The sequence below is a fragment of the Numenius arquata genome, chromosome 9 (genome assembly GCF_964106895.1).
Source record: "Numenius arquata chromosome 9, bNumArq3.hap1.1, whole genome shotgun sequence".
NCBI lineage: Eukaryota > Metazoa > Chordata > Aves > Charadriiformes > Scolopacidae > Numenius > Numenius arquata.
Window position 1 is genome coordinate 17,743,730 of NC_133584.1, and position 121,896 is coordinate 17,865,625.

The 121,896-nt window shown below is 38.0% G+C and overlaps 3 protein-coding genes across 5 annotated transcripts in view; 2 read left to right on the forward strand and 1 right to left on the reverse strand.

Moving 5' to 3' along the window:
• The window catches only part of SLC16A14 (solute carrier family 16 member 14), an 11,186-nt gene extending 7,467 nt beyond the window's left edge, over positions 1-3,719 (forward strand). Inside the window, exons 5-6 of the mRNA XM_074153865.1 lie at positions 1,001-1,990; positions 3,409-3,719. Of these exons, the coding sequence (XP_074009966.1) occupies positions 1,001-1,990; positions 3,409-3,557 (1,139 nt within the window). The 3' untranslated portion in view covers positions 3,558-3,719. The remainder of the gene's footprint in view (positions 1-1,000; positions 1,991-3,408) is intronic.
• A 3,576-nt stretch (positions 3,720-7,295) lies between these two features.
• FBXO36 (F-box protein 36) lies at positions 7,296-35,258 on the reverse strand. Its single transcript, XM_074153835.1, has 4 exons — positions 35,159-35,258; positions 16,388-16,495; positions 11,396-11,568; positions 7,296-7,487 (listed from the first exon to the last, which is right to left on the reverse strand). Exons 1-4 carry the CDS (start codon positions 35,256-35,258, stop codon positions 7,296-7,298), a joined length of 573 nt encoding a protein of 190 aa, XP_074009936.1.
• Positions 35,259-35,742: 484 nt separating this feature from the next.
• Positions 35,743-117,661, forward strand: TRIP12 (thyroid hormone receptor interactor 12). 3 transcript variants are annotated; one of them, XM_074153384.1, is made up of 43 exons: positions 35,743-35,845; positions 63,913-64,059; positions 72,457-72,582; positions 73,585-74,240; positions 74,328-74,387; positions 81,123-81,228; positions 82,360-82,496; positions 83,425-83,508; positions 84,875-84,970; positions 85,935-86,083; positions 86,417-86,452; positions 86,539-86,634; positions 87,057-87,149; positions 87,280-87,441; positions 89,141-89,209; positions 89,316-89,481; positions 90,203-90,320; positions 90,460-90,616; positions 90,921-91,074; positions 91,498-91,726; positions 92,555-92,673; positions 93,329-93,536; positions 94,639-94,739; positions 94,869-95,043; positions 95,332-95,473; positions 97,016-97,207; positions 97,915-98,066; positions 99,901-100,058; positions 100,488-100,561; positions 100,665-100,864; positions 101,638-101,765; positions 102,047-102,198; positions 102,660-102,802; positions 104,100-104,256; positions 105,406-105,504; positions 106,036-106,150; positions 106,427-106,581; positions 107,082-107,246; positions 108,462-108,626; positions 112,108-112,221; positions 114,031-114,125; positions 114,305-114,408; positions 115,495-117,661. In XM_074153384.1, the coding sequence occupies exons 2-43, from the start codon at positions 63,962-63,964 to the stop codon at positions 115,689-115,691; spliced, it is 6,102 nt and encodes a 2,033-aa protein (XP_074009485.1). In that variant the 5' UTR covers positions 35,743-35,845; positions 63,913-63,961; the 3' UTR covers positions 115,692-117,661. The 3 variants fall into 3 exon arrangements, with proteins under 3 accessions (XP_074009485.1, XP_074009484.1, XP_074009486.1); XM_074153383.1 differs by lacking the exon at positions 35,743-35,845 and adding an exon at positions 36,058-36,091 and having other exon boundaries at positions 73,585-74,387; XM_074153385.1 differs by lacking the exons at positions 35,743-35,845; positions 72,457-72,582; positions 73,585-74,240; positions 74,328-74,387; positions 81,123-81,228 and having other exon boundaries at positions 63,962-64,059; positions 99,886-100,058.
• Positions 117,662-121,896: the final 4,235 nt, after the last annotated feature.

Here is a 121,896-nt window from a genome sequence, read left to right on the forward strand (position 1 = left end):
CAGGTCAGCTCTGACCACGGTACACTGCCGTGATGTTGAGGGGCTTTTTTTCATGCTCTGCTGGAATAACATTTCTTTCTCCCATGTAGCTGTGACTAGATCATGCTGTAGCTGCATGCAGCTACGGCATCAGCTATTTAGGAAAACTTTTAAGCCCAAAACGCTCTTCTAAATTACGATCACAGTGAATTTGGAAGCATCTTCTGTGTATACCTCTTCCATTCCAAATCCCCTCTGTCAGAAATTTGCTGAGAAAAACTGGGCAACTGTTACCTTTCATGGTGTGTTTGAACAATTCTCAACACTTCCTGCTCGAAATAGATCATTAATACCCTGTTTTTTAACTGTAAGTGGGGGAATTTCTACAAAATTAGAGATCTGCCTTTTAAAAATATGCCTGTGCAGCTGTTGTGCGGCCCTCCCTTGGCTTCCCTGGAATGCCCAAAGAGAAACCTGGAAGCCACCCAAGGTCCTACCACCGGGCTAACCCCCTGTGCTGGCCCCTGAAACATATCTCATGGTCACTGTGGCTCCACAGTTAAAAAGTAAGGACAAAAACTCAGTCTGGATCTTCATTGCTGGTGAACTTGGGCAAAAGCAGTAAGATGTGCCCACTAAGCAATTTCTGGTTGCTGATACAGTCAGATGCAAGTATTACAAATGCAGATATTTCAAAGTAGGGTTTGTTTATGTTTGTCGCTATATTAACTGCCAGTGATTTATTGTGGGATGTTTGGGGCTTTCCAGTGGTGTCATGCTGAACTGAGGTAAAGGTTTTTCCAGCAGTTAAATGGCAGTATTGTATTCTCTCTGGAATGAGTATTGCAAATTTTGGAACATACTATGAGACAGAAATGAAAATTAGCATTAGAATTGAATATTTATTCTTGGTTTTACTACTATGCTTGTGCAAAAGTTAGGAATAAAACTCATTCGTTTTTCACTGCTTCTTATCTTGTTGGCAAAAAGTTCAGATTTACTTTGGTTTTTATTTTCATAGGTGTTGGAAGTGGCATGGTTTATCTGCCTGCGGTGGTCATGGTAGGGCAGTATTTTCAGAAGAGAAGAGCGCTGGCACAAGGACTCAGTACCACGGGAACAGGGTTTGGAGCTTTCCTAATGACTGCCTTGCTGAAGTACCTCTGCACCGAATTTGGGTGGAGGAACGCCATGTTCATCCAGGGAGCTATCTCCCTGAACCTTTGTGTCTGCGGGGCGCTTATGAGACCACTCTTTCACGTTGTTAGTGAAAAACATGTTGTGAGAAGTAATAGTGAAGATAATCAGGCAAAAGCTCTGTCCCATTCTGCAGAGACTATAAAATCTAATGGAATCATCAGTGAAGAACCGGAAAAAAAAGAAGAGGAAACAAATGAAGAAGTGCTTGACAGTGTTCAGCACATAGAAATTGGAGGTAAATCTAGAAGCGGAAGGAGTATGTATGGACTGCGCATTCTTAAGACAGTGAGCCAGCTGACGGTTACAGTCAGGAAGGGCTTTGCAATATGGTACTCCAGCTACTTTGGAGCTGCATCACTGTTTACCAATAGAGTATTTGTGGCCTTTATAATTTGGGCTTTGTTTGCCTATAGCAGCTTTGTCATTCCCTTTATTCATCTTCCAGAAATAGTCAAGCAGTACAACTTATCTAATCAGAATAATATATTTCCTTTGACATCCATTATAGCCATTGTGCATATTTTTGGTAAAGTGATCCTTGGAATCATCTCTGATCTCCCGTGCATCAGCACATGGAATGTCTTCCTCATGGCTAACTTTACCCTGGTCACCTGCATTCTTACTTTGCCACTAATGCAAACATACGTTACCCTGGCTGTGGTTTGTGCTCTAATAGGATTTTCTAGTGGCTATTTTTCTCTAATGCCTGTTGTGACTGAAGATTTAGTTGGAACTAAACACCTTGCAAATGCCTATGGCATCATCATTTGTGCCAACGGAATATCTGCATTGCTTGGACCACCCTTTGCAGGTAAAAAGTTCCTATCCCTAACCAACAGATGTTTGTATAATAAATAACTGCGTGACTTGTTATATCACAAAGATTTCTTATGTTCTTATGAGCATGTGTAGTTAACAAAATTATATAACAAAATTACATCTGCTCCAGAATAGACCATAAGATCCAGCTTTACATTGTACAAACTTACAGATCACATCTGCTGGGTACCAGCTCACTATTCACACACTACAACTTACCATCCTTGCAAACAACCCCAAATCTATTGCAGCTATCCTTTCAGTGGTATGTGTCCTTAAAATAGCATCGTATACTTTTTTAAAATGGAAAGGTTTAACCTATTTTTATGTGTTTTGTGTAGTACATGCACTATATGTACTCATGCCTCTAGATGAAAAAATGATGAACACCTTTCAGGGTAGGCAGGTGTTTGTACCACAGTATTACCCCCAAGAACTATGAAGTGTGTTTGGCTGTCACCACTCTAAGCTGCCAATGGACGTGTTAACTAACTTAGCTTTGCTTTCCTTCAGCCAGAAGTATCTACTTTGGGGACTCCACTGCTCATAATCTCTTTACTGCCACCCACAACAGAAGGTAGAAGTGTATGTATGTTATCTCTAAAGTTACTTAGATTTAAACAAACATTAATTATAAATTTTCTCACAGAAGGAGGCAGGGAAGTACAGGAGAGACATAGGTACTGATTGTCAGTACAGTGCCAGACTACGGCTATCTTTTGCAGAGATGCAAATCTGAAGAGAGCATCAAGAAACCTTCTGAGTAATGGCCGTGGCCAGCCAGGATGGCACGAGGCTGAACTGGAGCTATTAGCAGCACAAGCAACCCAGAAAAGCAAGAACACTTTCACCTTCTCTCCCCTCCCCACCATTAAGTGAGCTGACACAATTTAGAAGACAGCTTATTTAGTGCCCTTTGAAAAGCAGCAGTCTTTTACCATGTATTCTGCCAGCACCTCTCAGTCTGTGCTGAACATGTCTTTGGCCATTAGTAACGAAGCAAATGGGATGCAATGTAGGGTGGAAGAACTACTTGGTTTGGGATTCTAAAATGTCTGTTTTAAAGTCAGACCTGTGATAACTTGTTTGAAAAATATACAGCTTTAGAGAGAAGGTTGCTTGGCTTCTTAGGATGGCACATAGCTAGAGTCTCATTTTAAGACATCCATGATCCTTAAATGAGGGGATGGGTTTCACATTGGTTTTGGTGAATGAACAAGAGATTTTGTTAATACATTTCCATTTGTAGCATCTAGAGGAGGAGACAATCACCACCTCTTTTTCTCACAGAAATTCTATGGATTTGTCTGAAACGTCATGAGAGAAATGTGCAGTATTTTTCACATTTTCCCATGCAATGTACCTTGTTGTCAAGCTTTGTAACAAACATGTTTTGTCCTTATTTTGCAGGTTGGATCTATGACATGACACATAAATACGATTTTTCTTTTTACATATCTGGCTTGCTATATATGGTGGGAATAATATTTTTACTTATACAACCTTGTATTCAAAAGAAACAACCAAGAGAAAAATCTTCGGAAGAAGCACAAGTATAGAACAAATTCCAGAAGTTTTTTTACAGAATTTTTTTGTTGTTATGTTTCTATTGTATGAGAGTATGAAGCTGTTTTTGGTATGGAACCAACCACATTGAGCTGTACTTAAGTGAAAAGCAAATGTGCTCCAAAATTCTAATAAATTATTAGAAAGATGGTTTTAAAAGGAGTTAAGATCTTTTACTTTAGAACTGACAAATACAGTGATTACAGGCACCCTGCTAGTCTTTTAAAATTGGAACGATGCTAGGAGCCTTTACCCTTGCTCCTCTTTTAACTTTTCACCACTACCCACTGGTGAAACTCCATTGACTGCAGTGCAGTTACTCCTGATTTACACTAATCCTACAAGAGAATTTGATCAGGATATGAATGGTTTATAAAAGTCCTTCCTATTACGTATTCTGTCTGCTAAAGATTAGTTACTGAGTATGAGAAAATGATTGTATTTCTCCCCTGACTAGTCAAGCACTGTTGAAATGCTAGCACAATAATTTAGTTAATTCAGTGTGTTAAAATTAGTATTTCTGTGATGAAAAAGTGAAGAAAAGTTCTGATATTTCTCTGAAATGACTCTCTACTTCAAGGATTTTTTATTTTTTATTTTTAAAGTATCACTGCACGATGTCATAGCCATCCTCAATACATAGGCTGCATTGTAAATGCTGTGACACAATGCAACTGAAGTAAAACAAACATAGAACCAGAAACAGGCAACGTATGGAAAATATTATTGTTATTCACAGACTGGAAAATGTTTCCAGAAACAGTTTGAAGTTTCTGGCTGCTTTACCTAATCAGAGGTATTGTAGATCTTCGTAACATTGCCATTGACTCCTTCCATGGGACTTGTTCTCAAGTAAACAGTACTAAAGAAAGAGAGTTGGGCAAAATTGGCCAAATACAGTTTCAGAAAGAACTGAACTACAGCACACTAAATTTTGTTGCAATTCATTTAATAACAAAACCTGTTACATTATAAGCAGTTGTGTTGCTGCTCATAATATAAACCATGAACTTTGTAAGACTGGTCATGTTTAAGATGTTTATTCACTAGAAAATTGGATAATGCAGAGCATGGAAGAACTGAAGATCACTGAAAATACTCAAATAAGTTGTCGTAGACAACATTCAGCACCTGGCAATCAATGCAGAATGCTTTGTGTGGTGGTACGAGGCACACTCTCTTCAACTTTGAGAGTCTGGTGTTACTTTTCCTATCAAATAAAAGTCACTGTAAGTTTGTATCCTGCTAGCTTTATGAAAGTTTTTTCATGACAAATCAGGTTCTTAGTTTAATACTGATGTCCGCTGCTGGAATTCTTTAAAAACAATTTATTCTATTCAATTATATTGAACAAATATCGGTAAACATTTCAGTATGTAACAATGTCATTATACAGATCTTTTTATAGCTGCAAGGTTGATTAAAAAACAGTTCTGAACTGCAGCTCATATTGTTCTATATTGCAATTCACCAGCTTCTTAGTTTTGCACTTCTACAACTGTTGGCAGGGACACACTTTAAAATAGATCACTGAAATAAGCCAAGTTGAAAAGAAAAAACCTTAAGGAAACCCCGAACTACTTTAAGATTTAGATCAGGTCATTCATATAGGATAGTTATGCATGGCCTTTAAAATTCATATTAAAACAACTGAGGTGGCACTGAACTGCAACACATGGTGTGAACACACAGTCAATAGTTTCTTAAAATAAGCTTTTTTGTTGGAGAAAATGTTCGTCTAAACCACACTCTCACATCAGTTCTTTTGTTACAGGTTTAATATCTTCTTGGTGTGAATGCTGCTGCTAGCTTATTTTAACTGAGCTATCTTTTATTGGTGATATATATATATTGTAGTGATGATTTCCCTCAATTTCCCTTTTTTTTTCTTTTTGAAAGATATGTACCCTTTATACATAGATGTTCACTTTGTCTTTTGTCAAAAACAACTTTATTTGCATATTACTGTGATGAATAATATGTTGTTCACTTATGATATTTGCAATATATCTTTCTATAGAAGTCCTTACTGGGCCATATGATGGGAATAAACTTACATTACCCAAAATGTCACTTTCTGTTCATTTACTAGTTAAGTTCATTTTTTTAAGCTTAAAAATGAAGATTATCATGCAAAATAATTGTACCGATTTATCATAACAGAAGGAACAGGTACATGGTTGATCAAGGATAAGGGAAGGTGGGCTGACAAAATCAAGTTAAATTAGGATTTTAAATTAATATTCACTCAGTCTATATTGGCTAGCATGGGCTCTAGTTTCCTAATCTGAAACTGCCTAAATCTGTTGTGGGCACAAGCTGAGAAAAAAATTCATTGGTGGTAAATTGACAGAAAGTGCGAAAAAAAGAGTCTGCTGTTTAGTAGCCCTGCTTACATACTGTAGTTCTTAAAATCATCTTTCTAAAGCAAAATTACATTTTACAGTGTTTTATTACACAGAACAGAAATTTTATGAATACAGTAGTTTATGCACATCATGAAATTTGTATTTGTCATTGTCCTAAAAGGAAACAGTCACAAAGAGGAAAAAGTATACTTCAGTGTTTCTCCTATCTGAAGATCTACAATCACAAAATACTTCACGAATATTGGTATATAGTTGTAGAACAAAATATTCTTAATCTAAATAGCAAATATCTTTTAAGAATTAAATTACTGCTTTATAAGGAAATAGAAGGATATTAAGAACCCTGTAAGAACCCTGTATTCATAGTTTTTAATCAATTTATAAAATTCAAGTTTAATAGTTGACATGTTAAAAAAACTGTAAACCTAATACACTCTTCAAATATTACACAATATTAACAAATATTATATCCAAATACTGTAATCACTGTTTTTAATACTCAGGTCTTAAGTCTATTCAATGGCAAATGATACATTAATCAACTGGTACTTTCAGAGTAATAGTATTTGGCCTCTTAATTACTGAAGTTGATTGAGTAAGTCAGTAAGAACTGCCTTCATTTTACAACGCTCAAGTAACCATTGTCATAGTCTTGTAAGATGGCAAATGTCTCTTATCAAATATGCAACTTGAGCAATGGAAGTCAATTAGTTTCAAAAGTTCCTGTGTCAGCAACATCAAGGAACAATTTTGACCACATTCCATTCTGGCAGAGTGCCTCAAATATGATCTTGATGGATTATCCAAGATGAGGATGGTCATTTGATCCACACCCTCAGTCACCGAAGAAGTTTCTTCTCGGTGCCAAAATTATTATTTGCTTGAAGTTTAGATAATTAATTTAAAAACATTTGAACATGCATCAAACTCTGGAACCAGCTAAATGTTACTTGCCTATAAACATTGCTAAAAACCTCAGCATTCATGAGCAATTTTTGTTGTAAGAAACGATAGGTGATTTTCTATAAAGGTAATGATGACGATGCCATAGCATCTGATGTAAGCCATGGAGCATGTATAGCATATATACAAAACCGAGAAGTTGGAATGAAGAAGTACAAAGAAGCCACAATCTCTTGTATTGCTAGTACCTGTTACAATTCTGCCTGTAATACAGTTTCAGGATGCTCAACATATTAAACATTGTATTATTTACATGTTGTTCTGAGTAAGACATGTTTTGTTTTTCCTCCTTCAATCCTTAAATCTGCTTTCCCTAGTAAAACAGGAATGTCAGTATGTCTGACCTGATAAACAGCAAATCCACACCTTATAACAATTACTTCAATGAAAAATACATCTTTATTCAGTTACTTTCTTGTTTTGAGCATCTTGTTTCTGCCTCCTCCTTCGTAGCTGCAGCTGTAGCTGAAGTCTGTTTGTGAAGAAGATTTTTTTCCAGCCAATTTCCTGCGCAAGTTCTTTCATTTCAGGTGTAATTGTGTCACACAAGTTCTCCACAATATTTTCCCATAGCGCATTACTGTTACATATCTAGTCGTAAGAGAAAATACAGGCTTAAAACCATAATTTGGCTTACTCATTGCTGATTATTTTACTACACAAAATGTGTTTAGACAATACAGATGCCTTGTGTGAAGGTCACTTGCAGTGCAAGCTGCCCGTCTATCTTGAAAGATGCAGTACCAGTTAAAACTCACAATGACATCGGTGGAAGTTTTGCCCACTGCTGCCAACGCGAGATACTGCATGTTTGTCTGTGAAAAATTTGAGAAGCTTTGTTTCGTGTGATATCAAAGGCCTTTCTGCCAGACTAAAAGCAGCTGTAATGCCACATGCTTTCCTGGTATATAATTCATACAGCCCCACCGGAATCAATGAAGCTGTGCAAGATTATGCCAAAGAGCTTGTCAGGATGTAGAAATCACACCACAAACACAAATCTGTTTTCAAGGTAAGTAAAAGAAGCAAATTGCCTTTCGATTTACAACAGAAATACAATTTTAGGAAGCTTTCAGAGCACTGTAGGGATCAAGGCTGTTTCTCAGGAGATGCTTCCCTCTTTCAGAATGACTCCATAAAAAAAAAAATCAGGTGGAAATATTATATGATAAGAAGAAAAAATGATGTAATTTGTTAGATGACAACCATCAAAAAAAAGAACCGGGCAGATACTCTGTGTATATTATTCTGCCCATTGTCAGTTATACCAGAGCATAGCAACATTGATTCTTCTCACAAAAGTTCCACTTTTCTAAGTGTGTAATTGCAGGCACCCAAGTGGAGCTGTACTAGATCACTCCAATGCAAGCGGCTGGTACATCTGTCACAAGCAGTACCAGAAACAGAAAAGCAAAAGTCCTGGTATAACTTCTGTTAGATACTGCTGATGTAGCTGGATACTTTAAACTATTTAATCCCCTGACTACAGAGAAGCTGTACCAGAGTACGTGTGGCCCTATTTCTGTTGTTCTTGAATTGTGAGAGCGATCACAGTGCAGGCACACACAACACGCTACTGTATTTTAGCAATGGAAAAGCAGGGATTATTGGAGGGAAATTACTGTAGAAGCCCTGTAATGAAAAGAAATAAATTTTAAAAGTTTTCTTTAAATTTCTGCTTGCTCTCTGTCTCTAACCATTCTGCCATTCCTATGAAAAATGGACACCAATAAGTTAAAAATAGCGCAGACCAGCTTTTAGTGTCATATATTTGTATTTCCAAATACAGTGTTCTATTAAAAAAATTACAGAAAGAAAAAAGCTAATCACTGTCATTATTGTGGTTTTTCCGTGCCAATGGCTTCTGAATTGCCTAATAACAGTTAGATCTTCCCTTCTGGACATCGGAAGACACAACCGCGGGGCAGGCAGCATCGCGCGGCCGGCGCAGGAGAGCTCCTTCTCGCTCTTGTGTTGGGAACCTGGCTCCCTCTGGCGGGACTCGCTTCCTTGAGCTCATAGTCAAAATTAAACTAGAAAAACACCGCTTTCTATCTAAAGACCTCATATAAAATAAACGAAACGAATCCTATCCTGAGCTTGTGCTGGGAGACATCGCAATATAGCAGTTTGCTGAAAAAGGATTTGGAAAACTTAAACGATGCTCCAACGGTGGTGTCCACATTACAACTTCTGTACTTTGTTTCTTTTGAGATGGAGCTTCTGTCACAATACTGAAAAATACTACCTAGTAAAAGTTAAAATACTTTGAAATGCTTATTGAAAGCATCTGGATGCTCTGGAGAGCAGGATTTATGCTCAGAACTACACAGTCAGAGAAATGCCATGCTTTGGGTAACAAATGAAGATACCTGTTTAGTTCAGCCTACGAGGCTGCATTGCACAGGATGGACATATGGAGCCTTTCAAACCCCAATTTTCAGTCCTGAGTGCAGAGATTGGTTTATTTTTCCCTATCTGAAAATCTGAATATGCTATTTTATAATTCCACAGAGAGCAGCATTGCAGCCTACACATAAATTGGTCTGGAGCTGAAAACTCAGTATTGGGGCAAATTTTTAATTCCTCAAAAATACTGCTGAAATGAGAGAAAGAGAGCATGGCATTACTAGCTGTAATAAGTTATTTCATTGTGCCAAAATATTTCCTTTATTATTATGCAACTTAATTATTTCTAAGATTTCCTTAAATTCCATAATATCCAAGGCTTTGTGTTAAACTAATCAGAAGTTTACCGCCCTCCACAGTACCTCATCCTACTCCACTCACACTCTGGAAATGACAGATCGATTCCAAATATACTAAGAAATCATTTCCTGACCTCCCTTCTATCCGTTCTCTTCCTCCCTTTTAGTTGTTTTGATTCTCTCATCCTCTACTGGTTGTTTCCCAGTCACAAGATCAACTGTTTTGTCTTGAAACTGAAAGCCCAGAACTCGGCAAGCTTATCCACTTCCATCTGGCCTTCATCTCTAAATTCACAACGCTCTATTTTGCTATCTCACCATTTTCTCCTGTGCTTTCTTTACACTACCTCCTATTTCTTGTGCTCACTTAAACTCAATCTTGTTGAAGCATCTATAACGTCTTTGTAGCCACACCATAGGAACAGCAGTACAGCCATGTCCTCTTGAACCATCAGCAGTCTTCCACAGAACTCGGGCCACGCTTGGGCCTCAAAATAAGACACACCCTGTGAGTAATCTCATTCTGATACAATTTGGAGATGCCCTCTGCACCAGAGACATGCCCTGATCTCCAAACTAAAAGGTTAATCTGTCTCTCTGAAGTCTCTTAGAGAGCATCCAGCTCTCACATCAGACTCAAGATGACTAAACCTGTTTTTATCTTCTCCTAGGTCTCACCACTACTTATGTTTTCAGTAACCATACAACCCATAACGTGACAGGCTCCTACAGCACCCCTGGGGATAAGAATCAAGTTATTTTTCTCTTTAATATGCTTCTCCTCTATTTTTCATAAGCTAAACCCTCTTTCTCCCCCTACCTGAGTTACTGCAGCAGCCTTTTCTCAGGCTGTGATTGGGACAGAAAATGCAATTTTGAGGTATTCAGCCCCATAAAATTAAGCTTCCTAAATCACAGATCTAAACATACTATCTTTCCATCCCTCCAATTACCTGACCCTGCAGAGAGTAGGAAGTTGGGACAGATGACCTCTCAAAGGCCTTTCCAACACAGCCCAAATTAGCCTATGACTTTTCTGCTTTTGGCACCAACAGACGGGCCTTCATTCTCCTAGGACTTCCATGTTATCCTTCCCTTAGTGTCACCCCTTATTCAGCGCTGGGAGACTACCCTTAGCTCCAATCAGCCAATAGTGGCAACTTCTGTTATTCACTCTTTAAAGTTTCAATTCAACATGTTCATACTATTTCCCAAACTTCCCTGATAGCTGGAAAGAGCGTCCCAGCAAGCAAGCATAATGTCTGCTCTTTCTCCTGCATTCCTTACAGATCCTTGCTGCGAGGTCTACAAAAATCTTTTTCCTTATGGTCCTGTATTTTGTCAAAGATTTAAAATGTAAGCTCTCTAGGGATGGCAATGATTTTTTTGTTTGTAATGAGTCTAGCATAAGGTGATCCTGGCCCATGGTTTCTAGAAGTTTCTAGACATTACAATAATGCAAATCATAATGCAAAGCATAGGTTTTACATTTCAAATACTTAATCCTGGAAGTAGTGCATAACACTGAAACACGAATTACAATGGAGTTATCTGGATCATTGTGTTTATTATATGCAACAGGATAATCACAATCTCTCTAACAGCCTTTCTAGGATCTAGTTTTTATTGCACCCCTTCAGTTGTTTGTATCCAGATGATTAATTTATTATCTCAAATTTAAGTAAAGCAGACAGATTACATTAAATGTGAGATGAATCAAAACCAAGATGCTGCACAGCAAAGCTAACAATTTTAAAATAATTTATAATTTTTTGTTTTTTTGTTTTTTACCATTTTAAATCTGCGTGAAACTTGAGAAAGCCTGGCAATATCTTCAAGCTCCAGAAAGGAAATGATGTACAGGAGCAACAGGACAGGAAGCCGTTCCAGGAAGTCATAGTTACCTCGGCACAGATTGAGGACATGTTCCAGAACTTTGGCACCAAACACTATAGCAACCTGAACTGTGATAAAAAAAAACCAAACAAACCCAAGAGAGAACAGATTTGTTAAAGCCTGAAATTTCTTCCCAATTATTGAGATAATTCTTAAAACGAAAAAAAACCCAAACAGAAAAGTCAGCTTTCTAGAGAAAATAACATATAATATTTTATATTGAACATTAGTAATTTATAGTATTTCAGTTCATTTTAAGCGTTGCTAGTGACATTCAGGAAGCCTGAGCAGTAAAACAAGGCTTTAGTTAAAAAACTGTCCATTGTCTAGTATACAGTAAACTCTTGTCTCAGCTGAGGAACACTAAAACACAACAAAGCTGAGCTGAAACTTGCCCAGATACATTTTGTCCACGTTTCCACATATGTATATATTTATTTACAAAAAGACTGTTATTTACTCAGGAGGAAGTTAGCAAAACAACTGAAAAAAGTACTTCAGTCATATGCTTCGGGGAAAATAGCAATGGCTCTGACATGAAGAGTCCCTGTAGTTCTGCATCTTATCTTATGCAGGTACAGTTAAACCACTAAAATGAAATTGAAGACGGGTATCTTCTACAGTGACATGCCATTCTTTGACTCACGCACTTTGTGATGCAGTACAATGCCAAATTCTTTTTCTATGGATCTGCTACTTAGTGAGCTACCCCCCATCCTGCATTCATACAGTCGATAATTTCTGCTTCAGTTTCCAACTTGGGACTTGGGGTTCTGAATTTAACACTGTTTCTTCAGATCGTTTATCTATTTGATCAAATTGCTTTAATAAAAATACTGGTTCATTATAAAACAAGATCCTGAATTCAATTTGCTACACTTCTAATGAATGACCAGAGGTAAATTTTGGAGCTGCATGTTGTTTCCTAAGATCTGATGACATGAATGCAGTCATCCAGATTTGTAAAAGATTTCTCTTCCTCCCTCCCCCCCTTTTCATTCAGGGACACAGGGATCAAAATTTAAATATAAAGCAGAATTACTATTTTTTGTGTTATGAAATTATTCTAATGCATCCAAAGTGGGGGATTTTGTTGTTGTTGTTTTAGGGATTTTTTTTTTTTAAACCAACTAGAGTCTAACTTTTCATGTATGTTAAAGTCATAAAATGAGAGAAACAGAATTTTGGAAGTTGAAACTCTACTGACTACAGGCAGTAAGTACATCCAATTTTGATGCAGCAATTTTCTCTCAAAATATTTTGTAAGATTAGTTACAAAACTCAAGCTTTTGTGAACACATTTAAAAGAGCTTTCCACATGACAAGATTTCACTGTTAAGATGTTAAGATTTTTTTTTCTTCCTTTTTTGTTCAAAATATTCCTAAGGTAATTATGTAGAAGGAAACTATCACCTTATCTTCCTTCATGTCTTTGGGTAGATGGCCCAATACCATTCAAGCTTTCTTTTCTGTTGCTATATCATACTGCAAGTGCAAACATTTTGCTGTTGGTTCTCACTTGCTTTTTTGCTTTCCAAACATCTCAGTTCTATATACTTGGTAATTTTCCTCAAATTCCTTATGAAAGTACATTAATGATCCACAGAGTCAACTAAAAAATGGCTGATCTAATTCAAGCTGATATGCAAGAATGATCCAAATCTTTGCATGCTGTGAACAGTGATGATAATGTTTGTAGTGTGCATTTATTTCATGTTGAATGATTAAGCAGGCTACCAGGTGAATATTTGCTGGTCTTTGAGTTTTCCTTGAAGATTATTTATTTCTAGAAATAATAATGTGACCTGGTTTGGCTACTATAAATTATATTTAGCTGAATTTATCCTGCTTTATAATTGTATCTGCAGCTAATGATGAACTAACTATGAAAGTATATTGAACTTCAGGTTTTCTGTGAAATTTTCATCCTATGAGTGCTGGATACTACTTGAAGACTTGTACTATTTGCTCACTTATTCAATGTAAATAGACCTCTCTTCTCTTGCCCTACACTATCATCAATTCATTTTCCATCTTTGCAAAACCATAATCTAGCCATATAGAAAATCTTGCTCTTCCCTCTTGACTCTGTCAAGATTATGAAAACAAACTAATGATACCTCATTTCACTGTCCAATAAAGGAAAGATCCATATACATAAAACATACATATGATAAACATACAATATACCACAGATGAACATTTTGCTGGTAGGGTTGTACCAAATGTTTAGCAACAAACCATGGGTCTGGTGGGGAGCCTTTTATTTGAACACTCATTTGGCTAAAAATTCAGTAAGGATAACTAGAATATTATTCCAGTATATATATTTGTGGAGAATTATTGAAAAAAAAAAAAAAAATCTGTGAATATTTAGGAGAATAGCAGCAAAGCTCCTCCTAACAGGAGGTGAGAAGGAGGAGTGAAAACATCTGATTGTGTGGAACAGCAAGAGCTATGGACAGAAATAATATCAATATAACAACATAACTTCTCACAAACATTTATTTATATTTGTAATACTTCTATTTATGTTACCATTTTTCTGAAAACCAAACACTTCTATTTTATGTTAAAATTTTACTAGAAAACAGAGGGAAAACCCTATGTATGATTTTGAAGATAATTTTAGAAGGAGAAAGAAATGACTAAACATAAAGAATGGCAACTGTGGCTTTCAATACTTTCTATGTGGTAGGAAACCTCTGAACAACCAATAACAATTTTCAAGAAAAAGCAAGCAAATCTTATTTGTAACCTACTGAAAACACACAGGATAACAGCAGAAAACTGCATGTTAACAATAATTTAACTATTTGAATCATTGTACCCAGGTAATGTAAAACAGATGTTTTATCGTGGCATTTTATTAATATCAAATGCCACAGGAAAATCTTACAGTATAAGCAATGAGGAAAAAACCCAAGCTAAATCCCTCACTAATATATGTTCACATATCAAATCTACTTTTATGAGGTAAATAAAAAATAAAAATAGAAGTAAATTTTGAGCATAAGAACACTAAAACCTATTGCTAAAGTTCAGCTATAAGTTCTATGTAATTTTTGTCAAAAAAAGTATAGAAGACTACTTCTTTGAAAGCTCAAGTTTATAAAAATTGATAATAAATTTTTTCAAATTAAAGTGTGGTGCAACTCTGCCTCAACTAATAGAGCAATTATAAACACCTACTGCAAACATGCATAGACTCCCTGAGCACTAGCCCAATTTAAAAGGCAGTCCATTTTCTATTGGTTCATGATAAATTCATTCCCCTTCTAGTCAAAATAAGTAGTAATAACTGGAATCAAAGATTTGTTTTGTTACAGACTGTGAGTGCTGTTTGAAACTTTTTCCATGGTTTGTGCATGTATCCAGTCGCGTGAACTCAGAATGTGCTGTATTTCCATCAACAGAGCACTAACAGCAGTCACTTGCCATCTCCCTACCCAACTGCCTAAGGAAATGTTATTTCAATCAAATTCACTTGTAATTAGCCAGTTGCAAAAGTTATGATGGGGATCAGAAACACAAGCCTAAATATAGAAATACGGACCACATTAACTCACCAGGGTTAAAAAAAAAAAAAATCTCAATTGTGCTGTAGGAAGTGTTAGACTTTAATAAGCAAAGCATAGGAAATGTGTTGGTCTTATTTCAGACCCTAAAAGAAGATACACTCAAGTTTACTCTTGAAAACAGGTATATTTTCCTCTTGAGGAAAGTTTTGCCCTCTCCCCTACCACCTGAGATTCATATACTTCTTGGGAAACCAGACCTCTTCTGCCTAGGTGTAAATAAGATGATCTCTACCAAAGCTGTTGAGAAAAACAGGACTTCTTTTGGAAATGACATCTTTCAAGTTCATCATAAAAATAGGATAAATATGAAGTCATGTCTGTAACTAAATTTCCTTATGTCTGTACAAAATCAGAATACAAGAGCAGCTTATTTAACTAAAACTAAACCAAAACAAAAACCCAAACAAACCCCAAAATCTCACCAATGCAAGGTGTTTGAGTGCTACCTGGTCTCTTCGGCTACAAAAAGCCTCAGATCTCAACCCAGTCCCTGCAAGGTGCAGTTATGAAGTGCTCCATTTTCAGACCAGGTCATAGCTCAGACCTCAGTTATTTGCTGCAGTTGCTGAATTAACGTGTCTTTGGCTTGGTATTTTCAGGAGACTGTTTCCTTTGTGAGCCGTGACCAACCATATCTTGTGACATGACATCTCTTAGAACTAATCCATTACTGAGAATCACGATTCTAAGATGCAGAGCAATAACTACTTGGGAAACATAGTCCCATGGAACTTTGGGAAAAAGCATGATTATTTCAGATGCTCTCAGTGGCCAGTCTATCAGGAACAGGTTGGAAAACAGCTCTATAAATCTACATTTTGAGGTTTACTTAGCGGTAAATGTGAAGTGGTGACCCCACTACCTTTCTTTTTCTGGCTTTATGCTGCTGAAGTCATGTTGCACTTGTAAAAAGCCAAGTACCTTGGTGTTATTTACATTAAATCAGAGTGAGAATCCGGGTGGCTCACAACAAGGCCATAAAAACAAATGTGCTGGCATAGAGCATTATAAGGACTGAGTTATTAGCAATAAAAATATTGCTTTCTGGCCTATTTTTGTTGCTAATACTTCTGCCATTGTCTTATAATGAAACTACCAATGTTGCTGGGATTGATCCTATATTTAGATTTACTGTCACGTCTTCTGTTTTTCCCAGTACTCATACATTAATTTATATTAATAAATTCATTTAAAAAAGCCTGTTAGCCAAAGTAATCACATCTTTCATGAAAGTTATTACAGATCAGTATCATAGATTATTCCATTATATGCCACAGCAAATTTGTAATTATTATTGTCATCTTACTATGAAGAGATGAATCGCCCAAAAAGTCCTCCTGGGATTCTTTAATTTCTCCAGGTCTTGATTCACGACATTCATTTCTAAGTGAGATTTTCCACCACCTGAAAATTACTTACAATTGTGGAAGAAGAAAAAGAAAAAAGGAAGAAGAAATGAATATCAAGTACCATGAGCTAAGTGCATTGCTAAGATTCAGGATTCCGGTTGTGTAAATATTACTACTATTCCCAAAACAAAGTTATCACAAGAGATCAGATGACAGTTACATTACCAGCAGCACTACAACATGCTTCAAAGGACAATAAACATTTCCTAATGCACCTAGACAAGTGTGAAATGTTTTTACATACAAGTAAAGTGTTCCCAACCGCTGTGTGCAAATTGTTCACAGAAATTAAAACACGTTTAATGACATCTCAACTTGCAAAACTATAAACATTCTCTTTTTGTTTTTCATTTAGTCACAGAAACACAACTCATCAGGCACTATACTATGTGGTTAAGTTGAAATACCCATTCAACTGCTCAGGCGTTCAAAAGTAGCAGTCTTGTAAGTTAAACTGTCATTTTAACATTTTGTTAAAGTCAAAACTAATAGGACAGTTCAAAGCTCAGCACTTAAACTGCCTGAAAACTCTGGAAAAAGCTCTCCAGAAGTACACATTCAACTCATATTTTCAGTCAGACAAAGAAAGGAAAGCCCACATTACAAAGCATGCAACTGAGAAAAAAAAAAAGATTAATGTGAATAATAAATTATGGAGCTATGAACTGATGGAGAACAAGTGGCCCTTCCTTATCAGTAATTTTCCCAGAGTTCCCGTAAAACATTACATATGTGCTTGAATAATGTGTCAGTTTTTAATATTGACTCTTGTTGCTGTCACTGGTGGGTCTACAGGAGAGGAAAGTTGTAATCATGTCTCTTCCTTTACACAAGTTGTTAGCAAAAATCACATTCCAAGCCAAAAGTAGGATTCAGTTGCTGTTGTAGGCAAGGTTAAAAAAGAAATAATTTTGTAATTTTACTAATATTAACCTGGTTTATTTCCTTCCATTTCACTGAGAAAACTGAGGATTTTAAATTGTTATATGTATAGGTGGATTCCTGACACACTGAGCAATAAAACTGACAAATAAGAATGTTAGTGAGGTGTATATTTATAAACACACACATGTGTATATATGAAATACACTCCATAGAGTCTTATTTTTCCTACTGGCATGCAGACCAGGAAAATTAAAAGCAAGCCTTGAGTTAACTGCCAATATGTCACAGAAGACTACTCACATACACTGACTGAAGAACACAGTTAAATTTACTATTATAAATCTTAAATCTGACAACAGTGGTTTACATCTCTAAACATGAAATTTAACTTTAGATCTCTCTGGTATTTCAGTGTCCAAATGTAGATTTTTAAAGTTGAGAAGAATTAAGTATTTGTAACTCCTAACGAGTTGCATTCATTTTCATCATTAATTTTCAAATTAAAGCTCAGATTCCAGACAATCTGCTAAGGCAGGCCCACACCAATCATTTCTGTATTTTTCAAGTCTTGCTTTTATCCTGTTGATCTCTCATATACAATAACAGTAAATAAGTCTGAATAAAGACTTAACACCTACCTTTGAATGTCAAATACAGTCAGCTAAAATTTATCACTTCGATGTTTATTGTGTATCATTATAGGGGGTAATCAGAATTACTAAGTCATATTTCTGATAGCATACATACAAAATAGCTTCAGTTAACTCTCAGACATATCCACTATACTCTGCAAAATAACCCTCATTATGCAAATAGAAGAAAAAACATCCTACTCAGTCGTGTAAGTTCATCCTATTTTACAACGACACACACAATCTTTATTTCTTTGCAGTGGACTAGTTGCCTCTCTGAAGGGAAAAAAAATCCATTCATCCAATCTGCATTCTAAAATTTAATATATGAAAAATAAAACCACTGAAACATTTTATAATAGCAGAGTTAACATTTATGTAATGTACATGCACAGTATAGACCACCATGTCGCTAAAATAACACCACTTAATATACTAGTGGCAATGTGAGGATTCAATGCAAAAGAGGTTATAAACCACTTGTCATTCTGTTACAGTGATGATCTTACTCCCTGGGAAGGCTTTAGAACTCATATGTTTTAGCCCACCACTTGCAAAACCTCTTTTTATCTCTAGCAATGTAGGGAGAATCAGCACGTAAGGCTACTTCCATTCTTATTTGTGGAAAACATGAAGTGAGAATAAGGTCAGAACAAAACTGATACGCAAATGGAGAAAGAAAAGACATCTTCCTACATGTTCCTCAGATTGCAGACCCTTCAAAATGCTATGCAAAAATACAGTATATTATAGGGAAAAAAAGATCATTTTTAAAGGAGAAAAGAAACCTGGTTAATATGTTTTCACTCAGCCTTTTCATGTTACTGTAAGAAGTGACATTTCTTAAAAACAAAAAAAAATTCTCGGAATGGAAATGCCAAGTGCAACTGAAAAAGAAAATGGCCACCTGCCCCCAAGACCAGTTACCAAAAATGATTAACAATGACTATTGCTTTTCAACTTTTGAACTTTAATACCTAACAACGTTCTTCAGATTAATTTTCTGTATAACCTTATAGATTTAACTATACACAAATTTAGAAGTCTAATTCCTAAAAAAGCAGAACTATGTTGCAATTACAATTGATTACAATGTGTTGTGATCTGTTATAAAATACATTAATAAATACTTTTCAGTCTGGCATATATAGTACAATAAATACAGACAGCAGACGCTTGCCCAAACTCTGGACCGGTGTAAGCAAAACAAACTTTTCACAGTAATTATTCTATATATTTTTTATTTAGTATTTTGTGCGTATGAGTGTATTTATCTATAATAGAAGTTTATGTATACAAAGATGTACAAGAACATATTTAATCCAAACACCTGAGCACGTGAGCGTGCATATATGTGTATAGACTCTTGAATAAGATTTTATCTTCATAAAATCCAACCAACCCTAAAATGGAACACTAAGTCAATACTCTACAAATGAAATACCTCTGTCCTATTTTTAAAGCAATTATGGTAGACGTTTTAACATGGTTATAAAAATTTACTTTCTTGTAGTATTGCTACACAATTATAAATTCCAAAACATTTTAATACTAACTTCAAAAATTACAGAAATACATATTTCAGTAATCTCTCCTCTTCTTAATTCCTTTATAGGAAGCACACTGCAACAGAATTATCTGCCAAAATGGGAAGATCAGGTCAACATGCAGAGGCATGGGAAAAATAAAATATTAAAGTAATTATATTAAACACCACTGTGTGTTTTCTAAACATTATTCTTTGATTTACAGTGGAACAAACTGACAATAGCATTATTCCATTTAAAAACTTCCTTATGCATGAATACCCAGGACAAACTACAGTTACCTTGGTAATTTGTTAGCACATGGTTATTCCAAAGAAAAATAGTGCATAGATTTTGTAATACCTATACTTTTTGCATAGATTAAAAAGATGAAGAATGGAAAGTATTGTAAGTGCATCCTGGTTACCATGGACACAGTTAATTCTCAACGTTATTTGGAGGTGCAAGTGTTAAAGCAATTCACCACCACATTGCTAACTCCATTAGCATTTCCTCATGAAAAAAAGAGAGAATAGGAAAGGATGATCAGAACCAAATCTAAACAGCAGCAACCAGCCAAGGCTTCAAATAAAAAGTCATGGCAATTTTTTAAACAAATAAAACAACTAAAATATTTAAGTGAAAATTAGCAACAAATAAACTAGTTCAGAAGTATCTATTGTCAAAATTAATCTGGACTATAGATTACCAGAAGCATAGTACTATTTACATTGTAGAAGAAAATAATATTTGAAGTTTGTCATATGGTGAGCCATCTTGTAAGGATGCCGGGCTCAACCTTCCCTTAATTTAATCTATTTCGGAAGTTATAGAACTACAGACAAGTCTCTCATGACAGACTCATACTGTATAATGAGAAACCTCTGGGGGAAGCTGAAGAAAGACAGTGTGAATTGTGAAGCCCTGTTATAAAGGCATATATGAAAAACTGCTTCCTTCTCCAATACACATTTTCAGGATTTTGAGCTTCTTCAGACTCAGCTTTCTGCTTTGCTTAAAACTAGTAACTCAAAACATAATTTCTCAGATTCCAGGTTATTTGGAGATGAATTTTCCCTATTTTTCTGTTAAGTTGTTCTACTTTAAATAGTGAAACATTCATTGGAGGAGGAAGGTGGCTCCAGAATCTAGAAATTAGTGCTTGCTGAGATTTAGGAAATCTAGATTCAAATATTTTCCTCTGTCCCAGGTGAATGGCTTAAATCCTCAGTCTTTCTTTTTGGCCTTGGATTTATCACTGCAGTCCAAGTTCTCACTCCCCTGTGCAGTGAAGGAGCCATTGTGTCTCTACCGAAAAAAGCAGTCACGTTCTCAGTTAGTCTTAGTGACTTTACCTTTACTAAATCCCTTCTTCCAGGCTGCTTTATCCCATATTCTATTACTTTTCCACAGATTAGGGAAAAAAAAAGTAATCTCTGCTTTTGGCTGCATTTTGTGGATTGGAGGAGACTATAAAAATTTATGTTGCCTCACTACTTGATTTCAAAATTAGAGTATTCAAATGCTTCTGTGCCTCATTTTATCTTGTTTTCTCTTGTAGAATATTACTGCATTTTTGCTACAATTTCAAACAAAAGCATTCCACTTTCATGCACCTCAGTATAAAAGTCATCCATTTCACTTTCGCATAAATCTTCACAAAATAAAAGTGGAATAAATGTCAGCATTAGATGTTACTGAAACATCTTCACTGATATAAGACAGGTGTTTCTAAAGCTATGATCTGTATACCTAAATATCTTTTAGTTAATTGCTTGAAGGCAGTATCAGCTCATCTGTTCCCTAAGAGTGTGTAAACCTAAGCTCAATTTCCAAGCCACAGTCATCAAATGCCTTCACTAGATAGATACATATATATTTTAATTCTGAAATGAATTTTCACAGTGAAAACTACCAGCTTACCTGCTTCCTTCATCTTTCCACTCCCTGTTAGTGTAGACTGAATTTTACTTATGAAAAAGCATTCCTCCTGTCATAGCTTTTTCTACCCTTATTCTAACATAGCTGCATCTAATTAAGAAGCTGATACTGTAGTACCATGAAGTTTCTCATGCTCTTGCAGCTACATCCACAGTACAGCTTTCACTGCATAAGTAATAAAGGAAAATTTGAACAGGACAAGAGAAATCTTTAGGCTTAGACACAGCTATGATTATTTTGCAAGTGAACGAAGCTTAGGCTTCTAGGTCACTTTAAAAAATGCAAAATAGGTACCTTAAAATTTTACACGCTTTTCACCAAGAAGAGGCAACCATAGCTACACTATGGAACCAAGTAGCACCAACAATGCACAAGCATTTGCAAAAGAACTAAAATAAAATGTTAAATAACTTTATAAGGAGCTAGAGTGAGGCTGTCCTTATGCATTGACACTGATGGAGCTAAAGCAAATGCTATTTTGATCCCTGTGGGCTAAGCTGTTGAAGAACAGTAACACACACGGGCAATTGTTTCACATAAGGCTACTAATGGCACATTGTGATTAACTTAAAAGCAAGAATGCAGATCTTGTAGAACTGAAGAATCTGCTAAGTCTCCTTTTTTCCTGCTACCTCCAAAACCAGTTAGATACATGGCAATGAAAAGATATCCTTCGTTTAAATAAATATTCCCATTGTGCCTTCAGACACCATAACAAGCAACATACAGGTATCTCACAAGATGTTGTGAAACAGCAAAGAAATCAATAGTTACAGAGATGACATTTAATATATTAGCAAATATTTATACCATGATCTTGGCTCAGTTACATAGCGACTTTTTTTTTCTAGTGATTTCATCACTGTCTCTACACAAAAGAAAATGGCAGTCACTCTCATGTTTAAGTTAGTTAATGATGGCTGCACAAAAGTCAAGAAGCTCTTTCATCTCTGTTGCTTGCACTAAGTTTTTTTTTGTAGCAGGACATAAGCCTTGCAATCAGAGAGGCATCTTTTGCCAGTTTTATATAATTCCACCAGCATCTCAATCTGTGAACATTGAGGTTTCTCTTTTGTGGCTTACTACTCGATTTTTCAGAGCCCTGCTACCATGTTGTACGGAGCTTTTTGGCAAGTATGGTCACCTGAGGACACTTACCTGAAAATCCGAACTTTTGCCCAACTATGCTTCTATACTACGTACGGATATAAGGTAAATGCTCAGCTGGCTATTTCAGTCCTTTGTTAATGTAAGAACATGGAGCAGAGCCAGCAGAGGATGAGGATGGACGGCCTACTGTACACCATCATTACCTCACAGTGTTTAGCTTGACCTAGAGTGTAAAAAGAATTCACAAGGAACTCACCATCCATCAGGAATAACATTTATTTCCAGCTTCCTTATTCCATTTAAGAGTGAGATTTAAAAACAAAACTCTCAATATATGTTTTTATGTCTGCCTTATTTTGGAGATTTTGGGCATCAGAGCTGAAAAGCAGTTGTAATTAGTCATTGCTATTGAAGATGGATATCTTCCATCTTTATCTTCCAAGCAACAACAGAAAACCAGCTTAATTTTGTAATTGGGCTTTAAGATCATAAACATGAATAGCTTAATAGAAGACAAAATGCTTCAAAACTACTGCTAAAATACTTATCTAAACACTTAAGATAAAGCAAAAAAAAGATGATTTGCACTAAACTATTAGCTCCACATCATACAACTTCACCAGTACTATCCTGAAAGTGATTAACACTAACGTGTGATTAAATAATTTTTTCATTTACCAACAAAAAAAAGAATAATAGAAAACCCCTTATAGCACATTGTGGTTTTAGATCCATCTCCTTAACCTGATCATTCTGCTATTACAGAGTTTAAAAAATGAATTATGTTTTGATGGACACAATGGTGAATCTTGTAAGATGTTCAGAGGAAAAACAATACTCTATCAGACACGGGGAAAGACACTATTAAGAAGAGTAAATCCATACAGTAATATTTAACTCTGCTTTTCCCAATGGATATTGCTGTGAAAACAGTTGTATCTGAAGGGGATAAAATACAGTCAGTTAAACAATCTAACCAGCAAGACCACTCTCCCTCCTAATTATACTACATCAATAGAAAGTCTTAATACGTTCACCAATTAAGGTAAGTCTCCAACTGTGCTAGGCTAGCAAGCAGGCAAGCTTTTATTGCCGCTGTACAGTCACTTCTTAAATATTCTTTTACTTTCTGACCAGCTACTCAGGGACAACGTCCCACCTGTCCTCTGAATAATTAAGTAGTATCAGCAGTTACTTGTACATATATTTGTGCCTCCTGCCATTTATAACAGGTTTCTATTAAAAACAAATCGGCACTCTAAAGTTTTACATAGTAATCAATCAACACAAGTGTACATAAACATGGATGTTCATATTTGCATAAGAAAACTAGTTCTTTTAAGTTAGCAGCAATTTAAAGAGACTTGTTTATCTAGATTAAATGACCTTCTTCATAGTTCACTGTTATTTCTTCTTGATATACTGAATATACTTCTTGATATACTTCACATGTAATAAAACTCTTCAGTTTATTAACTATACAGAATACATTTGAGTTAAAATCAGAACATTTATAATGCCCTTAAAAACTAAACTCTGCATGTGTTTGCATGACTACCAAAGGCTTCCACTTAAAGTATCTGAAAAACATTTTAGTAAAATACAGGAGGAAGACGGAATAAAAAGCTTGGAAAAAATAATTGTTTTTTCCTTTGGGGAATGCAGTTTTGTTTGAGCAAAAGATCTGCTGCCTCACCGTTGCCTCTTCCCTTTTTCTCAGTTACATACCTTGTTTATTCCTGTATTAGTATCTTTCCTCCTTAGTTTTCCCCGAGCTTGTAGAGGAAAATAAATAAATAAATAAATAAATAGGCAAGAAAACAAGCAATAGAAAAGCTAAAGATCTTTATCACAGATGCTTACAGCAGAGGTGCTTGGGAGGCTAACTTCTACCTTTATATGGGCTTGCTCACACAAATCAGAGAAAACAATACAAGAGCAGAAGAGAGAGAGACAATGTAGAAGGGAGGGGGTTATGTGCTGAGGGGAAATCAACACTATCAGAGGGAATAAAAAATTAGTCCTGAGGATCAGAGTCTTCAATTATGAGCATGATACTTGCCATTTATTAATGTGATTAAACAGGCAGACCTAGATAAGACTAGCACAAAGAGATTATTCCACTATTTAACAGAACAAAGGATGGTAGCTAAGTGCAAGACATAACATTCCTTTCTAGATGGATAAGATGCTGACAGGCTTCATTTGAAACCACTTCTTTTACTTTCGTCCTCCTTGCTTCAGTGTCAAGGTCTCCTTGTTACAATTTCAGGGTTAGTGAATGCTTTAAATTTCTTCTGGGTTCCCCGCCCCCCATGTTTGTTTTTTTTTCCTCTTTTTTTGCTTTCATTACAGTCAAAAAAACCCAACAGAACAGGCGGACTCCCTCCTATGTGTATAGAAAGTCCTAAAATACAGCAGTGTTACAACAGAAAGTCCTTTTCTAGGGAATCTGCATCTCCTTTAGCAGGGTATGTGCATATAACTGGCAATCCTTTTTGCTACAGATTAAGTTTTAGTTCAATCATCCCACTGCTCCCTTCTTGGATACTTCTTATCACCCTGATTTGTATGTATCTGCAACCAGTATAATCTAATATCTGCTGAAAATTGTTTTCCTATGTTCTTATGTGGTCAGCTCACTTTCAGCACTGACATCTCTTACTGTATATTTTGAGAAACATCTATTGTGTTTGCCCCTAAAATCTCATCACACTTTTTAAGAGGAGACCTACAGTCTCAATGTGTTTTTCAAAGTTCCCTTGCTGTCTTTTTACAGCTTTAATTCCACCTGATCAAATGACAGGAACACTAAAGAATCCATCACATTGTGCAGGTATTCCAATATACTCAATTCCTACCTGTCTCTCCAGTTTTTAGAAAAAGCTGTGGTGACAAATATGCCCTTTTTTATTATCAGTTATCAACTCAGTACTACAGGTAGCATGCTCTCTGAAAAAGTTTGGGTTTTTTTTTTCTTTCTGTTTCTTCAAACACCAGTTTTCTCCAGTCCAATTTTAATTACTTGTTTTACATTAAACTTAACACTTGTTACCTGTAGGTTTCAGTCTCATTGTAAACCACATAGGAGGGAACAACTGCACAATTCAGCTGTAGCACCAACTTGGCGAATGCTGAAATCTAACCTTTCATTATCAGTTGTCATGATAACTTGATGTGCACGTATATTAAATACACACATTGCACTTTCTGTCACAAGTATCTGCTTGCTCTTTTGATACTTTCCAGGTACACAGCTTCTCTTGCCTGCAATCCCCATCTGTTCTCATTCCTTTCACTCTATTGTTCACTATTATCCTCTTATGTTACTTAGAACTCTAGCTTCAGACACTCTCCTTGGCTTCTGCTTCTACAGCATTGTGACTTTTTTGACAAATGATTTTGATCATTTTACTGTGCACTAGCATTCTTTCTTCTAGTTACTTCACTTCTCCAGATAATTTGTCTGACTCAGGTTTCGTCCAACTGAATCTTTTCACTGGTTGCACCCAGTGCACAATTTTAATCTAATTTAGTGAAGTCCATCCAAAAGCTGCAGGCACTTTTACTTTGGTTTAATTTAGGCTTATTTCAGGTTAACACAAATTGATTTAGTTTATACCGAATCAAACATCAAGTAAATCTTTACAATAAGCTTCATAGAGAAGTTTAGACCAACTTTACCAAGTTTGTTTAAAAACAAATTTTAAATTACGCTAGTGTACCTTCAGATAAGACCTTTCATAGTCTAGCACACCTTAAGGTAAAACTCCTGATCCTTTTCTAACTTTGCCTTCTACTTTCTTTCTTCCTTTCCTTGAACACATTACTGAGTGCATTTAATTGATTTTGATAAATGAACAAAGTATAAATATATGGTCAAGTAAATGTATCTGATGGTTCTTCATGATGACTGCTGCTGTGTACGTGGAAAATGAAATTAGGAAAATTGCTCTTAGTTAATAAAGGCAACAGAAAAGAAGAAATACTTATTTTCCTAACTTGAAGCAGGAAGAAGGGAAACAAGAACAGATGGGAACACACACTTACCTTTGGTAACACAAAAGTAGAATTACTCCTGAGGTTTTCCAACACAGAGCAACAGGGACAAGGGATGTACTACCTAAAGTAAGGCAATTGAATAATATAACTAAATCTTTCCCTGGAAGAACAAGCACTGACAATAATGAACATGTAAACAACAGACACTCAGGTACAGTAGGAAACACAATCACATAGTGGTGATTACTTACCTTGAGAAACTATTACACCTTCATGACCTGAAAATCATTCTTGGCAGGTAGAACTAGATCGAGCATACCTTTGAAGAAAGCCACAAGTATTAAAGCCATGCATAAAACTTAAACTAAAATGGGAGCTTAAACATTGCAATTCAGTGTGATACTGCTGTCTGTATGCTAAAGACAAGTGGATAAAATCCAGCCTAGACAAAAAGAAAAAATTAATCTCTAGCCTACCAGTGATACAGAAAACCAGATTAATAGTAAATAATGGCAACAGAGAACTAACTAAAATTAATTTCTTATCTTTAACATACCTTAATTGAAATTGTTATGAGAATATTCCAATGCATCTTCTAATAATAGCTCAGCCACTATTGAAACAAGAATTTTATAAGCCCACATGACAGTACTGATTTATCGTAGGCTCACAAACAGCTGAACTTCACATGTAATAACCACTTAAGGACTCAATATCAGTTATAGCTCTGATTTCAAATTAATAAATGAATGTTTCACAGGGTTAAGCATTTAGTAATGTTCGTGGGGAAAAAAACCCAACAAAACAACAAACCAAAAACCGAGAGAATTGAGTCTTTTGGGAAGGAAAAAACCCACCATTTATATTGCTGTATGTGATGCCTTCTGCAGAGAAACCATGATCCACCAATAAGGAAAGCCCTGAAGTGCCAGCATTGCTTCAGCAACATATCACAAATTGCACTTCAGTTGTTAAAAGTCCAAATTTTCCTATGTCAGTTGTGTTCTCGTGCTGGATTACATCTTCAATACATCAGCATGACCAAAGAATTCCCATATGTTCCCTGATGGTTAAGACCTAGCAACTGCATACATCCAGACGTGGTGCATTATGGAAGAAGAAAGAGACACTATCAGACATCCAAACTATAAGACAACATCACAACATTGCTAAACCAATGTATTTTAGTTTTGGACAGAAACACCTGGCAACAATGTTCATTTTTTTCCAATACAGCATTATTTCCCCAGAGAAACTGTTTCCATTTTCAAAGCAGCTCTAATGTTTACTTAGATATCTGAATTAGAGAGCAAAAAAGCAAAGGAGATTTCCCTATGTATTTTAGGTTTAACAAAACATTCTCCTGATAATAATTTCTTAATACTGTGTGATACCATTACCATGAAAGTGTTCAGTTATTTTGGAAATACACTTTTTGAACATAACAGAGCATTTCCTAAAACGGAACAAAATGGCTTCCTTCTCCTGAAGTCATCAAACTATGCTTGAAATGATTCTAATTTAAGACAACAACAATATCAAGTTGCTAGTTTTATGCAATTAAAATCCACTATACAAATAGTATACAACAAAACTATCTTCTTTTAAGCCCCCTTTAGAGAAATTTTTGTGCTCTTTTTGTTCGTTAAGAATTGAATTTCTCCATTTGAAATATCAAAGAAGAGACTTGAATAAAATTGGTCCGGCTAGGTAATAACTGGTATGGCATCCTTCAGGTTTCAAATGCAAATAAGATAATATGACTTTGAAAAAGGTTCATCTGCCACAGATCTTTACTTAAAATCAGACTTATCTTGCAAAAAAATTGTTTTGTATAACATGAAATTAATTTCAGCTTAATTACTATAATAACATCTTCTAATTTTTTTTCCTCCCAATCCATCTGGCTTAAGCACTTCAGATGGCATCTTCTGTCAATCAAATAGGTTATAGATCAAGTGTCATCATTAAGACATAAAAACAAGCTCAAGATGCAAAGGCAACACTTAACCTTATAGTACCATTCTTCAATATGAAAGAACTATCCTTGCAGGTTTCAATAGAGCCCGAAAGTACTCACAATTGAAAAACAACCAGTCCACAACCAGTAAAACAATCACTTACTAATGTCTCCTAAAATTGAAATTTTATTGACAATGCTAAGGGGTTTTTTTTTTTTGTGTTTGCTTTTTTTTTTTTAAACTTAGGGTTTATAGAGATCTGAAATAGAATCAGACTGTTTATTGAAAAGAGATTTTTTTAAAATGTTTTTTAAGATTTAAATGTTGTATGTTCAGAATTTTTGCTTACAACTAAAAAAGCCAGAAAACAACTTTATTTTTGAAATTAAAACAATTATTTACAGGATCTTTTAAGAAAATATTGTAGTTCTCAGTACCCAAAATAATACGCTGTGCTCAAAATACATTGATTTAATCAGAAACTGATTGAAGATGTAGATTGAAGATGTAGATTGGACACTAAACAATAGGAGCAATGATGGATAAAGAACAGGAACAGTCACCAGAACTGTTTGCCTAGTTACCCACACTATTTGCTCATCTAGATGTCCTGTATATATTTGTTAAAGAATCTAGTTGCTGATCTCTGACCAAACATACAATTCTGCAGTTACATATTTGATAAAATTCAGTTATCCTGACTGTTATATGAGCAGATCACTTACGGAATATTGCAAGAAGTACATTAGTTTTGTTTACATACTATGCCTACCTTTTACTGGTAAGTAGCTAAACATTTTACTAACATGACAAAATCCTCCGATTAGTGCTGTATTCATTAAATGGTGACAGATGCTGGTATTAATTACATGTTGAGTGAGTCATTTCCCCATTGTGTTTCTTTTGTTACTAGCCTCATCTTTCTAGTTACCAGCCCGTCCTATAAGGGGAGGGGTGGGGTGTGTCTATATTCCTTGTTTAACCAAAATGAGTGACCAACCTTTTCTACACTACCCTGCCATCTGGATTCCTCTCTTGCACTTTTCAAAACCTGTACTTATCATATGATAGAAAATTTATAAGAAACTTTTATTTTGAAAGGTTATTTGTGTGACTGTCTCAAGTCACCTTATACTTAATGTTGGAACTCATAGGATTTATTGTATGTTCTGTACAAACAGATAATGTCTATTGTTATTTGTGACAAACCTTGCCAAATCGTAACTGGCATATCAGATATTAATTTGGCATTAATTTGGAAAAGCAGGTGCAGTGAAAGGTAGATGGAAAGGCATAAGTTAAACAGGTTGCCATCCTTGATGTCAGTCTTGAGAGAAAAAAGATTCCCATTCTGTGTAATACTACATGCACTCACACAAAATAAAAACTAACTACTGTTCCCATGAATTCTAGTGGGATTCCCAGTACACGTTTTATAGCCAAGCGTTTTTTTTTTTTTTTCTATTTAGTATGTTTATACTGACATGTACACCAACTTCTCCTTCATACAACTCAAAGCATGCCTGGTGAAAGCGGGGGGGAATAGAAATTGAAAAGTACAAATGACAAAGTCATTCATTTAGAAATAATTTCTGCAATAAACCAAAAGGTTATAAATTTAAAGTTGGCAGGAGAGAAAAACATTGGTATAATAATTCTTCAAAGGATGACCAAGAGTCACTAGTGTGATTTTGGTAGAGAAAGTTAAATACAATCCTAAAATTTAAATCACATAGAATTTTCCAGAAAACACAGAAAAGTAACAATGCCTTGCACATGTCACTCATAAGACACTATTGTTAAGAACAAAAGTTCTAGTGGGAAGAAAAGCAGTGAAAAGATACTAAAGTGACCAGGAAGTAGAGAGTCTGTTTCACTGAAAAACAGTGGCTGGCCACTGAAAAAACAAACCCCATCAAGAGGGCATATTTATTAAATATATATATATTTATTTATATATCTATAAATACATTTTATAAATATACATGTCTACACACACGCGTATACAAACATATATAACACTGTTATCTACACACAAGTATTCAAGCTAAAAGCTATCCACACACAAAATAAGTTGTAAATTAATCTGTGTAACTGCATTTCTAACCACGAGAGAAGTGATGAGCTGGGGAAATTATTCTGTGTGAAGTAGAAAGCCAAAAAACCCCTCACTACTTTTGAAACACATCAAGTCCCATTTATGCTATGAAGATCTATTGTGTGGCTGGATGAAAGCAGGGACTAGGACTTGATGACCTGAAGTCATCTCTTTCAGTCTATAGTCTTCCAGCCTATACTTCTGCAGTGGGACTGGTAGATGCCCATACAGGGAAAATGTGTGGGATAGTTCCCCTACATTTGTAAAGTTACGATTGCAGCCCTAAAATAGCTACTTGGAAAAAATAGTCTTTTCACTGATGGTTTAAGATCTCTCCTTCTACACAATTCCACTGGTTGAACTGTATTCTGTGAATACTCACTTATGTATCTGTAGCTCTATACAGTCTACTTTTAGAAGAGTTATTTGTAATGAGTTACAAGGCTCTCCCCTTCTCCTTATGTTTCCTCCTTGTAGTATCTTGTGCAGAAACTAGTTGGTAATCTTCCCTTCCTAACTTCTCAATGGAAGTGCATGCTTGCTACTGAGTAGTCAATACCTTTGTTTATAAAGTCCTAATTAATGGCTCTAATTTTGAAATGTAATTGAAATTGAATTTGTATCTGGGATGGAAGCTGTTTCTTGCTGCAAAACATAACATTACCATCAGGGTCTCCTTGGCACTCTTTGGACACAAATGCACCCACACAGACTGGTGGGTGTATTTCTAGCTATTTTTGTTTTCAAAATACTGTTGCATTCGATTGGCTAGAAGAGTTCAAAGCAGCATCTGCTTTTGTCTGTTTCTAATATCTTGTCTGCCCACAGCAGGCCTTGCTTTCCTTTTTTCCAGGTGTCCTGGTTCATCTGGATTTGAGTTAAACACAAATAAGCATCCTGAAGTACACCTTGCTGTTATTGAAAGTGACAATATTGAGAGTAATAAATAAATATTTTCCAATTTATTTCTGCAGTAATAAAATAATTTACATGCTTATACCTGAGGATGTGTGCTCCTGTGGTATCACATCCTAGGTACTCTTTTTGTCTGTCTTGTCCTCTTTATTTGATTATTGTTCTATACTTAGCTTCAAGCAAACTTCTTCGTGTATGCTTAACTCTGCTCTCAGAGAAGTCCTTTCTTCTAATTTACAGCAATTCCAGCTCATTTATTTTTAGTTATAGAATATACAATAGTTTGGGCCTACTATATTGATCTTGATGCGGCAGCAGATGTCAAAAATGCTTTCTGGAGAACATCCCTAACATACCAGGTTGCATGATGAAAGAAAGATGTCAATTCCCTAGAATGAGGGAAAAAGCTAAACAAAAGCAACAGACATTTCACATGGCTTGTTTGAACACAAAGCCTGCTGCCATGGACTTGCTCTTCCCCCAGATATGGACACTGTCGAACTAAATTTTTTGCCCTAACACATTCTGAAGACCTTCTGTACTGTACAGGATTTCTGGTTTTATAGACAGTCTGACTTGATAACCAGCTGTTACCTGGAAATCCAATTACCTGGAAGTACACGCACTCTGGAGGTGTATAAGACATGCCCAGTAAATTAATAACTTCATTCTAAGGATCTGAATTTACTGCTCATGTAAAGCCCAAGTAGACCATTCAAAGTAGGACAACGCTCACAGAAACATGGGAGCCTTCATACAAATCCACCATGCAGCCACAAACTCCCTTTTTGTTTTTAAAGAAAAACAATGGACTGTTTTGAAACCGCTGACTTCGAAGAATGGGACTATTCAAAGTAGCAAATTTCAGCATTCATGTAACTATGTGCAAGGTTGGAGGCTTACACTGTAAGGTCTTTCAGGCAATGACTGTTATTTACTAGGAGACTGCAAAATAGCATACTGGGAACGTGAACCAACAACTAGGCTTCCTAGATGCTAATGCATTATGATCAAATATATTTTACATGGTACATAACTTGTCACATCAGTGATGCCTATACCTTCGATTACTATTTTTGACACAGATTTCTTCTCAGGAGACTCCATAGCCTGCAGAACGGCTAACTAGCATCCAGAAGTTTTATGTGTACAGCAGTTAAAATTCCAGAGATTACTTATGTGAAATTAGTTGTTTTCAGCAATAGTGAATTCAAATGTGATTGAATTGGGAAATTTTGCTGGAATCAGATACATCAGCTTCAAAGGATATTGTGATATATTCAAATACATATGTTCACTGCATCATACTGAAATGATCTTACCATCATAAAATCAAATTGAAGTTTTTGAAATAAACCAAACCAGTTTTTCAATGACACTAACTTCCTGGTAATGTTTTTGTACAATAAACATCTACAGAATAATTTTAATTTACTTCCAATGACAGTTAAAAAGCTTTTTGCACAGTTCATGTTAACCAACTTTGGTTTGTTTTAAAGATATGTTTGGGCAGCTGAAAACAATGACCAAAAATAGATATCTGAGATATTTGACAGGATACTGATATGGGAACCAAAAAACCTGAATATTATAGAATCATAGAATGGTTCAGGTTGGAAGGGACTTTAAAGATCATCAAGTTCCAACCCCCCTGCCATGGGCAGGGACACCTCCCACTAGACCAGGTTGCTCAAAGCCCCATCCAGCCTGGTCTTGAACACCTCCAGGGATGGGGCATCCACAAGTTCTCTGGGCAACCTGTTCCATATATAATATGGGTTAATATAATATAATATTAATAAGGAACATCTTATTTTTATTATCTAAGTGCAAAAAGGAATCGTAAAAAACGCCTAACACTCAATTACATATTCCATGAAGAAGCATGGTGACGCCATGATTCCCATGAGGTCAATGGGACAGGCCCATTACAAGACCTCAGCTACAGAAAAGCATGTATCTCCCAGCTGTTGTGCAGCACCACAATTACTCTCAATTTTGGTGGAACTCAAAGCTCCCTAAGATTGCTTTGTCAGTTCTACCTTAATATTTTTTTTTTTTTTTTATGAGAATGAAACCAAAACCCTTTCTGAAACTGCTAAAGACACTGGTGATTTAAAAACAAAATCTTGGCACCAGAGAGACCAAAAGAAGCTACATATAACATGCAGAACACAGATCATTTGGAATTGCAGTTGAACTTCAGTTTGTCACCTCTCCCTCCCTCTAATTTCTCCATTACGAACCTGATGATTCTCTCATCTCTGGAAGAAAATATGTTCACTACTTTGGTTTACTTTGGGAAAACAAAATAAAATCTTCCTCCTAGTTTCAAAATCTGTTGGGTTTTTGTTCTGGTGAGACATTTTAAAAACTTTCTCAGATAAATTTTTTTAACTTCGAAACTTCTAAATCTATGCTCATCTCTTACACATACAAAGTCAACCAATCAAAAATAGGTCAAAATGAAAGAAAAATTACGGGAGATACGAATTTTTATTTCATAACCTTACCAAGTCATAAACAGATTTGTTAAATCTCATTTGTTTACTGCCAAGTATTTCTCATTGATGATTACTATTAGTTTTTTCTGAAAAATGTTCATTGTGCACATATTGCAGCATGTTTCAAAAGAACTTAAAAAAAAAGCTCTTCTAGAATATTTAGGATTGCTTATTTCCCTGATCAGGAAAACCAGTTATGTACACAGACATAAGGCAGGACACCTAAACATCTCCAGGTACCACAGGGAAAATATACACAGTCTTCCCATTCCCAGAGGGGCAATTTATTTTCCTGGAATGAGATGTTAGACTATTGTTTCCCCTCACCTTAAGTATAGTTACTCTGAGAGTGCAGCTAAACTTGTCTTTCCCTAGGAGAAATATTGTGATGTTACTTAAGGATTTGTTATTTATTTCCTTCAAGCATTAGCATCTCATTTATTTGTAAGGCATTTCTGAGAGTAGACTTAAGCTTGTTTTAAGGTTACAAGGTCACAGATGTGTATGTATTTCTTCCCAAGGCTACTAACTCACTGTTTTGAAAGATCTTGAGCAACCTGGTCTAGTGGGAGGTGTCCCTGCCCATGGCAGGGGGTTTGGAACTAGATGATCTTTAAGGGCCCTTCCAACCCAAACCATCCTATGATTCTATGATCTTTTTTTGCTCCCTTCCTCCAATCCTCACCCAGAGCCCCTTCCCAGAGGCCTGGGATACTGCAGGTAGAAGGAATCTCCCCCACACAGAGGCTCCTCGTTCAGGCACACTTTCACCTATGTCAGGAAATAACCCTTTTTGGCAGCAAATCCTTACCTGCCCCCCGGCTACTAACCAACACTGCTTCCCAAGACTGCAGCAAGGCGTTCCCAGCCCTCAGGAGACCAAACCAGCAACATTGACTAGTGGCTACCTGGCGGCGGTAACAGGCGACCCCTGCCCTTCCCCGCCATGCCCCCCCCGCTCCTCACCAGCCCTTGCCAAGGACGAGGCCCTCGCTACAGCCGCCGCTGCCTCAGAGGCCGGGGCGGGCCCCAGCTGTCCTTCCTTCCCGGGCACGAGGTAGGGGGAAGGGAGCGGCAGGTTAGCCGCCTAGCACCCACCTCCCGCCGGGTGACGAGCAGCTGGCAGAAGTCCTTGCTGGGGGCCGGGGCCTGCCGGCGCGTCTCGAACACCTCCTCCCCCAGCAGCGACGCCATTTTGGGACGCTGGAAGGCGGTGTCTATGGCAACCAGGAAGAGGCGGACATCACGCGGGGTCACTGGCAGCCCAGCCCCCTCTTAAAGGAGCAGGGCCGGTAGCAGTGCGGTGGCCGGTTAGGGTCTTCGCCCCCACCGCTAGCAGAGCCTTGCTCCCCCGCCGAGCTCCGCCTCCCTCCCGCGCCCCCCGCCCGCACCCGCGGGGAGACGCTCAGCGCGGACCCAGGGGTGACGACCCCGGCGGAGGGATACCGAACGCCGAACACCGACCCCTCCGAGCGCAGGGAGCCAGGCGCGCAGACGGCCGCGGCGGGGGCTGCGCGGGGGGCGGCAGCCGGGGCAGGGGCCGCCCGTCGGGCCGGGGGCGGGGGGGGGCGTGCAGGCCCCGGCGGTGCCCCGGCGCCGGGAGAAAGTAGTCCCGCAGCCTCCCCCTCGCGCCGCTGGAAGGGGTTCGGCGGCGGAGGCGGCGGGCGAGGCGCTGCTCGGTGCTGCGGCTTCAGCTGATAATTGAAGGGAAGAGAAGGCGGCTGCTGCCGGGAGGAGGGGAGGCACGGAGCGTCTGCGGAGGCCGCATCGGGACAAACTAGGTACCTGGGGCCTCTCCGCTCTCTCAGGGGGCGCCGCGGAGGCGGGCGTGGGGCGGCGTGGCGCTGGGCCCCTCGGCAGCCTCCGGGCCGAACGGCTGGGCCTGTTGTGTCATCCCCGGCATTAGCCGAGCTGCCCTTCCCGGCGGCCCGGGGCAGGGGGAGGGGAGCGGAGCAGCGCCATCCCGGAGCATTGTTGCGGATGGGGGGGGGGCAGTGGGGAGACAGGGACGACACGACGCCGCGCTGGTGAGTGTATATGTGTGGTGGGGGCCCGGAGGTGTATAATGGGGAGGGGGCCCTCGGTGAGGAGAGAAGGGGTGGAAACGGAGCCGACAAAATGGCCAGGCAATCACCGGAGCCCGCTCTAGGGACATCCCCTCTTCCCCCCCCCCGGCGCCGGGCAGGGCTGCCGCCTCGCCTCGCCCGGGCCTCCCCGCTCCGGGCCCTGGGTCGCTGCCGATACAAAAGGGCAGTGTCAGTGTTGACACTGCCGTGCCGATTTGTATGCCCTTCCCCGCCGTCTCCCTCCCCCACTCCGGTTGGCCCCCTTTTCCCTAATGGCTCCCTCTTTTTTTCCTTTTTTTTTTTTTTTTTGTTTCTTTCCCCCCCACCACCCCTGAAGGAGCTATCAAATATCTTAAAGGAAAAAATAGCAACTCTTCTTTTCCTCCCCTTGTCTGGTTCGATAAAAAAATGCTAAATAATCGGCCGACGTCCATATTTTACAAGCTTTTTTTGGGGGGGGGGAAGGAAGAAGGTGGGAAGAGAATGGAGGCGCCTGTAGGGCCGGAGTTACAGTGCTGGCTGCCTACAGGAGGGGTTTATTTTCCCAGTTAATGTTTTAGAGCCGATGTTTTTGTTGCTTTCACAGTCAAGAAGCAAGTTGCCCGGTCCTCGCGTTCGCTTGCATAATGCGCCGTACTTGGAGGCTGATCAAACGCTGGGTTCTGCCTTTCCTGCCTGCCTCTTCCTCCTTCCCCTTCCCCGGTGGGGCTGGGGGGGGGGGGGGGCGGGCCGAGGAGTGGGAGAAGTTGCGAGGGGCTGGTGGCACCGCCGCCTCCCTAGGTACCGCTGTGGTGGGCTGGGGCTGGCAAACAAACCCATACCGGGGCTCTCGCCAGACCTGTAGGCCCGTCTTCCTGCTGTTCAACTTTTTTATTGTTCCCCCTTCCCCCCCCCCTCCCCCCATCCCCCTTTTCCGAGTGCACTGGCTTTCTCGACAGCCAGGGGTTTTCACAGAACGGGAGTCCGAAAGTCTAGACTGTGAACCGGAAAATAATAGGGGAAAGAATGGAAAGTTATGTCAAGGGCTTTGGGGGAAAAACATCGACGTATTGAACAAAGGTCCTGCCTGTATTGGAGAGAGAGGCCTGCATGTGAGGCCCGATTGTGTCGCATTTACACACGGGGAAGAAATGAGTGCTTGGTACTGGCCTAAATTTATTCTGTAAGTCTGGCATGCAACTTGGGAACGTTTTTAGAGTGTGTGCAGTTTGTTCTGAGGGTGGTTTTATTATGTGTAGCAATCCAATAATTTAATTTGAAATATTTTTTTTTTTTCCAAAAGACTGTTTAGTTTTTTTTTCTGCCATGTTCAGCAGAAATAATATTGATCCAGAGGTTCCAACACCATAACACAAAACTTTACTCAAACAGGGTAACTTTCACAGTTTATGTATTGTGTGTGTTATGAATATTGAGCTTCCTGGTGCTTTAAAGACTGTCAGAAAGACGAGTTAAGTAGTTACCACCTGACAAATATGAAGTACATCCTTCGTAATGAGAAAGAAGAGGAATTCTAATGACTTTAATTTTATGGACTTTTCTTAGGGAAACTGTCACTGTGGATGTACTTTCTTTGTAAGACTAAAAGCTGCAAGCATTGCTGTGATTATTTCTGTTTATCTCTGGTATATTCTCTCCAGTTTTTTCTCTCTCTTTCTTCCCTCCCACCCCTAATGCTAGACTTCTAATTGTACAAGGGTGTTATTTTGGTATTTGATTTGGTGCTCGGTTTCATGAGGGTTTTTCATTACATCAAAAGCTTTCAAATATATATTTTTTTTTTTACATATATATATAGACAAATTTGCATAATGAACATGAAAGCAGTACTTGAAAAATAACTGTATACCTTTCCATTGTTTGATTGCCTACTTAATAAATATTGATAGGGACTAAATGTATTTATGAAAATATTAGTATTTCACTTTTTTGCAGCTAATATTTTAACAATTAATGTTATATTTCAACTAAGAAATTTAAAAACATTCTTCTGGTAAGTAAATAACGTAAATAATACTTCTAGTTTTCAGAAACATATGCTTTTAATTTGTAATAGTTTCTATATTTGTAAAGTGTATCTGATTGTGAGTGTCTTGATTCTGTACTGCTTTTGATCTTAAAATGGAAGGGTATTTTTAGTTTTTGTTTGGTGTATCCTGCTCTCATAGAGATATAGATAATCTGTGGGTTTTTTTTTTACTTCCCTACTATGGTGTCTCTGAAAAAATTGCGAGTAGTAAGCTTAAATTGACAATTTTAAGTCTGACTGTTTTTCAGTCTCCAGGTGGCTTCATAGGTAGGAACCTAAACAGGTCTTAGCAGAAAAATTGTAGGTCATCCACAGTGTGGCATTACTACTTATTAATATAGCAGATCTACTTCAGTAGGAGTGCTAACCTGTTGAGTAAGAGGCTTATGAAAATGGAGTCTTTTGATGTCTTGCAAAAGTTCTTCAGGCCAAACTGACCATTAGGGAAACAACTTGTATCTTCCCAGTAAATGAATAATCAGAAGTGTCATTCTCAATCAGGAATCATACACAAGTTCATTTTTTATTTTTCTTTTTATGTTGCACTTCGACTGTGTGCCTTCAAACCCAGAATGCAAATATTATAGGAAAAAAAATGTAATGAAAACTTGTTCTTGAATCTTTCCTGAATTTGAGGTGTAAAGCTATAGGCAACAAAGATGCTCTAGTCCTTCTGCAGCAGTTTAGCAAAAACGTAATACAGTTGACTTTTATGTCATGAAAGAAGCCATGATGAATTTTTATGTGGGTCCTTTTATCTCTGATAAGTACAGTTATTTACTTTGAGATAATCCGGGAAGGTAATCTAAATTATTTTTTTTTTCTGTGCAATGAAGCTGAAGCACGAGAAGGAAAGTTATTGTTTGACTAACCAACATATTTGTACTTAATTTGCAGTGTTAGTGAATTTCAGAACTATCTGTGTTCTTTTTATGTTTATGGGCTGTGCTATATTTTTGAACAAGCTAATTAGTAAGCATCATGTAGAACACTTCTGATCACAGGTCTGTCTTCTGTCACACTGAGACTAAATTATTGTGACAAAGTATAATCAAATCCCAAAGTTGTACAACATGGTATAGTATCACACTGTCAAAAACTTAACCTGGAATGTTCCTGGGATCTCCCATTGGCATGTTGGACTATCTGTGTCCTGTTCATCGCCTGCCAAATTAGTAATGCTCCCTATAAAACACTTTGTGGGCTCTCTGACATCCTTAATAGTGGAAACTTTTCATCAAGCTGTCACTGCCCCATTTGGTACTGACTCTGAAGGTAGTAGTGCATCTGAATTTTTTTGGTAGGGTAACATATTACCTTTGAGTCAGTGAGTTTATTTTTCTGAAGAAGCAATACTTTGAATTTGCTCTTAATATTTTAATCTGTATATAGTATTACAGTAGATTTATGGCAGTATATGAACCAACTTCTTGCTGAGCGTTTTCACAGCGAAGTTTTAATTCAGGACATGAGGTTGGTAACTGCAAAACAAAGTCACATTAACTCTTTTTTTCCTTCCTGATATTTTTTTTCCAATTTACATGAAATAATGTTTCTCAAGGAGCAAAACTATTTTTAGACTTCTCTCTGGTGATCAAGTATGACAAAATATTTTTATGTAGCTGCTTGTATCAGGATGTGTTTTCTAACAAAATTATTAACTTTAAAACATGAATTCAGCAGTCTTTGGTAAATTAAAAATTTCTAGGTACGCATGATACCAAGTGTACAGTCAGTGTGAAGGGCAGTGCTACGTCAACCAGCTTCTCCACTGCGTGTTTTTGGATAACAGTGATGGTTGCTTTAGTGCAAAGGTTAGTTTTGAAGAACAGTTGTTCTCTTAATCCTGCTGTGTGATAAAACTTTTCTCCCCAACTTGGTAGAGTCTGTGTAAGCATGCAGTCATGTTCTCCTTTACTTCTGTCTGGCAGCCAGGGTTCGAGCACACATAACCAATCTGTTTACTCTCACTGTCTATAATAAGGCTTGTCTTGCAATGTACTGACTGTTGCCAGTCTTACTTGACTCATGAGCATACTCAGTACAAATATGGCAGAAAGCTGCCATGTATAAGAGCAATAGATAGTCAGCTTTTGAAGTGAGGACTTTAAGATAGGAAAAACTGGAAGAGTTAGGTGTTTATCAGCAAAGTTAATTATAGTGATCTAATACTGGACTTCAATATTAAAGATGCCTGAGAAGTACTAGCAATGATTTCCAAGCTGTAGTTGCCTTCAGTTGCTCCAAAAAAGCCTCTCTTGTCATGATTCATATAGTAAGTCAATTTGGAAAGGACCTCTGTAGGTCACTTGGCCCTGCTCACCACTTGGCTTTATCTACTGTTGAATGAATAGTTTTTCACTGATCACTGTGCTGATGAAATAGCTCCATCTTGGATGATGGGAAAGGAGAAAAAAACCCAAACCCAACAAACTTCAAGGTATGTGTGGAGCAGAAACTGCAAGGATTCTATAACGTGTAGCAGTACAGTGCTGTCTCGTGGAGTGGAGGGGAAATCAGTTTCTCAGTGTTTTCTGAATGGGTTGGTCTGTTCTGTGATGGTGTCCACAATAAAGTGCACATGCTGAACTGCAAAGATTTGACATTCTTAAAAAGGTATGAAAGGGTCTGAGTCATCTCCTGGAATGTGAACCTTGAGTTGCAGGGAGCAATTTGGTATTTCAAAATGGAAGCTGAGGTCCCTGGTACTTCTTGAACAAGAAGGCTTTTTTTAAGATCTGAAAGGGAAGGTATGTTTCATGTTTATTCTGCTTTAAGAGTAACTTGTTACTGACAACCCTTGTTTTATTGCATAACATCCAATAAGTAAACTTAGCATAAAAAAGGGTAACTACTTGCTAGACTTTTGTAAAGGTGGAAATGAAATAATATAAACATGTTCTTTATATTCTGATGTACATGTGTTACTTGAGGACAAAGGTGTTACATTTTCAGACAGCTGTCTAGTCATGAGATGGGCATTAGACTCAATACCAGCAAGATGCCTCTCCTTCAGATTTGTGGCTGGCTACTATTGTGTGTTTAAAGCATGGTTAATATCAATTGTTACTAATGCAGAGCAGTAACTGTAATGAAGAATTTTTACTTTGATTTTTAGGGGTAGTTCCTAAAGGTAAAACCATTAGGAAAAATATGCCTAAGACAAACCTTTATAGGTCATCTGGTACCTACTTATGCTCCAAGTTAACTAGGTCGAGTCTTATGTTATCTTTGCTTTCAGAAAGCATGCATGCTGTTTTTTTCTCCTTCGTCTTTCTCCATGGCTAACTTCTGTCTTATTTGCCTTGCAATGAGCTCATTATGGTTTGTCTTAGCCACTCTGGGTAGGAGTAATGATCTTCTCTCTGCACTGTGGGCTTTTATGTGCTTGAGGTCTGTTCTGCACCTTCTCTCTTAGTCTAGTACTGCTTAGATGTAGAAGTACAGGTAAATAAATGTGGAAATCAAAAATATACTTATGTAGTATCTCCTAAGTTGAAAAGATGATTTTTTTTTTTTTAGGAGCAATACAAATGAGTTGAGGCACCAAAAAAGGGCAGATGTAAACAGTGCATAGTAACACTAGTGATGGTAGGCTTCAACAATGCCCGATGCCTACCCCAAAGAAAAGGAAAACCACACATGTGCATGCACACACGCTCCCCCTCCCAAACAATCAAGGTACTTGCATTAAATGTTCTTGATACTGGTATAATTATTAGATTACTTTAATGCCTGGAGTTAGTGAGGAAAAGCTGCCTTTACATCATTTACCTTTGTAGAATATGAATCTGTGGTAGATATCTATTTTTGGACAAGATAATATTGTAAGATGTGGCTAACATCAGGGCTAGAAGATGGCATCTTATCCATGTTAATAATGTTCTGTGTCTTCTAATGTCAAATCCCTTATGTAATTAGCTTATTCAGTATAGAGAGCTTCCTTTCCTGGAAGGTGTGTGCAATGTAACTGAACCTTCTGATCACAGGTGAGATGTGGCTATGCATGTAAAGAGAACTAATGAAGAAAGTAACTGAAGGTGCATATTAATAGGCTGTATGCTGAATACAAACTTGGAGCTCTTCCTTAGTGAACGTTGTCTTCCTCTTTATTTTGAGGGTATACTCCATTGTAATCAAGTTACTGATTGGGAACTAAAATTTCTTTTTAAAACTTCACTTGTTTTGACTTTTGTGGTTGTTTTGTCTATAATAGTGTGATGAACTCATCAGTTGTAAAGGGGCGAGGGGAAGGTGGAAAATCACTAACTTGAACAAGAGCTTGCAGACATTGATAGTCTGTGTGAATAAGCCTGAGTGAATAGCACCTGAGAAGAAGCTGCATAGCTAGGTTTCAGTTCTTTAAATAACACGAGTAATCAAAATAAATGGATTCACTTAATGGAAGGGACAGGAATACCATTGGTGTACATAAAAATGCAATACTGTTTCAACTGTATCTCATTTAAAGAAAGTGGTGGAAGCTGCATAACTTGGGCAAACTTTAAGCCAGGATTCCAAGTGCTAAAAGTTGTGCTTTAAAGATCTGCTACAGTCTATTCCACAATGTTTTTCATGATTATGTAATGACAATGCATGCTGCTATATCTTACGCTGGTAGTATTCTGCCTGATTTATTTAGCAGGTAGCTTTCTACAATAAAACACCGGTAATAAAAATGAAGACCTGTATTATACCAGAAGGTTATGGATTAAAAGTTAGTTTCACTCCCTTACTCGGTTACAAAAAGCTTGGCAGAAGAACAAATGTATTTCTTTGCCAGAAATAAAATAGCAAATATGCTTTTTTCATATTTCTTGTATGACAGCTTTTAAGTTCTGCTGCATACTCCTTATTTCTCATTTACCTCAGGTATTTTTAGACTTGCAACTGAACATAGCCATGTTTTATACTAAACTCTTGACAACAGGACTCCAGCTCAAAACTTTAACCAGCACTTTGTAACTAGAATCTGAAGAAATGTTGTTAAGAGAAATGCTATTGCACACCTCAATCTGCAAATTTGAATACTCCATGGAGAGAGTGGAAACTGAGCTCTCTTCAAGTTAACTGTGAAGAGGAAAGATTAACTTTGTGGCATTCAGTATGTGAAGGAAGGGAACCACTTAAGTGCCTTTCATTAACGTTTAAATATTTGAGTACTATGGCCACATTAGTAAGTATGGGACTTCCTTTCTTTTTTTTAGTAGTTTAGGGATTCTTGACATACTGCTGAAACCAAGCTGGAGTTGGAACAGTATGGGTACTGAAGATTCTGACTTAACTGTGCTGTATGCCGATGAACTTGAGTAAGCTAGAACCTAAGAATTGCATATTTGGAAACCTGAGGTAAATACAAATGTAGCAGTGAGTTAATTTTTGAGATGACACTTTAAATAAATGTTAAGCTGCCTATGAGATTCAGCTGAAGCGGCAAGCAAAGTAATCTTAATCTGTCACTTTCAAAATACAATGCAATGGACACACTTGTCGCTATACTTTGTTGCTGCCAGAGGTTGTCTTGAGTAAAGTATTTTTCCCTGGGCGCATCAGGCTTTTTCCTCTGTTACACACTTAGCTGAAAGCTGTTAAAACTATTATTGTAGTTTTAAATAGATTCCTATTAGGTTTCTTAAGTCAATAGATAAGCATAGTGTAGTTGTATCATCTATTTTACAAAACTCTTTTTAAATACTTACTGTATTTTGTTCGGATGAAGTCTGAGTTTCTATCAGGTTGGGATCTTGCACTTAAATTGTAGCTATGCTTCCTGTTGGCAACACCTGTAGTGCCACCAGAACCACTTTGTCAACTCCCTCAACTTGTTCTTAGCAGTCTAACTGTTCTAAACTAGTGTTGCTTCTGTTTGTGGTGTTTGTTTCATTGTTGCAGTTTCATGGCTGCTCAAAATGACTAGAAACCCTATTAAATCTCACCTGTACTATTAATGCAATTAAATTTAATCTTGTTTTAGTGGTGTTGGAGCATTTAAAAAACTTAATCAGAAGTAAGCCCAGTGTGTTGCTGTCTATCACAAGATTACTTGATGTGTTTTCATCTAAAATCTGTTCCCCTTCAACTAAGAAATGGTTTCTTCCTTACAGGTTTTTTTTTTTTTTTAGATTGGCAATATTGTTTTCCTTCAACAAAATTATGGCAGGTTATTTGGAAAGTCAGCTCAGTAAGAGGCAATTTAAAACTAGATAGGTGATGTTGTTAATTGTTAATTGATCGAACAGAGCTAAATCAGTATTTTGACTTTCTCTGTTCTGTAACCCATTCTGAAATACCAGTTGTCTTGAATGTTGTTCATAACTCAAATACAAAATCTCTGCTACATTTTCATAGCATTCCTGTGTTTTGTTCTGCTGGTTCCAAAAAAATCAAGTAGCTGGTTTGGTTTTCTGAATGTATCAGCTTTGGCATATTTTCCTCCCCCCTCCACACCCTCCCCCCCCCCCCCCACGCATTTGGGAGATATCAAATGTGAACATATGGGCACAGAGTGACACAGCAATAGAAGGATCAAGGTGGATAAACAACCTCTGCATAGAATAGCCCTATCCAAAAGTGTGGTGTATGGTTTGTGGTTTTTTATTTTTAAATCCTAGAACTTGCTGCTTATTGTAATAATTTGCTTTGTGGAGAGTTATCTTCTGACTTCCCCCTCCTTCCCAGCAGAAGGTGTGGGAACAAGTTTTCTTTCCTTAGTCACAACAGAGTTTCAGTGATAGGTACCATGGGACAGGACAAGAAAGGCTTCACAAACTGCAGATAATACAGGTTTGCTTCCTTGCAGTGTCCTTCTCTGACTTCTTTTAGCTTCTGAGAGAGTGGCCGTTATGATAACGAGAATGGGAGAATGGTGTTCTGGTTACTTCCTTAGTACCCCCACTTTGATCTTTTTGCTAACCTTTTCTGGGAACTGAGCCTTCAAAGTACTTTTTGTACCTGAGCATCTCAGTCCTGAGCAATGTGAGCATCATGTCTCTGTGTTGATGGGCCTAGCAGGACAACAGAACTTGGTATTTGTCAGTTGTCTGTAAGGACAGTGAAGTACTACTGTCTAGGAATAAGCTTAGTGAGAGACCTCATAATGTCAAAGGTGCAATCTGCTATTGTTGTTGGTACATCAAATCCAACTTGCAGCCATTGAGAAAGTGGGTAAGTGCATGTGTTTCGTTTTGTTTCTATATGTGGTTTTTTAGTTCTTCAGTCCTCCTGGGACATTGTTTCAGCATGTTGTTTCTTGAAATTGCAGATCACCTAATTTCCAGCCTGAAAGTTTCTCACAACTGTTTTGCCTGCTAACTGTATCAATGCTATCCTTTCATTTTAAATATTTTTCTTGTCTTGATGTCTTACGGTTGGCACTTGCAGAAAGCATGTATAACCCTTTTGTTGCTAGGCTAAATATTACGGGCTTTATTAGTCACCTCCTGTAAGAGTACTTTTTTCAACTGGAATTCTTCTTTCTTGACCAAGACCAACTGTGATGGGATAGAGTATTCCGAATAAATACTTGCACAAAAGCACTGGAGAATTCTTAGTTTGTAATGGTGTATATATACCTAAACATTGGTTCCTCCCTCCCTCCTTCCCCTCCGGTATCACTCTGAGTAACTGGAACGTAGTTACTAATGCTTATGTCAATTTACAAAGGCTTGACTTACAGCAAAACTCCTTGTTTTTAGTACTGAAGTATAGGAACTCTATGCTACTTGGTATTGCTGTACTTCATGGCATTGCAAGTGTCTCATTAGTATAACTTGCTGTTCCATATTTTTGATGTGTACTTACTATTTTGGGGAAGGGAAGGAGGAGAGGAAAGGGAACTTAGAAGTTTCAATAGTTTTGGAAAAAATGGGAGTTTTGAGGGAACAGCTCTGGCTCTAGATAACACTGTCACCTGGGTAGTTATGTTGAAGTAAGCAAGGCTGTAACAATAATAAAGCTTTAATCTTATTTCATAATTTCCTTCTATGGGTAGTAGTCTGTTCATCTTTACAAATCCTATGCTAGACTCATATGGTGATGTATTCTGTTTGGATGCTACTTAGCAGCAATTGCTTGTATAAATAGTCTTGGATTTAACAAAACAGAAGTAAGATAATGAATGATCTCTCTTCTATAAGCCTGAAAATAGTAGCGAGCGTCCTGAGTTCTGCTGTCAAAAAAATCTTTCACTTCTGGAATCCTCTGATGTCAGTAATGAATTGAGGTTCAATATCTAATTCCATCACAAGTTTAAGATTATTGCCTGCCTTCAAGTGTTACAAATGTTTAAGCACCTATAGCTTACAGAAACTATTTTTCTCAGCATTGGGCCTATGACTGCACATTCATATGTGTGAATATTTTAAGTCCAGCTGTGTCTAAAAGATGTAAGTACTTCAGACAAATATACTCTTGCTCTAGTGTGTTTGCAGTAACACAGCTTTGAAACTGACAGGGGTGGAAAGCTGTAATTTACAAGTACTCTTGATGAAGACTATTACTCTTTTGCTAAACTCTGGTTTGGTGAGTGTCTATTTACATGCATTCATAGAGTAAACAAATACAGTTTCATGGCACTAGTGATATAGTGAAGGAAGGTAGGCTGTCCTGTGAAAAGTATTTGAAAGAACCAGTCTTAAATCTTAGTTTCTCAGGAAAGGAAGGTCTATGCCTGGAAATACTGTCAACACTAATGGGAATCTCTTTTTAAGCAGTAGTTTGTTTTTTATTTGTTTGTCTTTTGAAGCAAAGGGACAATTCTTCCTTACTGTATTTTTGGATCGCTTTTGTTTGGACTACTTTAAATGCCTGACATTTAGCCTAAAGTATCTAGTTGCCAGCTAAAGGCTAAGAGGGGAAAAAACAAAGTGCAAAAGTATGTATAAGTACTCAGGTTTTACACCACGGATTCTAGCTGTATTGTCATAAATGTTATAGCTACACCATGAAAGGTGGTTGCTCCCATGGGGATCTCTGTGCTTAGTCCCGTTAAGGGAAGGTGTTCTAAAGATGGTAAGCCACTGAGCTTAAGCTTTGAACAGCTGAGGCAAGGAATTCAAGGACCCAGAGTGTTGTGTGCATGGACTCCTGAATGCTGCTTTGAGATCACAGAGTGTGGCAAATAGAGAAGATGCAAACTGCTGTATTTCCATGGATTCTCAGGTAGCTTGTGTGAGACATTGCTGAGTTGGGGCTTGTAAGTCCCTGCCTTTGCTTTATGTGTATTATCCAACTTGTTAAAAAAGCCTGCTTCAGAAGGGTTTGGTCTTTCTGTTGACAGTATCAAAAGCAGAAAGTGACTAGTGCAAGTCCAGACCTCTGGCAGCTAGAAGTGGAAGCTCAACCTATAGTAGAACATGGTGATTTAAATGTCTAAGTTTAGTTAAGTCAAGGTGCATCCAAAATCAAGGTAGTCTGTTACTGCTTAATAAAATTATGGTGTGTGTTTGCTGTGTTGTTGGGGAGGTTGGTAAAGGTTGGTGGCCCAGCTTTGAGGTGGGAAGAATTTCAAAATACACATTTGTGACTGGCTATCATGTAAGCTGATTTGTTCATTATACTTGCATTACAGTAGCATTTGTGGTGGGAGACTGGAGGGGAAGCTGATCTAATTTCAGGTTGCTTCAGCAGAATTTGAAAGCTTTTACTGGTGACAATTGGTGATAGTTCAATTTATCAGGTTTTAAATTGTCTATATCAACTTGTACAGATGCATTTGTCTATATTTTTGACCATATCCTAAAGTTTGATTTGCTGAATTCTAATATAAAAATGGCCAGCCCACACATTAGAGTGAAACTAGTAACTGTACTCTATCCCTGTACCTTCTGAGTTATTTGTGTAAGAGAGGGGCTTGAAATAATGACATACTCAAAGGTAGGCACTTTAGATAAATATATGTAATAGTTGGAAACTAGCTTCTACCAAATACATAAGACTTTCATTTAATTTTTGGATTAGAGGAAGTAGTTTTCCTTTCTAACTTTAGATGACCACACTCACTAGGATGTCTCCCAAGAAATCTAGTTGGGTTTTTAGCTTCCATCAGTACTGTGGTGCTCTCTGGAAGATAGCACTGGAGTTCAACTCAAAAATGGCATAGTGCAAACTGATAGCTCTGATGCCCTAAAGACTGGCTTGTTTGGGTTTTCTCTCCTATGGTTAGTCTATAGTGTAACTTTAGTAGTAAGTTAAATCCTGTATGAACAGTATAAGGAAGTGTAATCACTATTAAGCTTAGAGTTAATGGAGCTGTAAAAAAGGTGTGTTTGACTTGGAATGTGTCATACTTGACTATGTACAGAACGTTTATACTGTCATTTTAATTAGAAAAGTATCCATTATAAAACACACACTGCTATACTAAATCTGAAATGTTTTTCTTGAAAATAAAAAAAGCACTCCTGAAACTTTCAGACTGTTATCATGCAGCTGTTTAATGTAATAAATATTGTTGTATTAGTATATGCTAATGGCATATGCTGTCCTTGATATTTCAAACTACAACACCAGACTGCTGATATGAAAATTCAATGTTAGAAGCTTTGTACCCTCCACTTCCGAATTAGTCAAAATAGACATTTAATAGGAAATAGTTGAAACTGTTTCTTAATAAATACTGTAAGTTTGAGCAATGTTTTTGAATTATTTACATTTCAGTTCTGTGGGAGAGGTTTGTGCTGGACAGGTCAGGCTGTTTTAAAATTGCAGTACACAGTATCTATGTCCCCAAAGTGTTCTGCCAGGGGAGCCTTTAAATACAAAGAAAAAGTGTGAATGAAGTTTGAAAAGCATAGAGGAAGGACCCAAAGTTAGTAAAATTAATTTGGCGTCTTTGGTAGCTAATGAGGGTTGGAGGTTCTAGGAAATAATTGATGGGAGTAAAGACTTATTTCAAAGACTTCAAGTGGAGAAGTAGAAGTAGTAAAGATACTGTGGTTACTAGAACACTTCATTGTTCCTTAATCTTATGTGGGATGGGGAGGTGTGTGCTCCTAGCTGAGTATCCTTGATTAGCAAAATGGATGTAGGATTAAGAGAGGCTGCAGCCTTTATGAAATACCTAAATTTTGCATTTAATATGATAAGGTGCAGTGCAGAGGGGAAGGAAGGAAGAAGCTGTGCTCACTTCTGGGCCTACAGGTATTTTCCCTCTTCCTTCACAAGCCTGTCTATTTTGTATTATTTCTTTAAACTTTCCCTGAAGCCACTCCATTCTCTGTATGTTGTTTTACTCAAATGTTGTAAAGAGTTGATCTTTTGTGCATTGTGATGAAGCTGCCCTCTCCAGTTAAATATCTTGTTGCTTGTCGTTTCCCTTACTAGTGCATTTTATTAAATGTCTTAAATAGTAAGGAGGATAACCTGCAGACTAGTTCTGAAGCTATATGAGTGTCCTGTGGATTTTTTTTTTAAAAGAAAAACAAACACACAAGATATTTTCACAGAATCTTCATGGTTGGAAGAGACCTTTGAGATCGAGACCAACCACAAAAAAAACCCAACAAAACCCCAAAAAAAACTACCACACCCACCCACAAACAGACACAAACCAACAATCTCAGGCACTAGAGCATGCCCTGAAGTGCCATGTCTACACGTTCCTTAAATACCTCCAGGGATGGCGACTCCACCACCTCCCTGGGCAGGCTGTTCCAGTGCCTGACCACTCTCTCGGTAAAGTAATTCTTCCTAATATCTAATCTAAACCTCCCCTGCTGCAACTTCAGACCTTTTCCTCTGGTCCTGTCATGATTCCCTTGGAGAAGAGTCCAACACCCACCTCTCTACAACCTCCTACAACCCACCTCTCTAACACCTCCTACAACTCTCCTCCCCCCCTCAGCTTCCTCTTCTCCAAACTAAACATGCCCAGTTCCCTCAGCCTCTCCTCATATGACTTGTTCTCTAGACCCCTTACCAGCTTGGTGGCTCTCCTCTGGACACGCTCCAGCACTTCAATGTTCTTCCTGTAGTGAGGGGCCCAGAACTGAACACAGTACTCAAGGTGAGGCCTCACCAGGGCTGAGTACAGAGGCATGATCGCTTCCCTACTCCTGCTGGCCACGCTATTCCTGATACAGGCCAGGATGCCAGTGGCCGCCTTGGCCACCTGGGCACACTGCTGGCGATTTTGCATAGGAGTTAAGTGAAATTTGCTTCCAATTTAGTGTCATCTTAATTGTATGGGATTTTTTTCATGTTTGCAAAAATGTATTTCAGGAGCAAAACAAGATGGATGCATAGCTTTGCTCCAAAGTATTCTTTGAGGTACACACAAAGTGCTTAAAATGAGACACTGCCTTCCTTTTCTTTCTTTCTCACCATATCCCAATCCTAGACAAGACCATAATGTGTTGTTTAGGGATGATAGGTTGTAGGTTTGCTTGTAAGGCATAGTTAAGCTTTAGCATGGGATAAATGGTCGCCTGTAGGAGGCAATTCTCAAGTATTCTGATTGGGTCCCAGAGCAAATGCAAGAGCAAAGGCTTATCAAATCAACTATTGTAATATTAGTTTTTAAATTATAACTTTGGTCCTCATATCAAGCTAAAGAAAACCTACAGTGTTGCTTATTCTTTTATAAGTATCTTAGAGCTGTGGAGAAACTTTGTGTTCTTCTGGTATGTTCTGTATCACTGGTAGTCTGTGAATCCTTTCAGTACATCAGAGAGCAGTACTTTAGCTGGGAGGTGACAAAAAGCATTGAACAGATCTAGGCAGCATCTATTGGAACACTGCCTTGCCAGGAAGTAGCCTTTCATCCAGCTCTGAAGTGACTGACTATCATCTTTGGCAAACCTGGCCATGCTATGACCCTGAGAAAAAATATCTTATTACTGTCAGCTTGTTAATCTACTGAACTCTAAAATATGGGCATAATTACAGTTGGTGCTTGTGCAAGGAAAGTGTGTGGGTAGCCTGGGAGAGAGGAGGTACGAGTCATTGGTGAAATAAAGCAGAAAAAAGGGTTGGTGGTACTTGTATGTTTGAGAACAGAGGAATTTGTGGTAAGCTTTTTTGTCCATATTAAAGTGTGAGATGGTGAGTTCTTGCCTGCCTTGAAATTAAGACTAAGTCAGACATCCTGTTAAAAAGCATTTTAAAGGGCTCTAATATTTAGATTTGCTCAAGTTCAGCTTCTTAACTCTTCCTGTTCAGATTCTTGGGATGCTCATTTGCCATTCCCATACCCTATGATTCCCATTTTGTTCCCACAAACTGCTTTTGTTTGTTGAGTACTGAAAAGGTGTCTGTGCAGAGTAGAGTGAGCAGTCTCATCAATGAAGTGTGCCATAAAGTTGCTTAAATTCTTAATAAATCTCAGTACTCTGGCTTTGACAACCTTTTCCATGCTTTTAAAGGTTGGAACCTTCCTAAAATGCAGTTGTGGAAGCTAATATTGTATGTTATTCTCTGCAGTTATCGTAAAAGAATAGCTCTGAGCAGTATGAAGTCCTGATCCTATCAATGATAGGATCAGCTTAAAGACGGTTTAATCCTTAGTGTTTAACAGGTGTTTCTTTGGGCGTGACTTCCTTTTGTTCAGTTTTAAGAGAAAAGTTCTGTGTTCTTTATATAGATATTTGGTGGGTAGTTTGGTTCATGATTTCATACAAGGTGAATGTCTTTAATTGTGCCTGTGTCAGTAACTTGGTATGTGTATTGGAGCTTGCTCTTAATTACATCACTGTAAGGTATAATGTCAATGTATAAATTGTTTTTCTTTGGTCAAGAAGATGTATCTGTGGCACATAATTCCAAGATGCCATTGGTTTGAGCACTAGCCCGTTTAGAAACCTTAAATATGTTTTAATCCCTTTGTTGTTGCAGTACTTTTGTGATAGCTAAAGATCCGTATGCAGATCTAGTGCTGAGGAAGCCGGAAACTTAACCTGTTTTAATTGGATTTCTTCCTCAACAGCTACAATTAAACCGTTTCCCAGACTGTATCATGTGGTGTAGGAGTCTTGCTATGCATTAGGCCTATGACCTTTTTTTGTGTAGCATTTGGGTAGAAGCCTTTGTTCAGGAGGACAGCATAACCTGCTTGAGACAGTCTAGGAAAGGAAGCCTCAACAGACATGAGTTTGAGTCAGTGCTAAATATCAATTAAAAAAACAAAAGGAAAACTCCCGAGATCCTCCTGATTTGTCCAGAACTCTTCTAAATGATATTTTGAGGATGGAAGAACTTGAGACCTGTTCTAGTTCAGTAGATAACAGGTGAGTATGCCCCTCCCCCTGTCCCCTGGAAGCAGAGATTATTTTTTCTAATTTTTTTTAGATTTAAAGTCTCTCTCTTTAAGACATGCTAGTATGAGTGAACCGGTTTCTCAGATTCTGGCACATCTCCATGTGAACTTGTTTCAAGTTGAAGCTGAATATTATCAAAAATGAAGACCCAGTCTTCTCTGAACTCTTTTACCTCCTTTTCAAGGTAGTTGTACATGTCAATATTTTCTGTGTTTCTTCTTCCAGCAGTGACTTCTGTAAGATCTAGTCTCTGCATTTCTTCATTCTAGTGGCTAATTAAAGTTCTTTTCTTTTTTATTTTCACCTGCCCCGAGTTGTCTAGAAGACTGCAGAGATTATTTTATGTTAGTTTAGACTTTGGGTAGCCAAACCATGTTGTGCTAGCCACTGAGCTCACTAGGTATCTCTGTAACTCAAGACAGCTTGTCAGAAATTCATTAGGAGCTTGGCAGGGCTCAGGCAACCTGCTGTGCTGCAATTTGGGGCATGTATTGTCTAACAGGCTCTGCAGGTAGGACATGGGAATGTACCATATCAGTATTTGTCTTGAAGTGCTATTGCACTTAATTTTACTTCAGGGCTGTGTGTGCCAGATGCAAGTGAATGGCAAACTGCATATAAGGCACCATCTGGTCTATGGGGTTAGAATAGGGAAGAGGCTTGGTGTTGAAGCAGTAGGTTTTGCATTCAAACTCATAATGTTTAAGTAAATAGAGCTATGCAGCTCAAAGGCAGCTGGACATTGTGTGGGGCAGGGCAGACTTGGAGTAGGTGATGATCTTGGGTTATTCTTGGTTCACTTGCATGACAATACTGAAATCAAGCTTCTAAATTGAAATTTGCACTAATTGCTCAACTAATTATTTTTCTTTGCTGATAACAAATGTCCCCTGCCCCAACTTTGCCACAGCTGTTTACTTTGGTCTTAACTTGACCACCTTCCTGCCAACTTGTCTAATTTCTGGCGCTGTCACCGATCTGTACTTCATGAAGGATTCTGTGCTTTTGTTCATGTTGTCTCACAGAAGGTAAAAGCTCCTCATTCAAATTCATTCCCCTCTTCTGAAGAGAATGTTCTCCCTCAAGCTTGCCAGGCAGCATGTTTTTTTATAATGTTAGTGAAAGCTTAAGCCACCACACAGATAGTGAATTTTGGCTCTTATTAAACAAGGGTTTCTAGGGAAGCTGAAACTAAAGGACAAATGAGACTTTACTTCCATGGCTTGTGATGTTTTTTGTTGGGAGTGTGCTAGAAATGAAGAATTCACATCAATTCATGCTGGGTACAAATAGCAGAATTTTGGTCAGAATTTGGCTGCTGGAAAATATATTCTTTTCCCATGGAGATATGGTTGCTTTTGCTTAATTTAAAAAAGGAAAATAAGTATTATTTCTGTTCTTGGTAACAAGTTGGAATTACAATTGCATCATCACCAGGTAGCAGAATTGCTTACTGAAACTCTGATAGTGTAAACATCTCTGTCTAGCAGCTTGTCAGTAAGTTTAAGGTTCCTGTAGATGTGAAGTCAAGCTCTTGCTATAGGATTTGATTTGGCAGAGAAATTTTGCTCTGTGACACAAGTGTACATATGAATATACTTTGAACACACACATTCCTCGCTTTTCCCTTCTCTTTCCCATTGCTGTGCTAAAAAGGAAAAAGATCTGTCAATAAAAACTGGTGTTCAGTATTTGGCAGCTAATGTTTGCTATGTTTTTATGTACATGTTCTCCATGTGGTGTAACAAATCTTTCATGTTACTGAGATGGCTTAAATATCTCTGGATGACTTCTGAAGCTGAGCTGTTGCTGGCTGACTTGCAGCTATCCAGATCAGACTGTTCTTGTACTGAATATAGATTGATTCAGAAGTTTCTGGGTTCTTATGCTTTCAATAATCTTAATATTTGTTATCGGAAAGAAATTAACTGCTGCAGAATTGACTGAATTGCGCAACAGAACTTAATGTTTAGCTGGTAAAAAAAACTAAAAACAGAGCACTGAAGAAAAAGAAACTACAGGTGTTGTAAACATGAAAATATTTTTCTTGAAGTGTTGAGTCCTGGCATTCTGCTGCTGAGAGCATTCCCTTCCTTCATTAATGAAATCAAGTCAAACCATACACTGATGGAAAACTTACATTGAACTAGTTTGGATGTGTTACAAATGGTGATACAGAAAGGTAACAAACTTGATTTGGAGAAGAACAACTTAATTTTTTTGTTTTTTTTTTTTTTCCTTAACAGGCAGATTCTTTGAATTAAGTTGTAATCTACCCTTGTAAACGTTCTAAGAGATTGTTTTTATAATAAAATCCATTGCTGATGCTCTCAAAAAGGAGAAGAATAGTTGCTGTTGACAATGCTTTCAATTTTCAAAGGCACAGAATACTAAACTATAGAGAAGCAAGAGAATAAAATGAAATACTTCCTATTTTTCTTAGCTCTTAATCCAAAAGAGAAGTTAAGATTTGAATGACACGTGTACTTTTGTGAACCAAAATGCAGTCCAAAGAAGAGTGACACAACTTGTCATACTTCTGTCCTTGATGAACATAAGAGAAACAAAGCAGTGAGGTGGCAGAACTGAGGAGTGATGCCTATAAACAGCAAGACACTTGTTCCATGCAACCCCTTTACTTTTTATCCTTACACTGAAGCTTCTGGTCTTCCAGAGGAGAGGAGTATAGGTGATGAAAGGTTTTATGATCTTAACATTAGCTAGCCCCCTTAACCAGCTTGCAAGAATGTAGTTAAGCTTTAGTCCAGGTTTAATTTTTCAGTGCACTAGAATGGTGATTCTTTCTTCAATAATGAAAGGAAGATAGGGGTTCCTGTGTACCATGAGCAGGGGATACTAGCTGTACAAATAGACCTGAGACATCTGAGCTCACCTTTGTATCATGTGCAATCATCTACAAAACAGAACATGAGCAGCACTTTTTTGGTTCCTTTGAGCTGTCCAGAAGAACATGTTCTGCTGTCTAACTTCTGCGGGTGTTTTTTTATAGCTAATTTCTGTCCCTCCCTTCTATCCATAGGTTTCTCTTGCTTCTTGAGCTGTTTAAGTTCAGTCAGTTATACTGTTGACTGATTATAAAGCCATCTGCCAGTGGTACCTTATGCTTCTCTATTGTTCTGAGTAGTGCCTTGTTAGCTATTTGTCTTTCCAGAGGACTCACTAAGGTTCTGGCTGTGGTGTATAGGCCGATGGACTGGTTTCTTTCTGAACCAATGATGGGTGCCAGGTCTCGGTAGTCTTTATGGAGAAAGATTTTTAAGCTGCTTTCAGGTCACTGAAGACATCTTCAGTTTGCTTTTCAGTAGCAGGCCCAGCAAAAGATCTCTGCAGTCTCAGACTTCAAATTCAGCTGACCTGCTTGAAGCAGGAGAGGCTATTCAATTTTTGCAACTCAGAATGTTTTCCCACCATCACAAAACTGTTCTTATCAAGACCTGAGCATGTGATAGCACGTATTTAGTTTTTGCCTTAAACAATACTTGACTTCTGGCTTCCCCGGACTACATGTTGTCAAGCTATGGTATCTTTTGCGCAGATATCTTCCAGTCCTTTCACAAAACAAGTCAGTAAGTAAGGGTGCTACTTTGCTGGCTTGGGGTCATGGCATGTATAACTTTTTGGATGACACAGTCCTAACAACCTGGGCATTCTTCTAGTGAACAGTGTTGTGAATCTCTTCAGAGGCATTTTCAGTGTTCTTACCTCCTGTGGGAAATTGTAAATCTTCTAACTGCCAGTGGGCAGTATAGCTCCCTCTAATTCTGAACCATGACACCACAAATGAAGACATCTTTTAGCTCTTCTCCCTTCCTCTTCCATGCCAAGACTTTTTCTTCCCAATCTTTGTCTATATGTCATTGCAGACATGCATAGATGCAGTCTAGAGGATCTTACCCTGGTGGTTACATCCTTTTGAGTTCCTAGCCACTCGTTTTGCTGATTCTGTGAAGGTAGCCTTCTGCGTTGCTGCTGTCTCAGCTAGAAGGCTTAAGCAAGGTCTAAACTCCTGAAAGATTGTGTAAGGGAAAGCCTGTGTAGGAAGGCCCAAAGGCTGCCATCATTTTCTGATGGCTGGCTGTTGTAAAGTCAGTGGAGCAGGGGGTAACTCCTGCTCCTTTACTGATATTCCTCCTCCCTCTCTCCCTGCCCCGTGCAGGCTGTAGCTTGAGTGTATTTATGGCCTCCTGGTATTTGAGAAGTTTTCTGCAGTATCCATACCTCTTTTAATGTATGGGGTATTTTTGAAATGGTTAAGAAATGCTTCCACTCTTAATGATTACAGAGTAGCTGAATTAAAAAGAACAACTCTGTTTTAAATGAATCTAAGAAGAATATTGTGCTGAAGCTTTTTTTTTTTTGTCAGCAATTTGAAAAAGTCTCTCTGGCTAACAGCTTATGCATTGTCTAAAGTTACCAAGTGTAAAAATGGACATGTGAGCTAGTCCTAAGTCTCTAATGTCTTCAGTGACTGGACTTCTTTTGATGCTTGTAGCTTGTATGCTCATTTTGCTTACTTCCTCAACTTAGTGCAGGTTACTGGCTTGTGTTTTAGAGGAACTGAAGGGGAGGAAATGCGTTCAGAGCTATACATACTGGCAGTGAGGAAGAAGGCCAGAGTTGTTTCCCAAGGACAACCTCTGTGAAGAAAAGAGGGGTGGGTAGTGTGTCCTTGTACACCTGTACATCTACACATATCTGAGATCTTGGGTTACTTAAACTGACATCTGTTGCATGATTCATTATCAAATGCTTCTGCTGAAAATAACTATTTTCTGATAATCTGTGTCTTCTCTGCATGCCTTTATATCTGTCATGATGTTTTGACATCTTACTTACTTTGGGATTTTTTTATTTCCCCTTTTTTTGGGTTATCTCATAACTCACCTTTTCCCCTCTTGGTTTTTGCCCAGAACTCAGAATATGTTTTGTCATTGTCGTTGGAAATTGTCACTTCTCAGCAGAATAAGAGAGCTCTAACATAATGTAAGGTCTTACTTTCAACAGGAGGTTGGACCAGGTGATCTTGAGAGGTCCTGTCTAGCCAAGGCTTTTCTAATGATTCCGGCTTAGCTCTTGCATGCCAGTTGAACCCTGCGTCAAAAAGTCATCAGGTCTGACGAGGAGTTTACCTCTGTATGCTGTTAAACTCTGTTTGTTTGTCTTCCCATCAATATCTTTTTGATGTCTTCCAAGAGAACTGACAGAAGTGATGCAACTGCTTAAGTTTGTAGAAATTCTCTGCTGGAAGAGGTGTAGAAATCTGCTTACCATTTAACAAGCTCATTTTTAAGAAGTTTCCTTTATACCTACTTTTCTGGCTTACCAGCAGTGAGGTAATGTTACAGTACTAGGAGGCTCTAGAATCTTGTTTGTTCTTCAGATTTTCCTATATGTACTGAATTTACTCTAGTTAGTGTATCCATGCATGTATTTCTGTGCAGTGTTTTTACTTTAGCATTGGAGGGGGAGAATACAAAAAGAATGCCGTCCAGTCTAGTGATTAGGTTCAATTTTGTGTGGCTTCTTTATCAAAAGTAGTCTGATAAAAGTCGTCATGTGAATTTTTACGTCATTAGATGCAATGCTGCAGGAAAGCCTTAGTGTACTCTGGCGTCTTTAAATCATGTAGACAGCTTGTGGCTGTTAACGGGGAGAAGGTAGAAATAGAAGCAGATAACAAAATAAGTGGTAACTTGCTCTTCCTCTGGAAGAAGAAAAGTTTGTCATTCCTTAAGGCTCAAGTGCTTTCATGCAGATGAATAACCCCGGATTTGCATGAAGACAGCTGAAATTCATCCACCTTACTGTACCTTGCAGCTCATGGGACAATATCTTTTTCCCTTGTTTGTGTATAGAAGTTTGCTGTCAGGAAGAAGGGAGGGATGATGAGAATTTGGGAGATGTCACAGAAAAATTTTCAAGGAAATCTTCAGTATGTTGTTGTACTCACTTCTTAACTATTCCACAAACTATTTCTACAAGCAGAAGGGACAAGAGGCTGCTAAACTGAAAATACAAGCTTCTGCCTGCATGGATCTTCAACATGAAATTTATGTTTGGAGGTGAGGATTGCAGCGGAAAACAACTGGGCAGAGCGGGTAACTTGGATTTAGAGAGTATATCAAGGAAGAGTATTGTGTCAAAATCAACTGCACAAGACTTGTTTTAAAGCAACTAACTGGACTAAAAAGTCTTAATGAATTTCTGACTCAGCTGGTGAAGTAGTAGAAGTAATTGAATGAGTACCTGCAAGTGCTTGCTTGCAAGGCAAGAAAGTAGGTGTGTATGTTTGCAGGTAAATGAGGAGAACATTGTAAGCAGTGAGCAAAAATGAGGTGCAGCAATGAGATCAGTTTAAAATGAAGTAATGGAGGTCCAAAACAATTTGACAGTTACTGAACCATATGCGGTAAGTTCTCCAGTTATGTTGCAATTAATGTCTCAACTCTTAAATGTGTTGTATGCTTGTATATTTGGAATGTTGATTCTACCTTAACTGACTAGATTTATCACAGATACAGCTGATCAAGTAATTAATGTTATCTACATGGAAGTGAAGGAATACAAATCTGAGGTAATACAAATCTGAAGTCTTAGACTTAATATTTTCTGATAAGTATGCTGAACTCTGGGTTCTGGCTGGCAAGATGTGCAACTTACTGGAAGAAAATGTTCTGAACTTACAGGGCATATAAACATCTTCCTGTCTTTTCCTTCTTCCCCCATTTTTGCTTAATACTCTCTTCAGGGCAGTAAGTCTTTGCAATTTTAAGAAGCTGGCTTGCTGCAGCATTAAGTATGGCACTGTTTCTTTGGCCAAGGTACAAAATAGGAAGTGTGCTGACCAGTGTACTTAACTCCAAGCAGGTAACAGGCATTATAATGGAGTATTATAGTCAGAGGTACTAGGCATATCCTAAAATATTGAGGAATCTGGAGTGCAAGAGCCTGAAAAATTCTTGCACTACCAAGATTCTTGCAAAGAACTTACCCCCCATCCCCTCAAACCAAACCACTAAAACCCCCCAAACAAGTTCTAGAGCTCATCCACTTAGATTAAGGAAGCTGCTTTCTTGTGAAAGTGTTCAATTCCATTTTACAGAGATTGTTACCAGTTTGCTTTGTTATGCTATTAGTGGCCCTAGAGCCGGTTGGAGTGCTTCAGTTTACTCATCTTCTCTGTTGCCTGCATCACAGTTTACAGTATCCTTCAGGGAGTGCTTTTGGGTGTTCAGTAAAAGCTGATACAGGCCTTTTCTGTAGTTGTCAGTTTCCTCTGTTTGCTTCAAAGATATGGAAAAGTGTTGGCTTTTCCATGGGTAAGAAAGGTAAAGGCTTCACTGCAAGCTGACAGGTGGCTTTTTTATCTCTTGTTTCTGTGGAATCTCTCCAAGTAATAAATACATTGGCTATACATTAGCTATAATGTTTGTAATAGGTATGTTAGGTCTACAGAAATTAATTCTAGTTGCTTTCCTGTACATTAACAAAGATGGCTGTTAATGCTAACCAAACTGTGTTTATGAAAACTCAATAATACTATGTGAGATCTAACAGTGCTGGCATCTAATTGTTACTGTTTTCAGAAGATACATTGTGTATTTATTTTAAATGCTTCTTTTTAGTATTCATCCTCAATTTAAGGAGTCTGTGTATGAGGAGAGCATCTGCAGGGCAGTGATTTGGTATCATTACAGTTAGGAATAGGTTGTGAAACATTAACTAAAATGGCTTGTTTACTGAAAACCTTATGCTAGAAGAGGACCTGAATTTAAAATTCTCAAATCACAAAGCCTGTCAACTGAAGCACAGAGGTCTGATGTACAGTCGTAGCTTTTTCTTATTGTGGGTGTGGGGAGAATGCTCAATGTAGTTGAGGAAACTGTCTGAAAATGTGTCAGGACTGGACCAGTGCATTCAGCTGATCTATGGGCTTGCCCATCTCCTTTGAATTTGGGTATCTAAAGAAGGGGAAGAGTAAGCCAAGTGCTGGGAGTGAGGTTTACAGATGGAGGATGTTGTTTGTCTGAATGAGAACAGTTCAGTTTTAGGAAACTCAAGGCTCTCTTCTTCTTCTAGCATGTGGAAGACACAGTTGTAACCCACTAAAAAGATCTTTTCCCTACTTGGATTAACTGCGCACATGGTATTGTGTGGCTTCAGATACTTGCAGCGAGACTTAAGTTAATGCTTTGATGTTAAAGGTCATAGCTGAATCATGAAGCAGCTTTATATTTAAAGGCAAACTGAGTCGTATGGTAACACACTACACAATAAGAAACACAGTTGAGAGGTTTCAATATAGAAGGTAACTCTGGACATCATCTTGACTTGACAGATGCCTTACAGGATAAAACAGCTGCCACTTCATTCTTCTACACAGCTGAAAACGTCATGTGTGTGACAACACACTGTGCTGCATAACTTCTAAGTACAGACTACTTAAAGTGGCTGGCTCACCCAGACAGATCAACATTAAACTGGTTTCCCTAGACAGCACCAGGATTGCCCATATGATGTTTTCTTCAGCTAATTCTTCTAGTCTTTTGTGAAGGAGCCCATGTACTGGCCCTGGGTGGGAAAACATTTGGCTGACCTCACAGAGCTCTAGTGAGCACGGCTCCTTGTGGAATGCAGGTTCTTCTTATAGTCAGTAGAAGGTGATACAATAGATCTGTGGCAGCCATTTCATAGTATGGCTGATAGTTTGACATCAGTACCCAATTTCAACTTCCGTTGACCTTTGTACAGCAGGGAATGCTACTCCATCCTTTCAGAAAGGACACAAAACGTGCCTCCTTGCTGATGTTTATGAAGTGATTTTTTTTTTTTCATTTGGTGTTTGAATGCAAAGATACAAGGAATGCACAACAGCATTTGACAGTGCCTGTAAGCGACTTCAGCTAGACCCCCCAGGTAGCGCTGGAACCTTGGTCAGCTTTCAGCCTGGTTAATGCTGGGCTTGTTGGCTTGCTTCTGCAGTGTACTCTGCAGAGAAGGCTACCTCCTCAGCCTGACTAGTCTGGCTGCACCAGCAAGCTGGCATAATTTCCAGGTATAGCAGGCTTTTTCTGTTCCATTGTAAATCTTTTTGTGCTCTAAAGTGTAAGAATTTGTAGACTGAAGGTGTCATGTATTGCTTAAAAGCTTTAAACCTTTTAGTTAGTGGGAATATTTGCTATGATTAAGGAGTTAGGATGTAGAGGAATAGTCGTGAAGAGGGAAAGCTCAGCTTCTGAGGAGTAGGGTTTACAGCTTTCTCAACTTCCCAGTTGTTAAGACTTCTATCTGCAAGGTTCGTTGAACGACTCTATTTTGTGGGATTGTGTATTTTGTGTTTCTTTCAAGTTCCTAAGCATAATGTAAAGACAATGATTTGCTAATTAATCCTACTTTCTGCTTTTGCTGTCTGCTGTTGTGTTGGACCTCTTAATGGAAAGGACATGAAGAACTTTCAATAGATGCTTTTGACTCCTGTCATGTGGGGGTTAGGATGGGGAGCTGTTCTTTTGCCAAACTTGTATTTTTACTTGGTTCCTGGAGCTTATTTTAAATATTTTTGGCATGTTAACCAGAAGGTTTTAGTACTAGACTGTATCATTATGGTGTAACAAGACTGAATCTGAGCTAGAAGAATCCTGATCACAATTACTTGTGCTATGCAGGTGTCTTGATCATATACATGTTCCTTTTGCCATTGTACTAGGCATGTGACGTAATGGTTTGCATAATAGTATTACGTACCTGATTTCTTATGGCCTACAGGAAAATGGAATAATTTAGGTGGTTTTTTTTCTACTCTTTTTTTCTTTACTTCTATAGGTTCTTTTAGAGGAATAGACAAATATAGTCAAGTGTTGTGTGGCTTTACTGACAATGCCAGGTCTTGAGAGTTATGTTGTTGGAGGCATTTGAATTTGAACTGAGCCTTAGTTATCTGCAGCTGAAATGTTTTGAACTTTTTTCTTGGCAAACTTCTTGCTTACTATGCTACAGATATAATACATACTGAATCAGCATATAGACTATTTTGTTCTTAAACTTTGATTATTTTCTTTCTTGTGGCTTTTTTCCACCTGCAAATGCCTTTTAAACTGGATTCCACACAATTAGAAACAGTAAAACTGGATTTGCTGGTTGTGGTCCTGTTGCTATGCTCTCTGTATAGAAATACTAATTTAGCACAATACAAAAGTTACCTCTCGTCACTGAGGAGCTAAGTGAGGCTTGATCTTGAAACACCTCTGTTTCTGAGGTCTGCAGCTGGGTGTTTTTGTAGTAGTCTGTAAATAACTACCAAAATATCTGTAGAGCTCTAGAAGTCATAAAGCAATTCTAAAAGTATTAATACAAAGCCATTGTATTAATTATTTTTTAAAAATAATTGTGTACACTTATTAATTCTCCTGTCTCAAGTATCTTTTCCCACTAATTAAGCTCTCATGAGTAAGAACTTCTTGCTTATATAGCTACATCTCTTTTCCTGAATTACTATGTATCTTTTTTTATGCAAGTGCAAGTTGCATAAATCTGACTGGAGAAAGAAGCCCTTTTAAAAGCACAGTAGCTTTTGGAAGGCTGAGGGACTTTGGTTCTTTTTAGTCTAGAGAAGAGAAGGCTGAGGGGGGGATCTGATCAATGCTTATAAATACTTAAAGGATGGGTGTCAAGGGGATGGGGCCTGTATTTTTTCAGTGGTGCCCAGTGACAGGACAAGAGGTAACGGGCACGAACTTGAACACAGGAAGCTCCACCTAAACATGAGGAGGAACTTCTTTACTTTGAGGGTAGAGCACTGGAACAGGTTGCCCAGAGAGGTGATGGAGTCTCTGTCTCTGGAGACATTCAAAACCTGCCTGGACATGTTCCTGTGCAACCTGTTCTAGGTTGACCTACTCTTGCAGGGGGGTTGGACTAGATGATCTCTAGAGGTCCCTTCCAACCCCTTATAGTTCTGTGATTCTGTAGTTAAGTTAATTCTGTTGTCTTGTGGATACTGCTGCTTATTCCTGAAACTGGCATTGTCATCTCCCACAATGGGAGTTAAAATACTTAAATACTATTGCTCTATATCAAGCACTGAGTTTTACTAGTTAGTGTGCTTTTCCTGAATGTTGACAAATTCGGGTTGTCTTCAATTGCATTTGTCTTGTCTCCTTTTCTGGCAAGCTCCTGTAATTATGTTAAGAAGTGTGTTGTCATAGAATTATAGAACAGTTTGGGTTGGAAGGGCCCTTTAAAGGTTGTCTAGTCCAGTGGCTCATCTGTATGCTATATATACTGAAAACTGGTTGCTCTGCATTAAGGATCTAAACGCTCTTGAGAAGAATCTCGGTCTGTGTACCTTTTAACTAAAAATTGTTTACAGGTTTTTGTCTTAAGTTTTTGCTTAAACAATAGCATTTTACATTTGCCTCTTGAGGCATGGCAGTGAGTCTTTGTGCCACATGTCTTATGACAACATCTTTCTTGTCTTTCAGTGAATGATAGTGTCTAGAAAGGGTATGTCCCTTCAGGAGAGAGGTGCCAATGTCCAACCGGCCTAATAACAATCCAGGGGGGTCACTGCGACGTTCACAGAGGAACACTGCTGGGGCCCAGCCACAAGACGACGCAGTAGGAGGAAGGTATGACTGTTTTCTCTGAGTGTGTTTTAATGTATAAGATAAAAATTTATGTGATGTAATTAAAGAATGAAGTTTTTCACTCTGCAATACAAGCAGTGAAACATGCGTAGAATCTTTTTGCCCCTGAAAAGCTATGTTGTTATTGCATGGGATGAAAACATGAGTAACTCGCTATCATGCATGCTTAGCTAAAATAGTGGTAGCAGATCTATGGGGAAAAAGTGTAACTGAGCTATATTTAACAAATCACAGGTAGTTACAAATTTATTCCCTCCTCTTCCTTCCCTGATAACAAAAATATTGGGGGTAGGGGGGAATGGGACAGGATGGTCAGATGGACAGGGAGACTCTAGTGTGTGAAATCTGGGAAAATCTGTGTCCATGTTAGAGAAGACTGAATAACTGGCACCTCTCTGTTCCCTTGCACTGCATGTGCAAGCTTTTGAATAGTTCAAGAACAAAAGGTTTGCTGTCCTTTAATATACTCGCACTAGCGAGCAAGTGGACCAGGTTGTATTTGTTCTGTAAGTGGTTGCCTCTACAGTGCAGAACAAAAAAGATGCTTGAAACTTTTCTGTGGATGCTGGCTGTGTAATTATTGCCATGTCCTTTAAGGAATTAAGAGTCTTCATCTGAGTGAGTGAAGCCTGTATGGATAAGTCTTCCTTTAATTTTGTTAAAATATTAGCCTAATGAAGGAAGGTTATAGTATTGTGGTAGGCAGCACCTGTCTGTGTTCTGCTTCCTCAGAGGTGTTACTGGTTCAGTTTTTTGAATACATGTATCTTGGGCTTGGGTTTTTTGGTATAAGAGCATTAAAATATTGCAGGTCAGTGGCACAAAGTAAAAAGTTTTACTATGAAGGGATCTGGCTATAGCTTGTAATGAAGATGAGGTATAGTTCTTCGTAGTATAAAGTCTGACTGAGAACAAGGTCACTATTGAATGGACGAAGGAGGCTAGCTGTTCTTCTAAAGAACTTTGGGGGAAATAATTCAATCAGCAAAATACAGCTTCACTTTTTCTAAGCTAGTATCTACTGTACAAATGGAAAAGCAGATGATGAACTCAAGGCTTCTGTCCTGGGCTTCTGTGGCATAAGGAGAGGGAATGTAGCTGATTATTTTGCAAGCTAGAACTGTTTTTGGACAATACTCTCTCTTTAAATGAGGCATGGTGAACCTTCATTCCATTCTGTTATCTTTACATCTGAATGGATGTTTAAGTTAGGTATTGCCCTACCGACTCTTTCCTTTTACACTGAACTTGACGTGGGGTGAATAACCTTCTCCCTGGAATAAAGAACTAGAGGCAAGTTACTTGGGCATGGAGTGGGGGATTCTTCTTCAGATATCTACTACTTATTCAGATTTTATAGCAGAATGCAAGGGAGAAGCTCTACAGCAAGTCAGACAAATTGAAGAATTACAGAGGTAGCACTATTTTCTTGTAAGTTACTTATCTGGTGTCTTGGTGCATTGTGATCTGTTACTTATGCTGTCACACAATGATTCCAGATGCCACCTGTTGTAAATGGCTGGACCTCTTCTACCCCTCACCAAATCTGTGTCAGTCAGACTTCCTTGAGCAAGTGTGTGTTGCATTCCTGAACTACGTTAGACCTTTATTGCAACCAAAGCTCTTTGTTTAAGTAAAGAGGATGGAAGCTTACAATACCCTTTGAAAATGTGGGCTCTTTAGAACAAGACTTCCCCTGCCTTCCCATCTCTGAACAAATATTTTTGGCTGGTAAAGCATATAAAAAGGCCTGCATAAAGCATGCTGGTTAATATAAACTTTATAATGAATCCAGTTTCTCTTACTGTCTTCTGTTTATCCTTTTTAGTAAGCTGCTGGGCAGAAGTGGCTATTGTACAAGGAACAATGTAAGACAGATCTATCACGCCCTTGAAAAATTTGGAGATGAAATAGTAAGAGACGGGCTCTCAAATGACAGTCACTTTTTCTCGGGTTGCCTGTCTTAAGACACAGACCTCAGGACTCATACTTACGCACATCTAGGATGCAGTGGGATAGTATGTTTTAGTTCTGCTGCTGAACAGTACATAGGAGGGTCTAGAGTTCACAGCTTTGTGTACCTCCTTTGTTATGCCTTGCTGGACTTTGATGATACATACTGCTTTGGCTGCTATATTAAAAAAAGGCAAAACCCCCTCAATCCACCCAAAACACCACAAAAGAAAAAAACTAAAACAAGCAAATCAAAAACCCCAACAAAAACCCAAACCACAACCAAACACACCTTTTCTTACAGTAGTTATCTCGGGACACTTGAGATGCTAGTTTATGTCCAATCTCTTCCTTGCATTTGTCATCTGTACAGTGAAATTCTTGAATTCCAGCTGTAGAATCATTTAAAGAGAACAAACAATCTGTGGAAAGACCAGTTTCAATAATATGCTTGTATTGTGCAAAAATATAACTGTGACCTTAGGATGCATTGTATGTTAGTATTTTAGTTGGAGTTGGGAATGTTCTTTTGAAGCAAATCTGTCATCCTCACCTGCTGTGCTTTGGCTAACATCATGGAATGGTCTTGGAACACTTGAATTGTAATCTTTTTGGTTGAAACTAATCTGGAAGTTATGCTTTAGGAGAGCAGTTTGTGCATCCTGGTCACTTGTGTTTGTAATCTGGTCTGCTTTGAAGTAGGAATCGCTGGAACGCATAGATGGTGGATATTGGTCCTCAATGGCAAGTATGTTGCTTCACGAATTTTCTTCTGTTGATCTGCACTACTTGGTGAAGTAGTTGTACAGTTAGTATGAGATTTTATTCAGACGCTCCATTAGATCCACGGGTTTCTTAAAAAAAATAAAATCCAAAACAACCACCCCCCCAAACCAAATAAAAATAAACTGAAAATACAACACAACCCTCACCCCCCTCCAACCCCTCAAAAACCAACCCCCCCTCCCAGTATTGTAGAGGGAATGAAGCAGTAATGTGAGTCTCTGGGGGGTTATTGCTTCACACCTAAAATTAGCCACAAAGTTTATAAGTAAACTTAAGGGCCACACCTTCTAAAGTGTTGGAGAAGGTTACTTCACTTTGGTCATAGATATGCAATCATAACCCTTTGAGCAAGGACAAGTTTCAATACTGTCTGAACTTGTGTACTTGATGATATTTCTGCTTTGTATAAATAGCTTTCTAAATGGTGGAAATAAAACAGCTTTTGTTCTTACAGCTTTCTTGTGGCTAAGGTGCACGCATTTTCAAAATACAAATTAAGTGACACAAATTTGAAAAGTTTGTGCAGTTTGTCACTTGTACTGTAATTTCAGCCTTTGATGTGAAGTCCACTGATGTAATGTGAGTGATTGAGTAGCCATTGGTAGTATAAGCCAAATGCCTTTGTAATAGCCTTAATTCTGCCTCTGTCTCTTGTGCTCTGACTGGAGTGAACGTTACTATAGACTTCAGTTGAGGAAGGAGTTATAAAGGAGAGGGGTTGGAGAATGAGATAGCTTCCAAGCTGAATGGTAATGTGTGTCTTTCTATAGTCTTCAACTGTTTTGCAGCTTAAAGGTCTTCTGTTAAAACTTTATCAATTTAACTTGCTGAGTGGCTACTGTTCACTTGCATTGAAGACTATGGAAATCCCAAACTCCTCTTTGGTCTAGTATGTAAAACATACTCCTGTGACAAATAATACTTGCGGATTTGGCTTAATCTAGAAGCAACAATGCAAACTCATTTTTCTCTGGACTGGGCTTATTTGATGTCACCCTAATAACATCAATACTTGCAGTCAAAATGAGTGGGAGAAGCCTGTGATGTTTTTTCTCCTGGAGTTTTACTAGCAACTTCACACTCGACACAAACTTGAAATAAGCTTTGAGTGTTTGATTTAGAGTTGTGTTTATTAAAAAACAACAGCAAACACACACAAAAAGCCCACCCCAAAACAAACAATGATGTTAGGCTCATAGGTAGTGTAGGAAAATTTTGCAGCACAAACTGGAAGCAAACTTAGCATCTACAATGTGTGCTTTTGTCTAGACGAAGCAAGGGATGTGTGTTTGAAAACTGCTATATTAACTGGTGAACTGTTTTTCCCCTCCATGTATGCATAGAACCAAACCAGCCTTGATGAAGTTGGACTAATGTGATTTTTCACTTTCTGTTGTCAGTAGAGATGTTGAAATGACTTTGTACTTTGAATGACTTTCTGCTCTTGTAGGTGTTATAGTTCTTACTGGCTTTACTACCAGATTGAAAAGTATTCAGTGCTACCTTCCTAACTTAGAATTAGTGTTATGATGGCACCTTCCTAATTGTACTGCATGAATCCATGTCTGAACTATCTCTTCCAGCACTTTCCATTGAAGGATGGCTCTTTGCAGGTTTGTAAGGAAGCAGTAATGATGCTAAAGCTTCCCTTTGCAGCTGTAAACCAAAGAGGAGTGGGAAGCAGATGCATTAATGAGAGCACTTTTCATGGAGGCAGGAGGAGGGGGTGGAAGGTACTTACTGTCACTTTCTTAACTCTGTGTCTGCATTATCACTGTGTGTGTTGAAGAACTGTGCCCTTGTGTCTTCAGTTCTCAGTGATGCCATAGTATTTACTTTGAATGGAAACAATTTGGAAGTGATATTGTGAGGCACACAATAAGATCTTTTCTGGAACTGGTGCAGTTGACTGTTCCTTTCAGTTGTGAATAATGTTCCAGTGTATTGGTATGGAGTAATGGAAGTGGTCCTATGTATTAGAACGATTTACTAGTGCTGCAAATTTTTTTTTTTGCTTTTAGTGGCATGAAATGGTAGTGACATTTCTTTTAATCTGCATATTGTCACTCTCCTGAAATCTTCAGGAACAGCAGTATTTAAGTAGGATATAAATTTTGACATAAATGACTGCTATGCTGATGCAGTTTTGCTTTAAAGTATGAAGTTTTCAGAATGCAATATATGCATGTTCTTGTGGGCTTGGGATTGAAGGCTAAATAAGAAATGAGATCTGGTTAGCTGAATAGAGGATATTGGTATAAGCAGAATCTGGAAAACACTTTGGACTGACCTTTTTTCAAAGACTAAAGCAAGAAGAATGCTTTTGTCAGTTATAGTACTTTTGTTCTAAACAGGATTTATTTTTTAGTCCAGTCTTGATAACATACCAACTATTCACATCTTATCTGAGACTTGTGTAAAAATTGAATTTAATGATTGAATTGGTGGGGAAGACAGGTGGAGTTTACACAGCTTATTTCACCTGTGCTATTGCTTTTTTTTATAAATCTAACTTTTGACAGAAGTAAAAGGGTGTTTAGTTTTGTATACTTCATATTTGGAAGCATGTAATACCTTAGGGTCAGCTGCTGAGGAACATGACTTAGTTAATAAACAAATTGCTTCATTGAACTACAAAAGTTCTGGGTTTTTTCATGTGCACAGAGTAACTCTTCGAGGACCAGTTGGTTCTTTATTCTAGTTTTGCTAAGGAAGGCTAAGGGCTGGTAGTTTCAAGATTGTTTATATAAACACTGCGGACTAATTGGTGGGTCTCTTGCCAACTTCTGTACCTGTGTTACTCGAAACCGAGTGTCTGCCTGTGAATTAAAATGTGTATCAGCAGACAGCTTTACTCAGTTGAGTTAACCCCCTTGCAGTGGGTTATGAAACTCTGGGGAGGCGTGGAGGGGAAGAAAGAAGAAAAATAAAGGCAAACAGAAAAAAAAACTGGGACAATGCAAAAAAATTGGGGCAATGATACTTGTTAGTTGGTGTATGATTAAAGTTCTTTTAACTTAATCCTGTAGTCTCTCCAAATTGTCAGTCTGCTTGCCATCATATAAATCTCAGAAGGGGAGTTAATGCCATGCTCCTTTAAACTGATATGCTACTGCATGTACAGTTGCTAGTGTCTTGTGTACCTTCTCTTTGCAACACATGCAAGGTGAATGATTAAACTCAAAGAATGAGAAGTGAGAGCACAGTAGGTCTCTAAAAAAAAATACTAAAAAAAAAAAATCCTCATCAGTTTTGACTGTTTCTAGTGTAACCTTTCTGCTCTGGCTATGAGTGTTATTTCTACTGATAGTTTGATGGATAAAGAAAATAAAGGAAATGCAAGTAGTCTGCCTGATATGGTATTCACAGTCTCCAGGATATGGTTGTAGCTTTATTGGCCCACATAAAGTGGACATTGGTATGAAATGTTTGTAAAACTTATAAGAACTTGAAGGGTTTAAAGGTGGACGGGGGGTTGTCTGGAACAAGTGGAAACTCTTCAGTGCATGATTTAAGTGCTTGATGTTCTGATGTATTGCTTTAGCCATGTTTTACTTGAAAAGATGTTTGATGGTTTGTGTTCTGTGAATACTTGAAGCAGTAAGTTGAATCCAGTTCTAATTAAAGCAAACCAAAACTCTTTAAGGGAAAGTAACCTTTTAAAATATACTTCAGAATAAATAAACCCTTATCAGTTAGCTTACATAAAAAATTAGATTCCTGCCAAGTGTAAATTATGTAATAACTTCTGTTACTCCCATAATGAAATTTCATTTTCCCCCTGAAATAGTTTTATGTCTTAATCTTTTGTTGGTAAAAGGAAAATGCATGCACTCAGAATTAGGTGAAATATTCCCAAGTTTACCTTGTTGGAGTTTGCTGTTGTGGGCTACAGATCTATTCTGTTTAACTGGTTTTTGATAGTAAAAATTATTTCTTCTAGTATGAGAAATAAAAAATTAATACTGGTATGGAGAAGATGCTGTTAATTTAATCTTTTCAGACTGTTATGCTCTTAGAAAGGTGAGCCACAGAAAATGTTTTGATTATGCGCTGTGTAGGTGCACTCAGCTGTTTGAGTAACTGACTAAATGAGACTACTTTGGAAGAAAACAGAGGAAGGAAATTTATCAAGAAAAACATATTACTGACGTTTTAACATTGTGACTTTGTAAGCAAATTATCATATGGTTATCACTTAGGTGATTAGACTTTCCTAGTAATGTTTATGTTTAGGTTGTTTTAAAATCGTTAAGAGGATGGTGAAACTTTCTGGTCAATAGCAGGCTTAGCTCTGCCTTTGCTACTAGATTTCTGGCATTTGGTTGGAAGAAGCTATTTGAAAGCTTGTGGAACTCTTCTATTTATTCTTTTTATTCTTTTGTCCTAAACTTTCTGATGTTTGGGATCATGGGTTGGAGCAGGATACTAAAATCTGAAGCCTATATTTCTCCCCTTCTCCCCTATGATTCAAAGATGTTTGCATAGCTGAACTCCAAGGACTAAATAGTCTAGATTAATAGCATTTAAACATATAATAAGTAGTTCTTTAACTTAGAAACACTGCTTCTTCCAGCATTAATACTAGGCTAGTCTCAGGTTTCACAAAGGTTAGTGGTGCTTGGAGTTTCCGTATAGGTAGGATATACGCAGTAGAGTTTTCCTGGTGACAGCTCAGTCAAAAGTGTGTTCTATCCAGGGAAGTACAAGTGCGATGTCTCTTGCCTTAGCAGTTACTTATACTATGCTGTTTTAAATGCTGATGAGCTGTCTCTTCCGAGTCTTGCAGATGGTAATTCTCATTGGTTTTGAAAAGATACATGGAATTAGTGAAGACGTAACTTATGTCTTAAATTTTATCTATGGTATAGTATGATCTTTGTTCTCCAGTCAGAGCTCACTCAATAAACCATTTTTTTTGCATGCAGCTTGGAGGACCTCTTTTTACCTTATCTAAAGTGAAACTCATTCCTTTCTCTGACATCACAAGCTTCCTGTCTCATCTGACTGCCTTCATGGGTAGCACATGTTTCTTCATTCCTCTTGCTTCAGCTGTTACCAAACAGGTCTCAGTCCATTGAATTGGTCAGTCTGCAGCCAGAAAATAACTGAGCTTTCTGATTGAGTGGAACTGGTTACATTCCCATTCTGAGCATTTGATTTTCTTAAACTGAAGAGGAAAGAGACAAACTTGTAAACAGTCATAACTGAATAAAGTCTTAATGCATGGAATCTTGAGGCTGATGAATATGTATCTATTTTTGAGAGGAGGCCTTTGACAGGTGCTCTGGTCTCATGCCTTACTGTGCTAGCTTAATGGTTAAGTGAATAATTCAGTAATCTTGCATACCAGAAAAATTTGATTTTGTCTGCACAGCTCAAGTGTGAGAAGATGTTTTATTCATTTAAAATGACTAAATAGTTGTGTGCTTTACGAAACAGTTACACTGGTATTGATTTGTAGCTGTACCAGGTGATTCTTTTGAGATATTGCTTTAATGTTAGGGATTTATATGGAAAGGTTTGAAGCTGTAAACTAATACTTGTAAATGGTCCAAAAATTAATAATAATTCCACCTACTGGTTTGTATCTGTATCTTGGAATCCTGATAGCTTTCTGTTTTGACTTTCTGCTGACAGGTCACACTTAGGGCAGGCAAAACATAAGGCACATAGCCCTCCTGAGAATAGAAAATCTATTTCAAAGACACCCAAAGTGCAGTCTAATACTACTTCTGAGCAGTCCAAAGGACACTTTTCTAAAAGGTAATTGTGCTTCATGTTCATATGTTAACTAGTGTTATCTGCGCTTCACAACTGTGTATAATATAGCTAGTTATACAGGCTTATTATAAAATGTATGACTAATAGACTTTTAACTAATCTAGGTATTGCATTCCGCAGAAATTTCTGTGTTTCACATTCTGTTTGTGGTTTGTTTTTTTTTTTTAATTCGCCAACTAAGAGCATTCCATCAGTGATGGGGAGGAAACAATTTCTGCATAACTAGTCCTGGAATGCTTGCAAGATCTTTCTCCCCTTTTCCTGCTTCATAAGGGGAAGATTGCCCAAGGAGTTCTCAGCAATGTCCAGTATTAGTTGAAATGTAATAATCTAAAGTATGCCAGTGCTCAGGGTAATCATCTCGGTCATGCTTTATCTGCTCTTAATACACTTCTGCTGTACACACACTGGAACAGTTTTCTATCATATAGAAGATAATTTTGCCATTTTTGTCTGTGATTTAACGATTAACATCAGTTTCAAGACTGATGAGAAACTGTCCTTTCATTAAGAGCCTCCCTTGAACTAGAAGGGAGTTATGAGTTAACTAGAATCCAGTTATGACTAGTTATGCATTACTGAACGCTCCTTACTCTCTTGTGGAACTTACATTCTCAAACATTAAGATGATAGCTTCATGGCTCGAATTTTTTTTTCTTTTTAATCGGTTTGACATGTATTAAAAATCAGACAGTAAAATCTATCCAAGTTACCTCATTTCTTTCTTTTTAAAAAAAGCAGTGTACTATGATTTGATTTTTCAATTTACTTTAATTTTCATGCTAGCAAAGATTTGTGCAATGTGACTGTTCTCATATAAGCATGCTTTTTTTTCTTGTTTCAATGTAAACTTAATAATCAACAGTGTTTCTGACTTGCAGTTTCCTTGATTGCTAGAGAATGCTGAGGTTTATCTTGCAAAACTGTTGCAATTGTGAGGTTTCTTGAGTTCAATGCTGATGCTGTTCCTGCTTACTTCTACAGAGGCTGTAGTTCATCTGCTGTTTTAACACCACAAGAAGAGGATCCAGAGAGAGTCAATACTTCAGAAAAGCAAAAAACGGGGCAAGTGCCTAAGAAAGACAATTCTAGAGGAGTTAAACGCAGTGCTAGTCCAGATTACAGGAGGACCAATTCTCCTAGCTCTGCTAAAAAACCCAAAGCACTTCAACACACTGACACTTCCTTGGAAACTAACAAGCCACATACTAAAACTAAGAGAAGACACTTAGACCAAGAACAGCCGAAGTCTACACAATTGCCATCAACAAGTAAGGCTCACACCAGAAAGGGTGGAGCTGCTGGTAGCTCCCGAAGTCAGAAAAGAAAAAGGACAGAGAATCTGTCTTGTATAAAGAGTGGTTCAGCAGTTGAATCAACTGGCGCTGAAGAGAAGTCAGCAAAACTCTCCAAGCTGGCTTCAAAATCGGTGACCTCAGCCAAAGCTGGGTGTAGCACCATCACTGATTCTTCTTCTTCAGCTTCCACATCATCCTCCTCCTCTTCTGCTGTTGCCTCTGCTTCTTCTACTGTTCCTCAGGGTGCCAGAGTGAAACAGGGAAAGGACCAGAATAAGGCTAGACGTTCACGTTCTGCATCCAGCCCCAGTCCAAGAAGGAGTAGCAGGGACAAAGAACCCAGTAAAACAAGTGGCTCTTCAAAGTTTGACTGGGCTGCTCGATTCAGCCCAAAAGTCAGTCTGCCTAAAACAAAACTGTCTCTACCAGGCTCTTCCAAGTCGGAGGCATCAAAACCTGGACCTTCAGGACTACAGGCTAAGCTAGCAAGTAAGTTCTTCTTTTGTGGAAGAATAAGCATGTATGTTTTAAAATCAAGTCTTCTAAACAAATACTTCTATTGTTTTCAGGCTTCTTGGTATCTCTTTTGAGAAATTAACAGTGTGTTCTGCTGAGTGTTTTAGTAAACCTTTTAAAAACCTGAAGCTTTTTATGGCTAACGGAAATTATATGTGTAGTCAGTGTTCTGTAAGTTGCTTCTGTCTTCCAAATCAATTTTAAAAATATATGCAAAAGAGTTGGATGTTGTGACGGGGGCATATATGTTATAAAAATCTCTTTATGATACTCCTCCTGTCAGATGTTTTTTGCTCATTTTCTTAAGCTTTCTGTCCTGAAGTGGGAATATTAAATGCTGGAAAACAGGTAGATAATGTGGTTTCATGTTTCAAGCACACTTTGCTAATTTTTCCTTACTGTGAGAATCTCTGTTATTACTTTAAGAGCAGTGATCTTTTAAACCTAATGTGTTTAGTGCCTGGGATGTTAGTCGCTTCCTTTTAAATGGTTCCAACAAAATGTTGTCTCTGCTGAATTTGAATACAAGGTACTCTTCTTGTTCATTGTCACTAAGAAATATAGGCTGTCCCCAAGCAGAGGACCTGCTTGCTAGTGTGCAGATATGTTTGTAGCTCTGTTGCCTTGAACAAGACTTTGTTTGAAATGCGTTATGCTACCTTTGTGTACTGTATGATTTACTTTACAGCATGTTTTCTATAAAACTTGATTGAAGAAGTTGGATTCCTCAGTTTGCTTACTGTTGTTCCTTTACCTAGACATGATTGCAAGTGTCCTCTGTCCCAACTGGGCATGTCTATAGCTAATACTAATGCAGGAAATACATGAAATAAACAAGAGCAACTTGATGTCTTCCTGTATAATCAAAGTAGATTTAATTGACCTAACAGGCTTGTTCTGGATAACTTGCATGACTGGAGTATTGATTCTGGAATGCCCTAACCTAATTGAGGAAGAATGGCATTGGGGTAGGGAAGAAGAGTTACTTTCTTTATGGCAAGGTTTTATTTACCTGCTTCATGGTTCAAGACTTAACTGGGTAATGAATTCCAGAGTAAAAACTCTGAATTAGCACAGGGTGGAATGAGGCGAAAGCAGGTAGGAAGCGTGCAAGAATGGGGCTGACTTACAAGTATGGGGCTGACTTACAAGTTATTGGCATATTTCGTCGTTGTTACTGGCAACTTTTTAGCAATGAAGAAAAGCAACAGGGAGGAGGAAGAATTTACATCCAACAAGTGAACAATGAGAAGGTGAAGGCAGAGAGGAATTTATGACAAGCTACAAAACTTCAGCAAGGAGTAAGAAGTGGAAGGGTGGGATAGCAAATGTAAGGGGGGTGTGTGTTGAGTAGCTTGAAAAACAGCATTGAGAATATGAGCCTGAACTGTCTCCACAAAGAACGCACTGAGAAAGCCAGCTTGACTAGCTTTAGCTCTTCCACGAACCTTTTTTGCAAAAGAGAAACTGAAGCTGAATTAAGACATTCAAGTATATGACACAAACCCCACTTGTTATGGGTGCGTATGGACAAAAAGTCACTGGTAAGGGGCACAAAGCATAGTGAGAGACTAGATCTAGACTCAGTAGAGGGTAAAGTTACTTTCTGTAGGTGGTGTCCCAATTTGAGGGTGGTGGGGGAAGTACTAACAGGTGATACTATAGAGTGCAAAATGTCTAATGCCTCTTTATTTTATTGTAGATTACAGCAAAACTTAGTCCAATGGCTATTATATTGAACATCCTGCACCTGGGTTGAGGGGAGACTTATTCTGACTAACATACGGTTGGTCATGTCTATATAAATGCAATGCTGTTCACTCAGGGTATTGCAGTTCAGGAAGAACAAGAAGAATTATTAGTAGTTGTGATCTTTAAAGGAAAATCTGGAAGAGCTGAGCTGGCTTAATCTATGGAATTTGCAGAAACTTTTCACATATTGAAGGGGAAAACCCTGAGGTTTCTTGCCTAGTCCTCACTGGATAATTAATAGGCTTTAAATGCAGCCAAGGTGAATCTCAGAGTCTTCAGCTACATGGTAGTCTGTGTAACTGAGTAGTGATATCACTGACTAGCAGCTACAGAATTTGTTGAAGAATAAAGTTTTTTCACCTCTATTTTTGTAGATAAATATTTCTTGCTGGGGGGGGGGAAAAAGGGCAAGTTTCTTTTGCTCTCTCGAGTTGACTATTTTCACATCCCTTTGAAGTCCTATATTTTGGGGGGGCTTTTTAAATGTTCCGAATTGGGTCATCTCATCGATTATGTAACAACATCAAACCAGGCTGAATGATGTCGCCATTATTAAGGAAATCTCCACTGCCATTTCTTTAGTGTCTTGTGACGCTTAAGTAGGAAGAAGCCGGCAATGATGGCTGGGACATTGCTGAGCGTAGGGTAACTTAGGGTAGCTGTCTCTGACTGAGAAGGCTTTTCCTAATACTTTAAGATCTGGGGGGCTGGAGAGGTTATTGGGGTACTGTGAAAAGCCACATGAAAGTGAACATGGAGCCTGAAATGAACGGTGTATAACGCTTGGCTTTAAGGGATTTGGCAGAGGTGAGGGAGAAAATCTGAAAATAGCTCTGAAATTGTTTATTTGGGGTTGTGGATGACAGTGCTGTCTGTGTGATGGTTGTTAGAGCCTTGGAGTTGTGGATTTAGGATTGAGGAAATAAGATGACTAGTTTGGAGATACTTGCTTTAATTGCAGCGATGGGCTGTCTGGGTTGGTGCTGAGGGAGGGGAGTAGTGAAGTATTAGAATACAGGAGATAGTCTTATCTTCCCCCTACAACAGCTGTTTTCACCCTATCTTTATTGCGTAAGGAGGAGAGCAGCCCAGCACAAGAGCAAATCTGGTCTAAACTTCCAGTTCTAACAAGTAAATGCCTACTGATTATCTCTCTGAACTGTGATTAAAGGGCTTTTGAGGTTATGGACTGTGAAAGTTTGACTAACTTTGTTTTGGATTGGGTAATGCACTCAGACTTAAAATAAGTGAATGCGGTACAGTGCATACAGAATTTGTTTCTTTCACACAACAAAAAATGCCTTCAAAAAAAAAAGCTGATCAGTAAACATACTTAAATCTGAAGATGTTCTTAAGATTACTTTTCTTTTTTTTTTTTCATTAGATTTCTGTTAGGCTCTTTCAGGTTTAGCCTGTTTGAGTCTATTTTCCTTCAGAGTCATTAACATGAGTGTTTGGCATGCAAATAGGATGATGTCAGGGCATAAGCAATTTTTCTGTTTGTCATAAAGAAACATGCCTCTGCTTTATTTCTGAAGTTTACATCCAAAGTTTTTGCAGCTGCTGAACACAGGCTGCTTAAACCTAGTTTTCCTTTGGTTTATTGAATGTCCATATTGAAAGTCTGTTCATAACTCTTACTAGATCTCTTTATGATAGCTCTGTATATTACAGAAATAGTGCTGAATAAACAACTTCTGGAGATGAACATCAAACCGATTCCCCTGAAAGCCCTCGCTGTCCATCTCTGGCAGTACAACTGGTGCTTTCCTTTGTCAGGCAGTCACAGGGCATCTCTAATCCTATCTCTGAATGCTGGTTGTGCCCTGTTTAGCAGGGAAGGATTGGGGCTGTTGGCCTCCTGCAGCTCCTATAGACAGAGAACTAATGCAGTTGGTAGGCTACGCTGGCAGTGTGTTAAGGGGGATGTCAAATTTTGAGGACAACCTGAGTGAAAGGAAGAAGTTTGTCTTGTGCTGATGAATTAATTCACTGTCCTGAGCTTATGGTATTGGGAAGACTCAACAGATTTGCAAAAGCTGCAGATGGTAAGATTGATTTAAGAAGACTTCCTAAACAATGAACTCTAAGGACAGAGAGTGGCATTGAACAGCAGGAAGGGAACAAGCTCTGAAAAGTTTTTCATTGCTGCTTCTTTAGCCTTTGAAATTAATAGAGGGGGGTGGAAGCTCTTATGTGCCCTGGTAGATACATCAGAAGTAGAGAAATGAAGATGTGGAAAAGAGAAACATACAAAAAGATCTGTCAAGTGGAACATTCTTCCTGAGTGGCAGGAGAAAATGAGCTCAACTCTTCTGGGTGCTCAGGCTGTAATATATTCTGCAGCTCATCCACCAACCAGTAACTGGGCAACTCTTTGCATTATCTAAAACCCTGTTACTGACGTAGTTCAGTTTAAAGAGATGGCTCAGCTAGGGTAATGCCCCTTACAGAAAAGGACAGCCCATTTCACAGCTTCATTGCCCTCCTGCTTCATCGTGTCTGTGCTCATCTGACCCTTAAGCTCAGATCACCAAACTGAATACTAATGGAACAAGAAAGTGTGTGTCAGGTGTGCACTTTGTGCATCTTGGGACTGGTTTGGGGACAATAGGACATGAGTGAGTGTACCATACTGTTAAACTAAGCTAGCTCTGCTGTTTTGTGAAACCTTTGCCCTTAGCAGAAATCCTACTTTGATTCAAGTTAAGTCAATCTTAGTTCACTTACAGTGGGTGTGTGCTGTCTCATTGATAGCCTATTACTAAGCTGATGTGAAGTTATTTAATATTTAGGTCTGACTACTTGAAAATGAGTACCCACAGATTCAAAGCAGTAAGTGGTGTGCTGACATAAAGAATTAAAATGTATTTGTATATTTTTCCAGTGTACTTTGCTGTAACAGGGTGATTAACTTATTCTTCTAAATGTAAAGCAAAAGTACATCTCACTTAGAATTTCACCATAATGTTATAGGTATCGAGTAGCCTATTTTTCCATGTATGTAATACAAACTTAGGGTGGCAGACACGTTTTGTCTGTGGAGTAATACAGTGCTATACTTAGTGCCAGTTAAAGCATGCATTTTCTATTGTAAAATGTAACCAGCTGTGAGGGGAGTTTTGTTGTATCTGTGAACTTTCAGTACTTAAGAAGCTTAGATAGCTGTGGCATGGGGGATCCTGTTAAAACTGTTTCAAACTCGTTTTGTGTATCCCATTATAACACTCCTCTCCCTTCCCTTCCCCTCCCCCCTGCAAGTGTCTTACTGTATATCAATATTGTTGGAATCGTCATGTATTTCTGTTGTGGAAACTTAAACTTTTGGTTTGGAAGCTTACATAGTAAATATGCCACTACTTTTCTGAATATTTGAAAAAGTTACATATTTTGTTCTCTATATACACACCATCTGAAAGTTGAAGTGGTTGGCCTGTTTCAGTTCAGTGCTTGGTGGCGATAAATAGAGAACCTCATAGTTTTCTTACAGTTTTCCAGTTTCTTGATGTAGTAAGCCAGGTGTGTGGTAACTACACAAATATTGGGTTAATCTTCATCTGTATGGAACTTAACTGCTCACAGCATTGTGTTCCTGGGTCAAATATAGTAAACTGTTTGAAATGATGGACTATTGACCAGGGAAGTAATACCTTTTCAGATCACTTTCCCTTTTTCCGTTAACTATGCAGTGTCTGAGTGTATATTTATCACTTCATCCCTCAGTACCACAACTCGGCATTCTTGGAACGTTTTAGGATTAAGGAGATAGAGAGGATGCAGTTTTATAGGTACTGTTCTCAAAAACATTGCACACTTAAATATGTTTTATTTTGGCTTTGTTGCCAGAAGAGGGAGCAGTGATCTAACTTTCTCATCTTTTCAAAATTATTTACATCTGTTCTAGTAATAGTTTATCTAAATTGAATGTTATGGGGTTCTCTTATTTTATTTATTTATTTATTGTAGAGGTGGGAGGACTGAAATGCATAGGTGGGCCTGATAAGAATTTTTAATTTTGACACTAATTGTCAGCCTTCTGATTTGGAAGCTATTATGGGATATTTCAGCCTGATAGTAAGCTTGCTTGTTATCTGAGAATGTTGTGTTGCATGGGGTCTTTTTTGTGTTTAGGATTTACCTGGTTCTGTGGTAGCATGTATCATCAGAACAATGGATGCATAACATAGAGCAAATTTAATGAGTTGGATCAGTCTTCAACAGTGCAAATACTTCAAAATTAAGAACTTGAGAACTTCTTTTCTAAAGCTGTGAAGATATGCTTGGTTATTTGCCTTAAGGAAGACCTTATGATAGGGGTTGAAGGGATGTAGTTGAAATAGAAACACAAATAATACATATGAGAGATTTCAACACGAGCAGTGCTCAACTCCTGGAGGGGATAAGGTGGTTATTCTTAAGCCATACTAATGTGAATAAAAGGGACTAAAAATTATGATTCAGCTAATGCAGAAGACTGTTTGTTACACTGATTTACTCAGAGGTGGAAGAAAACAGATGCAACCACCACTGCCTGCCCCCTCATAATTTCTTGTTGTCTCTTTGTCTAAAACTGAAGTACCTTTTTCTGTTTTAAGTGTTGTGAACATCAACATGTGGAAATAATTAACTTCTATCCCATAATGTGATATCTGTTCATCTTGAGAAAGGCTTACAAGCTCTTCTGTAACTATAGTGCAGGTTAGGAAAAGGTATCTAGGTAACGACTTGGAGTTTAGTATTACTTAACTCAAAATAATGCGTAAAAGTCAATAGCTGAACCTTTCTTTTACTGGCATAGCAGTGTAAAGTGATTAAAAGCTGATGTGGGCTTATTGTGGTTCTTGCGTAGAAACTGTTCTGCACAGAAGCTTCCTGTACACAGCAGTCTCATTTCTTTGTAGAACTGCTGTGTTGTTATAAGACTGATTTACTCTCAATTCTTTACATATTACATAGGTCTAAGAAAATCTACGAAGAAGCGCAGTGAATCACCACCTGCTGAGCTCCCCAGTTTGCGGCGGAGCACACGGCAAAAGACCACGGGCTCCTGTGCTAGCACCAGGTAGAACTTAAGATATTGAATTCTACTTACTGCAGTGGCTTGGTATTAATGTAATTTTCATGCATGAAAACTGGCCTTGTCCCTCAGCTGTGGGAGTGGAGGGAAAGAAACACCCAAAGACAATATCACAAAGTTAAGTAATCCTTTCCTTAGGGAGGTGTTGTTTAAAAAGATACTAAACACAAAAAGAGAGTGCTAAACTACTGTCCATCATAAATAATAAAATAGGTGACTGTTTTGAAAAATAAGACTTCATGGTACCACACAGGAGTCTGTTTTAATAGTTTACAGTGTTAAGCTGACTTAGCTTGTCAGTAGCTGCATCTAGGTACTAAATAATCTTTCTGATGTAGCGGAAAATTAGTACAGAATTAATAATTTTAAAGAGCTGGTAGATTAAATGGGAGGGGAGAATAAGTGTGATATAAAAGAAATTTTGTAGTTGCATATATTCTGAAGGTAGACTTATGAAGCCTTAACAAGCTTCATTTTTTGTCTTATGCCTAAACTACATTAGTAGTTCCAGCACAACTTCTTTTCCATCTTCCATGTCGTAAAAAAAAAAAAAAAGCTGCTGAAGTCTGGTTCTGTTGTCAGGTGTGCATTTGAATTTGACTGTTTTCTTTGTAGGCATATATATTTGTAGTGGTGATGTCAGTAGTGTCTGAAAAAGCAAATTCAAAAGGCTTGTGCCCTCAAACTTGTTCTGGCACTGAAAAAAGAGTTGATCATCAGAGTTTACTTTGTGCTTTCAGTAGTTCAGAATTTCCTTTAAAGATTGTTACTCTGTCATCGAACTTCTCAAATGTGTACAAGATTTGTAATCAACAGTCACTTTCATCTTGCTCGTTTTGCTTATTATAGGCAGTAGACTGCCTTGTCTTGAAGGGTATAAAGTAAGGACCTAGTGGTAATGCATTAGTATAAACAAATCACTGTTGTGGTGTGGGGCAAGGATGGTAAAGAAGAGTTGGATGATTTTGTGAAGACTGATTCTTATGTGAATCTGTTAGTTTGTGCAACTCCATGGTAGCAATCTGTATAAATGTTATGTGGTTTTGAGTAGTCTCACATTAATAAGTCTCTTGTCTTAGTTCATAAGGTCTGAAACTTTTTTTTTTGAATCTTTAGTCGGCGAGGCTCTGGCCTGGGCAAAAGAGGAGCAGCTGAAGCTCGCCGACAGGAGAAGATGGCTGATCCTGACAACAACCAGGATGGAGTTAACTCTTCAGCTGCACGTACAGATGAGGCTCCCCAGGGAGCTGCAGGTAAGAAGAAATTCCAACTCAAGCATTTTTGGTATAGCTGCTGGTATAAACTTGTTTGCCTTTAAAAATAATTAAATGGTTTAAACTCTGGGGAGAAATTATTTAAGCTGGTAAATGATTCTGGAAAGTTTTTGAGTGATAGGGACCTTTTCTTTTGCATCTGATCTTTTGTACCTGTTTCAGTTATGCTTTTTTGTAGTCTCCAAACTATATCCAATAAAGTAGACTTCAGTTTTCGCCTTCTACTTTTCTTTTTCAAAATGTAAGTTCAGCTGATGCTACATAAATTACTGTACTGCCAGCTGAAGAGACACCAAACTGTTCAGAATACAGAAGACATGCATTTACCTGTAAAAGCTCTTTTGTAACTACTCATAAATATTCCACAAGTTTTCTGTTGAAATTGCAAGCATGTCTGTACTGGAGAAATTTGTAACCAGGTTAAGTACTCTTGCACAGTCCTATTAAATGGTACTTAATTTTATCATCTGGTTCTAATCAGTAGTGAGTTCAAAGGAGCTTTTCAGCAATTGTGCTGGATTGTAGAAAGTCTCAGATATTCTCTGCTTAAAGCTAGCTACATCAGTACAAAAATTCAAAATCAACAGAAACAAAGTGCAGCATAACAGTCAATTAAGAAAAGCGTAACTTTAGTAAGGATTCAGGTAAATCGGTCTGAAATGTAATTTGCTGATCTAGCTGTATTTTTTTTTTTAGTTACTGTGTTGATATAGCCTCTCTCCAGCTTTTGGAAAGTGGTGGACCTTAGACTGTATATTAAAAATGACAATTATACATGGTGGTGGCCATGTGAAATGTAGAGTGCCCTTCTGGTGGTGGATACTTTCCTTGATGGTGGAATTGATGTGAATTTTGTAGCTTTAAAGGCACTGTAACTTCCACTAATCTCTATTTTTTTTTTCTTTAGCTTCTAGTTCTGTTGCTGGGGCTGTAGGTATGACAACCTCTGGAGAAAGTGAGTCAGATGATTCTGAGATGGGAAGACTACAAGGTATAAAAGTTGTTACTAATTTACCATTCACTTTTTCTGTTTGTAGCCTATAAATAACCATACCTATCCAAATTCTGTGTTATACTTAGTGGGAAGGCTGTATTTTGTTTCTCTGTGTGTGAATGTGTTGCTTTGTTTACAGTAGTTCTGAAGGATGGAGTTACAAGCCATTAATTCACTAAAGATGCAAGAATTTGAAAATGTCTGGAGAGGGTGGCATAGTGTTTTCACTTATTTACGTGGTGTATAATACATTACTATTGATGATTTTTCAGGTGGAGGTGGGGGGAGAGAATTAAGAACTCAGTCCTATTAAGTGTGTAAGCTCAAACATGAAAATAAGTCTTTGCAAGAATATTTTCAGTTGACAGGCCAGGTTAGACCTACTGTTACTCTGCCTGCTTATGGATAACATTATTTTTGTGCTTGTCATCGATACCGATGTTGCTGTAAGCTTTGACCAAACAAAATCTAGTTGTTCTTCAAATGCATGCTTTGTGCTTGGGCTAAAGGATTCAGGTCTCTCAAAACCTGAGAGTACAGACAGGTATAAACTCAGTTTGCAAGTCCTACAAGTGTTTTAATGATTTTGCCACTACATTGCAAGGGGTTCAGAGATGGTGATCTCCCTTGCAAATGAGAGATTTCATTTAATCTGGACATTTAATATGGAAATGAGTGCTCTGTCACTATGAATTCAGTTGCTTATAGTCCACAGTAAGCATAGGTATGCATTAGGAAAATTGAGCTAAATTGATTTTTATTATTAATTGTTATAGTATTAATCAGCAGTAGTCATGGTTGCTACAAAAAAATGAGAATCACCCACTTAACCTAGCTTAAATAACACTACTGAAAAGTGTTTAAAAACAGAAGCCAAAAACCCTCAAATATCTGGCAGACTTCTTCCCTCTCCTGCTCATCAGCAAATAAAGCTGTGAACCTGTTTTCAGTGTCAGTTTTTCAGATTAATAGTGCTGTTCAGTTCTTGAAAATGTGAAGATAAGCTTAACCTATTTTATGTAGTTTGAGTTGAGATTTGAAAATAGTCTGGTATATCTGCTATGCTAGATCTAGACTTGCAACAATTGAGTAGATCAGATTTCTTCTGTGAAATAGTAACTCTGGAAACTCAGTGGGTGACTTAAAGAACCTTAACGCTCTGATGCATACAAAAATGAGTTTTGTTCCCTAACGGTCATCTTTTTGGTGTTTTTTAGAAATTGTGGTAGCTGCAGTCATCTAACTATTATTTCTTAAACTGTCAAAATTCTAGTAGTCTTAAATTATAGCATCATGGAATTTAAGCTTTTAAAAATATATGCAGAAGCTTTGACAATGGCTGTTATCCTCTGTTTGCTTTTAGCTCTATTAGAGGCTAGGGGTCTTCCTCCTCACCTGTTTGGCCCTCTTGGTCCTCGGATGTCGCAGCTCTTCCACAGGACAATTGGAAGTGGAGCTAGTAAGCAAAGTTTGTCTAATTTGACTTAATTCTTTCCACTTCCAGACTAGTAGAATTCAACCACTAGTAAATTCTAATATTTGTATTAGCTTCATAGTTTAATATATTTTACGTGTTGGAGATTTGTATGTCATTGATAGTGCTAGATCACTAGTCAACAGTATTAATTTGCTTGTCGTCTTATAAGGAAGATAAATTTGCTTTAGCTGTATTTCTTTTCTTTTTTTGGGGCATCTTAAAGTTCCCTTCTAGGTGGGGAAGGGAGGGTTCTTGCCTTTTCACCGGTTCCTTATCTTTTTCTTTTGCATGATGGACTGCTTAACAAAAGACCTCTGCAACCCCCTTGGGTTTTTTGCTAACATTACAATTATTAGTAGATGTCAGTTCTAAGGTATGTTGCTTATAGTTTCAAAAGCATCTTAGGTTTCAGCTAGAAATCATTTCCTTCAGACTGCATCAGTGAGAACGTGGGTCCTTAGTCTGGTTCCACCATGTCTGCATTATGCAGCTGGATAAGATGCGTACCTTCTAGTCCAAGACTGTTGGCTTCCCAGGAGGGCCAAAGGCAGTCTGTTATGTTGCCTGCCAAGAAGAGGATGGGGTCTCATGGATATTCCATGTGCTGTATTGTCCAGGGGGTGCGCTGAAAAGTCCTTTGCGTTATAAAGGTGGAGTGGTGTGGGTTCTGGCACCTGCTGTAGGTTGGCAAGATGGCTATGGTGAGCAGTGTGGTGGACTCCCTGTGCTGACCAGTCTGCACTGGAAAGACAGCCAAGAGTGAGATTTTTGCCTCCCTTTCCTATTCCCCCGCTTTTTATGACAGGGAAAGGAAGTGAAACTACAAATACAGAGGAAAACAAACTATCTCTGGTCTTCCACTCTGGCAAAAGTATAGCATAATTGTCCCCTTGAACACTTATGTTTTCTAATATCTTCTTTCCTAATCTTTTTTCTGGATATCTAGGTTCTAAAGCCCAACAGCTTTTACAAGGTCTTCAAGCCACTGATGAAAGTCAGCAACTACAGGCAGTGATTGAGATGTGTCAGCTGTTGGTCATGGGAAATGAAGAAACATTAGGAGGATTTCCAGTCAAGAGTGTTGTACCAGCTTTGGTAAAGATGAAATACCATATTTCTATGGGAGGATCTAATATTTCACTCAATATTTTGCTTAAATATTCTTTATTTATATTCTGTAATCTCTAATTAGATATATGTGTATCAATCTATATATATCATTACTTGGTTTTGAGGGCATGTTTTGTTAAATTTTGATAGTTCTAGTAGTCCTTCAATAGCTCAAGAATAAGTAGTGGCTCTTTTGAAACTCTTACCAGGATTCAAAGTCCTGAGTCAATAGCTATTACACTGATTTGTGCCCTTTTTTATGTTGATATCTAGCTACTTTTTACTAAACTAACATTTTTTTTTGTTTTGAAAAAACAGATAACACTGCTGCAGATGGAGCACAACTTTGACATTGTAAGTCATTTGTGATGTTTAAGAAATTTTTGAAATACAAAAATGTATCATCTGAAATTAAAACCAAATATCTGTATATTTAATAGATGAACCATGCATGTCGGGCCTTAACATATATGATGGAAGCACTTCCCAGATCATCTGCTGTAGTGGTAGATGCAATTCCTGTCTTCTTGGAAAAGGTAAAATGAAATCAAAACAGTGTTAAACTGTTTTTAACATCTGAGGGGACTTTATCTTTTAACTTCAGGATATACCATTAAGACAATGGCTTCTTTTCATAGCTTACAAGACAATAAGGCATGAGAAGCTTTTAAAAACTGGTTTACTCTGTGTTCACACCCTTACTGAAAAGCACTGTCTGAGTCACTGAGAATGTGTTGTCTGGTTGGTGTTGCAAAGATAATGTAAAATGATATAAACTGGTAACTCTTGGAATAACTATATAGGTGATCTAGCCTTAAATTGGCTGGCTTGATTACAGCTAGCAGTGCAGGTGCATTAGCATATGTGTCTTAGACAAAGTGTCCAAGTGTTGATGAAGATTGTTATTTTTACAAACTGATTTAGAAATTGATCTACAACCTTTCTTATTTTCTTGTAGCTGCAAGTTATTCAGTGCATTGATGTGGCAGAGCAGGCGCTTACAGCCCTGGAGATGTTGTCACGCAGGCATAGTAAAGCCATTCTGCAGGCAGTAAGTGAAAAAGCACTTTTACCTCTACCAGTTCTACATCTTGGTGATCTTTGTGAAGATAAAATAGTAAAACAAGTTTCTGTGATTTTAGTAATACTGAGAGTGAAAGCGTTTGTTTATTTTGTTATAGGGTGGGTTGGCAGACTGTTTGCTGTATCTGGAATTCTTCAGTATAAATGCCCAGAGGAATGCACTAGCTATTGCTGCCAACTGCTGCCAGAGTATAACACCTGATGAGTTTCACTTTGTGGCAGATTCTTTGCCACTGCTTACACAAAGGTTAACGCATCAGGTAAGAAGCTGTTCTAAAATGGAGTGTTTTAATTTTTACCTGAAAGTATTGTAAGGTTGCTTCCAGATACTTAGTTCTTTACTGTGTATTATTTGCCTTTGCAGTGTGATAATTGCCTTAAATTTCCTATACTGTCAGTTGTGATATTGCAACATGCATATGGACATTCTGGTTTTTGTAAATGTGCTGTAAGGATTCATGGCACCCCTACTAGTTTTGTAGAATGAGATAAATAAGGTACTTTAACTTAGGGCATGAATAATAATAGGTTTGTAGTCCTTGTTGCCCGTAAGTAAGAGCAAGTCCAGTAACCTTACTCATCTTTTTTCTAACAAATGGGTTGCAAGGTTCCTTTCCACTTCAAGCTGAGAAAAACTTCAGTTTCAATTTTTGTGTGGTTTTTTTTTTGATTGGACTTTTTGGGAGGGCTTACGGCTTTTTAAAAAGCCAGTTCCTACTCTTGCACAGTAGTTTTAAGTGATGAACACTAAATCATGGAGCTCCTAGGGTCTGCCTGTGCTGCAATGCTGCTGTGTTCATAAATGAGCACTCACAATGATTATTGTACCAAAAGACACTTGGACATACTGCTTGGTTGGCAGATCTCTGTTAAAAAGGTGAAAAAGAAGAAAGTATTTTGTTCCTTAACAAATGCAACTAAATGCAAGCTTCCAGGTAATGTTTTTGTGTGTTCTTGTGCTACTCTTAATTTTGCCAACATCTTCTTGCTGAGAGAATGCTTGAATCTTTGAGGCAGCCTCACAGAAGTCAAATGTCAGCTTGAGATGGTGCTTTGGAAACAAGAAGCACCATTCTCGGCAGTAGTAGGGACAAGTACTGACTCCTGCTCTCTGAAGAGAAGCTACAGCCCACAAAAGTAAGATTTCAAGAAATTTTGAACTGGAATTTTTCTGGCAAAAGAAATAATCTTGAGTTAGCTCTTAACAGAATAGTTGAGGTTGGAAGGGACCTCTCAATTATCTAGTCCTAACTCCCTGCTTAAGCAAGGTCAAATAGAGCGCATTGCCCAGGACCATGTCTAGCTGATTCTTTTTGTTTCGTTTTGGGTAGGCTTTTTTTTTTTTAACTTAAAAAAACAAAAAAAAAACAAAAAAAAAACAACAACCCTCCAAGGATAGAGACAGCCTCTCTGGGCAGCCTCTTTAGTGTTCGACCACCCTTACAGTAGAAGTGTTTTATTATGTTCAGATAAACTTTTTTGAGTGTTTCAATGGACTTTTAACTAGAGCTATTTTTAGAGCAATCTTTAGTTTCTTGGTGGTTTTGGATTTGCTGTCTTGGCTGCACTGTATGATATAAAAATCAGGCTTGATGTAATTTCTAGGACTGTAGTAGCTTTCACTCCTGTTTATTATCTATATCTCCAGTTGCTCTGGCTTTGTAGCTCTCTTTCCTTTTGTTTCTTCCTTGTAGAACACAAAAAGGATATTATAGACCCATTTATTCGTCTCTAAAGGTATTTGTGTTGCAAATGTGAGATGTTTCCCAGGGAATATGCCATATCAGGAGGTTAGTTTAGACTATATCAATTAATTTAAAATTCAGAACTGTAATATTCTGTAATATGTGATTCAGCTGGCCTTTTTGGAGAAATTCTATGAATGTATCATGAAATGACAGGATAATCTAATGCGAGATAAAACATTTTAATACAAACAAATACTTTTTTTAATAATAGGACAAAAAGTCTGTCGAAAGCACTTGTCTCTGTTTTGCACGGCTAGTGGACAACTTCCAGCATGAGGAGGTAAGGGTGTGGATTTTTGTTTCATTCTTCCCTCCCTCCGTTTCTCCTAAGGGCTTACCTTTCAAAGTCAGACTAACATTTTTAATTTTACTGTTCCCTCCTGAAGAACTTGCTCCAGCAGGTTGCTTCCAAGGACTTGTTAACAAATATCCAGCAACTCTTGGTAGTGACGCCTCCTATCCTGAGCTCAGGAATGTTCATCATGGTGGTTCGCATGTTTTCCTTAATGTGCTCCAATTGTCCTACACTTGCAGTCCAGCTTATGAAGCAAAGTGAGTTCTGGCTCTTTCACATTCTGGGGGACCTACTTAAGTTAATGCCTATGGTCAATATGGAACTCTGTGCACTTGGTTATACAAATACTGTGTTCTCATGTTTCTCTCTCTGACTCTGCTTTCCCTGGGATGCCATGTTTGTTAATCGTGTTGAAAGGTGTTTGTTTTTTTTTCCTGAGGGGTTTTTCTCCCCTTTCCCATCTGTAGCTGTTGTCACTGGAGTGTTTCCTAATTTTGAGTCTGTTAGCTGCACAAGTTAATCTCATTTCAATGCAAGCTGAATAATTCTTTTTGTAGTCTTTACCAAGTGGGGAAAACTCGTGATTTAAGGGCTCTTTCTAAGGGAAACCATACAGAAAAGTAACTGCTGTGTAGGTGTCTTAGTTCTCACTTGTTTTCTTCTTTTCATCTTGTAAATTTTGACCTGTTACTTCAACTGTGCTGTATGTTCCCCTGTTTTCTTCTGTGCCCTGTATACTGAGTGATATTTCCCCCCTAGATGTCCAAGGGGGAGAACCAAACCCCCCCCCAAAAAAACCAAACCCAAAAAAACCCCCACAAATCCTGGACCTGAGAACAAACATTTCTTGCAACATTTGAAGAGATGGCTTTTACTGTCTATTTGCTTAGGGCAGTGACTGTCGCTTCTGTGTAGTGTCTAATACAAAACGGAGTCCATATTCTGATACAGACAATCTCATAAATAATAATTTTATAGATATTGCAGAAACACTTCATTTCCTCCTTTGTGGAGCCTCAAATGGGAGCTGTCAAGAACAAATTGACCTTGTTCCACGAAGTCCTCAAGAACTTTATGAGCTTACTTCTCTTATCTGGTAAGTTAAAAAGCCCTAGGTTGGGTCTGGCTGGTATGTTAAAATCCGTAACATCTGTAAAATGAAGGCAAACAGTTTTCAGCTTACATGGACTGCACTGTATACTTCTAGTAAAATACTCTTTTAATTTTCTTTACAGTGAACTGATGCCTTGCCTGCCAAAAGAGGGAATCTTTGCTGTTGATACTATGCTAAAGAAAGGAAATGCGCAAAATACAGATGGTGCGATATGGCAATGGCGAGATGACAGGGGCCTCTGGCATCCCTATAACAGGATTGATAGTCGAATAATAGAGGTAATAATTCCATGTATCTGTGTAGTGATGTTTTTTAAATGTGCATCCGGTTGTATAGGGAATTGAGTGCTTCCTTTATGATTTTGAAAACACCAGCCTTATTCTTTCTGAGTAAAGATGGGTTTCCTCAGGCCTCTGTAATCTTGCACTGTTTTGGGATTCAGTAATGGGTGAACTGCTTGATCACTGTTCTTACTCTACCTCTGTCAGTCATGTTTCCTACTGTGTTGCCCCTCTCACCACCTTTCATATAACTTCCTATTTTTTAAGGATGTCTTAATTTAAAATTCTTCCTTGTTTTTAGGCAGCTCATCAGGTTGGTGAGGATGAGATAAGCCTGTCTACACTTGGGCGTGTCTATACTATTGATTTTAACTCTATGCAGCAAATAAATGAGGATACTGGAACAGCACGTGCCATTCAGCGAAAACCAAACCCTTTAGCCAATACAAACACTAGTAAGTAAAGCTTAGGAGGCACCTGGTGTCCCTAGCTATGGCTGACTTCTGGTGGGCTATACGTACTACTTAGCTAATATATTTCTTGTGGTTTCTGTGGAATATGGAACTATTCTGATTTATGTGAATCAGCTGAAGACAGCTTTACAACAAAACTCAAACTGTTGAAATGCATTCTTTTAAGCGTGTAAGCTCTTTTCCTGAGAGCTAAAAATCCATTACATTGGAGAAGTGAAGAAAAAAGATTTGACTCCTTGAAAGAGGAGGATTTATACCTACGTTCTTGCCATCAGTTTGACTTCTGGTTCTTAAACTGTTTTTTCAATTAAAGAGCTAAACTAATTCAGTTTTAAAAAAAGAAAGTAATCATCAGAGCAGAGAGACAAAGAACTATCCAGTGATTTGTTGCACAATTTCTCACAGGTGGACATTCAGAATTGAAGAAGGATGATGCTCGAGCACAACTAATGAAAGAGGACCCAGAACTGGCAAAATCCTTTATCAAAACATTGTTCGGTGTTCTTTATGAAGTATATAGTTCTTCAGCTGGACCTGCTGTTAGACATAAGTGCCTTAGAGCAATTCTTAGGATAATTTATTTTGCTGATGCTGAACTTCTGAAAGATGTGCTGAAAAACCATGCTGTTTCAAGGTGGGTTCATTAACCATTGTGAATGATAATAACTTGGAGTTTACAACTCAAACTTGTGATTACTTTTTTGGAATCATCTTTTTTAGGGGAAAGTTGTACTTTTAAATTCTTACGTATTTATTTTTCCAAAAGTTGAGGCTGCCAGCTCCTCAGGAATTTTTTGTCTTAGATTTTATAGCCAACTCTAGGTGGTTTTATTAGAAACTTAGATTACCTATATGGCTGTGTGTACTAGTAATGTCTAATATTACAGTTTTCCTGATTTCTAAAACTTGCCTATAAACTTTTCTGAGGGCAAGATAACTTTTGAGGTACTACAATGTGAACAATAAGTTTCTCATTGCATTCAACTGGTAAGGTCTATTCATGAGACCTCTCCTACATGATGATACCATACAGTTAGGGATCTAGATGAAAGGATGCAATTAGAAAATAAACTTGCTAGTTTTTCAAAGGCAGGGCGAAGGCAGGGCAGGGCAAAGACCATGTTTGTCTGTCATGGTTTGGGCTGGACTGGCCAACGAGAACAACAGATGCTGTCCAGAGAGGAGGAAAAGAGGTAAAGAGATTTATAAGTTTAGAAGGAACTAAAGGAAGAAAACTCTTTTACTTTGACACATGTTAAAACATGGTAAAAGTGATATAGGTGGGAAGAGGACTTTTTCAGTCCTTTTTTTTTATAGCTTTTACAAAAGCACATTGAAATTTGTTTGCTTCCAGTCTCCAGTACTCTGTATGGAAGGTGAACTGGCTTGATTTTATCTTTTTTTAAAAAAAATAAGAAAAAATGAAAAGACAAACCTAATTCTAATAAACTGTCTGTTTTAGTCATATTGCCTCCATGTTGTCGAGTCAAGACCTTAAGATAGTAGTTGGAGCCCTGCAGATGGCAGAGATTTTAATGCAGAAGTTACCTGACATTTTTAGTGTTTACTTCAGAAGAGAAGGTAAATCTTGCTTGGTTGTGTTTTTTTTTCTGTTCACCTCCTTATTTAGTATTTCAAAAGTGTGTGTGTAGAATCCATATCCTTTACCCCTCATTCCATCCCCCCCAAGCTGTAAAAAGTTAATACTGTTTTTGACTAGTAAAGGCAAATCCATGCAAGCTGTCATCATGTGATTGGGGAGGAGCTGACAGACTCTGGAGGAGACAAGCTTGTTTTTTCTGAATCTGAGACAAGTTTGTACAGGCTTACTAGCCGCTAGTGAACTTATATTTAGGCTGAACATAACTTGCTGAAATTACGTGGGTAGTCTTACTGGACAAAAATAATCAATCTGTGGCAGGAGCTGGCTGTTATAATCTACTGGGGGTTTTGGGATTTCTTTAGCTACTGTTTGTGCTGGTGTCCTTGGTTTTTTATGTTTGGTTTTTCTTGTTTGTTTTTTTAACTATGTAGATCAACTTTTTCAAGAGAGGATTGAACAGTTTTTTAAAGCTTAGTATTGATGGGCGGGGTGAGCCAACACTGCCATAGTCAAAACAGAAGTTTTAATAACAGACTTCTACCTTTTAAAACACCTTTGTCCCCACCCTCCCCTTCCAAAAGACCCCCCCACAACCAAGCCAACCCACCAATAAAGATTTCTTCTTTTGCAAAGGGGTGATGCATCAAGTGAAAAACTTAGCAGAGTCTGAGGCTTTGCTAACCAGCCCACCGAAAGTATGCACTAATGGATCAGGAACTCTGGGTACCGCTACAACAATAAGTACTGGAACAGCAACTGCTGCCAGTAATGCGGCTGCCGATCTGGGCTCTCCCAGCTTACAACACAGCCGGGAGGATTCTTTGGATCTGAGCCCACAGGGGTAAGTGCACTATTTGTTGTGAACAAACAATCTGTGGGGTTTTTGTTTGTGGTTTTGTGGTTGTTTTGTGGTGTGTTGTGTGTTTTTTTTTTTTTTTTTAAAAAAAAGTCTTGACTGACATGGGCTGTTACGGTATCATCTGCTTTTTGCTGTGATATTTTCCTCTAAGGAATTAAAATGGACTGGTGTTGAAGCTATCAATGGGTAGCTTTGATTCATTTTATATGAAATGTTTGGGGAAAAAAAAAAGACAAGTGACCTGATAGTTACGATGTAATGATAGGAAACAATCCATGCTCTTTGGGGAGAGGCTGGAGAATGCCAAGAGCAACAGCTGTAGTTTCATGTAACTCTTGAGGACAGAGTGATTCATTCAGAGAAATGATAGCTGTGGTGCATGATTCCTTTCTGTTGGAGACTGGAGGAAAAAGATGTCATCCTTAAGTTATTTTATTGGAATGCAACCATTTTTAATTCTTGTAGAATTTATCTCTTGTAGGAATAAATTACTTTAGTGTTACACAATTTGCCTTTATTTTAAAGGTCAAATGTTTGTCTTAATGTATTGGCATAATAAGGAAACTCACCTTAAACCAGAATTAAAATATGTGAATTGGAGAAGTGTAGGGCTTGGCAAGTAGAAACTCGTTAAATTGTTGAAAAAGTGCTTTCTAGGCTTTAATAGGGGAGACAGGTCAAATACCCAATGTCTTTTGGTGTTTAGAGACGTATAGCTCTTTTTTCTTCTTAAGTGTATTTGCATAAATGAATAACCAGATGGTTACACAAATAAAAGTGTGAAAATTATGAGAAACCTTTATTCAGTGACACCTCTGGCTGTCTTTGGCTGCCTGTAGCAAAAAGGTAACAGCAAGGAAAATGCATTCTTTCTGAATAGAGTAGTCACTATGTCCTTTCAGTTAAAATAGTGTTGAGGGCCCTTCTTCCAGAGCTCATTTTTCCTTTGTGCCCTCCTTGTTATGGGATAGAATTTTTTCAATTCTTGAGGAAATAGCTGGCAGATGCATCCTAAACTGAGGGATGGGTATGCATGTGAATATGGTGGATGGAAACATGTTACTTTATTTTTAAAATTGGACAGACGACTGAGCGATGTTCTAAAGAGAAAAAGACTGCCAAAACGAGGGCCAAGGAGACCAAAATACTCTCCTCCAAGAGATGATGACAAAGTAGACAATCAAGGTAAATAATTCTTAGAATGTGATAATCTATCTCCTTTTAAATTTGGAAGTAAGCTTTATAGGCTGTCAAAAGCAGTAGGATATAATAAACCTGTTGATTCGCTTAATTTTTTTTTTTTGCTTCCTCCAGCTAAAAGCCCTACAACTACTCAATCTCCTAAATCTTCCTTCTTGGCAAGTTTAAATCCCAAAACATGGGGAAGATTAAGCACACAGTCCAACAGTAATAATATTGAACCAGCACGAACAGCAGGAGTAAGTGGTCTTGCAAGGGCTGCTTCCAAGGATACCATTTCCAATAACAGGTACACACACAAAAAATCAAAATACTTCTAATACGGTGTTGACTTTGAGGTGCATGACTTTGAGTTTAAAGTAGCATCCTGGGGGCGAGGAGGGAGAACTGGGGAAAATGGTGCAAGAGGCAATCTGTAGAGAATAGACCTTTACTATGTTTGGAGTAAGAGGGAAGGGTTTTTGTCTGTGGCTGTTGTTAAACACGGGGAAAATGATACTCTGGCTGTATTTACTTGTAATATTGGTGTATGCAAATGCTAAGAGTGGCCGAATGCCTTTTGTGTGCTTCTTTACAGAGAAAAAATTAAGGGCTGGATTAAGGAGCAAGCCCATAAATTTGTAGAACGTTATTTTAGTTCTGAAAACATGGATGGAAGCAATCCTGCACTAAATGTATTACAGAGGCTTTGCACTGCAACTGAACAACTCAACCTCCAGGTGAGAAATGGCAGATCCACTTGGAGTTGGGGTGGGAGTGGAAGCAGTAAAAGTATTTAGGAGGAAGCTGGAGGAAAGCTGACCATTTTAGACAGTATGGCAAATACTTTAAGCCTAATTTTTGTTATCTTAAATAATGATACAGTGTTTCCTAACTTGGAATGGTTTACTTGGGAATTTTTTTTTTTCAAATTAGTATACAAGCTTTGACACATATCACTTATGATAAATGACTAGTATTAACAAAGATATTCTTGATTCCTGGCAATATGTCACTTACATAGCATTTTATTTCAAATTTTAAAATTCTACAGTTAAGTGTTAGGGATTGACTTTATGTATAAAGAAGAACACAGTTTGTAATAAGAACTTTGGGGGTGGGGTGAAGGACAAGAGGGAAGTAGCATTTTGTTGAAAGGATAGAAGAAATACAAATTGGGCCACATCTGCCATTATCTCAAGAACTTGACCCTGTTTCTCAGACAGTTGTGATCCTTTATAGATGGTCTAAACCTGTAACTTCTAAAGTAGCTAACAGTTGTGTTAAGTTCTGTGCTTTGATCTAAACAATCATTAAAATATGAAATGTTTCCTCCGTCTCTCTTCCATGCAGATGTCATGTAAAATGTATACCAATCTGAGTTTTAGTGGTGTTTTTTTTTTTTTTTAAGAAAACAAAACAAAACAGACTCCTGTTGGGAGCTCATCTCTATGTTGCATGAGGCAGAAATGGGACCTTCAAATTTCTCTTAAAACTTCTCTTCAAACTTCTCTTAAAACGTTTAAGTGACCATTTCTGATTGCCCCGCTGTACAATCCAAATCATAGAATCATAGAATGGTTGGAAGGGACCTTTAAAGATCACCCAGTTCCAGCCCCCTGCCATGGGCAGGGACACCTCCCACCAGACCAGGTTGCTCAAAGCCCCATCCAGCCTGGCCTTAAACCCCTCCAGGGATGGGGCAGCCACAGCTTCTCTGGGCAACCTGTTCCAGGGTCTCACCACCCTCACAGTCAGGAATTTCTTCCTAATATCTCATCTAAATCTCCCCTCTTTCAGTTTAAAACTGTTACCCCTCATCCTATGGCTCTACTCCCTGATCAAGAGTTCCTCCCTATCTCTCCTGGAGCCCCTTGAGCCCCTTCCAGTGCCTATAAGTTCTCCCCGGCACCTTCTCTTCCGCAGACTGAACAACTCCAACTCTCTCAGCCTGTCAATTCAGTCGTCATTACTAACAAAACCCTTTCAATTGCTCTCTGTCCCAAAAGCCTCTGAATTCATACCGTGCTGCTTAAATGGTCACTTACATTCTCTTAAAAAATGTAGGAATGTAGTAGTTGCCTGTAATGTCTCTTCTTTAATAGAGAAATTGCTTACCGTCAGTTTTATTTGCCCTGTCACTTCTTGTATTGAGTTACTGTACACTCCAAACTTTCTTTTTTTCCCCTCCCTTTACAGCTGTTCCGTGCAGTAGGAGGAAAAATAATATTTCTTAAGCCCTTAGTACCTGGGTAGTAAAATATTATTTTTGTATTTTTCAGGTGGATGGTGGAACAGAGTGCCTTGTAGAAATCCGTAGCATTGTCTCGGAGTCTGACGTCTCCTCATTTGAAATCCAGCATAGTGGGTTTGTTAAACAACTGCTGCTTTATTTGACATCTAAAAGCGAGAAAGATGCTGTAAGCAGGGATATCAGATTGAAAAGATTTCTTCATGTATTTTTTTCTTCTCCAGTAAGTTTTTCTTGTTTATTGTTTTGTCATTTTTAGTTGTCTTCTCTCAAACTGTACTTATCTGACCATCTGAGAGGTTCAGCAATGACCTTGACTTAAAGATGGAGTACAGAAGGAATGTTTTATGTGTAATGCTACCACTTTCACATGGTTCTATGTTTTTACAGGTCATAAACTTTTTAAAATACCCTGTAATTACAGAAAATAAAACACAGTGGAAAAAATTTTCAATGTGGCCTATTGTCCGAGTCTTGAACAACCTTAAAGTTGTTCCTGACTTTTAAGAAGTTGGTATGGAAATGGTTTGGATAGTAATTTTATCACTTGCTCTCTTTTGTCCTAAATACTTCAAGAAACTAGATTGTCCTGGTTTTAAAGGAAGAAATTTGAAGTGGAAGAGAGGAACGTAGATAACTACAGCTTCCATTAAGCTTACTGCTCCTGCTTAAGGATGAATGCTTAAAATCTGTAGGGCTATTTGGTTGAAACCAGGAAAGACAAGTGGCATTCTTTGAAACAGCCCTTTCATAAACTTGTTATGTGTCATCTAGTCATCCTGATACTGCTGTTACTTTAAGTGAGAGCAGTGATTCTGGGTTTTGTGTTTTGGTTTTGTGTTGTGTTTTTTTTTTCTTAAACAACTTGTGGTATAAATTGTTTAAGATGGATTAATTCAAGCATGTAATTTAGAGTGGAATATCTTCTAGCTTCCTGGAGAAGAACCCCTTGGAAGATTAGAGCCATTAGAAAATGCACCTTTGTTGGCGTTAGTCCATAAAATGAACAATTGCCTCAGTCAGATGGAACAGTTTCCTGTCAAAGTGCATGACTTCCCAAGTGGAAACGGAACAGGGAGCAGGTAAGGATTAATGCTCAGGTAACAGTTCCATTGAAAGCTTTTGTTTTCCAAAACTTGTTTCCATGCTAAAAGTTCCAAGGGGTAGTAGAAACTTCTGACCCTATTAAAGAAAAAAGCAATTACACAGTTAACTTTTTTTGTTCAGTGGAAGATTGAATATTTAACCAGATATTTGCTTACCATCTTGAAACTTCTCTCACTGAGATCAGGGGTGGATGTGTTGTTTTAAAGGCAATCTCTAAATTTAAAGTTTTAAAAATTCAAATGTCTTCCTTGTCCCTGTGTAACAAACACTAGGAAGAAATAATCTGTTTATTGCTGAGACACTGATATTTTTTAGTGAAGTAATTAAACTGCAGAGTGTTTGTATTACAGCACTAAACTTATTCAGATAGGTTTTGTTCTCTAGGATGATAATGGTTTGAGTGATAATTGTTGGCTGTCAGCATAGTTTAAAATAACTGTAGACCTACCCTGTGGCTTAAGATAGATTAAGTTTGGAATCTAACTTGTTATTTGCATTTTATGTAACAAATATGAGTGACTGAAGACCTATTTCTACAATTTCTTTTCTGTACTTTTCTTTAATAAACGAATACTATTTTTCACTCGGTGTAGAGTGGTTAGTTAAGTCTATTTCAGTGTAAGTTGCATATAAGTTTTGAAAGTATTTTGTGGTGCTGGCTAAAAGCTTGATTTGATTATAGACATGTTCTTGTGAGTATGTAGAAGTTAGAAGGGGAGGAGCATTGAAAATGAATTTTTGAAAACTGTTCTTTAAAGTTTGAAATTCCAAAATCTTCTGTCTCTCAAGTAGTAATATAGTCTGGATTTTTTGTGTCATTGTCACACAACATCCATTACAGTAGATGTATTAGAGCCCCACACTATAACGTTAATCTAACTTATATTAAAATTCAGTACTTGTTTTTTGTGAAACTGTTAAAATTCATGGGAATGAATGCAATACATAGATTTCTAATACTTGAAGGAATTAATTGTCTTGATACTGCTTTTGCAAAAAATATGTGCTCTGTAATCTAATAATGCTTCCTCATATGCTCTATTTCTGTAAAAAGTGGGATAACTACAGAAGTTATAAAGCTGTTGATCATAGCAGCAAAGTTCTGCTATTCTTTTTGATAGAAAGTTAAACACGGAAAGTCAGGCTACTGCAGCATTGTTTGACTGCTAGTCTTGCTGTGGATTATGTCAATGGGGATTCTGAGGCATTAAGATTTGGTAGTCTTTCACTAGCACCTGGAAATAGAAGCAGCCCAAGCTACGAGATTTGTATATAAAACCAGCTAGCTTGAGTATTGATAGCTTGGTGAGATGGAACACATATAAACTATACTTGGCAAGAAAAAACAGAGGAGCTTTCATGTTGTCTCTTTATGTCCTTATTAAAAACCATATGAATGGATACTTGTGTTTTCCACCCCTGATTCTGATCCTTATTGCACTGCAAGTAAACAGAGCTCTAAATCTCACGTGGCATTAGCTGACCGCTGAACAATTTCAGACCTTAAAGATGGTCAATATAGGCCATATTACAATCAGACATCAGACTGGATTTTCTCTTAATCCAAGTAGCTTCCATCGGAAATCAGATTTTGTCCAACTTAAATTCTGGTGTTCTTGTAGAATAAAATTTTTGACCTGTTTATCCAAATCTTAATAGCTTATTTTTAGAGAAATAATACTCTGAAAAAGTGAATTTGTAAATGCATGTATAAGCCTATTTGAATGCATTTTTTAGTGCAATTATGGTTATTAGATTCTTTGTGTAGCAACTTTTTTCACAAATTATTTTGAGTTTTTCTCTTAACAGAGGATCCCAAGCTTTAAAATTCTTCAATACACATCAGTTAAAATGCCAACTGCAAAGACATCCAGACTGTGCTAATGTGAAACAGTGGAAAGGTGGACCTGTGAAGATTGATCCTCTGGCTTTGGTACAAGCCATTGAAAGATACCTTGTGGTTAGAGGTATATATATTATACAGTCACATGTGTTTTGCTTTTTGAGATAGCCAATACTGTCAGTAGTGTAGAGTCTTTAAAAACCTGTGAGGATTATACTGAATTAAAAAGGCTGTATCTGGCTCACAGGGGAGGAGACCACAGCTGCAGACAATCTTCTCTTTTCTGGGACAGAATTTTTCCTGTTGTAAAGAGTTCAGTCTAAATACTAGCAGAAGTAAAGTCTAGCTGACGGTCAGATTGGCTGTAACCTGGCATTTTTGATGCCAGATGTCGATACTGAAATTTCTTTTAACATGTTTGAATTTTACTTTTTTAAATTGATATATTTTGGAACTGGTTTAAACAGTGGAGTTCATAAAAGTCAGAATACAAATGCATTGCTACATTTCATGTAAAAACAAATGAGGATGTCTTTCTCCTCTCTTGTCTCAGGCTATGGAAGAGTTAGAGAAGATGATGAGGATAGTGACGATGATGGGTCAGATGAAGAAATAGATGAATCTTTGGTAAGCTTTTGCTCTGGGGATATGAGGAGGGAACAGTGAGGGGGAGAGTCTTAAGAAGCTAACAACAAGTTTCTTAACTTGTGTGTGGTTTTGTTTTGTTCAGGCTGCTCAATTCTTAAATTCAGGGAATGTGAGACATAGACTGCAATTTTACATTGGAGATCACTTACTGCCATATAATATGACTGTGTATCAAGCAGTTAGGCAGTACAGTTTGCAAGCTGAGGAGGAGAGGGAGTCTACAGATGATGAAAGCAACCCATTAGGAAGAGCTGGGATTTGGACAAAAACACATACAATTTGGTAAGTTGGCTAGAGAAATCAGGGGACAACTTTTCCAATTTCCTAGATGTATATATGTAAAGAAAATGGAATATAGCTGCTCTATCTCCCTTTCCTCCCTCCCTCCTAAACTGTGACATTGAATTTCCTGATGTGCTTGAGATACTTAAATCTTAATAAGAATTTGTTGCTAGCTACTGACGTTCTTTCTAGCTCATCAGCAAAGCTGATGAACCAGAAGTGGGAAATCTTAAATGACACCTGCTAGATTGAGGGAAATCATTCTTAGTGTTGGGTAACTCACCACAAACAATAGAGAATGTGTCTGCAGTCTACAAATAATGGTCAACTTCAAGCTGGTTTTCATGGTTGATTGCTGTGCCATGTGTATTCTCTGGCCATACTTTGCAAGGAGCAGTATTGATCTATGTCTGTGCCAAACATTTTAATGTTCAGCAGTGTCTTTTTATAATATTTAAATGTTATGCAAAAGCAACAACAAAAAAACCCACTTTGTGGTTTTTTTTTTTTTTTGTCTATACCTTCTGCTTCTCTTCTTCCAGTTAATGGAGCCGGAGGGTCCCCATTTTTTCTCTCCCATGACATACTTTGCTTCTGAGGCCTAGCTTCAAAGGCTGGACCATATCCAAATGCATTGTTCTTGTCTTTCTGCTTTTAACTGTCATTCAAGTTAAAATTCTGGTAATCAAAGAACTAACACTTTTATAACTGTTTTTGTTTCCATGTAAGTTAGTATTTCACAAACATCTTTTTAACTTTTAATTACTTTTTAGGTACAAACCTGTGCGAGAGGATGAAGATGGTAGTAAGGACTGTGTTGGTGGTAAAAGAGGAAGAGCACAAACTGCTCCCACAAAAACCTCCCCTAGAAATTCTAAAAAGCATGATGAATTGTGGCATGGTGAGTGTGTTGCCTTGCAAATGTATTAGATTGGTGAAAATTCTGAAAGGATGGGGAGGGAGACATCATAGTGTTTCTTTTAAAGCAAGAATAGGATAAGAAAAGTAAGCATATATTAATGTGTGTATTAAAACTAAAAATAAGCTACTTACTGAATTGCTTGACTAAACTGTTGTAGTGAAGTGAATGTCATGACTAATACTACCTAGACCCCTAATAAGTAAATCCTGGAAACACTTCCAGTTGATTTGTTCTGATAATGTATTATTTTTTCCTGCTAGATGGTGTATGCCCTTCGGTATTAAATCCTCTAGAAGTTTACCTCATATCTACTCCACCTGAAAACATAACATTTGAAGATCCCTCATTAGACGTTATTCTTCTTTTGAGAGTTTTACATGCTATCAGTCGATACTGGTATTACTTGTATGATGTGAGTAGAGAATTTTTTTAATCACTTTCACACTTGATACTGACAACTCTGTCCTGAACCACCTTAAAACAGCCTTCTTCCCTTGTCTGCTGCCCACCACCAAGACAGAATAATGCAAATACTATCATCTTCCCCTGCCTATGTCTCTAACATCTGGTAAGATGCAGGCTATAAATTCTTATACTCAATCATATTTCTTCTATAGTGTGTTAAACACGCTTTCCATGCTTTTTTCCTTCCTGAAGTTCAAAAAGCAACATTATTCCTGAAAAGAATGGGTAGTAAAAATCTACTCAGTCTTTCTTTCATGGTTTAGACTATGTATGACCAAAGTGACAATGAAAGTTTTTTTTTTTTCTTGTGATAAGCAAATTAGAAGCATAAAAAGCCCTCTTAATAAAGGCTTGATATTTCTTCCAGCATTTCTTTAACTAGAAGTACATTGTTCTTATTTAACACAGAATGCAATCTGCAAGGAGATAATTCCAACCTCAGAGTTTATCAACAGTAAACTGACAGCAAAAGCAAACAGGCAGCTTCAGGATCCTTTGGTAATTATGACAGGAAACATACCAACTTGGCTGACAGAACTTGGAAAAACATGGTATGAATGACTTACCGTATAGTATTTCTAATTTGAAATTAGTCGGTCTCCTGGCTGGGCAGCCCAGGTGGAGCTTGTGTTACAAGGCTTTTGAAAGTGCTGGGGGAGAGTAAAATGTAGGCACAGAAATCTTGTTAAGTTCCATAGTGACACTTGGATGAATGTTTACATTTCTATTGCATGGTTTAAACCAAATATGGAGGGATAGACTAGCTGCAAAGTTTGGACCATTTCTCAGGAGTTTCTGAGCAATTTGAAGTTTTCTTACTGAAATAATTGTACTTGATTATTGAGGTATTTTTTTCTCCTGTTAAACTACTTAATGACATTTTGGTCATACCACCACATTTATTTTAGCATATTCGATATGGTGCAAAGGAAAATATTTTTGTAATTACTGAAAATAAATAATTTTTATAAAGCTATATTCATAGTATTTTGTAGTATCTTGACACAGAGTGAAAGCTCTAAAACTCTTGCACTTGAAATAACGAGAAATCAGTTACTTGAAAAATCCAAGAAGGTCAGGTTAATTGAAGCAACACTGGTGACAATTGACTGGAAATATGTACTCTAAAGAAACTGTTTGGTTTTTCATTTTTAAAATAAGATCTCTAAATTTCTTCATAAACATTCCAAGTAACAAACGATAAGTATGAATGTATATTGTTATACATACATCTATACCACTATTTGTTCCATAAAACTGCCTTTTCGCTTAAATGTCAGCAGAGAACTGCACTGTTAATGTACACATGCCTTTGAGAATAGTAGAACTGATGAATTAAAATAGTAAGCTTCTCTGGTATTCTTTCACAGATAATTTGAAGTGTTTTTTGAAAATGGTGGAAGGTAAATTGCTGATGCTGCTGTAGGCTGGTTCTCATTCTTTTTCCCCCCAAATATGGGAGCTTGAACAACCTTCTTAAAATCTTTGAGCTGAGTTAGATTTACTAATTGTAAAGCAGGTGTGAACAAGTAAAAGAGTATTTATTTTCTGATACAAACTTTGAATAACCAAGGCATTCAAGTATTATGAGTTATTTTTTGCAAGAGTAGAAGCTTCGGAATCTTTGTGGTTCCTTCTTACGTTAAATTCCATCTCTAGACTCTTGCTCATAAACGTTGTAACTAAAACTAAAATGTGTTCTGGAAGGCTCCCTTTGGAGGCTGCTTTCACCAGTGTTTTCAATAAAGCACTAATTTCAGGCATACTGCATTTCTGTTGTATTTTAAACTGAACTATAGTCATAGATGCTAGTTGAAACTCAGCTAACTAATCCAATGCTCTTTACAGCCCATTTTTCTTTCCATTTGATACCCGTCAAATGCTGTTTTATGTAACTGCTTTTGATCGTGATCGAGCCATGCAAAGACTGCTGGATACTAATCCAGAAATCAATCAATCAGATTCTCAGGATAGCAGAGTGGCACCGCGACTGGACAGGAAAAAGGTAGGTATATCTTGTTTAAAAATTGAATGAATGGTATGTTTATTTTATATTGCCTTTAAGAATATCATTGTGAGAAGATTTATTTGTAAAACTGCAGGTTTTGATAGTACACCGATGAGGGGGAAGTTTCTTTCTGTTCTTTTAAAAGCCCCCGAGTCAAAAGCATGCTATCTTCTAGGTATCTGCCACTAGGTGGCAGGAGGGGCTAGAGTATTCTACCCTGCTTTCTCACATCCTGCTTAATTTTGACTTGGTCTTTACATAGTTTCTGAAACTGTACTCCAAGAATGAACTTCAGGTTTTAGGTTACATTAGTGCTGTTTCCATGTATTAGCTTGTAAACATCTGTTTTGCTCTATGTAAAATTTCAGAAGAATTCAGGCAATAGGTTTTAGACCCTTAAGTGTTAACTGACTAAACAAAAACATTGTCCTTGTATTCTGGGGCAGTATTAAGCCTCCTGTCACAATGTAATAAAACTAAGCTGTGATTGTTTTAAATTGAGGCAGTCTTGGGTGTTTGCCTTCAGTCTGTTATCTTAAACTAAGTTCTGCTGTATAGTGCAGATCTGCTATATGGTCTTGAATACATTTTGGGCGCAAAAATAGCTTTCAACATGTCAGAACCCCAGTGCTGTTGTGGGTTGGATCTTTTTGTTGTTTGGTGGTTGTTTTTGTTGTTTGGGGTTTTTGGTTTTATTTTTTTGGTTGGGTGCATGTTTTGTTCTTTTTTTTGAAACCTGCCGCTTTCCCTACTAAAGAATCCACAAGGGCAGGGTGTAAGATTATTCCTTTGCTGGATTTTGACATCTCTATTCTGTGTTTTCTTCTCCGCATGTTAGTTGAGGTATGTAACATCACATGACAACACCTCTTTTATGTTGTAGTCCTACTGCCAGATTCTTGGCACGAGTACCTATTAGTTACACTGAGACAACTGTAAGGCCTTGGTTTTTCATTTCATGTCCAACATTTCAGTTTTCATATAGAAGCAAGAATTATCAAAGCATAAGCTTACAAATTGTTGAACTGGGGAACTATTAGCATGGGGTGAAAAAACTTGCATAACTACTCTTTCCCTGTTGTAACTGCCTGGGGACCTGGGACTTACAGACATAATTTCACTACTTAAAACTTCTCTAATGTGTAGCGCACTGTGAACAGAGATGAGCTGTTGAAACAGGCAGAATCTGTGATGCAGGATCTAGGCAGTTCAAGAGCCATGTTGGAAATCCAGTACGAGAATGAGGTAAGTAATATCAATGCAGTCTAATTAACCCCTTTTTACTGAAGATCAGTACAAAAAAGCTACAACTTTCCTAGAATGACTTGGTCTGACTCTTGGTCCTTCCCATTGCTGGTGTCACGAAATTGTATCTATTAATTATCCTTAATCCACTTGGTTGTGATTTTTAGTTGCTACAAGAAACTCTTCCTGATCTACTAAATTTCATAATCAGTCTTATTCTGCAGAGCACATATTTTTTTCTAACTCTAAGTAAACAGCTGTGTGCATTTCCTGTATAATATGTTTGTTAGGTATTTAATGCTTTTATTCCACTATTATCCCTCTGATATGTGGTCTTTCCAAGCTGTCTCAGTCGTGCTGTAAATGTTGGCCTAGTTAGGTTCTCTAGATGCTTTTTGCAACGTAGTCTTCTTTATAGCCAATAAAGTACTATATTTCTCAGACTTAGATTTTGATATTCAGACTGACCTAATGGACTCACTTATTTATCTCATTCCCCTTCCTCTCCCTGCACCCTCCCTCCTCCTGAAGGTTGGCACAGGCCTAGGCCCCACGCTAGAGTTCTATGCACTTGTATCTCAGGAACTACAGAGAGCAGACTTAGGCCTTTGGAGAGGAGAAGAAGTGACTTTAGCCAATCCAAAAGGTAAATGTTTTACTACCTAAAATATCAATATTGATCTAATATTGAATTGATTCTAAGTTGACTTTAATTATGTGAATACCTTTGAAAGAGCAGCTCAGTTTGTGGTCTGATAATATGCCTTATGATAGTGTGTAGTTATCTTTGTGTGGAGCTGTTTTTTTTTTTTAATATTATAAGAAGCCTTAGGTTATGGTTATCTGATAGCTGCTTTCAAACTTGTATCTGGAGTGAATCTAGCAGCGTATTTACTGAATTTTTTTTTTTCTCCCTCAACAGGAAGCCAGGAAGGTACCAAGTACATCCATAACCTTCAAGGCCTTTTTGCACTTCCTTTTGGTAGAACAGCCAAGCCAGCTCACATTGCAAAAGTTAAAATGAAGTTTCGCTTTTTGGGAAAACTAATGGCCAAGGCAATCATGGATTTTAGACTGGTGAGAATAAAATGGAAAATATGATTCTGAAGGGTTAAGTGGAAATTCTAGTTCTGACTGTTGGGGAACAAACAGCACTGAGTTGCATGGAATTATTTTCAGCTCTAGCAGTTTGGGCAGGGGGAAGAGGGATGTGGCTGAGCTTTTCAGGGGCAAAGGGCAGCGTATGTTTGCAGTGGCTTTTGAGACCATAGTGAAAAAAGGAAAAGCCATTGCCTGCCATGTGTTGCAGTCTCTCTCCAGTCTTCTTTCAAGATCATTTTGGGCTTCCTATTATTCCAGCTGCTGGCTTGCTGATTGCTCAAACGTGTATGCACTAGGCAGTCAGTTGTGTTTTCTTGACTGTAGATTTCTCAGGTGAAAACAGTCAGACACAGTGTTTTCGTGTGTGCCAGAACTATGAATTAGTAAATAGTATTCTAGATATAGTCAAGAGATAAAATAGCAAAAGATACAATTTTGGAAGACAGTTCAATACTAAACAACGTTTTGATTTCCAGGTGGACCTTCCTCTTGGACTTCCTTTTTATAAATGGATGCTACGACAGGAAACTTCCTTGACATCACATGACTTGTTCAGTATTGATCCAGTAGTCGCCAAATCAATATATCACCTTGAAGATATTGTAAGACAAAAGAAAAGACTTGAACAGGACAAAACACAGGTGGGAAAGTAGCCCTAAGAGTGGAGGAGTGCACCTTCACATATTTGGATTTTATGAAGCAGCCATAATTGAGAGTGTATGATAGTGCTTAATACTGATGGGTGATAGCGATAATGACTTCATTCTAGTAAAGGAGTAGTTTTAATGTTATTAAATCAGTGGCTAGTAATTATAAAACAGTGTTTCTGTAATATAGACTCTAACATGAGAAATTTATTATGAGATTTTTCTGTGTGATTAAACATAGGCTAGAAGTGGCTAAAACTGCCAGATGTTTGCTTCAGGTAATCACTTTTTGTTTCACTTTGAAAAGACTAACCAACTTCAATATTGGGGAAAAAAAGTCTATCTTTGATTTTTGAACATTTAAAAGGCTTGGCTTTCTTATTAGTTGGTTTAGTCAAATTTTGAGGTTTTCTTAGATGTGCCTTTTGTGGTTTTTTCCTCCCCCTCTGAAGAGCTGTATGCAGAACTGATATAACTGGCTTCATATAAGAGCACCTGTATGCTCACATAGATACAGAAGAATCTTAATTTTTCAAGGTTATCCATTCTTAACTGTAAATAGTACCACTCCCTGCAGAGTAGGGATAAAGGTCTTTGGCGTGCATCCTCTTCCTAGCATCCAATGTTAGTAGATGGTAGGCAGTAATAACCTAATTTATGCTCTTAATACATTTGCTTTGTTACTGGTGAAGTCACTACAGGCTTGTGGGCCTTTGTTCCTCTTCACCTCACTGTATCACCCTCTCTCTCTCTGGAGCACCGCTTTTAATTTCCCAACAAGAGTTTGAAACACCTGAAACCTGGTGGATGAAAACTGAAAAATGTCAGTATGCATGGCAAATATGAGTGTCATTAAGTATTCTAAGGGAAAAACGTAGCTTAAGAGCTTTAGCATATTACACATCTCCTTTTCTGGCAGTAGTACTCCCTAAATAAATAATAAGCAAGAAGTTAAAGTAATTCTAAAATTGCTAGGAAAAAGTGTACTGTTATGATTTTTCAAGTTTATCCATTAAGACAGTTTATTTGGTTTGTCTTGGTTTACTGTTATGTATGAAAAATATAGAAGGAAAGCAAGGATTACTGTAACAATATTACTAGTAATATTCTTATAGAAATGTTCGCTTAAAACTGCTTTAGAAGATATAACTTTTGGACAAATTAATGACAATGAATTGTTCTCACTGGTTTTCCCTTCTAATTTTTTAGACCAAAGAAAGTCTACAGTATGCATTGGAGGCTCTGACTATGAATGGCTGCTCAGTGGAAGATTTAGGGCTGGACTTCACACTTCCTGGGTTTCCTAATATAGAACTGAAAAAAGGGGGAAAAGATACACCGGTCACCATCCACAATTTAGAGGAGTACCTCAGAGTACGTAGAAGCAAAGCTAGGACTAAAACTTTCTTTATTCTTCCTTGCCTTACTCCCAAGTAGTTTGTTCCCATATATATTTCAGTTCATTCTCATGAACTGGCCACAGCAATAATTTTCCTACTGATTGCTTCTCTTCTGTACCACTTCATTACGACAGAAGCTGTTTGAATCCTAGTCAGTGCACCTGACTTGAAAACTTTATACTGCAAAAGAGCCTGAAGTATGTTTTTTTGGATGAAGTGTTGTAGTAAGCAGAGTAATTTGAGCTGTGGACTTTCAGAATCTTTTAACAAGTTCTTATATCTGGGTATGATAATGAATTTGTTTGCAATAGTGATTTAGCACCTGCTACTCACACTTCAGTGGGCTTTGAAATGCTGTAGTAATAGTGAAATTGTTTGGAGTCAGACTCACGAAAAAGTAAGTTCAGTTGCTTTTGGAGTCAAAATTAGAACAGTAGTGTTTCGTTTTTAAAAAACAAAAAAACAAATGCCCACAAAAAAACCCCACACAAGCAAACAAAAACCACAAACCATAAAAAAAGGTAAGGAATAGACAACAAAACAGTGCCATAATAAGTTGACACTACAGCTGCATATTTATTTATTCCTATGTCAGAAGGGACATAAAACCTAGAAAAACAAAATGGTCATACTGCTGAACAAAGGTAGGAGAACCTGCATATGAGAGTGTTAAAGGGAATAGGTTAAAAACAGCCTGGAAAAGAGATGGGGAAAGGCAGGAAGGCGGCAATATTATCACATGAAGTCATGAGTGGGGTGGAGGTAAGAATGATTGATTGCATCATGAAAAAGCCATTATTCCTATTCCTAAATAATGCATTTTCTGACAGGTTAGTCTGCTGCCAATTGCACTCTGAGGGCTGTTAAGATTTTTCAAGCCCTAATAAGAAACATATATCTGATGTTTTGGTAGGAATGATTCAGTAAGGGACGTATAAGCTCCTGGATAACAACTGAGAATTTTGCAAAGTTACTCCGTAATCCTTACAACTGAATTTTGAGCAGTTGCTGTTCGTGTTCCAGATTCGAGCTGTTATACACATATCAGTTCTCATATCTTAATTTGCTGAAAGCAAATTCTGCCAGTCAAGAATCACTTAGAAAATTAAACATATTTGGATATAAAGCTGTTTGCAGACGTAATGATGGGCAATGCCAACAACCATAGTTCATTAGAAACAGCATTTGCAGTCTCTGTTTACTGAGGAAAGCTGAGCAAGGTTGCTTTCACGTCTGATTTTCATACAGTTTGCAGTCAGTTGTTGTTTTTCATTTGGGTAACATGTATCAGGTATCTGATCTACTGAGAACATCTGAGGTGTCTGCAAGCCTGTAGTTGTCCTGTTGCAGGCCTCTGGCACTGTAAAGGAAAAGCAGATCACTACCAAAAGCTTGCTTTCCGCTTCTTTCTAAACAGCTTTCAGGACTACTTTCTTTAAAGGACATGCAATTTTTGTTGCATCCTTGTCTTTATATTCCTGCCTTATAGAGGAGACTTTAAACTAGATCCCAGTGATTAGCATTGCAGACTTGATGTCAAGGAAATTGAAAAGATTTCAAGAGGGAAAATTACTGTCCTCTGTATCACAAGTATGATGAATTGCAATTTAGAAAAAGTATATTTAATTTACCAGTTTGCCTGTACAGCTCCCTGTGGGTCAGCAGCACTGCTCTTGAAAATGTCATTTTCATTAAAAAGTTGAGTGTGGATTACCATTAAAAGGAGTTGATAAAGCTAGAATATCCTACTGCTACTCTTCATGCCTTTCCTGCAGTCATGCCATTCTACCCTCCACCTCCCTTTTTTTCCCTGAGGACAGTTCCCACAGAAGCTACCTCTATCAGAAAGTAGAACTATTTCAGCTACCAGTATAGCAAAAGACTTCATTCTCTTTTTTTCCTTCCCCAGCCTCCCACCCTCTTCTCCCCAGCACTATAAAGAAAGAGACCAATTTTCTTGTTCTAAAACTGTGGACAAAAAGTTTCCAGAGTGTAGTCTTTGGCATAACAAGCCGGTCTCTTCTTTGAATCCACAAGAATACAGTGCAGCTTAATTTTGCCACACACTTGTGGTCATAGAAAGTAATCGTGATGCTAAGTCAGCAACTCTGCTGCTAGAATAGCCATAGAATATTCTACATTATAGAGCTCAGTAGAACAGCCTTCTGTGCTGCTGGTGCCTACCAGCTTGCTCTTCAGTATTAGAACTTGACGTGTGAAAACAGGGGTATGTATCTTACCTCAAATTCAATGCCTGAGTCCTTTGTAGGAAAGCATCAGTGGGATTTCATATCGGAGAACTTTCCGGAACAAGTAGCTCTTACTGGGACAGGGTTAAATACTTGCTTCAGGAGTCCAGCAGTATCAATCAGGTTTTTAATTGTATTCAGATGCCTGCTTAGATGCCTTTCAAAGCTTTTCTCAGTATTCCTGATCAGAACTTTTAACACATTTAAAAACTAGTAGCTGTGTGTTGATGACACAGCATTTACAATCAGCCTTCACTTCCTGCTGGAGTTGATGGTGGCCAAGGCAAGTGTAATCATCAGTAGCACTAACTGACAAAAGAATCTTAACTTGGCATACAATGTGCCATGTATAGTGTATCTTTTTAATTCAGTGGAGAAATACTGGCTACAGGGGATTTAAAATTTGGTCTTGTTTGTGTCATGTCCCCTTCTCCCTCAGGGTTTGTTTCAGTACATGCTGTCCACTTCTTATTCTCACCAGTCCTGAGAAGGGTAACTGCAGGTATGAACAAAAAGCACACCCAGAAAGCCTAGACTGCTGTCTTACTGTCTTTTGCCTTATGATTCTTACCAAATCCCAGTAACCATGTATTCTTGTAATATTAAGCTACTTAATGTAACAAAAAATCTAAAATTTTTTGTAACTATGTATTAGAAACTAGTATAGTACTGACTGTAGGATTTGTTTCAGTTGCTGAATTTTAAATGGATATCAATGTACAGAGAGATGGTCTAGGTTAGGCTTCTAAAAATATCTATTAAATGTTTAGGTTTGTTTGAAAACATTTTGTTAAATAGAAAGAGTTTAACTAGCTGTTTTGAATTCCATGTATTAACTTTCTTTTATCAAAAGTAAAGGCAAATAAGTTGTTTCAACTCTGAGTTGCATGCTTAGGATATTATAAACATGGGATTGTGTAATGCCAGACCACATGAGAAAGTTATAAAGAAAAAAACCCACAAATTCTGTGTCTGTTGCATTGTAGCAGCACTGCACTTGCTCCTGTGCAGCAGCATGAGCTTGTGATTTAAGGCAGAATGAGACAATGTTGTGGAGCAGCTCCGTGAATCAAAGTGCAAGCTCTGCCACAACTACAGTGAGCTGAGCTCCGGTAGCGTGTGTTTCTGCAGCGTGGTCTTTTGTCCAGTAGTGATCATTCCATGCTTCCTTTGTTCAAATGACACTTTTTTTTTTCTTCACTGCAGTTGGTTATATTCTGGGCACTAAACGAAGGTGTTGCCAGACAGTTTGACTCATTCAGAGATGGATTCGAATCAGTCTTCCCCCTCAGTCATCTTCAGTACTTCTATCCTGAGGAGGTTGGTAAACCTGTTTTTACTGATGCTTTTATAACCTTATATCTACACATATGGACAGTCTGAACCTACGTGTGCTCTGGATGCAGAGCAGTTGTGCAGAGTCTGATTACTTTACACTTCTGATGCGTATCAATAAAACTTGGTCTCCCTTAAATTGTATACTTTAATATTAAAGATTTCTATGTTTGGTGGTCATTTATTTGATGCTTTTATTATTAACAGCTCCATTTTTCTTTAAAATTGAGTGTATCCAGCTTTTCTGAGAAAAGTGCTTACGTTAGAGTGTAGGCTCGCTATATTGCTGTGGATACTTTAATAAGTTCGTTGTATTGCAGTACCTCTTAATAACTGTAGCTGTGGATGCTATCTGGATGTTGTATTAAAAAACCCCCAGCTCTCTAACAAAGCTTTAGACAGTAAGAGGAGATTCAGATGAAGGAGTAAAGAATAAGGGTAGTGGGTCTTGCCTTGTTCTCGCCACCCACCGTACCAATTTCCTTTTAAGATTCTTGCACTAAGTTGGGCTGAATTAAGACACAATTATGGTTGTCTGGGCTAGGAGAGAGAATGTTTTATTACTCTGCCTTTAGGGAGTGTATTTGAAGACAGTACTTTGAATGGTTTGTTTACCTTCATAAACTTACAGCTTTTGGTGTCGTGAGGAAATGCTAAGGATGCTCTGAAGCAGCGTGCTGGCCAAGCCTTCATGTTACTCTTTGGTTTGGGTGCTTTGCAGTGTAAGAATCTCTTCAAGCTGAGATCTGTAACTGCTCATAGCGATTCTTCTTCATGCCTCTCTTGGTACTACTTTCAAAGAGCACCACCACCTTTTTCTGCAACAAATTTAAGGCTAGTAAAAATGGCAGATTATTCTAGTTTCACCAGTGTTTTACCCAAAATTCTCCGTTTTGTAGTATAAGTGATGGTATTCTTCCGTCTTGTCATTGTTTGGTGTGGTTTGATGCTTGCTTCTGCTTGGAAATTTTAAAATATGGACACTAGTCTATTGCTAATCTACTAACATGGTTGGTCAAAATCAAGCCATGGGAGTAGTGCGAGATGTAAGATATAGTTTCCTTAATAGGTTATACGTGTGTGATCTCGTGTTCCCTTGCTGGTAGCTTTCGAGCCATTTGAACTGTTTTACAAACCACTCCTAAACTATTAGAAAGAACTTATAAAACTCTCTTGTTCGTGAACAGAACAGCTGAGGGTGTCAAACTTCTGGTTTTACTGAGATTGCAGCTTTACAACTCCTCATGTGTCCTAGAAGGATCTGCAGAAGCTTTTAACATTTTGGCTGTAGCCTGTATCTCTGCTTGCCCCAGTGCATAGGAAGAACAGCCAAGATAATCTTAGTGCAAAACTGCTATCTGACAGATCCATCTCTAATGACTGACTTATTTTTTTTCTTTCAGAGAAGAGCTCAGAGTTCTAAAAAGCAAATGTAAACATTCTATTTGTCCCATTCCCCTAGATTTCTTTTAAAATTGTGAGACTTTGAAAAAGCTAAGGTATTTTTTGTTCTCCGGTATAAATTGCTTATTAGAACTATCTTTTGTTCTAAGAGATACTTTCAGCATCCCATGTGGTACTGGACTGTAGGCAAAAGCAGATCCAGCAGGTGAGGCTGTCATTGGGCCGAAGCTGCTGCATTCGAAGGATTGGGGCGGGTTGCGCGGAGTGGCTGAGGTTGTTTTGCAGCAGCCGTTCCCGAGAGCGGAATGCTGGAATAGAAGCAAGGACAGTACTTGTTCTACCTCAAGTTCTGAAAGGCAAAATTTCCTTCCTTGTTTTTTCATTTTGTAGTTGGAGCAGCTCTTGTGCGGCAGTAAAACGGACACTTGGGATGCAAAGACTTTAATGGAATGTTGCAGGCCAGATCACGGTTATACACATGACAGGTAATGTGGGGGTGGTTTTAAGCACAAGAAAATACGTATTTAAATTTGATATAATGTCATTCAAGCTGAAAGAATTATATGAAATTTGCTTGAAAATATTCATACTGCACTGAATATGAATCTGATGCAATTATTTTAACTGTGAACAAAATAATAGTTTGCTTTTTTCCTCTTTTCAGTCGAGCAGTGAAGTATCTCTTTGAAATTCTCAGTAGCTTTGACAGTGAGCAGCAAAGACTATTTCTTCAGTTTGTGACGGGTAGCCCCAGACTGCCTGTGGGAGGTAGGTTTTCTTTATTCCATATTGCTGTATATGAAATCAATATTATTAATGTATTTCAAAATAAGTGGATTATTTCAGCAAAGTTAAAAAATTATCTGTGTATTTTAGAGGTTCATACTTATTTGACGCTTCTAGTTTCAGAAGTGGCTGGGTGGACTTCAGGTAGAATTCTCAAACTTTGTGTTTATCTCATGACACTTCGTTCAATTGACTCTCTCCATGTTTAACAGATAACCTCCTGGAGGGGGAAAAAAAAAGGTTCATAATTTAAAAAAAACACACTGAAACCCCTTAATACTGTATTCCTTGGCTAGGGGTGCATAAAGTTATGACAACAACAAAATGATGCATTGCTACCTGGAAAGAATAATCGTTTTTTATAGATAGGAGACAATACTAGCATAGTGATAAACTTTAATTTCTCCCCCTTCCGGATTTCAGAGTTTAGATGAGAGGTGCAGTGAGGAAAACTGAGGAATTTGCTGTCTTTGTTAGGGACCGTTATAGAATACACATTTTACCCAATTCCTAGCTGAACACCTTGCAAGTAAAACCAGAATTTTTGCGTCTGTTCCGTTACTTATGTTCTTTGGAGTTTGGGTTTTTTTTTTCTAGTTGAAGAATTGACATTATAAGAAAGAGTTGATTCTCTTTAAAAAAAAAAAAAATTCTTTTGAGGAGAGGTGGTACAGACAGGATTGACAATTAGGAGTATAAAAACCTTAGCTGGAGTGAAAAAATAAGGTATAAGAGTCAGATAATTCCTGAGAACCTTAGAAAATGTGTATGAAACCGACAAACTCTTAAAAATACTGTGATGGGAAAAGGGTTTTTTACGTATACAGAACACAGAGTTAACAGTAGATGCATTAGCTTATTTCTTCATTTTAATTCATCTTGGGAAACTAATCTACAGAAAGAATTTTAGGTAAGAATTAGCTTGCTGCATGGCCTAATGAACTTTTGAAAACAGACTAAGAAGTCGATTATGAGATGCATCCTTCTGCCGCTGGTAGATGTCCACAGCGTTAACTGTGGGTTTTCAAGAGGAACAACCTTATTCTGAATGTCTTTTCTCATTAACAGGCTTTCGAAGTTTGAATCCTCCCTTGACAATTGTACGCAAGACATTTGAGTCAACAGAGAATCCAGATGATTTCTTGCCCTCAGTAATGACTTGTGTGAACTATCTCAAATTGCCGGACTATTCAACTATTGAGATAATGCGCGAAAAACTCTTGATAGCTGCAAGAGAAGGGCAGCAGTCATTCCATCTTTCCTGATCACAAAGAAAAATGCAATGTCTGCCTGTTACAGCAAACGAGAAACTCATGATTCTTTTCTAAATGTATCACCTGAGTCAAGGAAACGTGTTACGCCTTGTTGTAGAAAAACGGCTTGCAGATTATAAACAAAGACACTTGGTTGATATTCATTAAAGGCCCCTCTGGACTTAAAGTGATCAGGCCCTAAAAGTTGTTGTGACAAGGTTTCTTTAGCAAGTTCTTGTTTAAATTATCATTTATTTGATGAGTGAAGTTTTTAACTTGCTTTGCTGTGTGAAATTTAAAAAGGGATGTTTTTCCAGGCTGGAACAATAAATGTCGCTGTGCAGTTTAATACTGGGCTGTGTGTATCCATCTAGCTAAGTCTGAAGTTTTTCCTCCAAAGACAACTTTTGTACATAAGTACAGAAATTAAAACACACCATGTATTTGACGAATCTAGTTTAGTAGACTAGTTCTGTGTACCCTCACCTGCCTCTAATTTTACCCATCCTCATGTATTGTCTGATGTGCAATTCACTTGGTTCTTTTTGTGTGCAACATTCAACAATTGTTATGTTTTGGTTAGCGTGGGCATTTAACTGCTCCACGCCTCTTTCTCTGATTAAGATAATTTAAATTTTACTGAAATCAAATATATATTGTCAATATAATTCAGCCTTTGTAACTAGGTAGAACCTTTCTTATAGCATAGTTTTACTTGTAGTGGTAGGATATAATGGCGACAGCCTTTACCAGTCGACGCTCTAGAGCTGTTTACACAGTGATTCAGGCAGCAAAAGCCTCTTACTAGGGGCTGGGAAGAATATTCTTTCTTTCATGTAGTTGAAGTCCAACAGCTTGGGCTGGCCAGTGTGTATTGTGGTAAGGCCAGAGCATTTCGAATCGATGTAAAGTTTTTTAAAAAGACAAATTTAGTTGTTTCATTCCCTGTTTGAGTGAACAGTTTTGTTGTTCTTGATCTAAGTTCCTGGTTATTTTTGTAGTCTCTTTTTTTTTTTCTCCCCTCCTCCCCCAGCGCTAGCTTGGAACAAACAGTTCAGCCTTTGTCTTTTGACACAGATAAAGCACCTGTAAGCAATGCTCTGTCCAACTGTTTTATGTGCTGATTTCTCAAATCTGCAATAATTTACTTCATCAGGTTAATGTTTTTACCTGAATATAAATAAAAAAGTTTGCTTCACCTTTTTGTTCATAGTTTTGTACTGTATGCATAAAGTTCAATTGTGTAAATTACTGTAATGCAAGTAAATCATCCTAAAATCTACTTGGCTAACGGCCGCCAACTTGTGGATGATTTACTACTAAAACAAGACCTTTTAAGACCTCCAACTTAGAGGGCAATTTTTTTCTTTCTATGGGTTCAAAAAACGGGCGATTACAAATATTCCTGAGATGTACCTGCTATATAGTTCATCTCTATGAAAATGTGATAGTTACTTACTTTTATTCAACTTTGAGAAATCAAAATTCATTTCAGTGCTTAGAAATTGTTAAGTTCTGGCTAATCAGGCTAGTATTTCCCCTAAACTAACAATAACAGGTTTTCTTTTATCTAGCTGAAGAACTTGTACTTCCAGAATATGTATTTCAGTACCTGTAATGGACGTTTTTCCAGTGAACATTCACAGAATTACACGTGGTTGCTCATACCACTGAAGTGTAATGCAGATCTGTCGTGAGCACGAGTAGAATGTGAAATCCTTGCACAAAGAACCTGACAACTGAACAGTTTCTACTTCCGTATTAAAACTGAAAGAAGGCGCTTCACACTGTACATATAATAATGGTAGCGCACAGTGCGGCATAGTTCTCATAAAACTTCAAGGCAGTGTTTAAACTGTGGACTGGTGTTTAAATTGTTCTGATAACTTGATCAAACTGAGCACAAAAAAGTGTTTATAGTATGTGGATAGCAATTTGTGCATTTTTTTAAGGTTCTATATTTTAAAAAACCTGACTTGTGTAAAAAAAAAAAGAAAAAGCTAATATTTTGTATTAAAATATCATGTGTATTGATATTTTTTTACCCATGTTGTCTCCCTCTAGAATCTGGCTTTCATTGACTTTGAAATTTTGAGGAGTTTTCAAATTTGATATATAGCCATTGTGTAACTGTTTCAGTGGGGAAATAAGTTGTTGGTTGCCTGTTTAAAAAGGAAGGAAAAAACCAAGTACCTGTGGTGACAATTGATTTTTGTTGTGCTGTCGTTTTTCAGCACGGACCAAGGTTGGAGTTGTCCTGAAAACTGAATGAAACCCTTTTGGGTGACACTTTTTTTTTTTTCCCCCCCCCCCCTACGAAGGGCAACTTTTAGTGTGTTAGAAGAGCAGTCTGCCTTAAAAGGTAAAGATAGTAAGTTATAAGAATAAATTGAAGAGTCACGGTTCGCATGACTGCAATACTTTCCTACAAACGGAGCTGTAGAAAGAAGAGTAATTGAGAACAAGTGGAGGGGTGGGGCAAGATCTTAGGGATTCCTCCTTTGCAGGAACTTGGATTAAGGAAGAACCTCACTAAAATCAATCGTAGGTGTGTGCAGGTGCCTGATAAGGGCTATGTAGCCCTAAGGAGAACATGTAGTCATCTTAGTACTAAACTGTTTTGTATATCTTTATAAGGTATAATAAAACATACAATAACAAGTCTTACTTTTTGAAAACAGATGCTTTTATTTTTAACATGGTAAGTTCATCTTGTTTTAGGGAACACCAGCCATCAGTTAACTATTTTGGGTGCATTTCATGTCCTAAATTAACAAGAGCAGCAAGAAAAATCATTCTTGGAAAAGCAGCGCCACCCAAGCACCGGTAGCTGCTACTGGACTTGTGCAGTGATTTTTTTTTTTTTTATAAATTTTTTTGGTTTGATGTTTGCTCTGTGCAGAAGTCTTTCGTGTAGGGCACATTTAAGTAGTATCACATCTGAAACGAATTAGTAAGTTGTGGTGCTGCTTCACTTCATATTTTGTAGGAAAATGTACAAGAATTAATTCCAACTATGTGTAAAATCCCCGTGCCATTGCCAAACTTGGTCGGATAATGAAGTTTTCTTGTGCAGACTGCTCACATAATTTAATTGCCTGGATTCTTCCTTCTTTCCCCTCAACCATATGTTGTGTTGGTTTGTTGGGTTTTTTCTTCTTTTTTTTTTTTTTTTCCTGTCTCCCTTCTGAGCTCTCTGCTGAGAAGGTGGGTACTTAATGACAGGGACTGATGAAATTCCAAGTGCCTTCGTCTTGTGCCCTCTTTTCTGACTGCTGCTGGAGGTAGGTCTGTGGGCCCTGTCCCACCTGCAACCTGTCTTCAAATGGGTAACACCAGTTCCTGTCACCTGAGAAGCCTGTGCCTCTGCAGAGGGCTTTCTAACAGGAAATGAAAATCTATCTCACTTCAGGGATAATGCCTTGTTTTTAATGTGAATGTGCCTCCCCCAAGTCAAAATGCTTTTCTATAGCTAAAGATGTTGGCGGAGTGGGGAAAAATACTAAGCTTTGCTGAGAGGGCTATTTACAATGAAAAGTTTGGAAGGGGTGGGAAGATCTCACCGGTAGTTGAACTTTCTCAGGGCTTTTTGTGTCTCTTCAACCTGCTTTACTTTGCCAGTCTCTTGATGGCTTGAACTGGAAACAAACTCTGCCGTGTGAACTCTCTGTGATCTTGCGGGAATTTCACAGCTGCGTGCTCTCGGCTTGCTGTGTTTCTCCCGATGCCTTGCGTTTTTAATGGCTTTTTCTCAGATGAATGTAGTCGGTTGCCCCAAGAGCAGCAGTAGTCGCCTCACCCCAGTGCCCTCAGCACAACAGCATAAGCTGCAGAATCACACATATTTTAACATAACATTAATGCACATCTATACAGCAGATAGGAAACAAATTTCATAGCTCTCTGCCTGTGACTAACAGTGAATAGCTCAAGGAGTAACTGCTGTAATGGACTGGGGTAGAAGATGTCCTTAGAGGAACACTATGTTTTTGTCTCCTGGTACTGAAATGTGTGTGTGTTGATGAGACATCAAGCTGCTTTGGGGGTGGAGAAGTAACAGGCCTTAGGTCTCTTCGTTTGCTGTGTGCATCTGGGGAGTCATGGAATGTTGAACCATTAACAGGAGAACTAAGTGGAGGGGAAATGGTGGAGATACATCCAATATTTTGAGAGCACTAAAGTTATGATAGCTCTAAGTCTAGTTTGGCAGCAACTTCTGCAAACCTGTTCAAAGAGTAAAAAGGAAAAAAAAAAAACCCAAACCCAAACACCATCCTAAAAGGTGTAATAGGAGATACGAAAGTGCATGCTGCCTTCCTGTCCCTGTTCCCACTCCCACCCCCCCACCCCCCCAAAGAAAATGTGTGTGTGTAAATTCCTATTCCTGAATCCTGTGACATCTTCCTGTAGTTAAGAAGGAAACTGCCCAGTTCAAGCCATAAGCTGCATGTTGGGGTAAAGCAACAAGTGTCTTGTGTTGTGGGTGAGTGGCTTGGCTTTTTTGGTTATGTCTGTCCGCCCCACCTATTTAATATTAGGCTGTTGCAAAGACCCCATTAGAGACAGAGGTAGGAAAATGTTGTGAGGCAGCAACCACCCTGCCCTGCTGTCTGAGAAGGGGAAGAGCTGGAAGGAGGAGGCTTCCCTTTGTAAAGGTAAGCTTAAACACAGTATACTCATTTATATACTGAAAACCAAGGCAGGTTGATGCTGTGGAGATACTTGGAAATACTGCACTTACCCAATCTCAGCAGCTGTTTCCCAAATACACAACCGAGAGAAAGGTAGGGAGAAAAGATTGTAAGACTTCATAAGCTGCCTATAGAGCACTCCTGCCAGCTGCCTGCCTTTAACTGTCCTGGATGATGGCATCCTACAGGAAGGGGGTTTTTAGACTTTTGCCCTAGTATGGAAAACTACAGTAAATTAGCATCAGAATTTGTGGTAAATAGCTATTCAAAGATTTTTATTTTTTTGTGGCATTTAACATATGAGCTAGACATTATGGGCTCCTGGTTCATTGCCTGTCCTCCCATTCCTTGGTTCCTCTCTGTTCCCATGGTCTCTTGTGGCTATTTCATACGCTGGATGAGGTTAAATATTGAGAGCATTTAGTGTAATCGTTTCTGATAGAATCGGGGTACATTTGATAACTCTTTAGTAAAGTATAACCGAACTTTCAGGGAAGAGAGCAACCTTAACTGGTGCTTTGTAGTGAGTTAGTGAAATGGGTCATAGGAGTAGAACCAGAATTGAGTTAAATTTAGTCTGGTTTTAGGAGGCCTCTGAGCTACAAGTGATGGGAAAGAATATTTAGGCCATATATCATGTTTGTGGCTTTACTCTTCCTTTAGCTGCTATCCAAGGTGTTCTAGGCTAAATACAGGCCTGGTCTGACTGCAGCTCTTCTGTTCTTAGGACTTCTCGTATGCAGAAGCCTCTGGCAGGCAGGTGATGCAGGCAGCGATCCAGAAATAGTTAGCCAGTCTAGGAGATGGCACTTCATTTGCTGACCACCTCTTCCAACCTTTTTTCACAGATTGCTTCTATCAAAACTGTCGAGACACTGGCTAAACAATGAAAATTTCTTAACGCCTAATTATTTTCTGAAACCAGTGTTTCCTACAACTTTCTTCTGCGTGCTATGCTTCTTAAACCAATGGCAGTATTTAGTCTTTATTTTTTCACTTGGTAGCTTGGCATGCTTAATTTACTCTAACTATGGATGTTACTAATCATTTGGAAAGGTTGCCCACAGTTTTGTTATTTCTTTGGTATGTAAATAAGTAAGCCAGAATAAGAGACATTAAAAGCATAAATCCTATTCAAAAAGGGGGAAAAACAAATCACTTTAAAATGGTTAGCAAACAGCAAAATTATCTCACCTTTAGTAACACTGAGTTCTTGTGACTGGTAATTTCCAATTTATGGCCAGCATTATCAGCTTCCTCTGCTAGACCAGAAATTAGAGGTAAAGGGAGACACTGGCTGGAGGGCAGCTCTGCCGAAAAGGGCTGAACAGGGGTCAGCAATGTGCCCTGGCAGCGGCGGAAGGCAACAGCATCCCACGCTGCATTAATGGGAGCACAGCAAGGAAGGGATTATTCCCCTTGGCTTCGTATCCCCAGAAGAGAGATTTTGCAGTCTCCCTGGGTTTTTCAAGACCTAGCGGGATAAATCTGTTTGTTTTACTACAACGTGTCACAATTCTAAAATT

Coding starts and splice junctions, on each gene's coding strand:
- TRIP12 (XM_074153383.1), top strand. CDS start 63,962: ATGTCCAACCGGCCTAATAACAATCCAGGGGGGTCACTGCGACGTTCA. Junction 90,617..90,920: donor TTGATAGTCGAATAATAGAG/GTAATAATTCCA, acceptor CCTTGTTTTTAG/GCAGCTCATCAGGTTGGTGA. Junction 102,199..102,659: donor ACTGGTATTACTTGTATGAT/GTGAGTAGAGAA, acceptor TATTTAACACAG/AATGCAATCTGCAAGGAGAT.
- FBXO36 (XM_074153835.1), bottom strand. CDS start 35,258: ATGGCGTCGCTGCTGGGGGAGGAGGTGTTCGAGACGCGCCGGCAGGCC. Junction 16,496..35,158: donor CGTCACCCGGCGGGAGGTGG/GTGCTAGGCGGC, acceptor CACAATTGTAAG/TAATTTTCAGGTGGTGGAAA. Junction 11,569..16,387: donor GGGCGATTCATCTCTTCATA/GTAAGATGACAA, acceptor TTTTTATCACAG/TTCAGGTTGCTATAGTGTTT.